Source organism: Schistocerca piceifrons, chromosome 4 (assembly GCF_021461385.2).
Source record: "Schistocerca piceifrons isolate TAMUIC-IGC-003096 chromosome 4, iqSchPice1.1, whole genome shotgun sequence".
In the NCBI taxonomy this organism is placed as follows: domain Eukaryota; kingdom Metazoa; phylum Arthropoda; class Insecta; order Orthoptera; family Acrididae; genus Schistocerca; species Schistocerca piceifrons.
The window spans coordinates 802,596,657-802,740,835 of record NC_060141.1 but is presented as its reverse complement, the minus strand read 5'-3'; positions in this window follow the sequence as shown (position 1 = coordinate 802,740,835).

Here is a 144,179-nt window from a genome sequence, read left to right as displayed (position 1 = left end):
CCTCTCACCAATAAAGCTTGAAACCAGTCAACCATTGAAAATCGTCCACACTCTCGACAAAACCCTGCCAGAAACTCTTCAAGAAGTCTGAATTTTAATGAAACTTGCAAATCTCACACATAAGTGATATTTACCATCATGTCGTAACAACATAGTCAACTGACTGTTCAACTTCCAACTCGAAGTTCATTTAACATTTGATAACCAATTAACATCCAATTACAAACTATATCCTTCTACATTCAACATTGAACTCTCTTTCCTTTCATATAAAAAAAACATATAACATATTTTAATAATGGTCAGCATGATGTTTCAACGGTTCTTCCAGCCGCCGGCCGTCGACCACGATGCAATAGTGGTTAGCTCTCGTCGTCCGCCGCGTCTGGAGTCCCCACTGGATCATCTTTCTGCCACGCTCGACATGGAAGAAAAGAACAAAATCTCTTTAAATAACAAGTCTCCACTTAACATACTACAAATGAATAAATATATACATATTAACGTTTCTTACCTGGCGTCGCTGAAGCGGTAAAGAAATGCGATGTTTCCTGATTAGACTTTTGAAACACCACAAGATACAACGTAGTAGTCAAACAATTTTTTTTTTTAATTTAGTAAAGCTCGAACACCAATCTACTGAAAGAACATAAGTCAACACAAAGAATACTTATAAGAATCAAAGAGTAAAGCAGATTGTCAGTGCACTCGTCGCCACAGAATAATGCTGCGTTTCATTGTGGATTCACAGATGTTCTTCTGGCGACTCCCACAGTGTCTCCGATCTCCAGGGTCATGTTCAGTTTATTTTTATTTGAAACTGGGCGTACATGTCAGAAACGTCATTATAGCAGCCTCAGATGTAAAATCGTAGCACTTCAATAAGAGCACATAAAATCCATAAATAACGAAGCTGAACCAGATATTACTTTTGATTCTGTTTTATTTGTAACTCATACGTAAGGAAACTTTCACAAATAACACTTTTCAACCAAAACATAAATGTAGCCATGACTCTAACTGGGAGAGAGCTAACAGAACAGAAGATATCGCTACAGTCTAAAACATACACTTATACTACTAAAAACAAAACACTGAACAATGTAACACCTATTTGTTATTCTGAAGACGTTAGCTTCTTTGAAAAATGTAAATTATTTTATTTTATTAATAAAGTTATAAATTTCAAATAAAAATTGACATAATAACTCATATAAGTAACTAAACTTAAATAAAAATCAGTATTTCAATTACTATACTACGAAAGAGTGCCTTCAATAGCCCCCTTGAAGTAAGTGTTGTGAATTTCATTAGCACACTTAGTTCAAGAGAGGTATAAAAAACTGAATATCGCTATGCGCTCTAAACTATATGACCCTAAAAATTCTGCTCTTTGAAAATATATGAAATTATAACCACAGGTAAACTTGTAATTAATTATTACCAATAATTATTTTTTGAAAGAAAATTAGTTGAATATTTTAGTGAAGCGCTGAACAGGAGGGCTCATTTATATAATTCAAAAAATTATTCACATAGTATTTTAAAGAAATTTGTGTAAGTAATTGCTCTGAGCATAATTGCTCAATTAATAAAATAACAAAATTTACATCATGTCTTTTGACAAATTTTATTTTGTTGTCTTCATGATCGACTGCTGTAGCTGTCATGTTGAAGATATTTTGATGGCCACCTGGCATGACCTACTAGGTTTGTAGCTGGTGGGTTGAAAACCCGATACCTAGCAAGGCCATGTCTCGAGATTTGCCATGAAACAATATAAAGAACATGTATAACACACTTATTATTGACACATTGTTCCTGGAAACACAAAGTACATGTTTGTTAATTCCTCTGTGTTCTAGGTGTGCACTTCTCACTATTATGATTCGTCAACTTCATGTTTATTTAACCATTGTTTTGTATCGTGAATTTATTTAATTTTTGAATATCACTATACTTACTATTCACAGACATTGTATCAGTGAAATTACAGTTCGTATATATCTGTCAGTAAAATAGTCCAATATTGTCATTTGTGCAGATATATGGATATTTTATCATCATAGTCCTATCACACGTCAAGCATTAATTACAGTTCATTACAATCACGATTTCCTTGACATGATATACAATATACATCGGTGTATACTTTTCACATAATCATATGTTCAGTACCCATTAATAATAACGGTATTATGAGTATTTAATGAGAGCTTAGATGTTACAGATAATTGTGTCTGGCTCTTACATCAACCATGTGATAACTACTAAGGTCGGTTTATAAAAAGGAAATTTATTCCTGATCAAACCGCTAGAGGCTGAAATATACTGCCTTTTTTAGATAAGACGATTTCAACTTGAAGTAATTGGGTCAGATTACAGGATTTTCTGTCTGTTTTTTTAAAAAAGAAATGACTACATATGCGAATTTGGTGTTAATGCACAAATGGCTTTATGTGTGCACATGTGTGGTTCATACGAAACCTAATAACACTATAATAACTAGCTAATCCCCCCCATGAACCATGGACCTTGCCGTTGGTGGGGAGGCTTGCGTGCCTCAGCGATACAGATGGCCGTACCGTAGGTGCAACTACAACGGAGGGGTATCTGTTGAGAGGCCAGACAAACATGTGGTTCCTGAAGAGGGGCAGCAGACTTTTCAGTAGTTGCAGGGGCAACAGTCTGGATGATTGACTGATCTGGCCTTGTAACATTAACCAAAACGGCCTTGCTGTGCTGGTACTGCGAACGGCTGAAAGCAAGGGGAAACTACAGCCGTAATTTTTCCTGACGACATGCAGCATTACTGTACGATTAAATGATGATGGCGTCCTCTTGGGTAAAATATTCCAGAGGTGTAATAGACCCCCATTCGGATCTCCGGGCGGGGACTACTCAAGGGGACGTCGTTATCAGGAGAAAGAAAACTGGCGTTCTACTGATCGGAGCGTGGAATGTCAGATCCCTTAATCGGGCAGGTAGGTTAGAAAATTTAAAAATGGAAATGGATAGGTTAAAGTTAGATATAGTGGGAATTAGTGAAGTTCGGTGGCAGGAGGAACAAGACTTTTGGTCAGGTGATTACAGGGTTATAAATACAAAATCATTAAGGAGATGGGACCTGGATAAACTGAAAGAACGAGAGGTTGTGCAGAGTTTCAGGGAGAGCATAAGGGAACAATTGACAGGATTGGGGGAAAGAAATACAGTAGAAGAAGAATGGGTAGCTCTGAGAGATGAAGTAGTGAAAGCAGCAGACGATCAAGTAGGTAAAAAGACGAGGGCTAATAGAAATCCTTGGGTAACAGAAGAAATATTGAATTTAATTGATGAAAGGAGAAAATATAAAAATGCGGTAAATGAAGCAGGCAAAAAGGAATACAAACGTCTCAAAAATGCGATCGACAGGAAGTGCAAAATGGCTAAGCAGGGATGGCTAGAGGACAAATGTAAGGATGTAGCGGCTTGTCTCACTAGGGGTAAGATAGATACTGCCTACAGGAAAATTAAAGAGACCTTTGGAGAGAAGAGAACCACTTGTATGAATATCAAGAGCTTAGATGGCAACCCAGTTCTAAGCAAAGAAGGGAAGGCAGAAAGGTGGAAGGAGTATATAGAGGGTTTATACAAGGGCGATGTACTTGAGGACAATATTATGGAAATGGAAGAGGATGTAGATGAAGATGAAATGCCAGATACGATACTGCGTGAAGAGTTTGACAGAGCACTGAAAGACCTGAGTCGAAACAAGGCCCCGGGAGTAGACAACATTCCATTAGAACTACTGACGGCCTTGGGAGAGCCAGTCCTGACAAAACTCTACCATCTGGTGAGCAAGATGTATGAGACAGGTGAAATACCCTCAGACTTCAAGAAGAATATAATAATTCCAATCCCAAAGAGAGCAGGTGTTGACAGATGTGAAAATTACCGAACTATCAGTTTAATAAGTCACAGCTGCAAAATACTAACGCGAATTCTTTACAGACGAATGGCAAAACTGGTAGAAGCGGACCTCGGGGAGGATCAGTTTGGATTCCGTAGAAATGTTGGAACACGTGAGGCAATACTAACCTTACGACTTATCTTAGAAGAAAGATTAAGAAAAGGCAAACCTACGTTTCTAGCATTTGTAGACTTAGAGAAAGCTTTTGACAATGTTGACTGGAATACTCTCTTTCACATTCTAAAGGTGGCAGGGGTAAAATACAGGGAGCGAAAGGCTATTTACAATTTGTACAGAAACCAGATGGCGGTTATAAGTGTCGAGGGGCATGAAAGGGAAGCAGTGGTTGGGAAAGGAGTGAGACAGGGTTGTAGCCTCTCCCCGATGTTATTCAATCTGTACACAGAGCAAGCAGTACAGGAAACAAAAGAAAAATTCGGAGTAGGTATTAAAATTCATGGAGAAGAAGTAAAAACTTTGAGGTTCGCCGATGACATTGTAATTCTGTCAGAGACAGCAAAGGACTTGGAAGAGCAGTTGAACGGAATGGACAGTGTCTTGAAAGGTGGATATAAGATGAACATCAACAAAAGCAAAACGAGGATAATGGAATGTAGACAAATTAAATCAGGTGATGCTGAGGGAATTAGATTAGGAAATGAGACACTTGAAGTAGTAAAGGAGTTTTGCTATTTGGGGAGTAAAATAACTGATGATGGTCGAAGTAGAGAGGATATAAAATGTAGACTGGCAATGGCAAGGATATCGTTTCTGAAGAAGAGCAATTTGTTAACATCGAGTATAGATTTAAGTGTCAGGAAGTCGTTTCTGAAGGTATTTGTATGGAGTGTAGCCATGTATAGAAATGAAACATGGACGATAAATAGTTTGGACAAGAAGAGAATAGAAGCTTTCGAAATGTGGTGCAACAGAAGAATGCTGAAGATAAGGTGGGTAGATCACGTAACTAATGAGGAGGTATTGAATAGGATTGGGAGAAGAGAAGTTTCTGGAACAACTTGACTAGAAGAAGGGATCGGTTGGTAGGACATGTTTTGAGGCATAAAGGGATCACAAATTTAGCATTGGAGGGCAGCGTAGAGGGTAAAGATCGTAGAGGGAGACCAAGAGATGAATACACTAAGCAGATTCAGAAGGATGTACGTTGCAGTAAGTACTGGGAGTTGAAGAAGCTTGTGCAGGATAGAGTAGCATGGAGAGCCGCATCAAACCAGTCTCAGGACTGAAGACCACAACAACAACAACAACAACTAGCTAATTGAAACAACAACATGAAAGTGAAAAATTCCAGTACTCTACCTAACTGCAACTCTTTAATAAATCGCATATCATTCTGCATATTGCAGCATTTTCGTTATGAATTGATAAAAAAGATCTTTAATTGCAAGAATAATTAGTCAGTAGCGGAAATTCGTAAACTATCACGAAATAACTCATTTTAAGAAATAATTCTAAATATTATTTAATAAGAAAAATAAAAAAAATTTACTTCAGGTCAGTGTATTGCAGCCCCTTTCTTAAATATTACGAATCCAGTTTTTCAACTGCGAGAATAAGAACTTGCCAGACCATAACTTTCACAGTGGAACATCACAAAATTGAAACATTACCTTACATCTAACAGAACAAAACTTTCATATATGAAAGCACATCAAAGGAAGACAATCTTAGAAATTTATATATACTGAAAGGTTACCAAGTTCAATATTATATTTTGCCTTTCTTTTTAGAGCAGCAGATTTTAACTTCTCTAAGACTAGTTAGATAGTGTCTTCTTCGCATCTTGCCACTTCAGGAACTACAGGTGTGGGATTAATCCACTCGTTCTTTTCAGGTTCATTAAGCATCAGTTGAAAAGGTGTATGATTGGTAGATAAATGTGGTGGGTTATTCAGAACATTCTCGAATACAGATACATGGTCTATCCACTTACATTGTTGCCTGGGAGCTGTAACGTCTATTAGCAAAGGACATATTTTGTAGTAAAGAGAGAACATTGTGCATCATATTCTGTTATTGTAAGGAATTATGTATTTTTTTATTATTATTTATTTTAGATAATATCTGTGTCGGCGAGCACTGAAACCGCACAGACGATAAATATCATACAAAGATAAGAATATACCACCAGTATAAATAATACAGAACGAACATTAATTTCTCTGTCTTCTTGTTGGAGTTGTACGAGTAAGATAGCCTGTGACGCTGTAGTATATGCTATTGTAGTCTTCTTTTGTCAAGGTCGATAGATGTACGCCATTACGTACTCATTGTAAAAGGTGTGTATTAGTTAACATATTTGAATGTTTTGAATAGAGTTATTTAATGAAGCCTTGCATTATTATTTGTAGTAGCTTGCTTGGAATATTATCCCATCCTTTTGAGATATTTTCAGTTATTTAAATATTATCCGTGGTGCAGAGCTGCGCTACGAACGAACGAGCCGCGGCCGCGGCGCATTCAAACTGCAAAAAAAGAAATCGATCATACCACAAAGAAGCGGGAAGGTAATAGTGAAATAAAATCATCTCTTTCAGCTTCCAGACTTGCATAGCAGAGCAGCAGATTTTATGATGTGTTTTGCAGGTTGACACGGGCTGCTGATAATATATTACTAACAATACAAAAAAGATAATTTACCTTCGTAACATAATAGGAATTTCGCTGTGCTTAGTTCTTGTCTGGCAAACCTTATAGTGAAAACGTATTTTTCTCCAACAATAGTTTCATGTTCTTGTGCTAGTCGTGGTAATTATTGGTGTTTTACTCTTAACAAAAATCCACTGCAAAATTACTTTGATGATGAACAATCTTTGCGAACTGTAACATAAATATTTCATAACAAAATAATTTTTCATTTTCAATAACTATAAAGTAGGGAAGATATGTTGACTTGTATAGTGAGTTACATTAACGAAAAATGTTCCTTTAATAGAAAGCCAGTTACAGAACAATAAGAACCCAGTATAATCTGTTTTGTTGACAATTAATGATTATAAAGAAATTCATGGCACAGCATTAATAAAAGGTATTTCGCGGCTCTTTTCGTATATGCGTTGTTACGCAAATAATAATAATAAAACAAAGCAAAATAAGAGAAAAGAGTTTTTACGAAAAGTGAAACGGACGCGAAACTGGCGCCCATAAACGTGGGGCCCGAATTTGCAGTGGCCACGAAAATAAATGTTTATGTAATTTCTTTCAGTGTCTATTGTTATATATATGTATGTATTTAGTGATAAATGTATGTATGTGTATCATGATTAATGCCATGTATTAATGAATGTACAAAAATTCTTTCATGAAACAACGCACCACTGCAAACGAGTCATAGGAAACGATCCTGATAGTACTGAGAAACTGTAACGACTACATAATCCGGGGGCAGCCGAACCCCGAGATCAGATAAACTAAAGGTAAGACTACAGTGTAGTTGCCCTGTTTGTAGAAGCTTAACTCCAGTGAAGTGATCTCATATCGCTAGTGGTGTGTAGTTTGATGTTAGTGTTTATGATAGGACAAAGTTGATTGTAGATAGTAATTTTTAGTGTGCCGTGTATTGTAGATAAATTAACATATTTTGTGTGAAAGTGAAAAAACTGTCAGATCTTGTGTTCGAGTAGGTAATTTATGAATATGGTTAAATTGCGTAGTCAACGTCCGAGCAATATGGATACTGAGGAACAGCCATTAGTTAGTGCAGGAAATGTAGAAGCGGGTGCATTAAGCAGTACAAGTACTCTCTTTGAGGAGATACCATGCGAAAATGTGGGGGCAGGGGCACACGAAGTGATGCCACCGCCCACCAGTGCTCGAGGAGAGGTAGATAAAGAAATTACACCACCTCCAGAAAAGCAGGAACCAGAGAGTGGTAATCTGCCTGGTGGGAATTCACTTCAGGCGATATTAGAGCGCGTGCTGGAATACCAGGCAAAATTTGCGCAATAGCAAGCCGAGCGAGATCGCCAGCAAGCTGAGCGAGATCGCCAGTTAGCAGAAAATTTACTTGCCCAGGAAGCTGAGCGAGATCGCCAGTTAGAGGAAAAGTTTCTTGCCCAGCAAGCTGAGCGAGATCGCCAATTAACAGAAAATTTACTTGCCCAGCAGGCTGAGAGGGATCGCCAGCAAGCTGAGCGAGATCGCCAGCAAGCTGAGCGGGACCAGCAACTTGTGCAATCGTTAGAAAATATGAAAAAAGAGATTGCCTGTATGAAACAGAATTATGAGTCGATACCTAAGGCTGTGCAGGAGTTGACTGTACAGGTCAACAACCTGCAAGTAGCAAACACTAACAGGGTAGACGAGATAGGTGTCTTAGCCAACCGATTAGATAAGCTAGAAATAGATTCCACACAGCTTGTAGAGCAGAAGTGGAACGAACAAGCAACTAAAATTGAAACCGAATTCAACTCATGGCTAGAAGTAAAGGAGAGTGAGATCGACAAAAATATTAATTCTAAGGTACAAGCAGCAATAGCAGATAGAGATCCCGAATCGTTCAGTACCGCAGTAAATAGTCGGGTACAGAACGACGTGCAAACCATCAAACAAATACTCAGTGAGGATATTCCGCAGTGGCAAGTGAATATTAACAAACGGATATCCGACTTGGAAAAGGGTTTAGCACAAAGTAGCAAACATCTTGGACATGAAACTATGTCGCCAACCGCCAATGTTTTTGGCAACGCACAAACTTATATGCGACGCAACAATGGTGAATCTTTAGGCGATAATGCGAAGAGCTGTAGCTTCGGTTCGGAGCACACAGCCTATATCCCAGAAGCAAACCAGTATAGTCCAAAAATATTAGTTGAAAGTTTGATAAAAAATAGGCAATTTCAAACGTTTACTACTGAACGGAAGTCAGTACACCCCGTAGTATTCATAAAAAGCTTTAAAAATATCTTGCCTAGTGTGTGGAATGAAGCACAGAAAATTCAATACGTAATGTCATACATTCAGGGTGATGCAGCATTGTGGGCTACGGAAGTAGCAGACAGCTGCATGACATACGAACAGTTTGAGAGGGCATTTTTGCCGAAATACTGGTCGCCTTGTATACAAGAGCGGCTAAGAAAAGAAGTATACAATCCCGAACCGTACTCACCCCGTCTTGGGAATCTGAGACGGTATTTCGAGAAGTACATAAACAAAACGCGTTACTGGGACGAGCCTATCTCACCAAGAGACATAATAAGACTCCTAAAATCACATTCACCCCTTCATATCAAAGAGAAATTAATACACGTACCAGAAAGCGACATGGAACATTTCCTGTCTGTTCTAGATTCAATAGACTTAATCCAGGAAGACGCAAAAGCAGCGTGTGATCACTCGCGGAATAATGGATCAGGGTGTAAACATGACAGAAATAATAGTGCACAAAACCACAACCATGGAAATGGTGGGAGTGGTAACAAGCGGCAAGAGCATTCGCAAAATTGTAATAATGGTAGAAATCAAAACGGGTATGGTCAGCCGTCTCATAATAAAAAGCGTCGGTTTGACGACCGGTACGATTCCGGACTGCCAGGGACCAACCGCTGGAAAAGTGCGCGAGGTCGGTGGCATAGCAATTACAATGACGGTAATCGTAATTGGAATCAGAATCAGCGACCAAGCCCAGAGCGGCAGGGTAATGACCGGTACGACAACAACAGACCACCACTGCAAAACGCGCCTATTGCGCAGTTGTGGCGGCCGACAAACCAAAGCGTAAACATAGTAGAGGTCGCGGATAATAGCCGTCCAAGTACCTCGCAAGCAAGCCATCCAACAAACTAGAATCGGCCTCGATATGCTCTCCATCGCTGGCCGAGGGGTGGAGTGAGAGCAACACGAATGACAAAAATATCCCTGGAATACATATGCTGCGATACAACGACGGTATCAGTATGGATAAAGATCTACTGACGGAACCGCATGAATGTAAGATAGATAGCAACGAAAATGTGCAAGCCATAATAGAAGCGAAAATCCATGATGTTGCAGTGAATATAATCATTGACACAAGTTTTGAATGCATTATGGGAACAGCAGTGAACAATGTCTTATAAATAATTACTATTAAAAACAGTCTTGACCACAATTTATTTAATAAGGTGACCGGTTTCGACCACTACTGTGGTCATCTTCAGACCATTGAGTAGGAACCTCTTTGTTGGAGAATCACTAGTCTAGTGATTCTCCAACAAAGAGGTTCCTACTCAATGGTCTGAAGATGACCACAGTAGTGGTCGAAACCGGTCACCTTATTAAATAAATTGTGGTCAAGACTGTTTTTAATAGTAATTATTGACACAAGTGCCTCAGTGAGTGTAATGAGTACAGAGTTGTTTAAAGTGCTAGGGAAGGGACGTAGCATACCGACTTTCCCGGTTAATAATTGCAAGGTGTCTGGAGCTATAAGTGCACAGAGCCAGTTAGTTAAGTACCAGGTGCAGGCGGAGATTAGTAAGGAGGGCGAAGCCATAGTGAGCTCGTTCCTCATTGTTAAAGGGTTAAAGGTGGCCTGCATTCTGGGAGTAGATTTTCTCCGTGAGAGGGACGCAGTGATCGACCTCTCCTCGGGAAAACAAAGCACAGTTAATAAAGGTAGGAGGATTGAGTTGTCTATGATGAAATCGAAGGAGGTACTTGAGCCATGTTGCAATCGAATTAACATCAAATGTAGGAGCCCCTGGGTACTACACCTCATTGATTATTCACCTGTGACGGATCTCTATTATCCGAGTATAGGAGATAGAAATTTTGAACCAAATGTTGATGAATTTCAAACCAAAGTACAGGAATCTGAAAGTTTAAGCAACATACAAAAGCAACAGTTGACGCAGCTGTTATCAGAATATAACATGGTATTTACCGACCGACCAGGAATAGTCAAAGGGTACCACTGTCACATAGAGGTGATGCCCCATAAAACATACTGTCGCGCATCTTACTCCATCCCTTGGTCGAGGAGGGAAGTAGTGGCTAAAGAGATTTGAAATATGTTAGAGTGGGATAGTAAAATTATTTATTCAGTGACATGTCTGATGTAAATAGTAGTAGTAAGAAGATTTCAATTGTGTTTTAAAGTATAAGTATGTTAGTTTTAAGAAAGAATGTGTGTATAGTTAAAACTTTGAGGAAGTAGAATCAGTAAACTGAGCAATATCAGGCAAATTGAAGACTTTGTTTACAGACAGTTAGTGTCATTAAAATACGATATTCTCTTCAAGCAATGAATAATCTTTTTATTGACAAAATAATGATTAATTTCTTGAATGATTTTTCATTTGTAGTAAGTAAGTACAATTAATGATGCAATCTCATATAATTATGTAACAGATGTAATTGTGTTAGAATTAAGGGACCCCAAGAGAGAGTCTCTACTAGCCAAAAATGGACTTTGCAGTACGAAATAATTATGTGATGTAATGTTTACTGCCAATAGTGATCTGAGAACGACACTGGAGCAGAATCCAATCAAAAACAAACCCGTTCCGTGTAACCTACGCTTTGTATCTATCGATGCTTCAATTGAAGCCTGTGTACTTGGTACACGTCCTTGAATATTAATTACGCGGTATGCGAATCAAGTTACGCGGAAACTACACTGTAGTCCGGTAGGACAGATCATTTAAAATAATACTAGTACTAAATGAAGTATTTATTGAGCAATATGCCCAAGTCAAGCTGTCATGCACATGGTAAAATCTGTTTGCTAGATGGGTGATAACCTGGCAAGCTACACTAAAAAAGGAAAAGAAAGCTATGTACCAAAAATCACACACCATTAAATAATTACAAAAAAAGCCATATATGTATAGTAATAGTATTAAAAGTGTGTAATGACAGGGTAACACAATGGACTCAATGTAAATGAGAGTGATTGTGCTAAGAACAGTTGTAATGCATTAAAAATAAACTGTGTGCATAAACAATCTAGGAAAGGACGGAATATTGTGTGTAGTAGGGACAGAAAATGACTGTTGTACCTGCACCAATATATACGTCGGTATAAGTTAAGTGTTGAGTGACTAACTGTCATAGTGCAGTGCTCAACGAACAATACACTGAGTAAAAACGGTAGTTAATGATCAGTTCGGAGTCGATACAAACAAACATCGCTCAACGGAAACATTTAGTGTGTGTGTGAACCGAAACATTTTCGCGTGTTGAGAGACGCTTTGGCAGTGAATCGACCGTGAAAACAAATGAAAGTGTGTAGTACAATGTGTGTGTGACGAACCCTAAATACCAGTGTCACAAGAGACCCATTACCGCACCAAAACAGCCTGTGCATACCAGCAAAGCGACGGCGTAATGAACAATAAACGCTTTTAACCAAAGTGCATTTTCTTCCACAGCTAATAATTTGTATCCTTAAAGACAGTACACCGTTGTGGAATATTTGTTTCATGCGTTACGACGGGGAGCCATGCGGAGAAGCAGAGACGGGTGCCGTGCCGCCAGCCAGCCGGTCTCGGAACCACTGCAACACGCCGACATTGGGGAATGATTCGGCGCGGTTCGCGACTGCTCGGGCGCCACCTCAGCACGCCGTCGCTGTTACTGCGAGCAGGTCGTCGACCTCAGCGGACGTTGGCACGCCGCGTTCCAGACGACGCTACGCAACAATTGCTTCGCGCCGCCCGCTCCGTACGACATTGTTGACGTTCAACCGAACATTACCAACTACGTTGTTAATGTACTAATATGAAAATGATTTATTGGACACGAAATTACGTGACAAACTTTTTTTTCTTCTTTAGTTTACTGTGTATAAACTCAAAACATTCACTTGTTCAATGATATATGTGATATGTGTTCGTCATATTAGTGAAGCAAACTGACACGAATGCCATACCATGGTAGAACATTTGTCGTGAGTAAGTGTAGAGACAATCCGTTACATTACTGTAAAACTGTTGAATGATTGACTTTCATAGTGACACAGCACACAAATGTGAAAGAGTGTGGAAGGTACATTTTTACAGAGAGACTAAAAGTTTAACATTGGGTAATAAATAACCTTTGTTATCTGTGAACATTGGATAAAGTCCAACCTTTTTTGATGAACAATCAAACCGTGTGTTAAGACAAACCAAGTGAGATGACCATGGCTCCGGCGCAGTTTTCCCAGGTTTTCTGACCCCACGTAGCCCAAATGGGGGAGCCAGAAAATTGTAATGACCCTGGGACTACGTTTACGGTCACCTCGCAAAGTGTGAAAAAACTATAAAGAGTGTAATTAAAACAATAATGTAAAAGAGCAAAGAAGTGAACAGTGAATATTCCAAACAAGGTGATAGACAATGACAAAACGGACGTTAGTGGCAGCATATTGCCAAACATTCTTAACGTTAGTCAATTGCTGCCAGGGGGCATTGTAACGTCTATTAGCAAAGGACATATTTTGTAGTAAAGAGAGAACATTGTGCATCATATTCTGTTATTGTAAGGAATTATGTATTTTTTTATTATTATTTATTTTAGATAATATCTGTGTCGGCGAGTACTGAAACCGCACAGACGATAAATATCATACAAAGATAAGAATATACCACCAGTATAAATAATACAGAACGAACATTAATTTCTCTGTCTTCTTGTTGGAGTTGTACGAGTAAGATAGCCTGTGACGCTGTAGTATATGCTATTGTAGTCTTCTTTTGTCAAGGTCGATAGATGTACGCCATTACGTACTCATTGTAAAAGGTGTGTATTAGTTAACATATTTGAATGTTTTGAATAGAGTTATTTAATGAAGCCTTGCATTATTATTTGTAGTAGCTTGCTTGGAATATTATCCCATCCTTTTGAGATATTTTCAGTTATTTAAATATTATCCGTGGTGCAGAGCTGCGCTACGAACGAACGAGCCGCGGCCGCGGCGCATTCAAACTGCAAAAAAAGAAATCGATCATACCACAAAGAAGCGGGAAGGTAATAGTGAAATAAAATCATCTCTTTCAGCTTCCAGACTTGCATAGCAGAGCAGCAGATTTTATGATGTGTTTTGCAGGTTGACGCGGGCTGCTGATAATATATTACCAACAATACAAAAAAGATAATTTACCTTCGTAACATAATAGGAATTTCGCTGTGCTTAGTTCTTGTCTGGCAAACCTTATAGTGAAAACGTATTTTTCTCCAACAATAGTTTCATGTTCTTGTGCTAGTCGTGGTAATTATTGGTGTTTTACTCTTAACAAAAATCCACTGCAAAATTATTTTGATGATGAACAATCTTTGCGAACTGTAACATAAATATTTCATAACAAAATAATTTTTCATTTTCAATAACTATAAAGTAGGGAAGATATGTTGACTTGTATAGTGAGTTACATTAACGAAAAATGTTCCTTTAATAGAAAGCCAGTTACAGAACAATAAGAACCCAATATATTCTGTTTTGTTGAAAATTAATGATTATAAAGAAATTCATGGCACAGCATTAATAAAAGGTATTTCGCGGCTCTTTTCGTATATGCGTTGTTACGCAAATAATAATAATAAAACAAAGCAAAATAAGAGAAAAGAGTTTTTACGAAAAGGGAAACTGACGCGAAAGAGCATACGATTTAATAAATCGATTGAATCCTCTAAGAACTCTCTCAACTCGGCTGGATTCTGGATGGAGTCAACTTATGAACATGTGTTTGATCTTATTCCCAGTCACACAGTGTTTCCATTTATTTCTAATGAAATATGAAGCATTATCAGACAATATTATGTGCAATAAGTAATTTTCAGGAATACATGCCTTCCATATCCTAAAGTTGCTGTTCCTCTTATAAAATAAAATATCATTATACAAGTTATATTTCTCTTCATATGTCATTCGACCTCTTATTGGTTTCTAGTACGTTTCCCTTTTGTAACGGCCCTAGATTTTTACATATAGCCAGATACTGGCTTTTGAATGGAGAATTATTAACTATCAGTGTACTAAAAGCAGCTGATTGTTTAACAATTGCATTTAAACCATTTAGGCCTTGTGGCAGTCTTACTCACTAATGTGTATTAATTCTGTATGATAACTTTGAAGCACTAACGCCCTTCTTGCAAGTCTAGCATGTAGTAATTTGCAGGTCAATAGAAAGCATACTGACTGGTGGTGTGTATATAGTTTAAAGTGTTTTTATAAATGAAATAATTGCACTTTTCCAATGCCCATTTTACAGCCAACACCTTCAACTCTGTTATGGCATAATTATGTTCTCTGCACGGTACATCTTGGCTCACAAATTCAATTACTCTAATTTCTTTTTCAATTTCTATTCCCTGGAATAAAGATGCGGCTAGAACAGCTAAAGCTGCATCTGTGAATAAGCTAAAGTCTTCAGTTATATTAGGGTGGTACAAAATACAAGGCTTCGCCAAAACGTTTTTCATCTGTTTATACACCTCTGCACAATTTGTTGACCAGTACCAAGGAGTATTTTTCCGAAACAAATTTAATAAATTATCGTTATCCAGTAGATGATTGGGTACAAATTTTCTAAGAAACGAGGCCAAACCTAGAAATGATTTCAACTGCCATTTGTTTGTTGCATGTGGTATGTTTCTTAATGCATCCTGTTTTTGGATTGGGTTTGATTCCCATAATATAATGTGACTTAAAACATTTAACTTGATTCTTACCAAATTTAGACTTTTTTAAATTTTGTACTACATCATAATCATTGAATTTCTTAAATACCATTTCTAAGACTTCGATTTGTTCTTTCCAAGGTTCTGTAGCGAGTACAATATCATCTACATATGATGTAAATGTTTTTAGTAACTTAGGTCCTAGCACATATCCAAGAGTGCTATGAACACTCCACCACTTACGTTTAGCACAAAAGGAATTAGCCAAAACTGGTAGCTTCTTCCAGAAAAAATAAAAGCTGTACATTTTCTGAATTCTTCATGAAGCTTTCTTTGCCAGAACGAGGTCTTATGTCTATGGAACTTAAGCATTTTACACTATAAAAGTTTTGTAACAACTCTTCTAAGTTCTCTAGTCATGTTCTAACAGGCACAATAACGTTATTTATATCTCAAACATCCATCATGAGTCTAATGCTACTGTCTGGTTTGCTACAGCTAACAAAGGACGGCTGCAGGGGGAATTTGAAGGTTGTACAACATTCCATTCAACCCTCTTACGAATTTATTTGGTTGCGGCTTCTTTCTTAGACCTAGGTATGGAATATGATGATCTACAAAATGTTTTATGATATATTTCTAGATGACAAACACAACCTTTTATTATACATAATGTACTATAAAAAAATCTTGATATTCATCGTTAATAAATGACTTGACTAGATCTGTTGGTGTTCTGTAAAATAAGTAGACTAAGCTACTTTTTCATTAATATGATCACTGAGCTCTGTGTTCACTGCACTAATGGTCTGAGTATGCATTTTATCACAGCAATCTACACTATTAGGCATGATATATCTTATATTTATACCAATGCCATACTTTAAAAGATGATCCACATTGCTTACCACATTTAATGTAATCATGTTACCACTATTGTCTAATATAATAGTACCTAAATGTAGGTCTATCACCGCTTTCATTATATATAAGAATTCCGATCCCCAGATACACTGTACTGATAATTTCTTCATGACCAAGAAGTTTCATTGTAGTACATACTTCCCGACTTTAATATCGACCATGATCTAGAACTTAATTAATTGGATTTGCCACCCAAATGCGCTGGTAACATTACATTTCTAAATAGGCTATATTGGAATCTTTCTTAGAATATTCAATTATGTCTATAGCTTATAATCTATCATAGGCATAGGGGCTCCAGTATGAACAGTAATATCAACAGGCATATCACATATATGAGCTTTAATTATAGCTTGAATTATCTTATTATCAGATTTATCTGCAACAGAGTCTTTACCTAATTGTCTCCAATCTTCTCGCCTCATCTATCTGAGCACTAGCAACTTTTTTTGTGAATTGCCTCCCTCTTCCTGTGCTACCAGCCTTGGAAAGCTACGATTTGTCGTTATAACATTTCCGATTTGTTAGTACTATTAGGTGGTTCATCGGTAACGTCTATTATACTAATAGAATGATTTTGTCCTGACCACGCCTTTGATGATTGCTTTCAAATTTTGTACATCTGTGTATTTTCTTCTAGTTACGCCGGTCATTTATGTAGTGAATGAGGTTGATGATACTGGGGACTGCTTGTAGCTATAAACAAGAAACCATGATCAGGACAGCATTGGGAATAAAGTTAGAAGACTAAAGATTTTCCATACTTATGAGGGAAGAAACTAATTTTTAGTATGTAAGAACTGGGAGGTATTTATGTAATTTTTCAGTTCTGCAGGAAGAGAATCATTTTGAGGCTTCACATATGATGTGATGAATGTGCTACATTAAAGTTTAAAATATGGATAAGTTTCTGGGGCTATTTTATGCATTCGGACATGGTGATTATTAACACTCAACCAGGAAAATGAGGTTTTGTTTTGTGTTATGAAAAGTATGTAGCATCAGGGTTGTTGGTACTGGGGTTGACTGACATAAACTGAACAACAGATAATTTCTTTGTTTACACATTGCTGGGAAAGTGACAAGTGCAAATGTCCATCATTAGCCCTACTGGCATTAAAGCAGACAAATTATCTTTCCAGACAGATTTACGTCAAGTGACTAGTGTTTCTTATTAGTTATCATGACAACTGTTTTTTCAGACAACTTACATACACTGACTTCTTAGCACATGTCACAGACATTAGCCAGTAACATACATCAACCTTGAGGCAATTAGGACATAGATTTGATTATTGTGTAATTTTCAATAGCGGTGTGTTTTACATACAATGATCATGATTAACTTTGCTATATGACAGATTATATAATTTCAATCTCAAATAATGCTATCTATGTTAACACATTATCTAGTGAAAGGAAAGTATTTCAACATGAAGTATAACATAGGTGAAATTTACAATGAATATTTCTGGTTTGACCTGTTCATTCAAAATAAAGTCTGGATGTTTCTTCATATATATGAAACTTCCTATGTCATGTAAAATATTTAGCACATTTTTTTTTATTGCTGGATGGAACTGACAAGCATTGTGTAATTTTACTAAACTTGTTTTTTTAACTGCGAGCCAATGAAGATAATTTTATGTCAGTGAGATTCAGGTGTAGCATAAACATTGTTTTGAAAATTCCTTATGTCTATTCCAATGTATATTTGCTTTTAACCCCCTTATGTTAACTTATAAACATTCAGTCGAGTAAATTTACAGGACCGACCTAGAGAATGGCAAATTTGTGACAACATTATGTTAGGTATAATGATGTTTTTTCTCAGACTTGTTTCTTTGAGCTGTAAGTTTAATTTGAGTTGCTATTTTTCCTCACTATAAGAAATATTTTCACTGGTTTACAAAAAAATAGGAACTGTAAATGACAAATTAGTAGAATTAACAAATGGAATTTGGCATGGACATGTCCAAGAAAGACTGTTTGAAAAGAACGCTGAGGTAATTTGACAAAAAACATCATTCACATAAAAAGAAACCCAGAAAGTCGGTTACATTGTATTTGAAAAAGGAACTTAAAGGAACATGTTGAATCCATCTTCACTTAAACTGTGGACCCAACCAAAACTACATATGAAAGCAGCCCTATCAAACCAAAAGCAAAAAACTCATTTAACTTACATTACTACCAAGTTTTATGTATGTTACTTTTGGTGTTTGCTTTCGGTATCAGAGTTAACTGTGTGAGCTAGGATACACCATGTTTAGAGTTCCTTTTGTGAAACCACAGAAACCCATTAACTTATCTTTGTTTAGGGGTAATGGGCATTATAATTTAGTGCCATTAAGGTGTCCATTTTGTAATTTCTCTGGCCACAAATAGCCACATACCACAGCTGTAGAAGCTACTTGTTCTGAGTGTAGGCGAATTTGTCATCTCGATAGTAACTGTACTAAGTGCAAAACGTAGCTGATTCGTTGGAAGAGTTAATTTGTGGTTAGATTCTTGTGTCTGGGATGGTTAAACGAAAATGTGTGTGTTTTTCTAAACACTTGAATTAGGGTAGAAATACAGTACGAAAAATGGTGGAAACACAAGCTACCACTAACACGAAAGCAGTTGCTGGCTTAACTTAGCAAGAGTGCACACGTTAAGAGAGGAAATGGAGCACGAGAGGCAGAGAAATTTCGAACTTTATCGTGAGTTAGAAGCTGGGAACGCGATTCAGGTTCAATCGCAACTACAGAGAAACAGCTCCCAATTCTAAATTTAACGTATTTAAATAACACACTCACTCCACAACTCATGCACTCCTCAGAGAAATTAATAGAGTCCCAGCATGGGAGAATTTCGGTGGAACAAATGTGGCAGCGTATTACACCATTTCCCAGGACAGCAGAAGCACGAAGTGTTAGCAGTAGGCGTTTCGACTGACATTTGTGGCGTGTTTTTAGCCAGCCTTTGCGTACTGCATTCCTGGATAATACGCACGAAGGCATACTCTGAAGACACGCCAACACGCCAATTACCTGAAGAATTGTTGACCAGCGTTTCCTGGGGAAAGAATTAGTTTTAAGTACTTAATTAGTGTGTAAGGGCATAACAGGGCTACGTGGCAGTTAGTTAAGGATGGAATAAATGGGTGGGGACGTGTTGAGTGTGGGGGACACTACACTGTGAATAGGGGGGGGGGGGGAATGTTCTCAACATGTAACTAATTAGTTTTTAGGATATTTTAGTGGGAGCCATTTGCTAAAGATTCGGGACTAATCTTCTCGGAAAGGACGAAGAATGTTGCACCACGAATAAATTTAGTCAAGTTGAGCTTACGGGAGCGACGGACACGTCAGGTAGGAGGCATTGGCAATGTTGTTATTAATCAACCGGCTCTGCGAGGCAGGTTTACGACACCACTCACAGGCGTGGAAGCATTGCAGGCACTATGATCAAATGTGCAGACAGGTGTGGAGTAATCAGTCCAACAAAATAAGAAACACACACGCATTCATACAAGCACAACCCATACAGACATGGCCACTGTCTCTGGGCGCTGGAGTACAACTTAGCATGAGTCAGGTTTCAGTCATCATGATTAGTGTTCTGCAAAAGGCAGGTTTTCACATGGTAGTTCTCCAGGCTGTCTGGTCTTCTGTCACCCTCTTCAGGTCCGCATAATTTCATCTTCCCTTTATGTCGTCTGTCATCTTGTATCTCCTTCTTCCTCTCACTCCTTCCAAAGCATCGGCTAGCAAGCAGTCCCTGCTCAGTGAATGTCCCAACCAGTTCTTTTTCCTTCCTCTTTTTCTCTTACGACTTCCAGCAGTCATCTTCTCTCATGAACCCTTTGCAATACTCTTTCGTTACTCTTTCCATCCAGCTTATCCTCTCCATTCTCCTCCACATCCACATCTCAAATGCTTGTAACCTTTTTTCATCCTCTCGTCTTAGCGTGCATGTTTCTGCCCCATATAGTGCTATACTCCAGCCAAAACATTTGCCAAGCCTTTTCCTTAGACCTGTATCTAATTTGCCACATAACAGTCTCCTCTTTCTGTTGAATGCCTCCTTCGCTATGGCAATTCGAGTTTTCACCTCCTAGTGACATCTCAAGTCTTCAGTTGTGCTTCGAAGATATTTAAATGCACTTACCTGGCTAATGGTAACTTGTCCTATTTTAATACTGGACAGTCTACGTCTTCTACTGATGACCATACTCTTTGTTTTTGCTGTGTTTATTTGCATCCCATATTCCACACAAGCTTCAGTCAGATCTTTCAGCATGTTATTCAGTGTCCGCTCACTTTCTGCACTAGTACCATGTTATCAGCAAATCGTATACATTCTATTCTCTTTCCACCAATACATATTCCTCTTTTCCCATCTAAGCTTTTCGCAATAATCTCTCCAAGGTATTCATTAAACAACAGTGGGGACTAACACCTCGTCCAATGCTGGTTCCTTCTGAAAGTTGATTTCCAATCCTTATCCTAAAGTTCTGGTGTATGTATAGATTCTATATCAGTCGTCTCTCTTTCCAATCTACTCCTTTCCTCTTCAATATATCCAGCAACTCGTTCCACTGAAATCTGTCAAAAGCCTTTTCTAAATCTGTAAAAACAGCTAAGATTTCTCTACCCTTTTCCATATATCTTTCCCCTATAATTCTTAACAGGCGAATAGCACCTCTCGTTCCTTTTACTCTTCTAAATCTGAACTGCTCCTCTGCAATCCCTCTATCCAGCTTGCCACACTCTCAGCAAAACTTCAGCTGCATCAGAAATTAGACTGATCGTCCTATGCTCTTCACAATTTTTAGTGTTCCTCTTTTTCTGTCTTGGTATCATAACTGTTGCCAGGAAGTCCTCAGGCCATATCCCTCTGTCATATATATCTCATTACAGAGGCAGATTATTTCTTTTCTTGCATTTTTTCCCAGACTCTTCACAAGTTCTGCTGGCATATCGTTAATTCCACATGCCTTCCTATTCTTTATCTTATTCAGCGCCTTTTCTACTGTTGCTTCCAACATGGTGAATCAATTACCATCTTCCGGCACATATTGCTCCTCTTCAACATTAATTTCACTTGTTTTTTTGGTCCCACTTATACAGACATTCAATATATTCCTGCCGTCAGTTTAAAAGCTCCTGTGGTTGTACCATCCGCTCTTTCTACTTCCATGTTATTGCTCTTTCTTTTACGTTCAAAAACTATCTCACTGGCCAGTCTATACATCAGTTCATACTTTCCCTCTTTCTCCATTTTCTCTATTTCTGTTTCATAGATTTTTCCCTTGCTTCTTCAGTTTCTCTTCTTAATTCATTATTCAGTTTCCTGTACCTCTCTTTGCCTTCTTCGGTCCCTACGTTTTTGCACTTTCTCTGCTCATCCATCTTTTTCAACATGTTTTCTGTTATCCATTCTTTCCTGGTACTTTGGGAAACTCTAATTCCTGTTAATTCTTTGGTCATGAGTCCTTCCCTCATTGTTTTCCATTTGTTCCCATTTTTCCATAGGTCTGTTTTCCAAATCTGATGCCTTTCCTACCTCTTTGAATCTTTCTATGTTTAGTCTTTCTTTTGCTTTACCTCTCCAGACTTTTTTCAACTTCACTTGTATTCCTCCCACTACCAGGTTGTGGTCTGGATTTATATCCGCTCCTGAATAAGCTTTGGCATTCTTCAAACAATTCCTAAACCTCAGTCCAACTGATATCTTTCCCTATTCAAATTTGATATCCATGTGTAACGTCTCCTTCTGTGGGGTTCAAATAATGTGTTATCCATTACAAATGAATGTTATTTACAGCAACTAATTAGTCGTTCCCCTCTCTCATTTTCCCACTGCCCAAAGACAACGGCCATGCCTACGGGAGTTGTGCTTGTCTGAATACGTGTGTGGTTTTTTTGGAAGGAGGACTTTGTCTTAAAGCTCAGTATTTAGGCTGGTTTTTCATTGTGCATGTATGAAGCTCAGTGAGTCCCCTATATGGTGAATAGCAATCTGTTCTTCCCATGTTGTTATTCCATTGTTTGAATTCACACAAAAATGTATTTACAATCGATCATGAACACCATAATAAAACAAATTTTGACGTCCATCTTACATAGCAAAAAATAGCACGAAGGGATTGGTACTATCCCACATTACACGACAAAACTTATATTACAAAGTTATATCCAAATGGAAGTAAAATAAAATAAAAGACAGTATTACGTTAAGAAGGAAACATGATAAAGGAAAAGCTAAGTTTACTGTCATCCCATATTGGAAAAAAAATTTTCGATAAAATCTGAGTTACTGAACTCGTGTATGGGTGAAACGGAATATGAAATTTCATTCTGCCACATGATTTAGAATTGCTTGGCTTAACTACATGATTGTTGACATTACTTCTTCACGTGGCAACCATCACGTCCCTCTCCTGGTGAACTATTGCGCTGTCTGTAATGGTCCCGATTACGATCCAACATTTCCTCTTAACTTTTCTTATTTACTGCGTTATTAATTTTCATTTTTTTAAATCTTTCTGGCTCTGTCTGAGATGTAAGCAAGACTTCTTACATATATTCGTAATAGTAAATTTTGCAATGAGGTTGATAGATGGCTTTTGCGTAACAATAATAATACGTGTAGTAATTACTAAATGTATTTCGGCAAGGTCAGATAGCTCACTTTCTTAAACGAACATAAGAACTTATACGATCAAACAAACAAAATTTACGTACACATCATACTCAAGAAATTATGAGTGATTCGAGTTCTCATTTTCCACAATTTTCAGTTTGTAGAGGTGCGGCAACTGTACTGAATGGTCAAGTTCTGTTTTGTTATAATTGTTGCATCTTTGTATCGATTTCAGATGTCGAAAAATAGAGGCTATGAAGGAACTGTTTGGTCATGCCTATGTTTACTCCATGAGTCAAGGAAAACTCATTTGTAGTGGAAGTGCCATCTTAAGGCTGAGTGTACTTTGTTAATCAGTCACATGTCGATGTTTTCAGGTTAATTCTGTTTCTAATGCAAGCGTCTTGCTTACTATTTACTATAAGTGGCGAAATTTTTTCTTTCATCACAGGTAACGAAGGTATCCTGGAGTTCTAGCCGATGTAGAAATGGCGAGTAGAAGAGACCTCTTAAGTTCAGTAGCACCATACTACGCCACCTGCAGGATTTTCGGGTTAACGCCGTTCACAGTGGACACTGAGAAGTGTGAGCTACGGAGGACACGTGCTGGTACACTGTACGCAGCTGTTGTTCTTGTCATTAACGTGGCAATAACAGCACATGAGGTAAGCTGGTTGCAAGCTGTAAACGCGAGAAAAGAAAGGATTCCATCACCTTTGTGTGGTTGGTTGCCTATATGATGACATTTTATGCCACCACAGTGACGGCGGTCACCGCAGACTTGTTTAGAAACAGCCACAAGTACCACAGGATCCTCAGTCTTTTGTCTTAACGGAACGGTGGTATCCTGGAGTCGCGCCATCTCTCAAGTGCGGCAGTGAGGATCTCCAGCAAAGTGGTGTTCTCAGGCTCTCTCGCGCTATGTGTAGCTGCTGAGTCGTTGAATTTTCAGAGTATCGAAATGAAATGGACATACATGTTAACGCGGCTCTCAAGTTGTATTGCACTTACCGCTGTTGCCAGGTATGTGGGCCTCGTTCTTCCTGTGAGGAGTGACTTACGCCAGCTCAACCAGTGTCTGAGAGCTACAGCGCAACGGAGATGCCAGCGGCGACCACTTTTGGTACCTGAAGCTGAAGAGAGGCTACTCCGCTCTGTGCAACCTGTCCCACCACATATTCTTAGTTTTATTCATGGTGACAGGGCTGTGCATTATATCTTGGAATGCTGTTGCTGCTGTTTTATTACAGCACCAGAAACACCTAGTGGTGACACATATTTTGCTTATATCGTGGCAGTCGTCACAGCGGCTTCGCTTCGCTGTCCAGGGAGGCGGCGCAGACAGCTCCTGTCCTGTGCCGGCTATTCCTGTGTTCGTCTCTTCGCAGCTCAGAAACGGCAGAGCTGCGCCACTTCTTCCGACTCCCTCGCAGCCAGACACCCATTCATCAACTTTACGGCGTCCTTCCTTTGGATACGCAGATGTTGGTGGCCTCTTTGTCATTCGTTACAACTCACACCGTGACTTTGTTAACTTTCAGGACAGTGTTCTAAAAAAGAAAATGAAAAGAACAGTGACCTGAATACTATTACAACAGTATTGTGAAAATGGTTTGTTCTGCAGTAAAATCCTATAACAGTTTTGCTATGATTGCGAGCTTGTAGAATAGATGCCTGTTACATGAATTTTTATCAGAATCTCAGGTAGTTTTTAAAAGTGTGTAGTGTTGTAAATAATGAGACCTTATTTCTTCAAAATTTTCCCCTGATTATTATTCAACAACACAGCCAAGGGGTACAAAAACGGATGTTATCAAGTCTGTTGTGCAGTATATTCAGGTACAGTGTCGCTACCTGCACTCAAAACCAACATGTAGAATCCCATTGGTGGAAACCATAGGAGAAAAATCAAAACTTCTGTACTTTTTTCACTACATTAAACTTCCACGCAATTGGTACTTATTAATAGCAAGATTGAAATGATCTACTTAGACAAAGATATAAATTGCACCAATTTATAATTCTTCAAGCACATAATATGTTATTACATTTAAGTGTAAGAGAAAACTTCAGGAACTATAACTGGAATGTTTTTAGAGGGTACAGAGTGTTGCAAAAGACGACAGAGAAGCTATGTTCCTCAGAAGAATACAGAAGATTAACAAAGAGTTTCAGATGCTAAATGGAGGTACAAGATGGGTAAACAGCAAAAGGCCACGATTAGTAGCTAACGTAGTGTTGTGTACATAGTTCCACGTAGTCAGCGCGTACACAACTTTCCCAATAGAGCGCGCCTCACTAAGCACAACAGCGCAGGCACAGCGCTCGTCCGTCTCCGCACTACGAGATGGCGCTGTCTTAGAGACGGACCAAATTCTGATTCCGCCGATCCACGTATTAATATGTAACGAAGCCAATGAGATTGCTGCTAATGTAGAACCTTTTCTCCTCATGGATCACACTCGCGCAGTGTTACCTGAACGCGCAAGGTATTATAACGAGTGTACAGACCTGCGATTAGTTAGTCTGCATTAGTCTGTAGTCAAGTTTCAGTCTGCGCCTAATTCGATTATCATACTCCTGTATATGCCATGAAGAGAAATGTGTAGACAGTTTGTCAAGTGTCAGAGATATGTGAGAATAAGATTACCGTACGAAGACCAAAGGAATTTCAGATTGTCAATTGTAAACAGCATCCAGAATCATGTTACATAATATCTATGCTTTTATTTATTTTAATAAATGTGTGTGAAAATTAATCAAGTTCTGTTTAAAGTTGGTCACCGTCAATCTGCTACTCTAAGTGTGCAAGTGGCATTTCTATCATCTGACCTAATGGCAGAAGATTAACACGCCACAATAAGACCACGAGACATATTGCTGACACTCGCCTACTTCGTTAGAGCGGCAAGTCAAATAATCTGATGGTGCGTGTACCGAAGGTCTTACAGTATGCACACCACACGTAGGCGAGTGTATACCATGTTTCGTCACTGTCTTCAGACGGACGTCAAATATCGGTTGCTGCAGCTCGAAAAACCTACCGCTACAAAAATCATACTAGTGTTAATCTCGACTACTACTTGCTTTGTTCCATAGAGAACTGGGACCAACACAATCTTAAACACCACTTTAGTTGTAGAAACTGTAATTTACATAATCAACCATCAGTGAAACGGACTCCATATCGAGGCCTTAATCACAGTTATTAGTTCCCTTGACCCAACCCGCCATGTCTCACGCAACCCGAATCAATCATTTCACTTTTGTGTCATGTGGAGGTGCACATTTTCTCGCACATGGCCAACCTTCTTAAACAGCTCTCACACCTTATCCAGTGATTGTAATAAATCTACATTCACATAGACATAGGACAGTACAAGAGTAGGAAATAACACAACAAATGGAAGACAAAAAATGTACTACCTCGGCAGGAGTGACCTTGACCTTGTTACACTCGTCATATGCTCAGTCAGTATAAGCCACTGAGCGTTAAGATGGTCACCTCACAGCACATCAGATTCACTTTCATCCTTACAATGTACTGACTCTGGCTCAAATATCGAACAAACGAGGCATCTTTCGCATCATATACTAATCTAACACAGACAAAGAGACAACCATTGCAAATCAAAACTCACTTTTCAATATACTATGACAGAATCATTTCTTCATCATAAGAACTGTGGAATCCTACAGGAGTAATAGAAACTTTTGAAGAATAGAAATTTCCATAACATGTCAGATCGTGCCTGCACATATCTTCCATAAAGACTGGTTTCTGTCAAAGAAGAATGTCACGCATTCAAGGAAACATCAAGTAAAATATCAAGTAAAGTCTAAACATATAAATCCTTCTACATATCATTCACAGCATGTACTGAACCCACAACATAGAAAATATCCACTCATAATCACATGTCACAGTTTCAGACTCAAAACGCAAGTTCTTACCTTGTATCTTCTTCTTTTTCTTGCGTTACAGGCTCTGCAGGGTCACAGGTAGCCCCTTCGTGGACTGCACTTACCTCTTCTTCTCCCAGAACCTCTTCATTCTTTCTCTTTTTCTCTCCCACTCTTCTTCCGAGATCTTCAGTTTCCGTTTTTGCTGGCGGCTCCACTGGTGACATTCTAATCTTTTCCTGTATTCTTCTCTGTCATTGATCTCCGGCATATTTGTCGGTGTATATTTGTTCCCCCAATTTTCCTTTCCTTCAGCCTCGAACCCCAATTCCAACCTGTCCTTCCGAAGTTCAACAACCCACTTTGTTCCTGTGTTTCCCCTTGTCCTCCTTGTTGTTTCCCATACTCTCTTCGGCATTCTGTCCATACTCATCCTAACTACATTCCCAGCAAACCTTGCCCTTTTGAGTCTGATTTCCGCGGATATTGTTCTCATGTTCCGGTACAATTCTTCCCTTGGTCTTCCAATCCACCTCTCTCCACCTCTTTTGGGTCCTAGTATTTTTCTCAGTATTTTTCTCTCTTCTTTCTCTAGTTCTTCTGCCCCATTTCTTCCTAGTGCCATAGTCTCAGCAGCATATAATACTGCATTCCTCACTGTTGCCTTGTAGTGGCTTATCTTTGCCTCTGTGGATATTTTCTTTTTATTGTATATCTCTCTCGTCATGCAGAAGGCTGATCTCATCTTCTTTATCCTCTCTGTTCTTCCCTCCTTGCTCCTGTTCCTTCCAATTATAAATTCTCCCAGGTATTTAATTTTGTCCACATTTACACAGTGCCTTCCGGCGTTTCCCAGTCTGCAGTGGTGTTTAATGTCTTTGTCTTGTTATAGGCGATCCTCAGTCCCACCTTTCTGGCTACCTTACTTAAGCTGTCGAGTTGTGTCTTTGCGTCTTCTTCCGTCTCACTTACTATTGCTATGTCGTCTGCAAAGGCTGTTGTCCTTTTTGTCCCCAACATGGGTCTTTGGTATTCCTATTTCCTTGTTTATTGCTCTCCACTGTCTGATCACTTCGTCCAGTGCTATATTGAACAACAATGGTGACAATCCATCTCCCTGTTTAACACCAGTCTTGATCTCAAATTCTTCTGACAGTGCTCCCCTGAATCTCACCCTTGCTTTTGTGTCTGTCAGAATTTATTTTTGAATTCTTGTATAGTTCCATCAAGTGCTCTGTTCTGCAGGATCCTAACAGGAGTCTGTCTATCGATGGAGTCATATACCTTTGTGAAGTCCACTAAGGTTATTACTCCCTTTTTGTTTTTTAAGGCCCTATGTTCTGTCAGTTGCTTGAGGATAAATATCTGTTCTACACAACCACTTCCCTTTCTGAATCCCGCTTGGTAGTCGCCAACTGTACTTTCTACCTGTTCTTCTACTCTCTTGAGCAATAGTTTTGACATCATCTTTTATCCAACCTCTAGTAGCGATATTTCTCTGTAGCTGTTTGCATCTCTCTTGTCCTCATTCTTGTGTATTGGTACTACAGTTGCATTCTTCCATCCTTCTGGCAACTTCTTTGTTCTCCAGATCTGGTGAATTATATTGGTCATGTTGTCTATTGCTTTGTTGCCTCCCAACTTTATCATCTCGGCTGCTATACCATCTTCTCCAGCTGCCTTATTATTCTTCAGATTGCTTATGGCATGTGCGACTTCATCCCTGGGTGGAGGGCGTGGCTCCCTCTCTTCTGTGTCAGTCCCCAGTTCCAGCTCTTCTTCAGGTGATTCACAGTTCAGCATAAATCCGACAGTTCTCCTTCGCTCTGACAGTTAGCTCGCCTTTCTTATCTCTTATAAACAGTTCTCTACCCTTGTATCCAGTCAGACTCCTTTTGAATTTCACAAAAAAGTGTCTGCTGTTGTTTTACCTGAATTTGGCCTCAATCTCATCCAGTTCCTGCTTCATCTTCTGTCTCGTGGTCCATCTTATTGTTCGGGCCGCTTCCTTTCTAGCTCCTAAGAAAATTTCCCATTTTCCTTCTTGCTGCTCCAGTCTCTCCAGGCTTTCTCGTGAGTCTCTACCGCTTCCTCACATTCCTTGTTCCACCACCAGTGTTTCCACTTCTTTTCTTCCTTTCCCCATAGTTCAACCTGTTCCGCCATATTTCGCTTCATGTCGTCCCATTCATTGAATGATTCAATTCCTTCTTCATATCTGGATCAATTGTGTCTTAATTTGTCTCTGTCTAGCTTTACGTTTTCTGTTCTTCTATTCGCCTGTGGCAGTCTGTCCCTGTTTGGAATCCAAAGGCACTTAACTTCTGTAAGACAGTGATCCGATTCTATTCTTGTGCTCTTCCTGACCTTTGTGTCCATGATCTCTTTAGCATTTGTCCAGCTGATTGCTGTGTGGTCAATTAGGAATTCCCCAAGGTGGGTGCATGGGTTTGCCCATGTCTTTTTCTTACACGGTTTGGCCATGAAGTCTGTTGTCATCAATCTCATTTTGTGTTCTCGACACAGTTCAATTAGTCTTTCTCCATTTTTGTTTGTCCACTGGTGTGCAGGGTACTCGCCCACTACTCCTTTATGTTGCTTCTCTCTTCCAATCTGTGCATTATAATCTCCTACGAGTATCTTTACACGTCTATATGGTATGTTTTTCGGTGTATCATCTAGCTCTTCCCAGAAACTATCTGCAAGTTGCTTGTCTTTCCTGTTCTTGTCATTTGTAGGTGCATGTCCATTTACTATTGTATACTTTTTGTTCCCTGCTTGAATAGTCAGTATTGATATCCTTTCTGACCTGCTCTTCATTTCAGTTTTCGCATCCTCGTATCTCTTGTCAACTATGAACCCTGTACCAAAGCATCTAGGTGCATGTCTTTCCTTTCCCACTTTAACTCCTGGTTTCCCCTTCAGTATTATGAAGCCTTCTGAATCCACTGTGTCTTCGTCAGTGTATCTTGTTTCTTGAATCGCTAGTATTCCAATGCTTCTCTCTTTCATCTCATCTATTACCTGTTTACGTTTACCAGTCTTAATCATTGTCTGTACATTTTTGGTTCCAATTCTGAAAGTCTTTTTAGTTTTTACTATTAAAAACAGTCTTGATAACGATTTATATATCAAGGTGACCGGTTTCAACCACTACTGTTGTCATCTTCAGGCCATTGAGTAGGAACCTCTTTCTGTTGGAGAATCACTAGACGTTTATCACTGCCCCTCCCATAATGTATTCAAAAGTAATTCTTTTTAGTTTTAATCTTCTTTGAGGTTCTTGGGAACTCCGACTCTTCATTGGACAAATATATTATACTAGAACTGACATGTGATTACATTTTCACGCAATTTGGGTGCATAGATCCTGAGAAATCAGTATCCAGAACAACCACCTCTGGCCGTAATAACGGCCTTGATACAACTGGGCTTTAAGTCAAACAAAGTTTGGATGGCGTGTAAAGGTACAGCTGCCCATGCAGCTTCAACACGATACCACAGTTCATCAAGAGTAGTGACTGACGTATTGTGACGAGCCAGTTGCTCGGCCACCACTGACCAGATGTTTTCAGTTGGTGAGAGATCTGGAAAATGTGCTGGCCAGGGCAGCACTCGAACATGCGGTCGCGCATTATCCTGCTGAAATGTAGGTTTTCGCAGTGATCGAATATAGGGTAGAGCCACGGGCCGTAACACATCTGAAATGTAACGTCCACTGTTCAAAGTGCCGTCAATGCGAACAAGAGGTGACCGAGAAGTGTAACCAATGGCACCCCATACCATCACGATACCATGGCGATGACGAATACACGCTTCCAATGTGCGTTCACCGCGATGTCGCCAAACACAGATGCGATCATCATGATGCTGTAAGCAGAACCCGGATTCATCCGAAAAAATTACGTTTCGCCATTCGTGCACCCAGGTTCGTCATTGAGAACAACATCGCAGGCGTTTCTGTCTGTGATGCAGCGTCAAGGGTAACCGCAGCCATGGTCTCCGATCTGATAGTCCATGCTGCTGCAAACGTCGTAGTGCTGTTCGTGCAGGTGGTTGTTGTCTTGCAAACGTCCCCATCCGTTGACTCAGGGATCGAGACGTGGCTGCACGATCCGTTACAGCCATTCAGATAAGATGCCTGTCATCTCGACTGCTAGTGATACGAGGCCATTGGGATCCAGCACGGCGTTCCGTGTTACGCTCCTGAAACCACCGATTCCATATTCTGGTAACAGTCATTGTATCTCGACCAACGCGAGCAGCAATGTCGCGATGCGATAAACCGCAATCGCGATAGGCTACAATCCGTTCTTTATCAAAGTCGGAAACGTGATGGTACGCATTTCTCCTCCTTACACAAGGCATCACAACAACGTTTCAGCAGGCGCCGGTCAACTGCTGTTTGTGTATGAGAAATCGGTTGGAAACTTTCCTCATGTCAGCACTTTGTAGGTGTCGCCACTGGCGCCAATCTTGAGTGAATGCTCTGAAAAGCTAATCATTTGCATATCACAGCATCTTCTTCTTGTCGGTTAAATTTCGCGTCTGTAGCGCGTCATCTTCGTGGTGTAGCAATTTTAATGGCCAGTAGTGTAAATTCCTCAATGCCTACACACTAGAAATCTGCAATTATATCCCCAGTGCCCGCATCCCTCAGCTTATGTCCCACAGAGGCTCTGTCCTTATCCAATTCCCTTCTCTCTCTCTTTCCACACTGACCTCTTCCAGAAACTTGCCCATATCATCTTTAGCCCACATGTCTCTCACATATTTACTTACCGCCTCCTCTTCCTGTCAATCCTAACTCCCTCATCGTTCACAAACCCTCACTGTTGTGATTGCAATGCTCAGCTCTGTGGTAATGAAGGTGAAGTTATTGGCAGAACTGAATGCCCACCCTGTCCTGGAAATCTGCTCAGCCCGATGTATCTATTACAGCTCCTGCCCTACCTTTCTAGCACATGTGTTCACGGCGTCCGCCTCCTCCATACATCACCTTCTCACTCAGGGAGCTTTGACTTTCAATTGTCGCCACCCCATTGATCCCTTCCATTCTCCCCCTCAATGCTATCTCCGCCAATGCTGTCTCCTCTACAATGCCCACCTCAAGCAAAGCTACAACCCCCCCACCCCCACCTGGCCCTACTGTAAAGCTTCCCACTTCCTGAAAAAATGTCCTAACCTCGCCTCCCCTCCTTCGTGCAACACCTTCAACGAATCGCACCCTATCTACTCCTCCAAATGCAACGTCAAACCCCTTCCCACCAGCCCCAAACTAACTGATCCCATTCACGCCATCGATCAGCCCATCCAATTCATCAATTCCGTCTGCCCATTCCAGATGGTTGACAACATCATCTGTTTCCTGACCATCATACTCCAGAATATCCACCCCTTCCAACGCCCCCACGCCCTCTAGCACATCTCCTTTGCCACCTGTTCCATCTTTCATCTCAATACCTACACTACATACTCCAACAACCAGGCCCACTCTTCCCTCTGCCCACTCTCCCCCTTAGCCCCTGGCGTGCCACCAGAATCGTCTCCTATACATCAACATTTGCTCCCTCCATGCCAACAAATATCTCTTCATGTGTATCATGTCCCATCACCAGGTCAACTCCTTCGTCCTTTACTGAAACCTTCCTCCAACATCATCATGTTGTCCACACCTCTCTTTACCTCCTTCACTGCACTGACAATCCCCATTTGCTGGAGGGAGGTGGGGTCACCACTGGCCACCTGAAGCATATCTCTATGTCCCTGACCTGCCACAACTGCAGTTCAATGACAACTGAACACCACATCCTCAGCAGCATCTTTCTTCCCCACCCTTCCCCCATCATCACCTGTGCCACTATGTACGTCTGATCCACAGCTCCTCTTCCCTATGAATTTATCTCCCATGTTGGCCACACCTTCTCCAACTATTATTACCACATACCTCAACATAGTCAGCTGTGACCGTGCTACTTTTGGTGGTGGCATCAGTTCCTCGCAACCCTCAATGGTGATCTTGTTCCCATCTCACAGATCACCCATCCCAAAAGTAGCTCCATCCCAGGTGTCATCATCACTTGCCCAAACCTCCTTGGTCGTATCGCCATGGATGTCCTTGACCCCTTTGGTTCCAATCACCTCCCAGTAGTTCTCAACATCTCCTCAGCACATTGCCCAAATCCAGCCCCCTGCTAGCTGTGCTGCGAAGTCCATGACTACCAATGAGCCGACTGGGATGCATACCAGGAATCCATTGCCTCACAGGTCAAAAACCACCCTCTTACCTACCACCATCCCGTTGACATCCCCCATGCCTCTCTGTTCCTTCAGTAGATCATCACTAATGCTGTGGAGGTCCATGTTCCTAACAAACTTATCCACCCTCACCACCCTACTCTTCCGCCACAGGCTGTCCTTCTCTATGAATCCCACAGACTCTACTGCTCCTTCCTCTGCATCTGTGACCAAGATACCCTCCTCTGACACTGGCAAGTACACATCTGCAACCTCTTAACAGCAAAGAAATGGCATGACTGGCGCCAGACATGTACATGACTCAACTCTGCCATTCCTATCAACTCCTCCTCCGCTTTCCACCACCTTACTGGTAGCCATCCTGCCTCACATTACACCCTTCTCCACGAAGACCACCCTTTCCATGACAACCTCAGTAAGGCTAACAATTTTGCTTCCCACCTCTCCAAGTTTTTCTCCTTCCCTGACGATCCTCGCTTTGATTACTCCCTCTTCCCCACCATCCATGAACACTGTAATGCCTCTGTTCTGCCACTCCCCCACAGTTTCCAGTATTAGGATCAGCTAGCCTCATCATACATAAACTTTCCCATTACAGCAAATGACATCAAACACATACTCCAAATGCAATGCCATCCCTCAAATGGCTCTGAGCACTATGGGACTTAACTTCTGAGGTCATCAGTCCCCTATAACTTAGAACTACTTAAACCTAACTAACCTAAGGACATCACACACACCCACGCCCGAGGCAGGATTCGAACCTCCGACCATAGCAGTCGCGCGGCTCCAGACTTTAGCGCCCAGAACCGCTCGGCCACTTTGGCTAGCATGCCACCCCTCGCCACAACAGTGTCACATACCGCCATCTCAAGAAATCCCGCCCCTCCATCCTGGCTATCGTTGCTACCTGGACAATGTCATTCTCTCCACTGGCTTGTACCCTGACATGTGTAAAACTTCCCACATCCCACACTGTTCCCTAAACCGGACAAACCACCCTCTTACACCTCTTCCTATCACCTCGCCTCCCTCACCTCCATGTTCAGTAAGGTCTTTGAGACCATCCTCACCCAATGCATTCAGCACCACCTTAACCAGCACCACCTCCTTCTCCTTACCCAGTGTGGCTTCTGATCCTCCTTCTTAGCCAATGACCAGCTCTTCAATCTTGTCAATCTTCTTTCCCTCCAACGTAACTCCCATTGTTCCTCTTTCTATGTATCCTTCGACCTCCACAATGCCTATGACCATGTTTGGCATCTCAGGCTTCTCCTTAAACTCCAGAGTTACGATCTTTGTAACAATTTTCTCTGTCTCGTTGCTTACTCCTGTCGTCCCTCTTATGTCACTATCCATGAGCGTGCCCCAAGGCTCCAACCATTTCCCTCTCCTCTATCTCCTTTATGCTGCAGATATACCCAAACCTACCCCACCTGCTCACATCTTCTACCAATTTGCTGATGACACCGTCTTCCTGGCCCTGTATCCTCCCCTTCAACAGTGCCAAAGTATACCTTTTTCCTGGTCCTGTATCGTCCCCTTCAACAGTGCAAAAGTATACTTTCAAACCCACATCAACCAGTTCACTGCCTAGTGCAACCAGTGGATTTCACATCAACCCTTCCAAGACCAATGTCATACCACCTGCACTTTTCGGCCACACGATTTTTACCATCCGGTTATGGTTGTACTGTCCACATCACTCCTACCATGATACACCTAGGCCTCACCCTCGACCATCACCTTACCTGGACTCCCCATCTTTTTATGATCCAACGCAAAGCCCACAACAGACTCCACATTCTGAAACTCTTGTCTTGCCTGACACAGAGCCTGCATGCTTCCACCGTCCTTCACACCCACAAATCCTTGATCCACCCCATACTTCGTTATACCAGCATTTTGGATGTCCTCGCGAGTCTGCTAAAACAGAGTTGTTATACATGTTTGATATTGTACCTATGTTTTTTACATACTTATAAAATAAAGGAAAATTGTAAAATTTCATTTCAAATTGTTGACACCATCCTAGGCTTACCTAAATGGTTACATTGAACGTAATTCATTGTTTTTTCGACTAATGTAGTGATTACAGTTGGTCATACTCATGTAATATTTCTCAATAAGAGTTGAAAACTGATAGTAGCTACACAGCTGCACGATCTTACACTAAGTTAACAAAAAATACCCATTTATTGTGTAATATTTCTTTCATTTGAAATTGTAACCACCAATTTTGGCTCACCTAAATGATTCTTTTATGACATTTGACTACATTTTGTGATAATTATGTACATTTATTTTGTGATGGTCGTGAACTTATTCCTTCACATTCACATTTTACTTATTGCTCATATTTATTTTACGTTTATATTGTAGCACACCAGTTAGTGCCTAAAATTGTCTTCTGTTTTGATTACTGACTGAAGACTGCCTCTGCAACGTTTTTTATGATGTTACCTAACGACGCACTTTTCATGGTGTTAGTATGAGTATCTCTTCTATAAGAGTAACAATTTTTTTGAGAAATTTGATCACACAGTGTTGACATGTATTTAATCGCAGTGTACAGTAGTCAGTAAATATACTGTCTGATTCGCATTCTTCAGTCAATGCTAGCACCACCTATTGGCCATCGTTTACCTCTTGTAAGTTCAATCGCCGCACACCGTTTGGCACTGGTTCTATTCGATAGACGATGGGACTGAAAAGTCCAGTTCATGTGCTCACTTTCGTGAACTTGTACTAAAATGTGTTTTTTATGTAAGTACGATACTATTTGGAATATCTTTGTACTGGAATACGTACTTAGATACGCAGTTATGTATATTTTCTGTCATTAATTTATTGTACAGTTCATTCCACAGCTTCAGTACGACGATAAAATATTTAAACGCATGACGCTTAATAAAGAATTGTGCGATCAGGACTTCTCTGCATTTCAAAGTTGTGCCAAATCTGAGTGGCCGCCTCCCTCTACTGTGGAAGTATTTCTACACAAAGTAATGGACAATGAACTGGGCCACACCTGTCCTTGTCTGTTTTCTAGTGTAAGGCCTTGGTCCTCTCTCTATCCACTCGGGTCCCGCCAGTAGAAACCAAACACCAAGAAGAGAAAACTTCTGCTTAGCTAAATTAATTTTGGAATGCTAAACAGCAAGATCAGTGGAAAGATTTCGGCTCAAAAACTCCTCCAGGTGTTGCAAATCTTGTTGGAAGCTAATACTATAAACTACAACGTCATCTAAGATTTAAATTTTACATCTCTGGAAACATTATCCAAATGTCTAGAGAGAACAGCAGCCCAAGTTGATAAGCCAATTAGTACACGGATAAATTCGAATAAATTCCAATCCATACTAAACGCTGTCACCTGTCTACAGTTTTGGCTAATAGGGTCTGGTGGTAAGCCTGATTAAGATCGAGAATAGAAGAAAAACGAACATCAGAAAAACAGGTGAAACAGTGGTGTAAGTTGGATAGTGGCATAGATTCACGAACAAACTTCTTATTTAATAGTCTACTCAACGTTCAGTCGATAACCGCATTCTTCAACCATTGTAACTATAATGTTAAGAGAGGGATAAGGTGATGTAGGAGACCTAATAACCCCATCACACAGCATCCGCTCCACCAGCTGACGCAATATTTTCATTTCGGGTGGTGTCAATCTATATGGGGGTTGACGCATTGAAAATCGTCAGCAAGGCAGATCCTATATTGTGTCGTGTTGGTAACACCTGATTTGTCAGTTAAGGCATCCGGGAACTCGGCCAGAAGGAGCAGCATCGCCTCAGCCTCACAATCACCAAAATGACCTGCCTTAAATTTACAATCCTGCACAGTAACGGCGTTGGTTCATTTGACAGGAAGACACTGGTACAACTTGAAGTTTTAGTTGGGGTAAAATTTAAAAGAAAATTCCTTTCTACATAATAGTGATAGAACCAATACGCTGAATTCAGTATTCAGTCGCCGCCCAAAAGATCCTTAACCCTCAGCTCACAAGGTGTGGTCTCTCAATGGCGTGAAAATTTTCGAACTCTCTCTGTAAGTTCAGCTGTGATGGAATGCTTCTATACTGTCCCCAACCCTCCATAGATTGCCAACTTTACAATGTTTTACAGTCGGTTGCGTTATTGCGTTCTTTGTTGTTGTTACACGTGTTACTGACAGGCGTTAGGGTCTCCTAGATCTCGCCTCGTGAACTAAGTGCCTGTTTTCTTCAGTACAGTGTATTACAAAATTTGGTCGCAGGAACGTGACACTTTTAATTTCCTCGAGTCTGATGAAATTGTTAGTCGGTGGATAGACAAATGTGTCATTGATACAGGTCAAGAAATAGACGAAAAAGATGATTGTAGAATAGCCAGTGATCACAATTCTGCTGTGGAACAAGAACCTCAGGAAAACTATGGCGGGGATTTGTTTCTCCAATAAAATACTTAGTGTGTCAGTTAAAGTCAAATGCAGTTCTGTAGAACCCAGCTTTTAATATCCATCGTTGGGACTGCAAGAAGGAGGCGTAGGTTATCTTTGGTCAGAATGATTCTCAACATATAGTAATAAAATGGTATTTATTAAATATGAAGATATACTCGACTTAAATGATGCTTCTCCTTGTGAAAGGTCCAGCACAATTATACGTTTGAAATTATTGCAAGTCCTGTAAAATATTAAAGTTCTGTCTCTGTGCCTCTGAGTGATGCCCATGTGGAGTCTAGAAGTGGCATATGATGCCTTTGGAGATGACGGACGAACACTGCAGCTAGTAGATTTGCCGGTAACTGGAAGCTGCACACGACGTGCGGTGCACTGAAGAGAACTGCCTGCTATGCCTGCAATAGCTTTTTCCCCCTCTTTCTGGCCTCCAGTCCCTCGGTAGGTCCCTATCAGCGGTTTTTATTCTACATGAGTGCGCCATCGTTTCCAATGTTTTTCTTTTTCTTTTCTTTTCTTAAGTGTCTCGCTCTGTGTGATTTTTACACTTTTAACTTGTACAGGGAGACACAAGAGGATAGGGGTATCGAGCCGGTGGACAGTGTACAGGGTGTGGATGTGTTCAAGGAAAAGAAGAAGGTGGGATAAGGGGATTAGGTCATAGACGATGCGTGTGGGTGACGGAAGGCGGATAGCGAAGGCGTTGCGAAATGCATGGTGTTCCAGGATTTAGAAGGCTTTATAGAGACTGGGGGGCGGGGGGAGGCGGAAATCCAAGCGACACTGGCATAACAAAGGATGGGGCGGATCGAACACTTGTAGGTGTAAAGGACGATAGAAGTATGCAGCCCCCACGTCCGGCCAGACAGGTATCTATTGTGGGCTGTGGTTGGATCATAAGGAGATAGGGAGTCCAGGTTAGGTTGCGGTCAAGACTGAGGCCAAGGTATTTTAGGGCAGAAGTGAGGTGAATAGTACGATCATAAATGGTTAGGTAGAAATCATGGAGATGGAAGGATGGGGTGGTGCAGCCAGTGATGATTGCCTGTGTCTTGGAGGGCTTGATACGAAGGAACTACTGGTTGCACCAAGTAGTGAACTGGTCAAGGTGGGTTTCGAGTGTACATTGAGACCTTTACCTTTGAAGGTTAAGATAAAGGGCCAGGAATGTGGTGTCATAAGCAAATTGGAGGAGATGAACAGGTAGGAAAGGTTTGGGCATATTGGCAATATACAGGAAATAGGGGAGAGGGGAAAGGATAGAGCCTTGGGGCACGCCAGTGGGCTAGAAAGTGCAGGAGTGGGAACTGTGGATATTGACATAGGTGGGAGGAAGGGAGAGGAAGGAAGCAACGAGACAGACGAAATTGATAGGGAGAGCATAGGTATGGAGTCTGAGCTTGGGATCCGAGGTATGGTCGTAAGCATTCTTGAGGTGAAGGGAAACAAAGGCAATGGAGCAGTGGGAGTTAAGTTGGAGGGAAGGAAGATTGGTAAGGTTAAGGTGTTGGCCATTGGCTGAGAAGGAGGGCCAGAAGCCACACTGGGTAGAGCGAAGGAGGTGGTGCTACTAGTTTAGGTGGCGATGAATCTGGCGGGAGAGGATGGACTCTAAGTCCTTACTGAACAAGAAGGTGAGGCATATGGGATAGTAGGAAAAGGCGTCAGAGGGTGATTTGTTGGGCTTAGGGAACAGTAGGACACAGTAAGTCTTCCACAGGTCAGGGTAAAGGCCAGTGGAGCGGAGGACGTTTTACAGGGTAGCAAGGGGACCAGGAAGGACGGGGGGGCTTTCTTGAGGTGGCTGTAGGTGACATCATCGTAACCAGGGGTGGTGTTGCGTTTGGAGCAGAGGCCGAGTGTAACGCCACGTGCGGTGATGGGAGTGTATATGTCTGACAGGGTAACTGATCCAAGAACTGGAAACCAGGAGCGAGCTGTGGGACAGAGATATCAGTGCATTCAAGGACGGTGGGGAAAAGGGAGTAATCAAAATGGGGATCAACAGCAATGGAGAAGACCTCAGACAGGTGGAAAGCAAAATGGTTAGCCATACTGAGGTGGTGTGATTGTCGTGGAGAACAGGGTAATGTGGGGTGCAATGGCTACCAGTAAGGCAGTGGAAGACTGAGCAGTACTTGGAGGAGTTGACATGGGGGGTGGAGTTGAGGCATGTACGTGTGTGGCGCCAGTCCCGGCGTTTCTTTGCTGTAAGAAGGTTCCACATGTATCGCTGTAATTGTCACTGGCGGAGGAGTGTATCCTTGTCACAGGTGTGGAGCAAGGAGCGGTAAAGCCTGCGGGATTCACAAAGAAGAAGTGTGGCCTGTGGAGGACGAATAGGGCGGTGAGGTTGAATGAGTTTGATAGGAACTTGGGCCTCCACAGCGTCAGTGATGGCTTTCTAGAGGAAGGAATAGGCACGGGTGATGTCAGTGGCGCGGTGAAAGGTAAGGGTGTAACTTTCGACCTGTGAGGCAATGGAGTCCCGGCTGCCACAGCTCAGTGCTTCGGTGTTTAACGAGGCATCGACCAATCTCTGTCCACACATGGCAGCTGCGGCCAGTGGCAGTCCTCGGTATAGTACCAACCCATACAGCTGGTGTACTGAGTGTGTTCCGAGAGCGAATTATCGATTGAGGTGCGCTACTCTCTGAAGTCGTGAGTATCATCACCTCAACCATTTTGTAGACTTTGTTTTTGTACCTATCGAGAAGAATTTTTACGTCCAAATTTAAGCATTGGAATTTACAGGGTGTTTCAAAAATGACCGGTATATTTGAAACGGCAATAAAAACTAAACGAGCAGCGATAGAAATACACCGTTTGTTGCAATATGCTTGGGACAACAGTACATTTTCAGGCAGACAAACTTTCGAAATTACAGTAGTTACAATTTTCAACAACAGATGGCGCTGCGGTCTGGGAAACTCTATAGTACGAAATTTTCCACATATCCACCATGCGTAGCAATAATATGGCGTAGTCTCTGAATGAAATTACCCGAAACCTTTGACAACGTGTCTGGCGGAATGGCTTCACATGCAGATGAGATGTACTGCTTCAGCTGTTCAATTGTTTCTGAATTCTGGCGGTACACATGGTCTTTCAAGTGTCCCCACAGAAAGAAGTCACAGGGGTTCATGTCTGGCGAATAGGGAGGCCAATCCACGCCGCCTCCTGTATGTTTCGGATAGCCCAAAGCAATCACACGATCATCGAAATATTCATTCAGGAAATTAAAGACATCGGCCGTGCGATGTGGCCGGGCACCATCTTGCATAAACCACGAGGTGTTCGCAGTGTCGTCTAAGGCAGTTTGTACCGCCACAAATTCACGAAGAATGTCCAGACAGCGTGATGCAGTAATCGTTTCGGATCTGAAAAATGGGCCAATGATTCCTTTGGAAGAAATGGCGGCCCAGACCAGTACTTTTTGAGGATGCAGGGACGATGGGACTGCAACATGGGGCTTTTCGGTTCCCCATATGCGCCAGTTCTGTTTATTGACGAAGCCGTCCAGGTAAAAATAAGCTTCGTCAGTAAACCAAATGCTGCCCACATGCATATCGCCGTCATCAATCCTGTGCACTATATCGTTAGCGAATGTCTCTCGTGCAGCAATGGTAGCGGCGCTGAGGGGTTGTCGCGTTTGAATTTTGTATGGATAGAGGTGTAAACTCTGGCGCATGAGACGATACGTGGACGTTGGCGTCATTTGGACCGCAGCTGCAACACGGCGAACGGAAACCCGAGGCCGCTGTTGGATCACCTGCTGCACTAGCTGCGTGTTGCCCTCTGTGGTTGCCGTACGCGGTCGCCCTACCTTTCCAGCACGTTCATCCGTCACGTTCCCAGTCCGTTGAAATTTTTCAAACAGATCCTTTATTGTATCGCTTTTCGGTCCTTTGGTTACATTAAACCTCCGTTGAAAACTTCGTCTTGTTGCAACAACACTGTGTTCCAGGCGGTGGAATTCCAACACCAGAAAAATCCTCTGTTCTAAGGAATAAACCATGTTGTCTACAGCACACTTGCACGTTGTGAACAGCACACGCTTACAGCAGAAAGACGACGTACAGAATGGCGCACCTACAGACTGCGTTGTCTTCTATATCGTTCACATCACTTGCAGCGCCATCTGTTGTTGAAAATTGTAACTACTGTAATTTCGAAAGTTTGTCCGCCTGAAAATGTACTGTTGTCTCAAGCATATTGCAACAAACGGTGTATTTCTATCGCTGCTCGTTTAGTTTTTATTGCCGTTTCAAATATAACGGTAATTTTTGAAACACCCTGTAGTTTTGTATGGAAATTTACTTGCTACAGACACGTATAAGGTTTCATAAAATTTAACTCAGTTCTCTAACAGTCCATTTATGTGTATTACTTTAAAAATTGCAAAGAAGTATGTGATTTTCTGTGATAAATAGTGAAATTCTACAGGCTTTATTTAGAGGAATAAAATAAACAAGGTGAAGTCGAACGGCACTTTAGTAATGCTTGGCAATAACGAACTAAACGGGCCGAGAAAACACTTGCAAAGAAATACTCGCCTTACAGCGACCATTCATAAGCAACACTTACCCATTGGCAGTACGACATCCCTGCAAGACCGGTTGTAGGCTAGGAAACTTACAAATGCTGCGATTACAAATATCATACTCAAGCAGTGAGAGGCTACTGCCTGAATCAGTTCCTGATTTACTACAGTGTAAACACGAGGCAAAAATGAACTGACAGAAGGTCTAATTCCGCTGTAGCATCCAATAGGAGGTTTGAATTTCAAAGCGCCCGCACGCTTCTGGCGTCAGCTGACCACACACGCGTTACATGGTGTAGGACACCGATTCACCGACTGTCTGGGATCACCGCAACGGAATGCCTGCTGGTCTTAACCAAGCCAGCATACCGACTACACTCTGCTCCCTGCCCACCGGTCGGTTTTTCTGACAATCGATCCCCACCCTCCTTCCCACTTGATATCGACATAACGAAAAGAAAAAAAAATATGTTAACCACTAGTTCGTCTAATTGCGCAAAAGTCATCGGCTTATTTCAGAGCTTTCAAGCTCAATCGATCTTCTGCCTTAACCGCTTTCCAGAATGCAGTAGCTCCAATCGCCTCCTCCTCCTCACTCACATCAAGCTCTAAATCCGTATTGGCGTTACAAACCGCTTTTACACTGAGGAGCCAAAGAAACTGGCACATCTGCCTAATATCGTGTAGGGCCTCCTCGAGCACGCAGAAGTGCCGCAACACGACGTGGCATGGACTCGACTAATGTCTGAATCAGTGCTGGGGGGAACTGACACCATCAATCTTAAAATTAAAGTTTACAACAGTCTAGATTGCAATCTTGTTAAAATATTTTTTTATTGGAGTGAGTGACCGGTTTCGACTCTATGAAAGAGTTATCTTCAGACTCTGTAATGATATATTTCCAAAGTAGTACAGACGTTATAATAAGCATATAAAATATACATATAAATAAGGTGAATAGTAATAAATTATACCCAGAGGGGTGGATGGACACTGCTCGATGAGTTCCGTCGACCCTGGACGCTCGTGTAACTGCTGACTGTGTATAAATCACCACTCACCACACAGGAACTACATACAGAAACAGAGACTAATATTGAAGCAGATTCCTAGTGTAAATGATTTCAATCCCAATCACATTGACTTCATGTTTAATAAGCTAAAGAAAAATGGCTCAAATGGCTCTGAGCACTATGGGACTCAACTGCTGTGGTCATCAGTCTCCTACAACTTAGAACTACTTAAACCTAACTAACCTAAGGACATCACACACATCCATGCCCGAGGCAGGATTCGAACCTGCGACCGTAGCAGTCGCAAATAAGATAAAAGATACACATAGTGCACCTGAATCCAGTCATCGAAATTCTCCATAATTACATACATGGGGAATATCTCCGATAAAATAAATGAATAATTTAAAAATACCGAGCTCACAATAGTATTAGTAATCAATAATCAGCTTCAAAATAGGCTCAGACACAATATTAATAAAAAAAAACAACACTAAATATCAAAATTCAAGAATGTATAAAATACAATGTGATGACTGCGAAAAACAATATATCGAACAAATTGTCCGTAACTTTGCTATTCCTTTTAAAGAACATGTTGCTGGTACCAGTCGTAGTAAATCCTTGTTTGGCCAACATTTGAATGACTGCAACCATTCCGAAGGATTAATTAATACGAATTTTAAAAATCCTTCACTCTGCCCCAAAATGACCGTTACTTAATGAATTAGAGAAAATTGAAACCTATGCACATCGTAAAAGTGAACTCCTAGCTCTACTCAATGAACAGCTAGGCTTCAGGAAAAAACATTTTTATGATCTTCTTGAAGACCTATTATAAAGAACTGCTCTTTCGTTTTCGTATTGTTGTTGTTGTGGTCTTCAGTCCTGAGACTGGTTTGATGCGGCTCTCCATGCTACTCCATCCTGTGCAAGCTTCTTCATCTCCCAGTACTTACGGCAATCTACGTCCTTCTGAATCTGCTTAGTGTATTCATCTCTTGGTCTCCGTCTATGATTTTTACCCTCCACGCTGCCCTCCAATGCTAAATTTGTGATCCCTTGATGCCTCAGAACATGTCCTACCAACCGGTCCCTTGTTCTTGTCAAGTTGTGCCACAAACTCCTCTTCTCCCAATTCTATTCAGTATCTCCTCATGTTATCTACCCATCTAATCTTCAGCATTCTTCTGTAGCACCACATTTCGATAGCTTCTGTTCTCTTCTTGTCCAAACTATTTATCGTCCATGTTTCACTGCTGACTTTTGTTTTATCATTACTATTTTACAGCTACGTTTATAACTATGTGAATCTCATTTTTATAATGGTTCTTATTTTAAAAACCACAACGCAACAACATGTAAACTGTCACTTAACACTTTTCTAATTTTTTATTTTGTTATCCATATTTTACCATCAAAGGATGCTATTCGTCGCTTATTTTTGATGTCCGCTTTGTACTTTGCCATAGCGAAATCAGGCACCTGGTTCCCACCGATCACCATACACTTTCATTAGCATCCTGTTGCCAATATTGGAACCTATACTATGTCCAACCTGACATAGACAATTTCTTGTGAAGAGATTTTAGAAAAAAATCGTAATTTTAAGCTGATTATAAACCTATAATTTTATCCTTTTATGACGTATAATTTTGTCATTATGACGTATACTACGCTAATACTGACAAAAGGCGTCAAATTCCGGCAATTATAACCTTGTTACAGCACCACAGATTGTCGCAGTGAGAATAAGACGCTATTTACATGGCAACCGTCAACATATCTACGCAAACACTGTTTTAGTGGTCGAATTGTCAACTCTTGAGATATCTTTCGCAGTACCCAATCATCACTGATCATCTGATGCCTGCCTCACCGGGCTAGAACGCCGTTTCCAAGGCAACTAACGATGCACTTTAGTAACAATGTTCCGCTGTTACTACAGAAATGTTGGTGTGGTTCCGCCATAGTACAGTTATTTTCCATGGCGCTGACATGAGAAGAGAGCAAAATTCCACGTAAGCGCTGGGGCAACGACAATATTTGACGCGGATTTTGTAGTTCTGAGTTTAGAGGGCAGCATACTCTAAGCCTTATTTCATACCAATGAACCATTTTAGTAGCATAATTTCTATTAACTGACGATTAATGGTCGATAATTGACATTACGATGTACTCCAACTGTAATTGTTCCTTTGTAGTTACGTATTAAGTTACGTAATCATGAACGTGTTTTCTGATTGGCTACTTATGATGTCATACTTAGAACTATGTGTGTGTCCACCCCTATTAAGACCCGTTCCCTCCATGCACAGTCAGCAGTTACACGAGGGTCGAGGGATGACAGAACATATCGGGCAGTGTCCATCCAGCGCTCTGGATATAATTTATTATTATTTATGTTGTTTTTATATACATTTTTATATGCTTATTATAACGTCTGTACTGCTTTGACAATATAACTTTACAGAGTCTGAAGATGACTCTTTCTTAGAGTCGAAACTGGCTACACACTCCAATAAAAAAATATATTTTAACAAGATTGCGATCAAGACTGTTGTAAATTTTAATTTTAACTACTTTTAAGATCGCTGACTATGTTTTCAAAAATTTTACCATGAATCTTGCAGGGCTGTCCATAAATCCGTAAGAGTAAGAGGGGATGGAGACCTCCTCTGAACAGCACTTTGCAAGTATCCCAGATGTGCTCAATAATGATCTTGTCTGCGGAGTCTGGGGGCCAGTAGAAGTGTTTAAACTCGGAACACTGTTCCTGGAGCCACTCTGTAGAAATTCTGGAGATGTGGAATGTCGCATGGTCCTGTTGGATTTGAAGAAGTCCGTCGGGATGCAAACTGGACACGAATTGATGCAGGTGATCGGACAGAATGTTTACGTACGTTCCACCAATCAGAGAGGTATCTTGACCTCTCAGATGTCCCACATCACTCAAACTGCAGACGCCCCACACTATTACAAACCCTCCAGTAGCCTGAACTGTGGTGTCACCGCCAGACACCACACTTGCCTTTAAATCGGCCGCAGTCCATTAGTATACGTCGGACCCGCGTGTCGCCACTATCAGTGATTGCAGACCGATCGCGGCCACACGGCAGGTCTAGAGAGACTTCCTAGCACTCGCCCCAGTTGTACAGCCGACTTTGCTAGCGATGGTTCACTGACAAAATACGCTCTCATTTGCCGAGACGATAGTTAGCATAGCCTTCAGCTACGTCATTTGCTACGACCTAGCAAGGCGCCATTATCAGTTGCTATTGATATTGTAAAGAATGTACAGACAAGAGCTACGTTCAACATTAATGGAGTAAAGTTAAGTATTCCACCAGCTACATCCTTTTTTTCTAGTCTAACTTCCTTGTCCTGTTCCAGACCTCACGCCAGCCTGCGTGAGCTAAAACGCGTGCCTTTCGGCTTCCTCTTACATTAGTGGGTTGGCCCTCTTGCCAATCCACAACATGAACAGTCCCCTGCTGACATGCAGGGTCCATGGATTCATGAGGTTGTGTCCATACCTGTACACGTCCATTTGCTCGATGAAATTTGTAACGAGTATAGTTCGATTAGGCAACATTTTTCCAGTCATCAACACCCAATGTTATTGTTGATGGGCCCAGGTGAGACGTCATCAAGGTAGACGAGTGGACCTTCGGCGCCGAAAGCCCATATCGATGATGTTTCGTTGAGTGGTTCGCACTTCGTGATGGCCTAGCACTGAAATCTGCAGCAACATGCGGAAGGGCTGCACTTCTGTCACGTTGAACGATTCTCTTCAGTCGTCGTTCGTCCCATTCTTGCAAGATCTTTTTCCAGCCACAGCGATAACGGATATTTGATATTTCACTGCATTCCTGATATTCACGGTACCCTCGTGAAATGGTCGTACGGGAAAATCCTCACTTTGTAGTTACCTCGGAGATGCTGTGTCCCATCGCTCGTGCGCCAACTATAATACCACGTTCAAACTCACTTAAATCTTGATAACCTGCCATCGTAGCAGCAGTAACAGATCTAACAACTGCGCTGGACACTTATTGTCATATATAGCGTTGCCGACCACAGCGCAGTATTGTGCCTGTTTATATATCTCTGTAATTGAGTACACATGCCTATACGAGTTTCTTTGCCGCTTCAGTGTGTGACATTCCCTGAGAGTGTTGCCACCAATAGGTCGCTATAATGCAGCACAGCATATCGCAATGGTGGATGGAACACACTATATGCAGTAGCCTGGGGCATAAAGAAAAATCAGCAGGAGCTAAACACAGCCTCGACGAGGGGCGTAGGTTCGAGTTTGAGAAATCAGATATGTTGTGTTGAGTTAGTGGATTTTGGGAGAGCATCATTAAAGAATTTCGTGAAATATGACTTCAGAACCGTCTCGTCAATAGGCGAGCGCTATCACCTAACTTCGGTATGCAACCCTGTGCTGGCACCATCACGTCAAGAATGCATGCAGCAGTTGACGCTCGTCGAGTGTGGGCGTGACTGAACGCACAGAGGGCCGAATGGCGGGCCGCGCACCCCACCACGCGCCACACCTGGGGAGAGTCGGCCACCTCCCGGGAATACACAGCATGTAAGGGCTGTAAGAGCAGCCTAGGGGTAGCGTCTTTGATTCATAATCAAAACGTCTTCGGCCCTGGATTCGATCCCCGCCACTGCCTAAATTTTGATAAACAATCAGCATTGGCGGCCGAAGACTTCCGGCATAAGAAGTCAGCCTCATTCTGCCAACGGCCTTGTCAAAGAGGGCGGAGGAGCGGATAGAGGTTCAGGGCACTCTCTTGTCCTAGGGGTGTGAAATTGCCCCTAAAGGCGGAAGAATCAGCAATGATCAACGGCATGGGGATGCAGAAGGCAATGGAAACCACTGCATTAAAGACACGTGGCCTGTAATTGAAGAAGTGTTATGATGATCTCTCCATTGGCGAAAGATTCCGGAATAGTCCCCCATTCGGATCTCTGGGAGGGGACTGCCAAGGGGGAGGTTACTTTGAGAAAAAGATTGAATAATCAACGAAAGGACAACGTTCTACGAGTCGGGGCGTGGAATGTCAGAAGCTTGAACGTGGTAGGGAAACTAGAAAATCTGTAAAGGGAAATGCAAAGGCTCAATCTAGATATAGTAGGGGTCAGCGAAGTGAAGTGGAAGGAAGACAAGGATTTCTGGTCAGATGAGTATCGGGTAATATCAACAGCAGCAGAAAATGGTGTAACAGGTGTAGGATTCGTTATGAATAGGAAGGTAGGGCAGAGGGTGTGTTACTGTGAAAATTTCAGTGACCGGGTTATTCTAATCAGAATCGACAGCAGACCAACACCTACAACGGTAGTTCAGGTATACATGCCGACGTCGCAAGCTGAAGATGAACAGATAGAGAAAGTGTATGAGGATATTGAAAGGGTAATGTAGTATGTAAAGGGGGACGACAATCTAATAGTCATGGGCGACTGGAATGCAGTTGTAGGGGAAGGAGTAGAAGAAAAGGTTACAGGAGAATATGGGCTTGGGACAAGGAACGAAAGAGGAGAAAGACTAATTGAGTTCTGTAACAAGTTTCAGCTAGTAATAGCGAATACCCTGTTCAAGAATCACAAGAGGAGGAGGTATACTTGGAAAAGGCCGAGAGATACGGTAAGATTTCAATTACATTGTAGACTTAGAGAAAGCTTTTGACAATGTTGACTGGAATACTCTCTTTCACATACTAATGGTGGCAGGGGTAAAATACAGGGAGCGAAAGGCTATTTACAATTTGTACAGAAACCAGATGGCAGTTATAAGAGTCGAGGGGCATGAAAGGGAAGCAGTGGTTGGGAAACGAGTGAGACAGGGTTGTAGCCTCGCCCCGATGTTGTTCAATCTGTATATTGAGCAAGCAGTAAAGGAAACAAAAGAAAAATTCGGAGTAGGTTTTAGAATTCATGGAGAAGAAATAAAAACTTTGAGGTTCGCCGATGACATTGTAATTCTATCAGAGACAGCAAAGGACTTGGAAGAGCAGTTGAACGGAATAGACAGTGTCTTGAAAGGAGGATATAAGATGAACATCAACAAAAGCAAAACAAGGATAATGGAATGTAGTCTAATTAAGTCGGGTGATGCTGAGGGAATTAGATTAGGAAATGAGTCACTTAAAGTAGTAAAGGAGTTTTGCTATTTGGGGAGCAAAATAACTGATGATGGTCGAAGTAAACAGGATATAAAATGTAGACTGGCAATGGCAAGGAAAGCGTTTCTGAAGAAGAGAAATTTGTTAACATCGAGTATAGATTTAAGTGTCACAGAGTCATTTCTGAAAGTATTTGTATGGAGTGTAGCCATGTATGGAAGTGAAACATGGACGATAAATAGTTTGGACAAGAAGAGAATAGAAGCTTTCGAAATGTGGTGCTACAGAAGAATGCTGAAGATTAGATGGGTAGATCACATAACTAATGAGGAAGTATTGAATAGGATTGGGGAGAAGAGAAGTTTGTGGCACAACTTGACCAGAAGAAGGGATTGGTTGGTAGGACATGTTCTGAGGCATCAAGGGATCACCAATTTGGTATTGGAGGGCAGCGTGGAGGGTAAAAATCGTAGAGGGAGACCAAGAGATGAATACGCTAAGCAGATTCAGAAGGATGTAGGTTGCAGTAGGTACTGGGAGATGAAAAAGCTTGCACAGGATAGAGTAGCATGGAGAGCTGCATCAAACCAGTCTCAGGACTGAAGACCACAACAACAACAACATGGTCAGACAGAGATTCCGAAATCAGATACTGGACTGTAAGGTGTACCCAGGAGCAGATATAGACTCAGATCACACTATAGTAGTGATGAAGAGTAGGCTGAAGTTCAAGACATTAGTCAGGAAGAATCAATACGCAAAGAAGTGGGATGCGGAAGTACTAAGGAATGACGAGATACTCTAACGCTATAGATACAGCAATAAGGAATAGCGCAGTAGGCAGTACAGTTGAAGAGGAATGGACATCTCTAAAAAGGGCCATCACAGAAGTTGGGAAGGAAAACATAGGTACAAAGAAGGTAGCTGTGAAGAAACCAAGGGTAACAGAAGAAATACTTCAGTTGATTGATGAAAGGAGGAAGTAGAAACACGTTCCGGGAAAATCAGGAATACAGAAATACAAGTCGCTGAGGAATGAAATAAATAGGAAGTGCAGGGAAGCTAAGACGAAATGGCTGCAGGAAAAATGTGAAGACATCGAAAAATATACGATTGTTGGAAGTACAGACTCAGCATACAGGAAAGTCAAAACAATCTTTGGTGACATCAAAAGCAACGGTGGTACCATTAAGAGTGCAACGGGAATTCCACTGTTAAATGCAGAGGAGAGAGTAGATAGGTGGAAAGAATACATTGAAAGCCTCTATGAGGGTGAAGATTTGCCTGATGTGATAGAAGAAGAAACAGGAGCCGATTTAGAAGAGATATTGGATCCAGTATTAGAATCGGAATTTAAAAGAGCTTTGGAGGACTTACGGTCAAATAAGGCAGAAGGGATAGATAACATTCCATCAGAATTTCTAAAATCATTGGGGGAAGTGGCAACAAAACGACTATTCACGTTGGTGTGTAGAATATATGAGTCTGGCGACTTACCAGCTGACTTTCGGAATAGCATCATCCACACAATTCCGAAGACGGCAAGAGCTGACAAGTGCGAGAATTATCGCACAATCAGCTTAACATCTCATGCATCGAATCTGCTTACAAGAATAATATACAGAAGAATGGAAAAGAAAATTGAGAATGCGCTAGGTAACGATCAGTTTGGCTTTAGGAAAAGTAAAGGCACGAGAGAGGCAATTCTGACATTACGGCTAATAATGGAAGCAAGGCTAAAGAAAAATCAAGACACTTTCATAGGATTTGTCGACCTGGAAAAAGCGTTCGACAATATAAAATGGTGCAAGCTGTTCGAGATTCTGAAAAAAGTAGGGGTAAGCTATGGGGAGAGACGGGTCATATACAATATGTACAACAAGCAAGAGGGAATAATAAGAGTGGACGATCAAGAACGAAGTGCTCGTATTAAGAAGTGTGTAAGACAAGGCTGTAGCCTCTCGACCCTACTCTTCAATCTGTACATCGAGGAAGCAATGATGGAAATAAAAGAAAGGTTCAGGAGTGGAATTAAAATACAAGGTGAAAGGATATCAATGATACGATTCGCTGATGACATTGCTATCCTGAGTGAAAGTGAAGAAGAATTAAATGATCTGCTGAACGGAAGGAACAGTGTAATGAGTACACAGTATGGTTTGAGAGTAAATCGGAGAAAGACGAAGGTAATGAGAAGTAGTAGAAATGAGAACAGCGAGAAACTTAACATCAGGATTGATGGTCACGAAGGCAATGAAGTTAAGGAATTCTGCTACCTAGGCAGTAAAATAACCAATGACGGACGGAGCAAGGAGGACATCAAAAGCAGACTCGCTATGGCAAAAAAGGCATTTCTGGCCAAGAGAAGTCTACTAATATCAAATACCGGCCTTAATTTGAGGAAGAAATTTCTGAGGATGTACGTCTGGAGTACAGCATTGTACGGTAGTGAAACATGGACTGTGGGAGAACCGGAACAGAAGAGAATCGAAGAATTTGAGATGTGGTGCTATAGACGAATGTTGAAAATTAGGTGGACTGATATGGTAAGAAATGAGGAGGTTCTACGCAGAATCGGAGAGGAAAGGAATATGTGGAAAACACTGATAAGGAGAAGGGACAGGATGATAGGACATCTGCTAAGACATGAGGGAATGACTTCCATGGTACTAGAGGGAGCTGTAGAGGGCAAAAACTGTAGAGGAAGACAGAGATTGGGATACGTCAAGCAAATAATTGAGGACGTAGGTTGCAAGTCCTACTCTGAGATGAAGAGGTTACCACAGGAAAGGAATTCGTGGCGGGCCGCATCAAACCAGTCAGTAGACTGATGACCAAAAAAAAAGTGCAGATGTCCCTATTCTTGACTGAGAACGGTGTATTGAACGACATTAAGTGAGTACCCAGTCGCTTGCAGTCTCATAACTGCAGCTGTCACAAGTCGTATGGTTGTAGTTTGGTTAATCTCTCCTAGTAAGTGTGGCAAGAGCAAGCAGTTGATGCTTATTTATCACTGGACAGCAGCAGGTCAGATGATGAAATGTGGACTCGAGGACGCAAAACGGTTAGTATATACTTTAAGGAACCATTTGCACTCGAGCACAGACAATATTTAATGTACTTAACTTAGATTATATGTATCGATTTTTTAAGACAAGAGAATGCAAAATAAAGCAATTAACACCGCCCTCTTGTCACAGCCAGTAGGCATCAGCACACTCTCATGTCATTCGTTGTCCTAGAAGGACTTAATATTTTGTACGGCTCCACAGTTAGCCATATTGATATTTGTTAGCAGAAAAGAGGCGCAGAATTAATAAGTCGCTCTCATTTGTGAATGATCTGCTATTATTTATCTAGAATTTTACGTAAGTGTAATTTATATCGTAATGTATATGTTGAAATGAATATATGTTTATTTAATCTTATGCTTTGCTTTGTTTTAGTAGTTTTAGTCACTCCATTTTCATGATTGAAGCTGAGGTCAGATATGAGACTTTGTCTACAAAAAAAAAAAAAAAAAAAAAAAAAAATTGCATAATGAGCCCTGGCTACGTTCCGTACATCTTCGGACGTGCGAAGCTCGATAAATTCATGGCGTAAAACTTTAATCTCTCAATTACTTACTTATCCAAACTAACAATTACTATTATTACAAATTATTATTATTTTATTTTATATTTTTTATTTGTTACACTGGCGTCCGTGACAGGACTCATTATTGTATCTGTACTACAACTAATTGTTCTTTTTCATGTACATCCTGACAGGCAACAACCTATGTGATGAGAATATTGAAGAAAACGAATAAAATCTGGAGACAATTTGGACTGGAAATGCAATCTTCGCATCAAGACGATATGTACGGTAAGACGCAGCACTCGCACATTCACAATTGATTCCAAGCACATTTTTCATTCAAAATTATTTTTCTCAGCATTAAATTCAATATTCAGTTTCCATTCAGTAATTTTTTCCAAATTCCGCGAAATCTCATTTTTCAGACGAATTACATTCCGATCTAACAATATGCAAGTTACATTGCACAATATGGCCGACATTGTGCAAGATTCAAGCAACATGGATAGTCACCATTAACACGTTTGCTTCTTTCGATCTTTAAAGTCATCTCTCAATCATTCTCAGTCATTTAAACACACACATAGGCAGTACATTTTCACACTACGCGCTTAAACAATTTTTTTCTTGCACACAATTTATTCACGATATGGTAAAAACTCGACACCAGTACACAATGGAACAACAATCAAGTAATGCAAACATGCATACACAGACACATTCAGACACAGAAATTAATACAGACACGCAAACGCATCAAAATAACCTGCTACACATATACACAAACGCCGAAAGGAGCAACTCCGAACCAAACCTGAGAGACCACGTCACGTCTAATGACGCGGCGGGGGCAAGTTCATTTTGCAATCAAAATTTTGCCGCTATACTGAATTCAATTTTGGAAGGCATAATCCAATATTAAGCAAGATAATGACGAAAAATTCTCACAATTAATGACAGACAATGCAGCCTTCAGAAATGACATAAAATCAGACTTCGCCACACTGACTCAAAAGGCAGGTGAAATTAATACACGTCTTTCCAAACAGGTCGACGATCTTACGGAAAAATTCGAAAATTTAGAGTTACGACAAAGCGACAATGCCAATCACATCCATGACTTGACAAAAACCTGTGAAACTATTAATTGCAAATTAGAATCAAACACGCACGCATGTGACGAAATTAATTTAAAGGTGAATACAATAGAAACAAACGTAGCTGACATTCACAAACAGATTCACACAGCAATACAGAGAGAGGCTGAACCCCATTTCTCTCGCATTAATTCACAATTTAAAGAATGGACAGCACACAAAGACCAAATTTTTGAAGAATGTATACAAAACAAATTGCCACATATTGTGCACGATTCTGTAGTGGAATACATGAACATTAGGCAAGTAATCGATGACGATATGCAAACAAAGACAACTCAATGCCAAGCACAACAGAATAGTACACCCACTACACATTTTTACACATGCAGAAGAAAATCACGAATTTCAACACTCAAATACACAATACACTGACACGCATAGCAACAGATACCCATCACCCGAAATACAATACAATTATCATTCTGACGAAGAACCATGTACACACAGGGAAGAATTCAATGATTACACGGAAAGAAGCAGACGAACACGTAACAAAGAAGAAGAAAGTCTATTCAAGCACCGTAAATTCCAACCTTTTATACCAGGCAAAAACGCGGTACACCCTATCATCTTCTTAAAAGCTTTTAGGAACGCATTCCCACGTTCGTGGAGCGACCACAAACGCATTGCGTACGTTGTGGATTACATTCAAGGGCACGCTGCTGTCTGGGCTTACCATGAAAGCGACAGATGTGTAACATACGACCAGTTTGAACGAGCCTTCTTGAATAAGTTTTGGTCACCCACTGTGCAGGAACGCATCCGCAAAAAAGTCACTGAACCCGAACACTTCAATCCTAAAAACGGCAACCTGCGCAGATGTTTCGAGAAGTACCTAAACATGACACACTTCCTTAATGAACCAGTGAAACCAAAAGATGTGATCCGATCACTGAAAGCAAGACTTCCTTTTAATATTAAAGAGAAATTACTGTACTTACCGGACGACGATCCCGAATATTTTATGGAAAAGTTAGATGCTGTTGATTTACTATATGAAGAACAAGAACCAACACACAACTCACGCAGTAGGAATCAACATGTCTACATTGCTACATTACCAAACACGCAGCAAAATTCACAACACACAGTAAACATGCAAAACAATCACCACAACTCACAGCTGCACAAAAACTACAACTGCAAATATACACAGGGAGATAACCCGTACAAAAAACGAAGAAACGACAATTTTAATTCAAGAAGGAATAATGGAAACAACGGGCACAAAGCCAAACAGAAACACTGGCAAAGAAACAACAACACAGATTACACAAGAAATGGAACACTTACACCGCATTTTAACCAGAACAACAACCAGTATTATGTGAGACAGTGGCAAACACCGCAACCGCCACCACAAAATCATATTCAGATGCCACAAGGGAATTTTGCACAAACAAGCAACACAAACCAACAAGTGACTTCAGCCAACCGAAAACAGACAGGCGATTGGCAAAGACAATATCCTAATGTAAATATTATTGAGGTAGCTAATGAAACTACAACTACACTTGCCAATGACCAGACAAACCAGGTAAACTAGAACCAGTCATTACTGAGCCCCAGGTCGTGACTGAGGAACATTTGGGGGGCAACTTCAATTTAGAAACTATGTTTGAATACACACTTGCTAGTGAAACTGTGAAACAAGAAAAATTAACATTTACACAACAAGAGTTGCCTACACTATTCTTAAGATATAATGAAAGTGGAAACTTAGCTGATGATCTGACAAATGACAACACACAATGTCACAATGTAAAGAAAAGATTTGTACTGTCTTCCACCTCAGGCATTGTAGGAGGTATACCTACTAACATAATTATTGATACAGGAGCTGCTGTCAGTGTGATTTCTCACAATTTTTATACTACGATGAAGAAAACTTCTAAGATACCAGAGTTCCCAGTTCAAAACTGCTTAATATTGACTGCATTAGGTAACAAGTCAAGTAGAGTTAATAAGCAGGTATTTGTGACTGTTAATATGGGAAATGGAATCGTACAATGGCCTTTCCTAGTTGTCCAAAGCCTTGCTGCCAATTGTATATTGGGCATTGATTTTCTTTGCGAGAAGGACTGTACTATAGACTTCTCCAAAGGCATTTTTTATTTTAAGTATGAAGGCAGAGATATAGTTTTGAACTTGGGCACTCGACTAGTAGATCATAACAAGCACTGTTCTGCAGTCGGAAATTGTAACTTAAACGTGTCGTCACAACTAAAAAAATGTGTATGTTAAGGAATACTCAAGATATCAGTATGAAATTTTGGAATAAGTTTGTGTATTATATCTAAATGTTAAAAAATTACCATAAAGATGTATTAAAATCTTCCAAATGAAATAAAAATTACAAGTAGTTGTTGGGTTTTTGTTTTGTTTAGTTTTACAAAAACTGCAATATCTAGAGTCTCAGACCTGATAGAAAGCTTAAATTTGTTTTAAAATACTCTTAATTGTATAGGCTATTAGATAAATGAAAAAATATTTTGGCTTTTTAACCTGTTCAATAGTTATCTAATTTTTTAAATAATATTAACTATATTTTAAAAATAAAAAGTACCAAGTGACTTAGACACCAAAAATAGGTTTTGTCTTCTTGGAGTAACTATGTATGCTTGGATTTTGTTTTGTTATTCCTGTGTTTTGAAGTAAAAAATTATTACAGTGTTAAATAGTGCTTGGATAGTATTTTATTAAGTTTATTCGAACTTTCAGTAAATACTGTTACTTAGTTTACAGAGATCCTTTTCCAATATCCTATAAAAGTAACCAGAACAGTAATCAGACCAAAAGTGAAATCAGTATGTCAGATATTCAAACCTGTAGTGTAGGGTTATTTAAAGAATCTGACTGTTTCCAAACAACCTACACAACTTCTAAAAAGTTACATCCGGTACCTGAATTGAGTGAGGAAGAAAAAAATTTGATCCATTTACTATCTGGAATTAATCTGTGTGAATTTAAGAATATATGTTCACACCACAGCTACTACTTTTTAAATGTTTTTGAAAAGTATCAAACAACATGTGTAGACCCACTAAAAAAACACACAAACAGCCCATCAAAAGTCGTTGAGAAGTGTAAGCTTGGATCTTTCTAAACAATTACTGACAAAAAATTGTAGCATAAAACCTGGACAAAAGCTTTGCTCAACATGCGGTAACTTTTGTGAGGAAAAATTAAGAGTTGAAGTCAATGAAAGTGAAACAGATGATGAAGTCATGGTTGAATTAGAATCATTGGAATCCAGAAATGAATCCCTCATACAAACAAACATTGCTCTTGATAATTTAGGTTTAACACCGATAAAGCTTCTTGGCTTGTCAGAACAAAGTAAAGGGTCTTATTTTAAAAGGAAGGTTAGTAGTATTGAAAAGACTGCAAAAAAGGCGGTTTCAAAAGCATTAAAATATGATGCACCAAGTTCTGATGATGACGAAGAAGATACAAGTGTGGTTGAGAAAGCAAAAGATTTTGATGTAATGATTTCTCTTATGAAAGAGAAGATGTCATCTGTTGGAGGTCTAGAAAAATCCAGATTCTGACCTTCGCTCCAGATTCTTGGAGTCGAAAATAAGTGATGAAAGAATTTAATGTAAGTGAGTACATGTTGCGACAAGCTAGAAAGCTAAAATCTGAAAAGGGTATTTTGGAAACTCCTGGTCCAAAAAAAGGTAAAACTCTTTCTGAAAATACAGTAAGACTTGTAACAGATTTTAATGAAAAGGATGAAAGTTCCAGAGTGCTACCTGGAACAAAAGACAAAGTAAGTGTTCAAAAAATGTGTACATGCAAAAAAGACTCATTTTGTGTAACTTGAGAGAACTCTATTATTCTTTCAAATGGGATAATCGCGAGGTAGAAGTAGAATTTTCAAAATTTTGTTTCTTGAAACCTAAATGGTGTATCCTTGCTGGTGCTGCAGGCACACACACTGTATGTGTATGCAGTATCCACCAGAATGTTAAACTATTATTGGATGCTGTGAAAATTGAAGAATCTTATAAAGACCTAATTAAGATGCTTGTGTGCAACACGGGAAAACCAAAACTGCATGCTACATCATTGGGACAGCTGTCCTGCAAATGCTGCACTAACTGAGTACTTAATTGAAAAACTAAGTGAAGATTATGATTTAGAAGAAGAAATTGTAATCAGTCAGTGTGTTAACACAGACAGGGCAGAAATGATCAAACAGTCTATCAGTGTTGAAGACTACATTTCTTTATTGGTTAGGTCATTGGAAAAGCTCACCCCATACTCGTTTATAGCAAAATCCCAATCAGCAGCCTTTAAAAGATTGAAAGAAGACCCACCACCCAAAACAGCAATTATTGTGATGGATTTCATTGAAAATTATTCCTTTGTTATATAAAATGAGATCCAAAGTTACCACTGGAAGAGGTGGTTGTACTCTACACCCAGTTGGAGTTTTCCAAGGAAATGAGGAAAACAATGTTTTTGTTTCCAATCACTGTTTTATTAGTGATGACCAAGAACATGACACTGGTTTTGTTAACTTTGTACAAAAAGAAATTACAAAGTGGCTGTCATTCCATCATACTGACATTGTCTCAGTTCACTGCTTTACAGATGGTTGTGCTGGGCAGTACAAAAATAGAAACAGTTTTAAAAATTTGACTGAACACTTGAGAGACTTTAATTTGAAGGCCCAAGACACTTTTTTTGCAACAAGTCATGGGAAGTCAATTTGTGATGGCCTAGGAGGAAATATTAAATGAATTTTAAGGAAAGCCAGTCTACAGCTTTCAGATGAAGAACAAATAATGACAGCAATCCATGTGTACAAGTTTTGTGAAAAAAATATTGAAAACATTCATTATCACTTTATTGACAAAAAAGAAGCTGATTTGCTACGATTAAAACTAGATAAACGTTTTTTCAGCAACCCGAACCATTCCTGGAACAAGAAGTTTTCATAACTTCAAACCACTTCCAACAAACAACCTTGAAATTAGAAGGACTACAGATAGTGTAAAACCCTCCTTAGTCTTTTCTTTCCATTCTTCTTCTGATTGGGTTTGTGTTGAACCATGCAAGTCATGAGGGTATCTGGTACTTTGGACACGTAAAAACAATATTCAATGATGAAGAAGATGCAGAAATTCTATTTCTACATCCTTCAGGACCAGCTGCATCATTTTATTGGTCTGAAAGAGAAGATTCTTGCATAGTGCCTTTGGAGCACATAGTCTGTATAGTAGACGCACCTCAAACAAGCGGCACTGGAAGAATGTATTACTTCAAAAAAGACTGTATCAAAAGAACTGAAAGCTCTAGGATGAAGTGGAAAAACAGTTTGAATCAGCATTAATTTTTATTAAAAAGACAGAAATACTCAAAAAATTCAATGATTCAAGCAATCAGTTGGGTTATACGTAAGTGTTGTAAGAACACTATCTTTGTACATAATTCTAATGTAATCTACTGTAATTAATAAACATGTTTAAAAGCCATCATTATTTTTGTTTTATCAAGTAGCCTATATGTTTAAGAGTAAATTGAAACAAATTTGAGCATTCTGTCAGGTCTTAGACTCTAGATATTGCAATTCTTATAAAACAAAACATCCGTTAAAAAAAGAATATATATATATATATATATATATATATTCATAGAAAATATTAATATATTTTAATAGTATCATTTTTATCTTCAAATATGTATAATAAATAAACTTGCTGCAAAAATTCATGATGTTATCTAAAAGAGTTTTTAAGATAAGCAATTTTAAAGTTTTGAATACAAATTAAATTTACCATTTCCAAAGGTTCGGAAAATGCAAAACATAAAAACTTTAAAATTTATAAAAAAAAAACTATAAGAGATACAGCAAAAAAAATTTGCAGATGTTGTCAGGATGGTATTAGAACCATTTGAGCCGAATTTCATGAAAATCTAAGAAGGTGGGTGTAAAATTTATTTTTTATTGGGTGATTTGATTTGGAATGACCCGAGAGAGTTTTTAGAGAATTAAATAGATTCATGAGAACTTATACCTCAACACAGCACACGAACTGGATACATTACCTAGCACTTTTTGAGGAAACATACAACAATTTAAATATATACAAAACACCCTATACTCCCAGAGAAATCATGTTTGACACAAAGGAAACTAATTAATGGAGCAACCCACTACCAAAATTTTCTGACAGCAAACCTTCACTTGAGGAAAAGGTAAGGGAAGTACTCATTGATATTACTGATCAAGCTGACATTAGAAATAAGAACTATGGTGCTAATCTGAAAAGAAGGCAAAACTTTACAATAGGCATGCAAGTTTTACTTAAGACCCACTACAAATCGTCATCACCTCTAAAACGTAATGTCAAGTGGCGTCCATTATATGAAGGTCCTTACACAATCATTGATTTACCACACCCTGGAGCATATCTGCTACAAAACCCCAAGAATAAGAGAATTTTAGGTTTGTACCCTCACAAAGATTTGAAAACTTTTAGCCATTAGCAGAGTTTACTGATACAACAACAAGGTAAATCACATCTGGTACTGCAAGCTGCAAGAAGAAGATATAAGCTATAATCTTAAGTATCTACATTTTACAGCACCAGCAACAACAGCAGCGGCAAGAAGATAAGACACAGGAAGAACTAACGATTTTCATGCAAAGCACAGCTACTCATTACATTTATTAATACCCTGCAGACAAGCTGACAGACTAAATGACCGGAGACAATTGGTGCCCTGAACCAGATATATTAATTGGCATGATAGACACTTGATTTGCTATTCACACTCACACCACAATCCACATGAATACAACATGCACAAAAGACACTCTACAGGAAATGACAAATGAGATTAATTGAGCAAGGCTATATACTTTATTTCATTTGTAAATGATATTTTGTGCATGTGCTAATTTGGAATTCATTGTGGATGTGACGTGTAGTGTCTTATTGTAATCATGACTTTTCAGGACAGATCATCTCAAAGATGTTTTCTAACCTATTATGAAAGTTTACGTTGCAGGAAACATTTAATGAGGAAGAACACTTATTGTGTAGTACTGATGTAAAGAAAAATATACTTAAAAGGAAAACTTTATTAAAAAGGGGAAGAGACCTATAAAAGAAAATGGATTTTCTGAATGTATCACAATACACTGAACCTATAAGATAATTTTTTTATGTCAGACCCATATGTATTTGTAAATATCTAGTTTAATGCAATTGAAAAATTTAAAATATGTATATGTATTACCTAACAATGTAGTGTAAATGTATAGGTACATGTTTCACAGAAAATTTTTATATCTATGTAAATATGTAACAGAAAACTGTACTCAATGTGAAGTGATATTTGTTATGTTTTGTGCTCTCTGTTGTGAACGAACATTTTGTTTTGCAACGAACAATGTATAAAAAAAAGGGTTCACTGCACTCATGATGGGACACTATAGGTGACGTGAGTTGCAAAACCATGGTACACTTTTCGACGAAACGACGACACAATATCCAGAAGACGACATACGCCTTTCGGAAGACGAAATTGGAGGTTATTGAGTAGATGTAACACGGACTGGTCAGTATGGAACCACTGACACCATGTATTCCTACCAAGACGAAACCACATTTTAACTACGTCTTCCAAAGCACGCTTCATTGCGGGATTGTTGATCTCCAACTCTTTTCTTCAAGAACTTTCGTCTCAACGTAAACAAAACGTGTGACACATGAAATTTATTTTGAAGTGCAAACTGCAAAGACTTTAGCACAGTATAAACAATTTCTAACAAGTGACATTCTAAAGAGAAGATGTTCACACATCTCTGAATGTGCACAAAACCATTAATTAATTTTATTTATTGAATGAACATGTGTAATAACATTTTGAAGTGAAATAGAACAACGGACTATACGCCCAACAAAATTTTTACAAAGTAACAGCACAAGTGTATACGAACTGTGAAATTTGTTACAGTCTGTGTAGAACTGTTACATAATATTGAGAGCCTCACGCGTGTGAGCAGTGAGGGCACTGAGCAGTTCCGTTTCAGCCGCGCTCGCGAGTGGCCGCTGTTAACTGTTGCGCTGCACTTCAGTGTTTACATCGCTGTACTTGTGCTTCGCCGAGTGCCGTCCGTCCGTTAATCTCCGTGTTCGTTCCTGTTCCTTGTGATCTGATCGCTCTTTCAGGTCTTGCTGCTGCTACTTGGAATTTCGGTTGTTTAACCGAAATTGCTTCGCTGGATTAACCATGGCTACAAACCTCAGGAAGAATACTCTGGTATTTGCTTTTGACAAAGAATCCCGTCCTGTTCAGCCGACATCCCTGGAAATTGATGACTGCATTACACAGGTAATTGGTCTAAATTCTGAAACCGTTCATACCTGGCAACTGGATCAGGAAAAATACTGTGTTTTTGTCAAGTTAATCAGTGCTTCGACTGTTGATAAAGTGTTACGAAAGTGGGGCTATGAAGTAGATTTTGTGCATAGAAATGGTTATAAAAGTAAGGTTTCCATCTATAGAGCGGACATTCATTACAAAACCGTTCGTGTCTTGAATCTCCCCATTGAAATTGAAAATGATAAGATTAAGGAAGGAAGCTCTTTTAAACTACGGAGACGTTAAATCAATTGCAAATGAAAGATGGTCGCCTCGCTTTAAACTGCAGTGTTTTAACGGGGTCCGCTGTGTAGAGATGGACGTTAAGACGAATATTCCGTCTCACATAACTGTTTGTGGGTATAAGGCACAAATTGTTTATACAGGTCAGGAAGCCACATGTCATATATGTAACGAAACCGGCCACTTCAGACAGGAATGTCCGCGGCGAACTGTTGTGCTTAAAAGTAATTTGATACAGCGTCAGAAGCTTACCTTAAATGATCTGTTACCAAAGAATAGCCCGGAACAACTGGTTGAGGATGTTTACGCAGCGGGACAAGCTGATGTCTCCCTTCACGATAACAGTCAATTTCCCCCGTTAACAACAAAAGGAAACCCCGTTGCCACTACTCGTGAAACTGAAATGCAACCGAAAAAACGACCTCTGGAGATAACTGATAGTTGCTCAGAGGACGAGCTGTCTTGTCCCACTCCCTCACTTCGCAAGCAAAAACAGTGCGATGAGAAGGCAGAGGAACCTGAAGGCAAAATGCGAAGGGAAACTAATGAACAGAAAGATAATACACATACGGTACCAGAAAATGAAAGGGGTGTAAGTAGCATTAATTTGCAAGAAACAACAGGTGCAGTAGCCGATTGCAAAGATCAGAATCTATCTGTTAATAAACAAATTCAGGGAGAGGATGCAAAACTGCAGTCTCCATTTGTTTCCCTTGATCAGAAAGTGAGTGAAATTAATAAAGAACGAGGAAGTGGTGGCCAAACTGAAATCACGGTCAACACCTCAGGGCAGGCGCCGGCAACCGAAATTGCTAAAGCGTCTGCTGCTCCAGATAAGCCGCGAAGTAAAATACCGACGCAACCAAATGAGAATGTAGCTCGTAACCAAGGGAAGGGAAAATCCAGTAGGGGCGACCCAAGCCCAAAGAAGGTTCATACCGAAACGGTCGTACACGAATCACTGGAGGAAAAATCAGAAAGTTTACCAGGAAATCAGTCTGCTTGCGGCACAAGAGAACACATCAGAAGTAGAAAAAAACGGGACAGTAACTAATAAACTGATTGAAGTGTTATTCCATGTTCAGCCTTCCGAGAAAACTGTTACAGCTTAACTGAACCCAGAACCACAGTAAACTAAATTAGTTCAACAAAACAACTACATAGTGACAGCACAATGACGCAATCTTATTCTGTCACCACTATAAACATAGATAAAATCACGACCGGTTTGAAATTATCGGCCCTTAAGGAATTTTTGTACGAATCCGCGACTGATATTGCCCTGTTACAAGAAGTTCTAATTTCGGATTTGGTAATTCCCGGTTTTGTCAGTTACATAAATGTGTCTCCCGAAACAAGTGTTGGAACAGCTATTTTGGTAAGAGAAGGGATTACAGTAAGCGAGGTGGAACGACTGGAATCCGGAAGGGGAATAGGACTATATATCTATGATGTGACTATCATCAACTTGTACGCCCCTTCAGGAAGTTCTCATTGAGCTGACAGGGCACGTTTCTTCAAAGATGACTTGATATACTTGTTAAGGAAATCACCAAGACAGTTATTACTTGGAGGTGATTTTAATTGTGTTTTAAATCGAAAAGATCAGTTACCTAATTTTAATTTCTCAAGTGAACTAAAACAATTAGTTACTGGTTTAGAATTAAAGGATATATGGGAAATCGAATACCCCTCCACTGTTGAGTTCACTTATGTCACGGCAACATCACGTAGCAGGATTGATAGACTATATATTTCTAAAAATCTTGTAACTTCCGTGACAAAAGTAGAAACCATTCCTACGTACTTTTCAGACCATTCAAGTGTCTTAGCTTGCATAAATCTAACAAGACAGCCGGTTCGCCGATTCAAGAATCAGTGGAATTTGAACATTTCCTTGTTAGTTAATCATGATTTAGAAGATCTGATTAAAGAAACATGGGCAATATGCCTGCGAGCCCGTAGTAGATATGCCACTGCTATTGACTGGTGGGTTAAAATGGCAAAGCCAAAGTTGAGGAAAGTTCTTATTCAATACAGTGCCCAGAGCGCAAGGGAAATGAAATGCACTATAGAGTATTACTATTCCGTTTTGAGAGATCTATATGATCAAGTCTCAGCAGGTTCCTCACTTCGGATAGCAGACATAAAAAAAGTCAAAGCCAAGTTACTTAATATCAAGAGAAGTCAAATGGAAGGGTTGAAAATGAAATCGAAGGCAAATTCGGTGTCAGCAGATGAAACTACTTCCCTATATCATTTAGTGAAGCGTACGAAAAACGGGAGAAGGACTTTTATTGAAGAAATTCGAACAAAACACGGCACGATTCTCAGAACCCAGCAGGATATCATGGACGAGATTTATCGCTATTATTGCGAGCTATATTCTGTACATCAAAGTAGTGATGCTTCCTTGGAAGAATTCCTTGACATCCTAGCCCCACAGCTGACAGAAGATGACAACGAAAATTTTCTCGAGGTTGTCAGTGAAGAAGACGTGTATGAGACTCTGTGCGCCTCGCCACCAAAAAAATCCCCAGGACCGGATGGTCTGCCAGCAGAGTTTTACATCCGTTACTGGCCAATAGTAGGTGCGAAAATCACGGACATTGTAAATGAGGTTATTCAGGGTAAAATGATTCCGGCTGAGTTTAAGGAGAGTAAAATTGTTCTGGTGCCAAAAAATAATGGAAACAAAGATTTAAATAATTTTCGTCCAATTTCACTGCTGAATTCTGATTATAAATTAATAGCTAGAATAATAAACAAGAGAATTTCATGCCTTATAGATAAAATTATTAGTCAACATCAGAACTGTGCGCAAGGCAGAACCATTTTTCAAAATCTAGCGGAATTCAGGGATATCATTGCAATAACTTCTGTAACAAACATAAAGTGTGCTTTATTGTTTTTAGATTTTTATAAGGCGTTCGATGTAGTTAACCAGGAATATCTTCTACAGACATTGAAGAAAATAGGTTTCAACGATAGGGTTATCCAGTTGATTAAGAACATAGCAACTGGAATAAATGCTAAAATAGCGGTGAATTGTCAACAATCCAGGCCGATGCAAATACAACGAGGTGTTCCTCAAGGAAGTCCTCTGTCCATGTCGCTCTTCGCAATTTCGCTGGAACCTTTCCTCCGACACGTCCATGCTACATTAAAAGGCTTAACATTATCAGGAAACAAAACAGTTATAAGAGCCTATGCTGACGATATAGGGGTCATTATAAGGAATAATGATGAGGTAACCGCGCTAGCAACAGTGATTGATTCGTACTGTAGAGCATCTGGAGCCAATGCAAACGGAAAAAAAGTAAGATGTTAAATCTCAGAGGTTTTGATAATATCAACGTCGAGTGGGCAAAATTAGTCCGACAACATAAAACACTTGGGATCACCCTGACAGCATGCCCTATGAAAATGATGGCTTTAAATTGGAAAGTTGCAGCAGATAAAGTGCAAGGAGCCATTGTAGAGAATTTAACTCGATATATGAACCAAGTTCAACGAACACAGTGTATCAACTCATGCATCCCTGCTAAGGCTTATTATACTGCCCAGCTGTTTCCAATACCGAGAATGATAGCGAGAAGAATAATGTCCAAAATCACAAAATTTTTGTGGAGAGGTGAAGTGTTCAGAGCACCTGCTAAAGTAGCCACTTTAGATCCTAAAAATGGTGGACTAGGATTAACTGACATAACGGATAAAGCCTCTGCTCTTTTTATCAAAAGGCAAGTTAATTTAATAAGAGACTCGCGAGAAAGCATAACCAGCCAACTTTTCGAGATCATTAAACCTCCAAGCCTGCTTCCCCCGATTGACTTGCAGAATATCAACAGTCGCTTACAGCACGTGAGGATTTTCTATGTTGAGTTTAGTTATGTCAGTGTCGAACTCAGGCAGTCCCGACACTTAACATCGAGAGCCATAATGCGGGAACGAAAGAAAAGCGAAGGAAGAAACAAAATAGAACGACAGTTTCCAAACATTGAGTGGACTGAGATTTGGAAAAACATTAGTTCTAATGTGCTCACGTCTAATATAAAAACGTCATGGTACAAGACAGTTAACAACATAGTTAGCACCAATGAAAGACTGCACGCAATCGGACTCTGTGAAACAAATTTATGTCAACAATGCCATCTAGTTGACACAGTAATTCATAGACATACTTGCAGTGGTCACATGAATAGTTGGAAGTGGATCCGGGAGCAAATAGCTCTGATTACAAGAACATCCCCTGAGTATATATCGCTGTCATTGATACACAGGCCTGAAGCACGCTATTTCCCAGAAGCAAAAAATAACGCTGTGTACTGGTTGCTGGGAAATTTTGTTAACTACGTCCTTAACAAATTAGGATCCGATAGCATCATAGAGTTCAAGGTACACATGCTGTGTGAGTTCCACAAAATTAGAAGCTATTCGAATCACAAGAAAAAGTTCGGTAATATGCTAAAAATTGTTTTTGAAAGAATGGGCATTGGTTAATATAAAAAAGAAGACTGTGTTGACAGTGATGTATTATAGTTACCTTAAGGATACTATTTAAGATTTTACAGTATATTTATTATGTGTGCTTTCTCTACTTCAGAGAGTAGTTTTTTGAAATTTATAAGCTAATGTACAGAACTTATGTGACATTGAGATTGTGTGTCTAATAGTGCCAAACACAAAACATGAAAGGTGCATTATTGGCTTATACTAGAAATTTGGAAACAGACAGTTTTTATAGAAATTTCCTTATCGATTGGTTAAAACCATAAGATTCTATCCGATAAGTGTAATATTCAATGGCTGGCACATTGCCCTGTTCATTTTTGCAGTGAAAGACTGATTATATAGATCTGATCACTTGAAATACTTAGATTCAATTAATGTCCAGAAAGTGTAGTTGGAAGGCTAGTCAACTTTATTATATATCTCCTTTCCGCCATTCTCAAGTATTTATGTTTAATTTAATTCTTTCTGGTGATTTAGTCAGTAACACAATCTTCTGTTGTCTTTCCTTAATGTCAGCGCAATTGAAATGATCAAACCGCTTTGTTTAAATAACTTCATGTATGTATAACTTAGTATGTATTTGCAATGTGTAACATTGTTTTTTTAATAAAGGTTTTATAAAAAAAAAAGAGCCACTTCACTGGCCTTTGGTACCGAAGTTCCTGGGTTCAATACTCTTCGGAATCAAATATTTTTATTTTTTCTTTTCACTTTCATTTATCTTGTATGTAAATATTATTTATGTATTTGTGTAGATGTATGACATTTTATCATAGTTTAAGTATGTTGAATCTGTGAAACAAAATACATAACAACTTATGATTCATGACATGACAAATAAAGAAAACACGTCAACAAATTGCTCAGCTGCAGGTGGTACACCTTTGCTCTCGCAATTTGGGGGGCAGTTTAAGGAACCATTTGCACTCGAGCACAGACAATATTTAATTTAGTTAACTTAGATTATATGTATCAATTTTTTAAGACAAGAGAATGCAAAATAAAGCAATTAACACCGCCCTCTTGTCACAGCCAGTAGGCATCAGCACACTCTCATGTCATTCGTTGTCCTAGAAGGACTTAATATTTTGTGTGGCTCCACAGTTAGCCATATTGATATTTGTTAGCAGAAAAGAGGCGCAGAATTAATAAGTCGCTCTCATTTGTGAATGATCTGCCATTATTTATCTAGAATTTTACGTAAGTGTAATTTATATCGTAATGTATATGTTGAAATGAATATATGTTTATTTAATCTTATGCTTTGCTTTGTTTTAGTAGTTTTAGTGACTCCATTTTCATGATTGAAGCTGAGGTCAGATATGAGACTTTGTCTACAAAAAAAAAAAAAAATTGCATAATGAGCCCTGGCTATGTTCCGTACATCTTTGGACGTGCGGAGCTCGATAAATTCACGGCGTAAAACTTTAATCTCTCAGTTACTTACTTATCCAAACTAACAATTATTATTATTACAAATTATTATTATATTTTATTATTATTTTATTTTATATTTTTTATTTGTTACAATATCGAAATGTGTAGTCCACTCAGTGGTTTGGTTTAGACCGTGCAGAAAATATCAAGTCGCAAAACTTGTTACGTATTTGTGAGAAGACTGTACGACAGAGAGAAAAAACTACCAACAAATTCATATGTACTTATCGAGGTACCACTGCACTTACATCCACTACAACCTGTGTATGGGACACCCACGCAATCTCGACGCGCCTGTAATGTTCACGCACTAGCAACGCACATTTACAAAGTCAAGAGAGAAAAAATTAAAAGTAAGTGTTATTATTCTCAGCCAGATCTTTGGTATCGGTAATGTTATTCTGTTATATAAAGAGCTTTGATAAATACAGAAGAAAGTAGAAATTGTTTTTAACCTGCCAAAAAACAATAAAAGAATGCTATTTTAAAATACGTCTGTATCACCGAGATATTAAATACTCACTACAGCAGTGACGTTTAGCGTTGCAGAATTCTAAATTTAGAAATCTGTGGTTTATCAGAGGGGGAGAATTTTGTAGTGTACTAGCACACAGTGCGCCTTCTGAGTTCTATATCTGAATAATGGCGTGTCACCAGAAAAATCCATAGTAAGTAAACTAATTTATTTCCATTACAAGTAATTTATCTTATTCCCCTTGATCGTCTTAGATTCTCACTACTTTCCTTTATTATTTTTATAGAAGTAACGCCCCTCTACCACTTTCACCCACCCCGAAAAAATCGTTATTATTTAAAGAATCAGTCTCCCATGTATAAAACATCTTCAGCATTACTTTACAAATGAGTTAATATTTGACGTATTGTGCTAAACATTTAAAGTAAGAATAGTTGTATACTTCTTAATGGCTCTAATATTGCAGTACTGCTTAAGTATGACAATGATTACACTAAATACTGGTAATCAATTTTTTGTCGTCCCTGGAAGTCCTTGGATAGGCGGACTGTAGTTGTTGTCAGGTCACCTGCTGCTGTTTTGTGATAAAGATTGGGATCTTAATATATTACGAATCTTAATATATTACGTGTTATACGAGAATTTTCACATGCAACATATGTGGTATCTTAAGGCTAAAATAAATGACTAAATATACTCAACAAATAAATGATAATAAAAAAAACCGGAGCTCCAGCTGTGTGACCCAGTAACAGGTTTTAACAGAATGCATTCAAAGTGCTAACGCCCTGCCTGTTAGTTCCCTGCACGAGTGCTTTTCTCTCGTTAGATGAGTATGAGCCTACATGGTGCTACATAACCGTTCTGTAATTCATGCCGATAGTACGAAGCACGATAAAATATAACATTGACACCACAGGACTTCAGAAAATACAAAATATTGAAGTAGACAAACAAATAAATTATGGAGCACAAAAGGAACGTGTGGCTTTTACGCTTCTGTATTGATTCGACAGTTTCTGCAGTGGCCATTAAAAAGACGGCCACCTTAAGATATATCACTTCCTTAAAATATTTCTTCCTTCCTACACTACGTCAATTTCACAGCACTTCATTTTTCACGTTTTAATCAATGTGTTTCTCTTTCATCTTCAAAGTATAATTGAGAGACAGCCCAAACCTTCAGCGTCGTTTATCACCTCCCAGTTGTTATTTCAGCGATCACAAAGGCCGAGGAAGGCACAATAGTAACTCTCAACCGTAACTGCCAAGGCCTACAAACTACATACTCCTGGGAAACAGGTTAGTGCTTTCGTATATAATAATATTCGGTGACAAATAACTGCTACCCACGAAGTTTGTAATTTACGCGGAAGAAAGAAATGTACGCCGATAGCCATTAAAAATTAAAGGATCATGATCACGAAGGCGACATGCAACAAACGGCAAACTGGCTCAAGTGCACTACATGCTCTTACACGCAGATGGACAGCATTTCAGCACAAACAAACGACGTGGGTAGAAATAACGCCTCCTATAAATATAACTGAAGAACGAGCATGGAAGCCGTCATTCACAAACCGTGGTTCCACGTTCTTTGTTTGTGAAACGACTGAGATATGCCTCATGTAGGAAGTAGAAATACCAGTTCCTGCCCAATGTCGACAGCTTCAGAATCTTGGTTTATCAAGACTGCATCTTATTGTTCCAGAATACTGCTGTATGCGTTAATCGTAATCGCTCGACTGTCATGAGACTATGGAACCGACAGGATCAGTAGCTTCATACCCGACGTCATGTGTGGTGTCCTCGACAGTGGGAGGGTTCCACGGTTTCGGGCAGCGGATAAACTGGATGGCTGGGAAAACCCAGGCGCACTTGGTCAGTGGAGAGAAACGTCACGTTCTAGTCACCATGGTGGAAACGGGACACTACTATACTTACTAAATAGACCAGTATTCTATAAACCCTGATATAAGAAAACTGTGACATAACTAAACACATTTCCAGAACGGAAAGACTGATAGTGCTTTTAAACATGCCCTCAAGCAGACAAGTAGTTTATAATGTATGAATTATCTAAGTTTTGCAACACAGGGAAATTTAAAAATTTATACCCATATATAATCAACGTTTTGGGCGAGATGGATAAACGATGTCTCAATGGATAGAACTGCAAGAGCTCCTTCATAAAGTATCAAAACAATTCTTGCACATGCAAGATAATTTAACATGCGTTCTGTACTATAGAAAGGTAAATTTTACACAAAACAAGTAACAAAGTGAGGAAAGTAGTCGTAGAGTGATAAATTAGGATACTGTTCCTTTCTGAAAATGTATTAATTCCTATATATTTATAATTTTCACACAGTAAAAGAATGTAAGCTAATGATTACATAGGTAATACTGTAGATTATGAGAAACGTAAAAAAACCAATTACGTTATCTTAAAGGTGCAAAATATTATATCTAGTCTGGTATGCCATATGTATATGAGTTATATATGATATGTGTTACATAAAATGAAAGGAAACTTTGGATGAAATCTTTTGGAACGACGCCTAAACGCTTAAATAGTCGGTGGCTGTCTTGGTTTGGAACAGTCATTACGGAGAACTGGAGCAGTGCTGACGTATGTACATATGAGCGGTGAGTAAGTCGCGATCTGAAATCAATGTAATATTCCAAGTAAAATTTTGTCGACTTGTGAAATTATCGGCTCGTTGATTGCAGAAAACACTGCAATTTTTTGAGGAACAAATCATGTGCATTTACACTACTGGCCATTAAAATTGCTACACCAAGAAGAAATGCAGACGATAAATGGGTATTCATTGTACAAATATATTATACTAGAACTGACATGTGATTACATTTTCAGGAAATTTGGGTGCACAGATCCTGCGAAATCAGTACCCACAACAACCACCTCTGGCCGTAATAACGGCCTTTATACGCCTGGGCATTGAGTCAAACAGAGCTTGGATGGCGTGTACAGGGACATCTACCCACGCAGCTTCAACACGATACCATAGTTCATCAAGAGTAGTGACTGGCGTATTGTGGGGAGCCTGTTGCTCGGCCACCATTGACCATACGTTTTCAATTGGTGAGAGATCTGGAGAATGTGCTGGCCAGGGCAGCAGTCGAACATTTTCTGTGTCCAGTAAGGTCCGTACAGGATCTGCAACATGCGGTCGTGCATTATCCAGCTGAAATGTAGGGTTTCGCAGAGATCCAATGAAGGGTATAGCCACGGGTCGTAACATATCTGAAATCTAACGTCCACTGTTCAAACTGCCGTCAATGAGAACAAGAGGTGACCGAGACGTGTAACCAATGGCACCTCATACAATCACGCCGGGTGATATGCCACTATGGCGATGACGAATACACGCTTCCAATGAGCGTTCACTGCGATGTCACCAAACACGGATACGACCATCATGACGCTGTAAACAGAACCTGGATTCATCGGAAAAAATGATGTTGTGCCATTCGTGCACCCAGGTTCGTCGTTGAATACACCATCGCAGGTGCTCCTGTCTGTGATGCAGCGTCAAGGGCAACCGCAGCCGTGGTCTCCGAGCTGATAGTCCATGCTGCTGCAAACGTCGTCGAAATGTTTGTGCAGATGGTTGTTGTCTTGAAAACGTCTCCATCTGTTGACTCATGGATCGAGACGTGGCTTCACGATCCGTTACAGCCATGCGGATAAGATGCCTGTCATCTCGACTGCTAGTGATATGAGGCCGTTGGGATCCAGCACGGCGACCCGTATCATCCTCCTGAACCCACTGCTTCCATATTCTGCTAACAGTCGTTGGATCTCGACCAACGCGAGCAGCAATGTCGCGATACGATAAAGAGCAATCGCGATAGTCTACAATCCGACCTTTATCAAAGTCGGAAACGTGATGTTAACCATTTCTCCTCCTTACACGAGGCATCACAATAATGTTTCACCAGGCAACGCCGGTCAACTGCTGTTTGTGTATGAGAAATCGGTTGCAAACTTTCCTCATGTCTCCTGCCGGAGTGACCGTGTGGTTCTAGGCGCTACAATCTTTAGCCCAGCGGCCGCTACGGTCGCAGGTTCGAATCCTGCGTCGGGCATGGATGTATGTGACGTCCTTACGTTGGTTCGGTTTAATTAGTTCCAAGATCTAGGCGACTGATGACCTCAGAAGTTAAGTCGCATAGTGCTCAGAGCCATTTGAACCATTTTTTCCTCGTGCCAGCACGTTGTAGGTGTCGCCACCGGCGCCAGCCTTGTGTGAATGATTTGAAAATCTAATCATTTGCATATCACAGCATCTTCTTCCTGTCGGTTAAATTTCGCGTCTGTAGCACGTCGTATTCGTGGTGTAGCAATTTTAATGGCCAGTAGTGTAGAATATTTTCGTGAGTTAGCGAGTGTTTTAAACTTGCAATAATTCATGCAAGTTAGACACTGTGAAATCAGCATATTTTTTATGAGTCTGTAAGCGTTTTGAAGTTGTAAGAATACTTGAAAGTTGCGCAGGTGCAACACAGAATTTTTTTATGAATTAATATTCGCATATTGAACACAGTGAGCATAACCTGAACTTAAAATAATTTCATGAAGTTTAGCTATAGCAGAATTTTTTAATATCCAACACAAGTTGTAGGACATACAGAAAGCTTTTGTAGTTTACTGGGAGTACATGATAGTTAATGTGGTGCACAGTTTGGTCAATATTTTCAAGAGGCATTAGTCCTACCGCTTTGATAATTCATACACAAAGGTTAATCAGTAAATTATACTTACGTTAAACCAAACTGAAAGAGTGTTGAGAAAATTGTTTGAAATTTTGGCATCGTACATTTAAATCCCGCGTGCATTTAGCGGCTATATAATCTATAAAATTGTTAGCATGAAGATTGAAAGTATGTTGCCGCAAACGAAGTCTAAACATTATAAAAACCAACTGGTACGTATAATCTATTTACTGAAAGTTTGGTCAATATACACTCCTGGAAATGGAAAAAAGAACACATTGACACCGGTGTGTCACACCCACCATACTTGCTCCGGACACCGCGAGAGGGCTGTACAAGCAATGATCACACGCACGGCACAGCGGACACACCAGGAACCGCGGTGTTGGCCGTCGAATGGCGCTAGCTGCGCAGCATTTGTGCACCGCCGCCGTCAGTGTCAGCCAGTTTGCCGTGGCATACGGAGCTCCATCGCAGTCTTTAACACTGGTAGCATGCCGCGACAGCGTGGACGTGATCCGTATGTGCAGTTGACGGACTTTGAGCGAGGGCGTATAGTGGGCATGCGGGAGGCCGCGTGGACGTACCGCCGAATTGCTCAACACGTGGGGCGTGAGGTCTCCACAGTACATCGATGTTGTCGCCAGTGGTCGGCGGACCGTGCACATGCCCGTCGACCTGGGATCGGACCGCAGCGACGCACGGATGCACGCCAAGACCGTAGGATCCTACGCAGTGCCGTAGGGGACCGCACCGCCACTTCCCAGCAAATTAGGGACACTGTTGCTCCTGGGGTATCGGCGAGGACCATTCGCAACCGTCTCCATGAAGCTGGGCTACGGTCCCGCACACCGTTAGGCCGTCTTCCGCTCACGCCCCAACATCGTGCAGCCCACCTACAGTGGTGTCGCGACAGGCGTGAATGGAGGGACGAATGGAGACGTGTCGTCTTCAGCGATGAGAGTCGCTTCTGCCTTGGTGCCAATGATGGTCGTATGCGTGTTTGGCGCCGTGCAGGTGAGCGCCACAGTCAGGACTGCATACGACCGAGGCACACAGGGCCAACACCCGGCATCATGGTGTGGGGAGCGATCTCCTACACTGGCCGTACACCACTGGTGATCGTCGAGGGGACACTGAATAGTGCACGGTACATCCAAACCGTCATCGAACCCATCGTTCTACCATTCCTAGACCGGCAAGGGAACTTGCTGTTCCAACAGGACAATGCACGTCCGCATGTATCCCGTACCACCCAACGTGCTCTAGAAGGTGTAAGTCAACTACCCTGGCCAGCAAGATCTCCGGATCTGTCCCCCATTGAGCATGTTTGGGACTGGATGAAGCGTCGTCTCACGCGGTCTGCACGTCCAGCACGAACGCTGGTCCAACTGAGGCGCCAGGTGGAAATGGCATGGCAAGCCGTTCCACAGGACTACATCCAGCATCTCTACGATCGTCTCCATGGGAGAATAGCAGCCTGCATTGCTGCGAAAGGTGGATATACACTGTACTAGTGCTGACATTGTGCATGCTCTGTTGCCTGTGTCTATGTGCCTGTGGTTCTGTCAGTGTGATCATGTGATGTATCTGACCCCAGGAATGTGTCAATAAAGTTTCCCCTTCCTGGGACAATGAATTCACGGTGTTCTTATTTCAATTTCCAGGAGTGTAAAACAATTGTTATTAAAAATCTTAGTAGCCGCAACTTAAGGATCATATTTACTTTACACGACAGTCTATCTTCTCTTTTTCGAATTTTTTTTTCTAGTCCACAAGTTTTGTGTTGACATAACTTTCTGCCACTGCTAGTTTCCTGATGTTGTTATACCATGTGTTGTGGTGTCTATTTATGTGCTGATAGCTGTCAGAAGTGGCGGGTTTATGTCCACCTTTTTTAGCGGAAATTCATTACACAGCTCACTATCAAGATAGATTTTTTTTTTTTGCCTGTGAACACCAGACTATGGATTGGAGCAATTGACTGTTAAGTAAAAACACCATCATAGCTATAGTGTCTTATATTAACAGCGCTAGACACCTTAACAGTCAAATGCTTGACATCGCTGTTGGAATACCAGTACAAATTTAACTGACCTTTATTGTACAGAACAGGGAATCATGTCGGATTTTATTCTCAAAATGTATACGAATAAGGACGGAATTAATGTGAAACGTTCTTTACTTGATGATAAAAGATTACTTTCAGATCAAAAAAGTAGCTATTGTCGATGGACCTCTATATCAAGGCACTGGATTTTTCAGTTTCCCAGTTGTCTGTGTTTGCAGCAGAATTCATGAAATCTTACCTGATTCCCAACTAACACTGTTAAAATCCTTTTTCTATCCAAAAAATTCGTTAGGTGTAGAAATTGTTAGTATTCGAAATCGATAAATCTACCGACCTGGGAAGGTTTCCATCAATTTGCTCTCTGACTTTTTATGTTGCTTTAACATCTAATGCGGTATGTACATTACTCGGAATCAATCATAGTTCTGTACTGCTTTCAGATCTTGCACACCTACATTTTGTCTGCAGCTCGTGGTCGTGCGGTAGCGTTCTCGCTTCCCGCGTTCGGGTTTCCAGGTTCGATTCCCGGCGGGGTCATGGATTTTCTCTGCCTCGTGATGACTGGGTGTTGTGTGATGTCCTCAGGTTAGTTAGGTTTAAGTAGTTCTAAGTTCTAGGGGACTGATGACCATAGATGTTAAGTCCCATAGTGCTCAGAGCCATTTGAACCATTTGAACACCTACATTTTCTCTTCTAGTTATTCCAGTCATTTATGTAGAGAATGGGGACTGCTCGTTGCTATAAGTATGAATCATAATCAGGACAGCATTGGGAATAAATTTAAAAGAAAAAAGATTTTCTGTACTTGTGAGAGAAAGAACTAATTTTTGGCATATAAGAACTAGGAGGTACGTAACATTTAAGTTCGGCAGGAAGAGAATCGTTCGGAGCTTTCACTTGTGGTGTGACGAGTGTGCTACATTAAAGTCTGAAAGATGGATAGGTCTGTGGGATTATTTTATGCATTCCGAAATGGTGATTATTAAAACTGAACTGGGAAAAGAAGGTTTTGTACTGGGCTACGGAAAGTATGTGGCTGTGGGTACTGGGGTTGACTGACGTATACTGAACAACAGAGAATTTCTTTATTTACACATTTCTGCTATAGTAACAAGCGCAATTGTGAATCATTAGCACTACTGGCATTACAGAAGACAAAACACCTTTTTACGTCGTGTGGCTAGTTTTCCTTATTGGTTAACATGACAACTATTTTTTTATTAATATACATATATTGATTTCTTAGGACTTTTCAGAGACGTTAGCCAGTAACATATCTAATATTAATTGACTGTAGGGAAGTGGCAATCAGCAAATCGATATGGTTATTGTGCAATTTGGAATCACAGTGTGCTTTACATCCAAAGATAATGATTAACGTAACAATGTCACAGAGTTTACAATTTCACTTCTAAATAATGTTATCTATGTTACCACGTTATGTAAGGAAAGGAATGTATTTCAGTGTGAAACATTTAGGACAACATTGGTGAAATTTTCAAAGATTTTTTCATACGCATGAAACTTTCTATTTCTTGTAAAATATTTAGCACACATCCTTTTCCATTGGTGGGTGGAACTGACAAGCATTGTGTAATGACACTAAACTTCTTGTTTTAACTGTGAGCCAGTGAAAAGAATTTCATGCCAATGAGATTCAGATGTGGTGTAAATATTGTTTTGAAAATTCCTTCTGTCTGTTCTAAAGGAAACTTTCTTTTAGCTCCTATGTGTCAACTTATAAACACCTGGTCGAGTAAATTTACAGGACTGAGCTAGAGGATGATATATTTGTGATCATATTTTGTTGTGTATTTTTTTTTTCCTCAGACTGGATTTTTTTGAGGTGTAAGTTTAATTTGATATGCTATTTTTTCTCAGTATAGGAAATACAGGAAATATTTTCACTATTTGACAATAAATAGGAACTGTAAACGCCAAATTAGTAGACCTAACAAATGAGGTACGGCAGTAATCATGTGAAAAAAAGACTTTATGAAAATAACGCTAAGTTTATTCAGAAAGATACATCGTTCACATAAAAAGACACCCAAAAAATCGATTCCATGCCCTTTCCTAGTTAAAACTGAAATTTTAGGTGATAAAGAAACTTAATGGAACATGATGAATCCATTTTCACCTGAACTCATAAAGAAAGCAACCCTATTCAACCAAAAGTAAACTGATTCAATTTGCATTCCTACAAAGTTTTATTTATGTTATTTTTAGTGTGTGCTTTCGGTGTCAGGGTTAATTGTGTGAGCTAGGGTACATGGTGTTTAGATTTACTTTTGTGAAGCCAGAGAACCCCGTTTACTGGTAATGATGGAGGGGTTTGTTTAGCGGTAAAGTTGGACACGATAATTAAGTTCCATTGAGGTGTCCATTTTGTAATCTGTCTGGGCATGAATTGTCATATACCACAGCTGTAGAATCCATTTGTTCAGAGTGCAGGCGAATTTGTCATCTCGATAGTAACTGTACGAAGTGCAAATGGTAGATGATTCGCTGGAAGAATTAATTTGTGGTTAGATTCTTGCGTGCGGGATGGTTAAACGAGAATGTGTGTGTTTTTCTAAACACTTGAATTAGGGTAGAACTACAGCACAGAAAATGGTGGAAACACGTGCTACCAGTAACACGAAAACATCTGCTGACTTAACTCAGTGAGTGCATGTGTTAAGAGAGGAAATGGAGCACAGGAGGTAGAGAAATTTCGAACTTTATCGTGAGTTAGAAGCTCGGAAAGTGATTCAGGTTCAGTCGCAAATGGACGAAAATAGCTCCGAATCCAGAATTTAACCTATTTAAGTAACGCTCTCAATCCTCAACTTATGCACTCCTCGGAGAAATTAATAGGGTCCCAGCAGCCGGCCCATGTGGACGAGCGGTTCTAGGCGCTCCGGTCTGGAACCGCGCGACCGCTACGGTCGCAGGTTCGAATCCTGCCTCGGGCATAAGTGTGTGTGTTGCCCTCAGGTTAGTTAGGTTTAAGTAGTTCTAAGTACTAGGGGACTGATGACCTCAGATGTTAAGTCCCATAGAGCTCAGAGCCATTTAAACCATTTGAGTCCCAGCAAGGGGGAATTCCGATGGAACAGATGTGGTAGGATATTACACCATCTCCTGGAACAACAGAAGCACGAAGTGTTACTAGTAAGCGTTTAGAATAGCATTTGTGGCGTGTTTCTAGCAGGCTTTTGCGTGCTGCATTTCTGGGTAACAAGCAAGCAGGCGCACGCTGTAGACGTGACAACACACAAACTACTAGAAGAGTTATTGACCAGCATTAGCCGATTAGCCGGGGAAGCAGTCAGTTTTAAGGACTTAATTAGTATGTAGGAATATAAGTAGCTTTGGTGGCACTTAGTTGAGGGTGGAATACAAGTGACTAGAGAAGTTCTCTGAGGGGACACTAAATTGTGAAAAGGTGGGGGGATTGCCCTCAATATATAAATTATTAGATTTCAGGTAGTTCAGCATAATTAGGGGTGAGTCTTCTCTGAAGGGAGGGGATATGATACCACGAATAAGTTCAGTCGGGGATCTGGGAAATTCTTGAAAATTTTGAGCAGCCGTGGCTGGAGGATAGAATACAAGGGACCAACGAACACGTCAGGTAGCAGGCAATGGCAATGCTGTTATTAAGCAAACGGTTCTGCGTGGCAGGTTAATGAGGTCGCTCACAGGCGAGGAACCATGGCAGGCACTATAATCAACTGTGAAGATGAGTGTGGAGTAATCAGGTGCAACACAGGGAGCTGAAGTGCTATGAAAAACCTGTACATTGCAGCGCCTAACTATCTGTATGTGAGGGCCGAAGTGGGTTAAAGAAAGCTGATTTTATAATACTTAACTAGCACCTCACTCGTCCCTCTCCAGAGGGACTACTTCATACTTGTAGCAAAAGGAGTAACTGTAAGGGAGCGCAGAGTCTCAAGGCAGTCAAATGTGTCGCAGTTCTGTCCACGTCTGGAACGACAGTTGCTTAAGTTGCAGGCCAACCAGGGCAAACTTCTGGTGTAGGATATTGGCGGACAATGCTGTTACGATAAACAGCAGGAGGTCACACCACATTTGAAAAATTGAATTGCTACCAACTAGTCACGTAATGGTCCCAGAGAGGTCTGTGAAGATTTTTCTCTGATGGATGTTAACAGAAAATACGCTTGTTAAAGTCTTCTTCCATCAAATCACGTGTGTTGTCAGCCGACCATGTTAGATTCACATGCCGAAACTCTAAGAAGAAGAAGAAGAAAAAGAAGAGTCGCTTCTCAGTCTTTTGTGTATTTATTAGTGCGTTAAGGACCTGCAACTAAGTGAGCCCTGTTGACCAAGAGTAGTGGAGTCTGAGACTACTGACCAAGAACATGATGATGCGATTGGTCATCCCCTCCCATACCATCCCATCCCCTCCCCAACACTCCTGCCCCTTTGATTTTATCCATACCGGATGAGAGGTCGTGGTTGTGAATGTCAATGTTAAGAAATATATCGGCTCAACCACTTGTTTATAGTGTAAAACACTAAGATTGACGCGTTTCGGAAGTCAAGCTTCCATCATAAGAATAATAAAAAGTAAAAGAACCTGTTAAAACTCGCTAAAATGGAACATGCACCAGGCACAATAAAATTTATAATAAAATTCAAACATCGTGGCTACTTCCCTTGTTGTAGCCGTGTCTTCCAAGGTGCATCTCCACATAGTCGTCAAAATATAAAAAACTCTAAAATGGTGTCGCCTATGGTATTCAATATTTAACCGCATGGCTCTCTCCTCTATCGTCGTAAACCACCGTGCGACTTCGTTGATACCACACACCAAGTAGCCAAACACGACACTGAGACGCGAGTGAGCTCACGCGCAAGTAAACAAGGAAGTCACAGAGATGTCTATACAAACAGATAACGTATACATGTTCCAAGGACCTCATGAAATGATGGTATCCTGCCAATTGCTAAAAATGTAGTCACAAAAAGAAACTAGTGAAATGCTTGAAAAAGTTATTTGTATCACCAGTTAGCTGTTAATTCAGTGTGTTCTGATTATCCACGCGGTGTATCGTAATTTCCAGCTGTTCTAGTAGATCCAGCTTTTTGCCTTTGTCCTGTCTCTGTAAAATAACGTGAGCCTGATCTATTCCCAACATGGAGTGTCCCGTTTCCCAAATATGCGTGGCTACAGCTGACTTTTCGAAATTATTAAGCCGGAAAGCATCGCTATGTTGTATAGACATCTATGGTTGAGCCGATATATTTTTTAACATTGACTGCTGCCCCCCCCCCCCCCCTCTCCCCAAGGATGACCTTGAATATAAGCACAATTGTATCAGCTGTTAACTGAGATTGCTATTTTCTGTCTGATATAAGGCCACTGCTACACTACTGATATACCCATATCTGTCATTGAATCTCAGTTCGACTTGTTTATCTGCCGATTTAGAGCCAATTTTGCTGTTGTGTGTTCTATGTCTTATGTTACATAATCCCAAATCACAGACCTATAGTCACATATTATTCTGCTACACTGTACACACACAATAAGTACACTTAAATTATTTGCTATTCTTCCGTCATTGTATTTTTAATGTCCAGTCATGTTCATTTTGTACGTGGAATACATTCATGAGACAACGACTCTCTGACCTTGACAAACCTCTTGCTAGTCACAAAATTCATTAGGTGATGAAGTTAATGGAATTTAGAAGTGACAGATCTGTCGGACAGGATTCGTTTCGCAATAAAGATGCTTAGATTTTCACATTTAATAAACATATTTTTTTCTATCTCTTATTCCTGAAATCTTGCATTATGAGCTGGTGATAGTGGGGATTGCTGGAAGTTATGAGCAATGAATCATGATGAGGAAAGTGTTGGAATGAATGTAGGCTGAAAAAGGATGTGCAGTATCTATGCTGGCAATAACAGATATCTAGCATAATGTACCCGGACATCGTACGATGAACGCAATAGTTGTAGAGGAATTTGTTACTTTACTAGAATTACAACTTTCCCATAAATATTCCAAGTTCAGTAATCATCTACATGTACTTGAATACAGTTTAGTAATGGGAAACTGTCCAGCTCTTACACTAGCTAATATTTTACTATACCATACTAAGAACTGATTTCCGTACGACGATCCCAAACGGATGAAAAAATTTTTTACTTCTATAAAGATGTAGATAACACACTAATATCACAAGACAGATGAGATTAGTAAAGAGCTATATTCAACTGAATGGAAAAAGTAACACAAAACATAAACAATATGGAAGGGATTCATTGTTACTCACCACATGAGGAGGTGTTGAGTTACAGAGAGGTTTCATCAGAAAAACTGCTGAAATACTGAGCTCTGGGACAAAATTCATCTTGTTACTTCATTATTTGATTTTACTCAGAAACATATTAATAAGTGAGCATGAACATCATAATAAACTATTTAGAGCTAACTTAAATAGCAAAAAATAGCAGAAAACGATTGCTATAACCCCACTTTAACGACTAAACTTATATTAAAAAGCTACACGCAAGTAGAAATTAAATAAAGACAGCATTACGCGAACAAGGAAACATGATAACAAAAAAGCTCAGATTAAATTTGAGTTGCTAAAATTGTGTATGGGAGGAACGGGATATGGATTTCCACCCTGCCAGATGATTTAGGTTTGCTAGGATTATCTTGACGACTGCCGACGCTACTCCTTCAAGTGGCAGTCTCTAACAGGTTTAATGCGAGGTCTGTACTGTTCCCGATAAGTATCCAATAGTTCCTCTTATTTTTCCTTCTTTACTATCTTATTTATTTACATTTATTTAGTTATTTTACCTACTATGTTTAAATCCTTCAGGCTCTGCCAGAGGTGTAAGCAAGACTACATAAAGATATTCACAACAGTCAACTTTGCAATGTGCTTGGTAGGTGGTTCTTATGCAACATTAATAATACTTGTAGTAATTAATAAACATGTTACGGTGAGGCCATTTTTATTAATATTGTTAAATGAACATAAGAACTTTGCTATCAGACAACCAATACTTACCTACACATCATACTCAACAAATTATAAGTGATTCGAGTTCTCAGTTTCCACAATTTGCGATGTGCAGGGATGCGGCAACTGTGCTGGATGGTCAACTTTTTGCTCTGTTATAACCCTTGTATCTTTGTATCGATTTCAGACGTCGGAAAATAATGGCTATGGAGGTTTTTTAAGCATGCCTATGTTTACTGTAATATTCTCCTATTGGTTTGTGAAAACATGAGCTAAGGGAAACTCATCTGTCGTGGAAGTGTTGATGGCTGAGTTTACTCTAGTTCTATGTCGAGAATCTAAGATTAATTCTCTATGTAATGCAAGCATCTTACCTACTCTAACTGCAGAACTTATTCTTTAATCACAGGTAACAATGGTATCCTGGAATGCTAGCCGATGTTGACATGCCGAAGAGAGGAAACCTCTTAAGATCTTCAGCACCATACCATGCCATCTGCAGGGTTTTCGGGCTGACGCCGTTCGCTGTGGACACTGAGAGGTGTGAGCTACGGAGGACACCTGCTGGTACGCTGTACGCGGCTGTTGTTCTCGTCACGAGCCTAGCAATAATAGCGCCTGTGGAAAACCGGCTGCAAGCTGTGAACGCGAGAAAAAAGGATTCCGTCACCTTTGTGTCCCGACGTGCTACGCTACCACCGTGATGACTGTCGTCGCAGATCTTTTTCTGAACACCAGCAAGTACCAGAGGATCCACACTCTGCTGTCTTATCGGGACAGCGGCGTCTTGGAGTCTGATCGTTCCTCCAGTGGGGCAGTAAAGATCTCCTGCGTTGCAGTTTACGTCATGTCTCTTGCTCTGATTATAGCTCTAGTTACGCTGGATCGTCCGAGCAGCTGCACTGTCTGGACATTTTTCCCCGTATTGTTCACAAATAGTATTGTACCAACAGCTGTTTTCAGGTGCGTGGGACTTGTTCTTCTGGTGAAGGACGACTTACGTCAACTCAACCAGTGTCTGGGAACTTCGGAGCAAATAAGATGCCAGCGCCGACCACTTGCAGACCGTTACCGGAAACTGAGAAGAGTCCACTCCGCACTGTGCCACCAGTCTCAGGAGGTTCTTTCGGCTCGTGAGACATTATTGGTTCCATTCATCGTGACAGCACTGTGCACTGTTTCTTGGCACGTTGTTGCGATAATTTTATCACTGCGGCATGGACGGCCAAAGGTGGTATATATTTTGGTTCTGTTGTGGCAGTCGTCGCAGATGTTAATGGTGATAGCGACCTCATACGCGCTGTCCAGAGATGCTGCGCAGACAGCTCCTGCCCTATGCCGACTACTCCTGGGTTCGACTCCCTGCAGCTCAGAAACTGTAGAGCCGCGCCATTTCTGCCGCCAGGTCCGCAGCCAGAGTCCCACTCATCAACATTACGGTGTCGTTCCTTTGGATATGAGGATGTTGGTAGCCTCCTTGTCTTTCATTACAACTTATACCGTGGTTTTGTTAACTTTCTGGGAAGCGTGCTATAATTATTACAGCAGTGTTGATGAATATGGTCTGTTCTGCACCAAGGTCGATAACTGTGTTGCTATGATTACGAGCTTGTAGAATTCATGCCAATTAAATTAACTTTTACCTTAACCATAGATAGCTATTAAAACACTGTATTACTGTAAACGATGAGACCTCCCTGCTTCAAAAGTTGTTCCTTGCGTATTATTGCAGAACACAGCCAAGGGATACGAGGATGGACGCATTTAAGTCTGTTGCGCAGTATATCCTCCCAACGGTGGAAGCTGAAGGAGACAAAACTGCAGAATTTTCTTCATTACGTTCAACTTTCACGCAATGGATAGTTATTAATAGCAAGAGGAATGATTTAATTAGATCAAGATACAAATTGCACGAAATTGTAATTCTTGAGGCATGAAGAGTCACTGCATGTAAGTGAAAGAGAAAAAAGTTCAGGAGCAGCAACTGGAATGTTTTTAGTGGGCACAGAATGTTGCAAGAGCGGCTATGTTCCTCTGAAGAAGGCGAAAGTTTGACAAAGGGATTGCAACGCGACACAGAGCTACAGGAACCAACAACACGACGCGGCAACACAAGAGTGCCACAAACACTACCTGACATAGGCGAATGTAAACGGTGTTTCGTCGCTGTCTTCTATCGCACGTCAATTATTAGTTACTGCAGCTCGAAAAAGCTACCGCTACAAAAATTATACTATTGTTAATCTCGGACATAAAGATGACTACTACTCGCTTTGTTGCATAGAGAAATGGGACCATCATTGTCTTAAACACCACGACGGCCTGCAGAAACCATCGTAAAACATAGTCAAGCAACAGTGAAACGGCTTCCATATCGAGACCTTAATCACAGTTAGTACTTCCCTTGACACAACCCAATATGTCTCACGTAACCGAATGAACCATTCTAGTTTTGTATCATGTGGACGTACAAATTTTCTCGTAGATGTCCAACCTTTTTAAACAACTCTCACACCAACACAGTGATTGTAATAGAGCTACACTCACTTAAACATAGGGCAAAATAAGAGCGGGAAACAGCACAGAAAATGGATGCCGAAATGTGCACTGCCTTGGCAGGAGTGACCTTGAACTTGCTACACTCATCATGCACACAGTCAGAATGAGCAGCTGGGCGCTAAGATGATAACCTCACTACACATTTCATTCACTTTCATCCTCAGGGCGTATTGACCAAACGAGGCATTTTTCACATCATATACTAATCTCACAGACCAAGACACAACCACTGCAAATCAAAACTCTCTTTCCATCCTACTAGGACTGCACCATCTCTTCATGCAGACAACTGTGGAATTACACAGCTATAATTGAAACTTTTGAAAAATATAAGATCCAGAACATGTCAGATCGTGCATACACATGTCTTGCATATGGATTGGATTCTATCAAAGAAGAATTTCACTCCTTCAAGGAAAACATCATTAAATAAAACATCAGTTAAAGGCTAAACATAACTTGCTTAGATCCTCTTACATATCATTCACAGCATGTACTGGAGATGCTCACTAATAGAAAATATCCACTCATAAAGAAGTGTCACAGTTTCAGCCTCAAAACAAACAAAAGTAGTTACCCTGCATCATCTCATTATAGCATAAATTACTCAAATAACTATACCACTACATCAAAATATTCATGAAAATCATACAAGTTGTCATTCATGAAATCAGGCCTGACACTGAAAGAAGAAACTGCACAATGTATGTAGAAAATCACCTAATTAGTGTATAAACGAAATGATAGAAAATATATGTATATGTGTATTACATATGGTAACTACATCTCTAATGAAATCGTGATCTGTTTGAGTGCTGCACACTACCTCACTCGTCTCATTATTAACATGATTGTACACTCTTATCAATAGTACTCCTCAAGAATACTAAATTCCTCATTTCATGTTGCACTATAATAACAATAGTCACATTGTGCAACAGACGAGTCTAATAACGCCAGGAATACCACAAGATAATTCATCCTAATACTAACCAGACCTGACATTGTTGAATGTTGTTGATAGTGCGAGATCCAAAATGGGAAGGTCATTGACACGTGACTAATGTCTCACTCATGCAAAAAATTCTATGAAGCTTGAAAATATACTCAAAAGAGAACACATGGAAGCTGCTAGGTCACTCAAAGAAACTTAACTGGCACAATAGCAGGAACACTAGATATATTACACTAGAAAATACGGTAATTCCACACTACCACACACTGAGGTCTGCAATTTACCCTGCGCAAGTTCTATCTATTCTAACACAAGTGTTTTAACTTTCCACTGATATTGAGGTCATCGGAGATGTTTATCTAGTAGCAGAAACAGATATACGTTAGTCGGAAGGCACAAAATTTCTTGTTTGAAGTTTTGCTCCTTGTTGGGGCAGCATTCACAAAACGACGGTAGGTGGGGAGTCGCTTCTCCTCACCAAACTTTGGACTGCCGGCTCCTAATTTATTAATAATCCACTTTCAACAAGGCCAATGACATTTCAGTGTCAATAAACTTCACCAACAGCCATATACTTTAAGATATTTTATTTTAGTCTGAAAGCAACTAGTCTTGGCAAATCATTTTGGAATCTTCAGGACCCACACGCTTTTATCCAAATAAACGAACTTATCGTGTAGCGCCATAAAATACTGGGTATCGTGAATTCCAATCGTTATGCAAATGCTTCATACCAAAACGTGACATGTACATGTTGTATATTTACTGAAAATAATCTTACCTCAGATTCATCTCTCAACCCTCGTTTGACATGTGCCTTGTGGTCGGCAGGTGCTCCCAACACACTATGATCTCAGTCACTAATACTGGATTACCTATTACAGGGCTATCCGCTTACAGCAAATAGCCAGTTGGGCTACAACAGTAACAACTTCATCAGCCGTTTCCGTTCCCTCAAACATTATTTTCTCTGATGACTTTCTGTATTTCTACTCCCTCCTCATGATTTACCATAACTATTGTGTGACTAGCTACTTGCTCCTTGACCTGACCTGCAAGAGTCTGTCTCGGAGTAGTTTCTCGCCTATCATGTAACTCAAATTTTTCCCTTCTTCCATTGATTCTATCTTCCTGGTCTTTCACTCCTTATCTACTGGTCTATGACAGTTATAATTGCCTAAGATTGTCATCCTCAAGTGCTATTAATCTGTTTGGTTGTAACACTTCCTTGTAGTCCTATGCGGTCTGTTTGAACATGGGAATGTCATCCCCTGTGGAATGCAGGAATTTGGCAATCAGAGTTCTAATGCGGGATAACCTGGAGACTGAAGTAACATAAAGTGCATTGAGCTGAATCCAACCCATCTTCCCACAACAACATAGCATCAGTTTCACTGCAAGTGCGCACTAAAGCGCAGCGTAATAATTCAGCAAGGTGTTAATATTAAACACAAGCAGTTGACAATTAGTATTAGAAATCTGAAACAATTCAGATTTATGGCTTTGAGTTTACAAAGTCCAGTATACACTTTCTCCAAGCAAATCAATTCAGTAAAGTCATCAGATCCATGGATTGCATAGTATTTAGTATTCTTAAGAAATATGAAAATGATTATAAACTCCACTCTGTCAAAATTACAGTTAACATAATCGTGATGGGAGGGTGCTGGGAAGGCGAGAGGATTGAACGATGGGGACTGGTCCATTATTGTAGCTACGACTTGTCATCACTGCAAAGTACAACGATGAAATTGGCAATAAAAGTTACTCATAGTATTCCATTCTAATTAAACTGCCTATTACAACAGGCCACAGAAACCCAGTAATAAGTTTCATTACAGATACTAAAACCACCAACCGGGAAAAACATATCTACAGTCAATAATCGTCGACAGTTTTAGACTAAGATTCCGTACAATTATAAACATTTAATCCAAAGTAATAGTTCATATCATTAGCAGAAGAAAAGATTTTGCACGCAGAACTTCAATATAGGTGTCCGCACAGCAAACCCCAACATTAAATGCAGTGTGCAGTTCCAAAAATTATTGATCAGAAATGCTTTTTTAATGTATAAGTAAGTTAGTACTGATTCCACAAGATCGAAATATCACACTCCTAATAACATTCAGAAGCATCTTAAATGCCACCGAGCTGACGAAGGCTTTCTCTACGGGAACTAGTGACGTAGCAACTCACAGATGACCACTTAATAGAACTACAAGTTCCTTTTGCAGGGAAGCAAACTAACAATTAAACACAAATAGAAACCACAAAAATATCCCAGTACACACTTACCACTTCAGTATCATCCACAAACTTGGTTTCATGAAATCAACCCAACGTGTTAATATGTCAGCCCTGATAAATAGTAATTTATCTGCTGATATACGTATGGTACGACAAAAGAACGGAAAGACAGAAGTTTAGCAATAAGCGGCGTAATTGCACTTCGCCAAATGTGAATGTAACATTCCACTTAGAGTTTACTCAACAAACTCGACTAACAAAAAAATGGTTCAAACGACTCTGAGCACTATGGGACTTAACATCTGAGGTCATCAATCTCCTAGAATATAGAACTACTTAAACCTAACCAACCTAAGGACATCACACACATCAATGCCCGAGGCAGGATTCGAACCTGCGACCCGCGACCGCTCGGTCACACCGGCCGGCCTCGACTAACAGCGGGGAACAGAAGTGCATACGCATGTTTATCAGTTAATGTGCTAGTATTTAATGAACAATAGAGAAAAAGTCATAAACATCAGAAGTTATGTAAGGATAAAATTTAAAAACCACGAATTTAACAGTTATTCAATGTTGGTTGAAAAAAAATTAGTTCCAATTTGGTCACTATGTGCAGATCTGACGCTGTGAATGCGAGAATGACGTGCAGAAATGATTACATATATGATGGCCTAGTGAATCCGGAAATTCTTCACTATTGCTAAATGAAAGGACGGTCATATTTTTGTTTTGCTTTACTTTAGGGCGCAAAAACAACTAAGGGGATACGCGCCCATGTCAGAACTTGAGAACACAAATACGAAAAAGAAGTTAAAAACGACTACACGTGAAGCCCAATCGATTGGAGGAAACAGCATAAAGAAGAAGGACTTGCTCTTGGAGAAAGGTCCATAAAATACGCAGTAGAGGCAATGGACGGTCCGAACTAAAGACTAAAATAATGTGCTTCGCCATACTGCTACGACGGATAGAAAGTAATACGCAGGCGGCAGCTCGTGCGTCGCTCGGTTGAAAGGCAGGTAATTCAGACGCCATACAGACATCAGAACGTAAGTGGTTACATCTACATCTACATTTATACTCCGCAAGCCACCCAACGGTGTGTGGCGGAGGGCACTTTACGTGCCACTGTCATTACCTCCCTTTTCTGTTCCAGTCGCGTGTGGTTCGCGGGAAGAACGACTGTCTGAAAGCCTCCGTGATCGCTCTAATCTCTCTAATTCTACATTCGTGATCTCCTCGGGAGGTATAAGTAGGGGGAAGCAATATATTCGATACCTCATCCAGAAACGCACCCTCTCGAAACCTGGCGAGCAAGCTACACCGCGATGCAGAGCGCCTCTCTTGCAGAGTCTGCCACTTGACTTTGTTAAACATCTCCGTAACGCTATCACGGTTATCAAATAACCCTGTGACGAAACGCGCCGCTCCTCTTTGGATCTTCTCTATCTCCTCCGTCAACCCGACCTGGTACGTATCCCACACTGTTGAGCAATACTCAAGTATAGGTCGAACGAGTGTTTTGTAAGCCACCTCCTTTGTTGATGGACTACATTTTCTAAGGACTCTCCCAATGAATCTCAACCTGGTACCCGCCTCACCAACAATTAATTTTATATGATCATTCCACTTCAAATCGTTCCGCACGCATACTCCCAGATATTTTACAGAAGTAACTGCAACCAGTGTTTGTTCCGCTATCATATAATCATACAATAAAGGATTCTTCTTACTGTGTATTCGCAATACATTACATTTGTCTATGTTAAGGGTCAGTTGCCACTCCCTGCATCAAATGCCTATCCGCTGCAGATCTTCCTGCATTTCGGTACAATTTTCTAATGCTGGAACTTCTCTGTATACTACAGCATAATCCGCGAAAAGTCGCATGGAACTTCCGTCACTATCTACTAGGTCATTTATATATATTGTGAAAAGCAATGGTCCCATAACACTCCCCTGTGGCACGCCAGAGATTACTTTAACGTCTGTAGACGTCTCTCCATTGATAACAACATGCTGTGTTCTGTTTGCTAAAAACTCTTCAATCCAGCCACACAGCTGGTCTGATATTCCGTAGGCTCTTACTTTGTTTATCAGGCGACAGTGCGGAACTGTACCGAACGCCTTCCGGAAGTCAAGGAAAATAGCATCTACCTGGGAGCCTGTATCTAATATATTCTGGGTCTCATGAACAAATGAAGCGAGTTGGGTCTCACACGATCGCTGTTTCCGGAATCCATATTGATTCCCACAGAGTAGATTCTGGGTTTCCAAAAACGACATGATACTCGAGCAAAAAACATGTTCTAAAATTCTACAACAGATCGACGTCAGAGATATAGGTCTATAGTTTTGCGCATCTGCTCGACGACCCTTCTGGAAGACTGGGACTACCTGTGCTCTTTTCCAATCATTTGCAACCTTCCGTTCCTCTAGAGACTTGCGGTACACGGCTGTCAGAAGAGGGGCAAGTTCTTTCGCGTACTCTGTGTAGAAAAAAGGGGGCATTCGGTCAGGAAGTGGCGAACTGTCAACGGCTGATGATAACGAGCACAGAGTGGTGCGGGATCACCACCTGACAAATGGCGATGGCTGACACGACAGTGTTCAATACGGAATCTGGCTAAAATGGTCTCCTCACGGCGAGAGGGCCGAGAGGACGACGGCCAAGCCCGTTGGGATATTTTTTATTCGCCAGAGCTTGCTACCATGAAGGTGGTGATGCCAAAGTGACACTAACTGTTGACACGGATATCATCGGAAGGAATGGAAGAACTAGCGGCGCGGGGTAGTGGGACTGCAGGCTTGGCAGCAGCGTCAGCGGCCTCATTTCATGTCAGACCGACGTACCATGAACCCACATAAACGTCACGGCGGTTCCCCCAAGAGTGAGCAAATGGAAGCTTTCTTCGACCCGTTGTACTAAAGGGTGGACTGTGGACAGCACGCAGAAGCTCTGAAGGGTACAAGGAGGCAGAGCAGGTGACACAACTGATAAGTCTGTGTGGCCTCACGTACTGTGCGGCCTGAAGAGTGCTGCTGTAAATAGTGAGTAGTGTTCCGAAAACCGTCAGTGCCGATGACAAAGGCACACCCGGCACCATGGTCGACACGAGAGCCATCAGTGTATACAACTGTACTATCTGTAAGTTCTATGTAAGTGTTGAGAAACTTACAGCGATAAATCGAATCAGGAATAGTTTCCTTATGAAGTGAATTAAGTCCAAGGTGAACACGGGCTGCCGAACGAAGGTAATGTGGTGAAGGGTTCACGCCAATCGGTAAAGTGGCAAGTAGCGTGATGTTGAGCTGCTGGAGCAGTAGCCAAGAGCGAACTCCAGGAGGTACAGAGAGGAGCGCATGCTGCATACTGGCAGTCAAAGGAGTCATCGAAGGAGGATCCGTAGGATGGGTGGCCACGCACGGCACACAAACCGCATGCGTATCTACAGAGGAGAAGCTACGGCGGTAGGGCAACTGCAGTTTAGCACCTTCTGCACAAAGACTCTCAACCAGGCTAGTGTAAAAGCCCAAACGGATTCCACGATTGTGGATTGTAATTAGATGGTATAAGACGTGAAGATGCATAGACGAAGTACCTTTAGTCTAGTTTCTAATGAACAATGGATCGACACAGATGGAGGTTGGTGGTCCCATACGCTCCGTAGGACATGTACGACACTCTGGGATCGGGTGCAGTGGGCGGCCGGATAAGATACATGAGTGGACCAAGAACGTTTTCTATCACGAATGAGTGACAGGAATTTCGTAATGTCATCGGACGTAAGAGCATTTGGCCCAAGATGAAAAGACGCTGAAAGAAACCCATTGCGCCGCCAGAAATTCATACAAAGTGTTTTGTCAGTAGAAAAGCGAAAACCGTAGTGGATACTCCACGATTAAAGACATCGCTAAAGACGACGCTCAAAGCGACTGGTCCGTGGAGAAATGCAACAGATAGCAAAATGGTCGACGGAAAGGGAGAAAGAGAGAAAGAGATGTCCAGTGGGAGACAGTTCAAAACAGGTGTAATGGCTACAGCAAAAGGGACGACGCTCAGGACAGAGCCTTGAAGCACCCAATTTTCCTGCATGAAGGTGTCCAACATGGCAGAATCCACCTGGACCTTGAAAACTCCGTCTTTTAAAAATTCCTGACGGAGACAGGACAGGCAACGTCGGAAACCCTAAGCGTATAGAGTATGGAGGATACCTGTCGTCCAACAGGTCTCGTAGGCTTTCTCCAAATCAAAAAACACAGCCACAGTCTGTTGTTTCAGCAGAAAACCGTTACTGAAATAGACTGACAGAGTGACGAGATTGTCGAATGCAGAACGACTCACTCGGAATCCACACTGGTTAATAAATTGTGAGATACGAGAAACCATACCAGCTGGGCGTGAATCATACGTTCCATTACCTTGCAAACACACCTGGTGAGAGAAATGGGGCGGTAAGTAGGAGGAAGGTGTTTGTCCTTACAGGAATTACGTATGGGTATGACAGTGGCTTCACGCCAGTGTCTGGGAAACGTGCCATCTGCTCAGATGCGATTTTATGTGTGAAGGAGAAAGTGCTTGCCCGCAAGAGAAAGGTGCTGCAACGTCTGAATGTGAACATCGTCCAGCCCTGAGGCAGAAGACTGTGATGAAGTGAGAGCATGGTTTCGCTTCTTCGTAGTAAAGGCAGCATTGTAGTGATCATGATCCTGACAGGAAATGGGTGTCACCCGAGCCTCCTCCACTCGTTTCCGATGGAGAAAGGCAGGGCGGTAGTGGGCAGAGCTCAAAATCTCCGAAAAATAGCGGCGTAGGGTGTTACAGATAGCAATGCGGTCCACAATGACATCCGTTACGGTCAGGCCGGAAGTTGGGGATTGGGCCTTGGTCCCAGAGAGCCGCCGGAGGTTGGCCCACACGACTGAGGACGGAGTGGAACTGCCAAAAGATCTAGTAAATGAAATACAGCTAGCTTTTTTGCTGTCCCGAAGAATAGAATGACACTGCGCACGTAACTGCTTATAATGGATGCAGTTCGCCATTGTAGGATGAGGGTTAGAAAGGCAGGGAGCACGTTTCTGCGCGCAAATGGCGTCGTGAACGCCTCAGTCCACCAAGCGATCAGGACACGGTTAGGTAAAGATAAAGTGCAAGGAGTAGAACATTCTGTGGCGGTAAGGATAACGTTTGCAAGGTATTGTACCTGATCGTGACAACTGGGGAAATATTGTTCGGCGAAGATCACCAGGGAGGAGTAAGGCCTCCATTTAGCCTTAGAAAGCTGCCAATTGGGTTTACACTTTGGTGGGGTAGGAGGAGTAAATGTATAACACACGGGAAATGATCGCTCGAGTACGTGTCAGAGAGATCAGAACACTCGAGACGAGAGGCAAGCTGGCAGTGCAGAACGAGAGGTTCAAATGGGAATAAGTGTACGTGGAGTCTGATGGGAGGGCGGGTGCTTTAGTATTAAGGCAGATGAGGTCGAGTTAACTGAGAAGGTCAGCCAAGAGAACTACTCTCGGCAGGTTCTGGAAGAGCCCCACAGGAGCTGGTGGGCACTAAAGTCACCGAGCAGTAGAAGGTGTGAGGGAACTGACCAGTAAGCTGGAGCAAGTCTTTCCCGGTGACACCTGATGCCGGTATTACCTCGGCGTATCATAAAACGCCCAAAGGACTAATTGGAAGGACTGGACCTTAGGGCGGGGCAGCATTCACCATTCAATCAATAGAAATAAGAATTATCATAAAATTCAAGTGGGAGAACATTTGTACATGAAACTCCTCAGTTGGCTTTAAATACCAAAGAAAGTATAACAACTTTTTATAAAATATAGAATAAACTGAACACCTAAAGGGCTACCGTAAGTTCACTTACAGGCAGTTTTAAACCCTTGCCCAAATATGTTCGTTTTAAAAAGAATTGGTTACTATGTCTTGTATTAACAAACTAGTGAAGAAATAACACTTATAATAATAAACTCCCAGTGAGAGAACATTTATACATAAAGCCTATCAGTTGGCTTTAGTTACCAATGAATGTACAACTTTTCAAATGTCAAATGAAGAAGGTAATACCCTTTTTATAGAAAATAGAAAACACTGCACGCTGAAAGGGCTATCGTAAAGTCACATACAGACAGTTTTAAAACCTCCCCCAAATATATTTGTTTAAAAGAAACAGTAACCTTACAACTGGACAGGTAATACTATACATCAGACACTTCTCTTACAAATAGTTCGCAGCTCACGGCATCGACCAAGTGCGGATATGAATGTCCGTCGGAGCGGTTAACGCGGGCCACGCCTGGTTTTGCCGCTCGGGCCCGATTTATCGGCCCGACGGAGGGCGCGAAGCACAGCGGGTGCGTCCGACTTCACTTTCCGCGTGACCCCCCGCCCCCAAACGGTTAACTCAGACGAATCTCATTGGGTGCACCTGGGTCTTAACGGAACGTTCAATTCCGTCAGATGCAAGAACAAGCGAGAACCCGGAGGTTTAGCCCAGACCCACCACCTAGGCCCAGATGTAGAACAAATCAGTTATAGTCCTAGGAACCGCCTGTGCTGAAGCAGCAACAACACGCTACAACCAAATGTCTGAAACAGTGCTATGTTAATAAAACCAAAATCAATCACTTAAAACAACTTTAAATGAAAAGACACGGTAGCACTATCGGAAGAATTAAAACAAATTGCGACTGCTAAATATAGCTTACAAGCAACAGTTAAGAAAGACTCAGGATTGACATATTTTAAGTAACCAGTTGGAAATTTGTGAAGATACGAGGGTCACTCCAAAAGAAATGCACACTACTTTTCTAAAAATACAGTTTTCATTTTGCATGTGTGAAAGTTTTACAATGTGTAGATACATCCTTCCTGCTTGTTTTCAAACTTAGTTCAACTTGTTCCCGTGAGTGGCGCCGTCACAGCATGTCTTCTAGATGGCTGCTACACTTGATGTTCGTCAGAAGCAACATACTGTCATAGAATTCTTGTGCTGTGAAAACGAGACAGTGGGAAACATCCACAAGAGGTTGAAAAAGGTGTATGGAGATGCTGCTGTCGATCGCAGTACAGTCAGTCGTTGGGCAAACAGGTTATGTGATGAAAGAGGGCACGGCAATATTAAGGATTGTCCTTGCAGCGGCAGGTCTCGTACTGCACACACTCCAGACAATGTGCAGAGTGTTAACGGAATGGTGACTGCTGACAGATGCATCACAGTGAACTAATTGTCACGCTACGTTGGGATAGAGGGAGGAAGTGTTTGCAGAATACTGAAAGTGTTGTCGTTAAGAAAGGTTTGTGCCAGGTGGGTTCCCAGGATGTTGACAGTGGCTCACAAAGAAACAAGAAGAACGGTATACAGCGAACTTTTGGAACAGTATGAGAATGGTGGACATGAATTTCTTGGAAGCATTGTGACAGGTGATGAAACATGGCTCCATCATTTTTCACCAGAGACAAAGAGGCAATCATTGGAGGGCATCCTGCAAATTCACGCAAGGGGGGGGAAAAAAAAAAATTCAAAACCACACCTTCTGCTGGAAAAGTTATGGCTACAGTGTTTTTCGATTCCGAAGTACTCTTGCTTGTGGACATCTTTCCAAGTGGAACCACCATAAATTCTGATGCATATGTGACGACACAGAAGAAACTTCAAGCTCGACTGAGTCGTGTTCGACCACATCGGCAAAAGCAGGATGTTTTGCCGTTGCACGACAATGCACGGCCACATGTCAGTCAAAAAACCATGGAAGCGATCACAAAAGCCGGATTGACAACATTGAAACACCCGCCTTACAATCCTGACCTGGCCCCATGTGACTATCACCTCTTTGGGAAACTGAAAGACGCTCTTCGTGCAACAAGGTTTGATGACGATGACTCCCTTGGGCAACATGCCAAACAGTGGCTCCAACAGGTTGGTCCAGAATTTTACCGTGGGGGTATACAGGCGCTGGTTCCAAGAAGCCGTAAGGTAGGTGAGAGGGGTGGAAATTATGTGGAGAAATGAAAATATTGTTCCTGAAGGATGTATCTACACACTGTAAAACTGTCACACATGTAGAATAAAAGACGGATTTTTAAAAAAATAGTGTGCATTTCTTTTGGAGTGACCCTCGTAATAGCTCAGGCAGTCAGTCACCTCTCCCTGGAGCTGTCCTGTACCAGGGAGTACATGCGTACCGTAAGTGTCTACCCAGGGCTGGGAATTACGCGTTACCCAGTCACCTGTTACGTGGCAGATGCATGGGCTAGCTTTCAGAAGCACCCAGGGAGGGAGGAGAAACAAATAAAGAGGAACCTCAGGCGTTGAAGCGGATGAATAATAGGAGATTGAGTACGAAGTGGAAAGAAAGAAAAAAAAAATTGTGGGGCCTGTTCTGATGTCAGGCTACTTAAAATTCAGAACACGTTCCCAAAAATATCGCAGAGAGGTTCTCCAAAGAAGCGGAAAACGGATAGCAGGAGCATGGACATGCAACACAGAAGGCAAAAGTTTCTGCAAAGGCTGAGGCCCCATGGTAGCCAAACAAGAACTGACCAAAGTGTGGTGTGCCCTGTGTGTGGTGACGAGGGAGGGGGGGGGGGGGGGCGGTCATAGGGACAGTTCAGAATACAAGGCTATGGTGTGGGATGGTTAGCGCAGAAACGGCAATATCATTCACAGTTTGGATGATAATTCACTTGAACAAGTCTAACCAGTGAATGTGTGGACCAATGCAGCAAATTTCTTCCTGCATGAAATACACCAATGAAGTATTTAGTACACAGTAAACCGTTTGTAGTTAATATACTTCACAGTACTCCAAAATGCTGATGTTCTTAAGAATATAAATGAATTTTAGACTTAACGAAATATCCGCCTAGCGCTCACTAAACCACCTGTCTATAACAATTTATCTTTTAAAAACAATTTGAACAATATTTGCAATTTTTGAAAAATACGCACCTGGCTCTTACTACACTATGTTAATAACCTTCCCATTAACAATTGTAATTAAGAAACATGCGCCACTCTTTTCACGAAGTCTAAGATATTGAAGACGAAACGCGCCAAGGCGCTCAACAAATGATCCATTAAACGCCAAGAGATCAGTGAAGATAAGGTCCGAATTTAAACGTTGGCGGTCGTCTGAATAAAGCCATATGTGTATAACAGAGTAAGGTACATACAGTAAACTTTTTACTGTTTCACACTTCTTACCTCCACATGCCATCAGGCCGACATGAGATGGCTCGGTCTTTTTCTAACACCAGCACCTCGCTGTCACTAAGGGAGCAGCACCAGACCCGTGACCGGCCATGGCAGCGGAGATCTGCCCCAAACTGCCGCCTCTTAACTACCCAGATCACACAGGACCCCAGATGGACTCAACTGCGACACACTACAGTTCCAAATGAACAGATTCTTGCACACCAGGATGAGAAATTACGAAGGTGGAACAAAGCAATTCCACCTAAGGGAAGTGAGAGTAACGTTCCTACATTAGTCTATACAAATACAGCCTGTTCACATTAGCAATTGCTTTGAATTTAAGCGACAGCAAATTGGGAACTCAACCAAAAGTCAGGCAATGAATATTATTGTTGAGACATCAATAATAGCCACCAAACTCAAGGTAGAATATTGGACTAATAAGAGCAAAGCGATCTGTCTAACAGTCATAACTCTGTAACATTTTGACTATCACATATTACACTGCTTCAGAACATTAGCTGCCTTAAGTGGAGCATAATTACGCCTCAAAAAATGCTGGAACTCTTGTCCATAAGTTTCACAAGAACTTTAAAGCAGTGTAGGACGTTGTCCTTTACATGTAAACATGCAATTATCAGGCGAAGTGTCTTATCACATTCATAAACTGGAATTGGTCACATGGGTCACCGAGAGGTGCTGGATGAAAATCAGCAGCTGAAGGTCTTCGCTCCTCCCAGTAGTGAGACCGGCGTCCAAACACCACACAGGCAGGCAGCCTCACCGACGAGGACACAGTCCCTCTCCTTGACTCCACACACGCCACTCGCGGCATCATCTCCAAGTTTGTAACAGCTGCTGCTCTCCATAGCGCAGCTCCCCGTCTATATTCTGTGGACTCACTCGATGCCGACATACCACTCGCGCCATCTCTGGGACTTGCTTCATACCACCAGCCGGACAATTTTACATTCAAGGACCGGGAACCAGCCCGCTAGTGATATATTGAGTCAAGAGCCACAGCTCATTCTTCCCTCATCAAATACTCAACAAAGCCCGTCCGCTAATTTATGTTAAACGAGGAACAGAGAATTTAGCTCCATCCGTTGACCTTGCTACTTCCCAGTAGCAATGTTACGTACCATTTGGGTGAGTGGCTTAAGAACCTGGATAACCTCACAAGCTGCTGCAAAGCACTGTGCCAATTTATGAGAAATTGGGGCCATATCTTCACGCTGGGTAGAAAGGTTTAGGATGAAACCTTATCACCAACAGGCACCTTTAACTCGCTTTGCCCCTGACTGAAATGGTGCACCTGCGTCTAGTGTGTGATACTAATATTTCGTCACACTTGTTTCCAGTTCTCTTAAATTAGGTCACGTGTCCATTTCTCAGGGAACAGGGCATTAACTGACCACAGATTGGCCAAGGGGAGTTGAAACCATGAGCAAACAGCAAGGAAGTGGGGTGGTTTTAACAACTTCATCGTAGGTGTAATTAACCGCCAAATTAAACCATGGTACTAAAGGAATCCACTTGTGGAGTGAATGAGAATGGAAAATAATAATGGCTGCCTGCAGATTGTAGTTCACTCTCTCAACAAATCAAGGTTTCTGGCAGTATGGTATAGTCGTCGAATGAGATAGTGCGTTAAAGTAGAATCTTTAACCTGTTGTAGAGAAGAAGACAGGAGCATTGCACGGCAATGGTACAGGGAGTGACAACTATGAAAAATATCCGTGACAAGTGAAGAACAGTTCACCCAACAGTCACCCTACTTCTTGGTACCAACCAGACTAATCTGAACAGGCATCAACACATGAGGAGAATGTACCGGTTGCTGTATCTATTACGTGGAAGGGGCCGACATAATCAACAAAGAGCGTATTCATGGGAAAGTGATCACTTGAAGATTGCAAAAATCTCCTACAAGTATTGGAACTGGGTTTAGCAATTTTATATTCATGGCACTGTCCCACCAAATGCTATATATATTGATACAAGGTAGGTCAACTAAGAAATTCCCTAACCCTGCCAAGGATCCAACAGACTGCTAAATGCCCTCCAATCACAGACTTATGAAAGCAATGGAAAATTCCGGCAACCAAGTCTTGCGTAACACAAATCTTGGTCTGCTTATCCCGCTTGCTCTAATAACACAATCGCCCTTTTGCATGATAATAAATTTTGTTTAATCTTACACAGAGCGAGGTCTTGGTCTTGATGGTGCTCCAAATTACAAAATAACTTATGGAACATGCTTAATACCTCAGTAACCCAACCTGGTTCCCTTATTCCCTGTTCCTTATTGTGGTGACTGCAACTCTGCTCGAACATTTGACTCAGTGCTTCTGCCATAGCGTTGTCGGTTCCCCTAATATGCCGGACGGTAAAGCGAACCGCAGGAATGCCCACGGACCACTGGACAATTCGTTCCGTGTTTCTGGGCCTGGTGAGTACCCAACTTAAGGCTTGGTTGTCAGTTTCAAGACAAAGTTCCCGTTGATCGACGTCGAACAAACTTTTCGAGGGGGAACAGTACCACCAGGACCTCAAACTCGTAAAAATAATATTGAAGTCCTACTGGCGAAAGGGACCGTGAAGCGTACGCAATTGGTCTACGTTCTCCCTGATTTCCTGGAAGAGTACCGCATCGATACCCAATTTTGAACCGTCGGTCTGCACGGCAAAACAGATGTGCGAAGTCAGAAATGGCTTGCACTGGAGGGTTAATCAAGGAGACAGCTGTGACATCCTGCACTCAAATGTCAGATTCTTCTTACGCAGCTGGTTCAAGGGGGGCCGCTATCTGGGCAAGATTAGGGATGAACTTTCGATGGAAGTTCGCTGTCATTATGAAGCGTCTTAGGTGGGGGAAATATCTGCAAGTACGTGTTCCTTTTTCGATCTTCTCGGATCCGGCCAGCAGAAAGCAAATGATCAGGGGAAGAAATCTCGTGCTTAGCTAAATTAGTTCTCGATGGCTCTAAAGTAAGACAAGTGGCAAGAAAGCGGCCCAAAACCTCCTCCAGGTATTGCAAATGTCGTTGGAAGGTAGTACTATAAATTGCCATGTCATCTAAGTAATAACAACCTGATTTAAATTTTACATCCCCCAATATTACGTCTGAAGTCTGGAGAGAACAGCAGCCCCAATCCATAAGCGAAATGGTACACGGCTAAATTCGAATATACTCCAATCCAGACGGAACGCTGTCACATGTCTAGAATTTTCAGTGAGTTGGAGCTGGTGATGAGCCTGATTAAGATAGAGAATAGAAACAAGAACGAGAATCATAAAACCAGGTGAAACAGTGGTGCAAGTCGGACAGAGTGACAGATTCCAACTTCTTATTTAATAGCCTATAATCAACCACGGGTTGACACCGGAATCCCTGACCCTTCGGAACTAAAAAGATAGGGAAGGCATAAGGAGAGACAGACGGCCTCATAACCACATCACGAAGCATCTACTCAACATGGGTGGTGTTAACCTAGAAGTGGGCTGACACACTGAAGATCGTCATTAAGGCGGATCCTCCATTGTATACTGTGGCTATCACCAAATTTGTCAGTTAAGACATCCAGGAAATGGACCAGGAGCAGCATCGCCCCAACCTTAGGATCACAAACATGACCTACCTTACACTTACATCACGCACAGTAACGGAGTTTTCCCCTGTGACCGGAATACAGTGTTACAATTCGTAGCTCTTTTTGGGGTAAAATTTAAAAGAAAACGTCCTACCCACGTAATTCAAGATAAAACTACTACGCTGAATCCAGTCGCAGCACAAGACCATGAACGGAAAAATGCTTGACTAGGGAGAATTGGACGGGCCAACAAATTCTTGCACAGAGATTGACGCCTCATAGCGACCGATCAGAGGCAACACTTGCGACCAATCAGAGGCAACACCTGCCCATTGGCAGTACAACATCCCTGCAAGGCCGGTTTTAGGCTAGGAAACTCACAACTGCTGCGACTGAAAATATGCAAATAATAATCAAGCAATTAAAGGCTACTGCCTGAATCAATTAAAGCACACACGAATTCATGATTTACTGCATCACAAACAAGGGGCAAAAGTGAATGCGGCTGTAGCATTAAATAGGAGATTTAAACTTCAACGCACCCGCACGCTTTCGGTGTCAGCTGTCCGGACGCGCGTTGCGTGGCGCAAGACACCGGCTCACCATCTGTATAGGATCACCGCAACGTAAACACCACTTGGCCTTAACCATCCCGAGTGCTCTCCGCCCCCTGTCCAACGCTCGGTTGTTCTGAAACGCACCTCGCACCTTCCCGCCGTATCGGAGAAACGAACGAATCAATCTGAAGCACTAATCTGTGTAATTCGGCAAAAGTCACCACCGTCTTATTACAAAATATCAAGCGTGATCGGTCTTCGGGCACAGCCCCTTGCAGGATACACTAGTTTCGATCGCTACCTCGTCACTGAAGCTCCAAAGTCATAACGGCTTTACGAACCCCTTCTATATATTCCTGCAAGATATGTGTGTGTGTGTGTGTGTGTGTGTGTGCGTGCATGTGTTTTGGGATCTAATGGGCGCCCAACAGCGAGGTTATCAGCGCCCTGACATTTATTTAAACAAACGAATGTGGATAAGAACTAAAATTGTCGTACAAACGTGCCCCCTAAATGACCACACAATCTCCCTATCGCACAGGCAATCTAACATGCACTAAAACCAGCGAGGAGGGAATATAAAGAAAGATAAAGAAAGTAAAACAGAGTGAAAACAAAACGCAGAAGAGCTAAAATAACAACACAGGGAAATGTAACTGGCTGACCACTTACAAAAATCGTGGGTGAGCCAGCCACCCTGTTGATATATTAAAAACATCTCCGCAAAATCCTGAACGGGGAGGTAATATATGTTGGTCAATTCATTTTTCGTATGTGGAGACATTTATGCCTAACAATATTCTTCCTCAAATCCTGCACGGTTCCTTGATCCTGTAATACTTCCGCAAGATTAGCACTTGACCGCCCTTTCGCCAGAGGATATTATGATTGCAGAGAAACTGGCGACTAGACGTTGCTGCAGCCCTACATTTTGTTTTCAGTCAAGACGCCAATAGGGCGGGTTTATTAGCTTCATTATAGAACCACCTCGAACTGTGTGCATGCAGCAGCTTGGGAGTTGAAATAAACTTATTGTTTACATCCTAACCACAGCCAGCCACACGGTTCAAGTTCGCAAACTGCCGTTGATATACCGTCTGTAATAAACAAGGTTTGCTCTTGTCTTGTTTAGCTCATAAACGACGCCGTTTGCAATTTCTAATGCAATTGTTTTTACATGGTGACAACGACCTAGGCCTAGTCATGACGCTATATTTCTTCGTCATCTATGAGTTTACGAAAGAGTATGCTCAAGGGAAAAATATTACACCGGCATACAGCCCTGTGAGAAAATAATAGTATGGAAATCGTTATGTGAATGTAGAAAAAGTGTATGATGGAATAACACCTGGAACATTCTCGTACATCATACTAACGACTGTTGTCTTCTATTGCATCGTATAGTACGAATCAATAAGCGGCTGTGCATTGATCATTTAGTCGCTGGAAGGCTAGTAAACGACAGTGGCCTTTATTCAGATAACCTTTCTCTACCACCGTTGTTTAATTTTTTACACATTCATAAAGCACTCTTGTTTGTCCGTTGACAACGCACAAAGCCACCTACCCTCAGTCTTTCTGTGGCGGTTTCTGCGATCACAGCGGCCGAGTACCGTTTATTAAGAGCTTAAAACAGGATCTACGAACTCTCGGTAGAAAGGTTAGTGCTTTCTGGTCTAAATGGTGTTCAAAGACAAACGATGTCTGTTCAACATGACATTTTGAACGGAAGAAATGAACGTACGTGTTCCTGCGCCTCTAGAAACTTGGGCGAGCGAACTGTAATTTTTTTAAAAGTTTTTTCGAGCCACATCTAGGCAGTGGGGAGCAGCACAACCAGTGTGCTAAGGAAATAAGCCAATGGGCAGTACTGTTGACATTTTGCCAAAACACTCTGGACAGATGAGGTTTGCGACAAAAGCCACGGCTGAGGCACACAGAACCGCTAACACAGTGAGAAAGTGTGACCCGGCGTGAAGTGACTAGCTCAGTTGTGCTTCATTCCCCAACCCCTTTTCCGCCATTTACCAAGGAATCGGAGGAAAGTATTAAAACAAGACATCCTGTTGACACCCTCCCCTGCCCTCTCCCCTCACCCCTCCAGTGTATCTTCAACCAACCACAGCACAGTACTCCTTACCTCCATCACAGTATTAAGATTCCTAGATGACGGAAACAAAACAATTCTCTCATCTTTCCAACCAGTGAGAGAGTAATATTCAAATGTCCGCCTGTTTAGCTGGGTGGTAACGTGCTTGCCCCCGCCCCCCTTGTAAGCGGACCCGGGTCCGATTCCCGGCCGGATTGGAGGTTTCTCAGCGCTCGTGGACTGGCTGTTGTGTTGTCCTCATCATCATTCCATCCTCATCACCGGCGTGCAAGTCGCCCAGTGTGGCTTCTACTGAAATAAGAGTTGCACTTGGCGGCCGAACGTCGCCAGATGGGGCCTCCCGGCCAACGGTGCCATACGCTCATTACCATTCTTTGTAAAATTTAAATGACGTGTCAGAGATGTAGTAAAAACATGCAGCCTACACTTGAAAGTCAGAAAGCCGAATATGTGCATTATTTCCAATATAAAAATGTCATCATGTTACATACCTTACGTACAGACCGATCGTGTGCTTTTCAATCTTCGGACCAGTCATAGAGAAGTAACAAAATTCCAAAATAGTGGAAATAAATGAGTTTTGTGCTTTATGCCGCACATAACTTCCAATGAATGGTAAAAGGTAAACATAAAACATACAATGGTAAACGGTAAATATGTTACGATAAACACTAAACCGTAAACACAACCGTAAGTGGTAAACGCTAAAGAGTAAATGCTAAAAGCTAATCGTAAACACTAAATGCTTGACTTTAAACACTAAACAGTTAACACTAAAAGCTAAATGGTAGACAGTAAATGGTAACTGCTATATGGTAGACAGTAAACGCTGAACAACTAACGGTAAACACCAAATAGTGAACTCTAAACGATAAACGCTAAATGGTGAAAGCTAAATGGTGAACGCTAAGCGCTATTGCTATATGCAGTAATAATTACTGATCTCTAGAAATTTACGGCAGATGAGAATGGTGTTTTGATTATTTCTGTGAAACTCAGTCTTGACTGTATACATTAGAATACCTCCGTAATAATGTGGAAAATTGATTCTAGGATCAAAATTATGCGTCGTTAATGTACAGACGTTTTGTAAAAGACGGTTCAAATGGCTCTGAGCACTGTGGGACTTAACATCAATGGTCATCAGTCCCCTAGAACTTACAACTACTTAAACCTAACTAACCTAAGGACAGCACACAACAGGCAGTCATCACGAGGCAGAGAAAATCTCTGACCCCGCCGGGAATCGAAACCGGGAACCCGGGGGTGGAAAGCGAGAACGCTACCGCACGACCACGAGCTGCGGACGTCGTTTTGTATATCTGAACCTCTAATCTCCAAAATACTGTACACCCTCGTATGTGTGTTATGCGAAGTAATAATTTCTTCTCTTCCTCTCTCTCTCTCTCTCTCTCTCTCTCTCTGTCTCTCTCTCTCTCTCTCTCTCTCTCTCTCTCTCTCTATCACACACACACACGCACACACGCACATACGCAAACAAACACGAGCGCAACCTGTATCGTAATTACTTCATTACTTTATAATATATTACTGAGGAATAAACAATAAATTGGAAAATTAACAATTTTACAATATAAAATCTTTTTCAGATAATTACTGCAATTTATACTGTGCAATCATACCAGTCTCATGCACATTCAATATCGTTTTCCACATCTTTTACAGGACTGTCTGTTGTAAATAGATTTTTTTTTTTTTTTTTTTTTTTTTTGCAATTTGAGATGGTATTTGAAACATGATTTCACTGCTGCAACTGCCTTAATAAAATTGAAAAAACGCTGAACAGCATTTTACGGGCAAACTGTGCACATCACGAATAACGTATCCTAATGTAGCTATCAAGCAGTTATTTATACTGGAACAGAAATACTTCTGTCATTCGTAACTACCGTATACTTCTAAAACAACGTAGTGTTCGGGATCGGTAAAGCTCTGTCCCTCGAAGTTATTGTCTTACGTGCTCACTGACTTATCTAAGAGCGTTTAGAACACCAATGATTTTATATCTGAGAAGCTGTTGCGAATATAGCAAGGAGTCACATAAATCTTTTTAGAGATTTGATATTAACACCTCTTATTCTTCCATTGTGTGATACTTTGGGATTGGAAAATGTCATTTTTCACAAAAAATATTAAGAATAGTTTCAAAATCGACTGTGTCGGTGTTATTGTCTCCTCTACGATGAGGAAGTGTAGTTCAGCGGGACTGATGGTCGAAATTCTTGATGGGAGATATATAGCTTGTAGTCCTTCAGATGAACCAGCACCATCGCTCTGGGTGATGACACCTTTGGAGTTCTGTGCTGAATATCGGGTGCCGCCGCCCTTACACCCCTGCTGACAGTGTTACAGTGTTTACTGCACTCCACGGACTCTTCCAGTTCTCCAGTGCCGGTTTTCATGTATTACGATAAATAGTAGATAAACAAAATTTATAAATTCTTAATACTAGCAATAAGATTCAGCATCAACTGAAAGGCTCTTAATGAGTTTTTTATCTAACGTTTATCTGATGAATCAGCAGGCAAAATGCGATTATGAGGCATCAGCCGGCAAGTTATTTTCATATCATGCTCACAGCAACCATTTACCATGGAAAGAGGAATCCTTCTTCAGATATTCCCAGAAACAGGTTCTCTCTTCTTCTTTCTTTAGGGTGTTTGGGAGAGAAAAGCAGGTTGAGCAGACGGACCTTGCTGCTCCAAAACAAAACTTGTTGCTAAAAAAGAAATTTCTGTAGGAATATTTATTAACGGGAGCACCATGAACGTTGAAGTGGCACTGGGCTTGTCACAGGTGCGATGGTAATGTGAGGCTTCTCAGCACTCGCTGCATCCCTGTGTGACAGATAATTCTGCGGCGTTACCTCTGACAGATGTCTGTTACCTGAGCTGGGTCACTTATCTTACACTGTGCAAGGTAGACGTAAACCTGCCTCAGTTGTTTGATTACCATTTTCAATTCTCTTGCGGAAGCAAATACGATTTCTCACATGTTATCCAATCCACGTCTTCATCTATGTCTACGAACCACTTTTAAGTGCATTGCAGGAAGTCCATCCCATTGCGCCAATTGTTAGGGTTTCTTCCCACTCCGTTCACCTGTGGAACGTGCGATGAATGATTGTTTAAATGCCTCTAAGAGTACAGTAATTAATTGTCCTCACAATTCCTATGAGACTGATATGTGGGGGGTATTAGTAGATTCCTAGAGTCATCAGATAAAACCGTTTTTAACCCGTAACTGGTACACCTGGGTCCCAGGGACCCGAGCGAAATTTCTTTTTTCCAGCTCCGTGATGTGTGTGGTAGCACTGACTTCCCTCTCCCTGTACTCTCCTAACAATCAACTGGCTACCAGCCCACAACATTGTTGCAGGCGTTTCTTTGTTAGTTTTGTTTCTATAAAGGTGATCGGGTCCCGTGGACCCAGGTGTACCGTTAGTGAAAGTTTTCTTTTCGTGGCATTATTTCCGGTATCTTGGATTTACGGTGTAGTGCTTCAGAAAAATGAGCGAGGAAGATACTACAGATAATCTGAACGAACCATTGGACAGTGATATTGAAGACATAAGTGGAAGCGACAGTGACTATGAAATTAGTGAACATGAAACTGGAAGTGATGAAAGTGATGATGGAGACAGTAACAACGAACAATCTGGAACTAATTATATCTATGGAAGAAACAGATTCAAGTGGTCAACAACACCCAGCATACGTGGAAGAACCTCTCAAACCAACATCATTGCTCCAATTCACTTTCCTGGCATACGTAATGCAGCTAGACAGGTAACAGAAAAGACCCCTCTAGCATTTTGGGAACTACTTTTCAGCAAAGAAATGATTGCAGAGGTAGTACTCAGAACCAATGAAAAGATTATGTCATTGCCACCTGAGTCAAAAAAGAATTCTTTTTCAAATCTAACAGACAGTACTGAAATAAAAGCTGTCATAGGTCTTTGTTATTTGTGGGGAGCCTTCAAGTCAAACAACGAAGATCTGAATGGTTTATATGCTACAAACGGCACTGGTAGACCAATTTTTAGGGCAACTATGCCCTTGAAACGTTTGCTGTTTTTATTACGTTGCCTTCGTTTTGATGATGCAGCAACCCGTGACGCAAGGAAACTCACAGATAAACTGTACCACATCTCTTGGCTCTTCAATTCATTGATAGAAGCTTGTCAAGAAAACTATTCAGTCGGAGAGTACGTCACTGTTGACGAAATGCTTGTAGGATTCCGTGGTAGATGTCCATTTAGGATGTACATTCCATCCAAGCCACGGAAATACGGTATAAAAATATTTATTCTAGCTGATGCCAAAATGCACTACTGTTTGAATGCAGAGATATATTCGGGAAAATCAGCTGTAGCCATCCCGCGCCGTGTCCTCTTACCAACAGCTGTTGTCATGCGGTTGGTTGAACCAATCAAGGGAAGTAACAGAAATGTGACAGGGGACAACTGGTTCTCAAGTGTGGAGTTGGTCAATGAGTTGTCGAACTGTAATTTGACTTATATTGGCACCATGAGAAAGAACAAGGCTGAGCTACCACCAAGCTTTTCAACAGCAAAGGGCAGAAATGTGTCTTCTTCAATCTACGGATACTCTGGTTCTGTAACAATACTTTCACACGTCCCCAAAAAGAACAAGGTTGTCAACCTGATATCGACAATGCACCATGGAGAATGTATGGTGGAAAATAAGCCTGAAATAATCCATGACTACAATAAAACAAAAGGTGGAGTTGACGCACTTGACGAAAAGACGCATAATTACACGACTTCTAGAAGAACAAGGCGGTGGCCTATGGCAGTCTTCTACACTATGCTAGATATAGCAGGTGTAAATGCTTTTGTTTTGTACCATGGGAAAGAAGATACTGATGATGTGACACGCAGAGAATTCCTCATTGAACTAGGTACACAACTCATAAGTGATTGTATGAAAAGAAGATTGGATTCTCCATTTTTGAGAAAAGATATCCGAAATTCCATTTGTGATATTCTAGGCATGACCCCCTCCAAGGCATCAGGAACATCCCAGGTTCACAGTGAAGCTGGTGCTACTAAATCGAAGAGGAAAAGATGCTCAGTGTGCCCATCTAAAAAAGACAGGAAAGCATCCCGGGCGTGTGCCAGATGTCGAACACCATTATGTTTGGAATGTTCCACTGCTTTATGTCCAAACTGTTTCGGTAGTCTGGATGAATGAAATAACTGAAATGGACTGGTGAAGATGCTGTATAATTGAAACCTAATATTTTGTCATAATTTCTGCTATTTTCAAAGATCACATAGTCATTTAGCTGAGAAATGTACTAAAATTTATCCAAAAGTTGTGCCTGCAGAAATTTTTATATTGATTTTGAACTTTTCTTCTGGCTTACTGTTGTGAAGCATAGTACATTTTGTGTTTAAACGTGAAGTTTCAGTTGTCTATCTTACTATTTGTAACTGATGTGCAGGACTTTCCAAAAGTATATTTTTCACATTTCGTATTTTATGCAGTTTATTGTCCTTTTTTGTAACATCTTTAAGGTATGACCATAAATGAGGAATGTGGTTTTAAAACATTAGTAACAAAACATTAATAAAAGTTTCATATTTAAATTTCATTTAAATGTGTTTTTTTTACCAAAATATACTCAAAACTTGGGTGGGTCCCGAGGACCCAGATGTACCTTATGTGTTACAATTTATAGGTGTACCAGTTACGGGTTAAAACCTTCTAAGTAGGCTTTCGTTGGATACCTTACGTGTATATTCAACAGTCGGCCAGTTCACTTCCCTCAGCATATCTGTAACACTCTCTCACATGTAAAACTAAAATGTGACAATTATTGCAGTTCTTCACAATTTTTAAATATTCTCTCTTTGTCCTATTTGGTACAGGTTCCACACATGAGCAATATTCTAGAATGGGTTTTGATAAGAAGTGGAGATGTCGTACTGGGTCAAATACTTTTCGGAAATAAGGAAATACTGCATCTATCGGGCTGCTTTGGTCAAAACTCTGACTGTGTCACGTGATTAATGTGTGAGCTGGGTCTCCCATGTTCGATGTATACGGAAACAATGCTGGCTGGCATGAAGTAGGTCATTTTGTCATTTTGTTCGAGATATCTCATTATATTTTGGCTCAGGGTATGTTCTACATGATACGAAAATTGAAGTGGGGTAATACCTCTGTGTTTTCCTTTGTAGAAAAATATACGAAATAGGAGTTAAAAATTTTAGCTTTTGCTTCGGTAGCCTACATTTCAGTTTCTGTCTCACTCTCGAGTGACTGTATACCAAAGTTGGTGTCAATAACTGCCTCTGCATACGACCAGGATTTCTTCGCGTTTGATGAAAGATCATTTTACAGTGTTCTACTATGGTAGTCAAATGGTTCAAATGGCTCTGAGTACTATGAGACTTAACATCTGATGTCATCAGTCCCCTAGAACTTAGAACCATTTAAACCTAACTAACCTAAGGACATGGCACACATCCACGCCCGAGGCAGGATTCGAACCTGCGACCGTAGCAGTCGCGCGGCTCCGGACTGAAGCGCCTAGAACCGCTCGGCCACCGCAGCCGGCAATATGGTAGTCGTTGAAGACTTTATGCGTTGCTATCTTGGCAGATAAACGTGTTCCATTCGGCACCTCTTCATCTACAACCTTATCATTTGTTTTACTATTTTTCAGTGATCTCTGTTTCTTAGAAGCAGCTTTACAGTGACTATAAACGATGGAGGTTTCATCCTATTACGAACTGTTCTACACGGTACATATCTGTCGAGTACATGGTCAAATATCCTTTCAACTTAAGTCATATTTCCTCTGTCAACGGCCTTGCCGCAGTAATAACATTGATTCTCTTCAGATAAGCGAAATCAAGCGCTGTTGGGCTTGAATTGTTCACTGTTTGTGTCTGCGGAGAGCTGTTTTCAAGCGGGGTGCACTCAACCCTCGTTAGGATAACTGAGGAGCTACTTGACTGAGAAGTAGCGGCTGTGCTCACTAAAACCCCCTCCATATCTGCAACCAGTGACGCCAATAGGCAGAGCATGACACGACGGTTAGTAGGTACTTGGGCCATACGAGGTCTGTTCGGACATAGTTTCATAGTTCCTATAGATGCCCCTGTCCTGTGCTGGAAGTTTCAATTTTTATCTAGTTTACTGAAAATATACACTTTTCCACTTGTTTTTGTTGTTCTTTGTGTTTTATTTTAATTGTTGCAACAACCATCTCATGGCCATTGTTAACAGGATCGATGCAGACATTCTCAAAAAGGTGAGTTCCACTTTTTACCATTGCCCCTAATACATTTCCACCAAGATTGTGTTTCCAATATTTACGATCTAAGTAGTTTTCGAAGAAGGGATTGGATAACATTTCCAAGGATAATTTGTCATGATCGTTACTACCAAAATTGTAATTTTACCATTGGGTTGCTGCATGACCAAAATCTCTATCAATGATTGCAATATGATTGGGGAACTTACGTGCAATCTAATGAGGTTTTCTCTAAACTTTTCGCTTATATTAGGACGTGAGTCTGATGGTGGACCGAATGATCCAATTACCATTTTGCCCAAAGAGTCTCGTCCAAAGAAGCTTGAAATTCTGTCTCGGTGGGTCTGAGTATCTTGTTTACTACGACAAATACACCAACCGCATTTCTTACTACCCTATCTTTTTTTATACAAAGTTAATTTTCACCAAAACATTATAGCTATCAATGTCAGGCGTAACCATTTTTCTGTTCCTCGGACTTTGTACGTTTCATTGCTTTCCACGTTCAAATCGAACTCTGGCACTTTGTTGCAAATGCTTCTTCAGTTAACTACTTGGATTTCAATACTCACGCCTACTTCTAGGTCTCTTGCATCTGATGTCATCTTGATTGGATGTAGAGGCGCTAATTGAAACAAAAAAGCATTGTGTGCACACTCACACGGTAGGTACCTGGGTAGGAGCTACTGATATGTAATGCAACCCTGCTCCATTCAGAGGGACTCTGCAGGTCACAACCCTGTAGCATAAATCCAGCAAGTCGGAGCCTGACCTGCCACAGAACCTTCAAAGTCTTTTTTTTTTTCAGTTTCTCCACTAGATTCAGACTTAAGGAGGCACAATGTTCTGGGATCAGTGCTGGTATTGTTAGCTTCCTTAAAACTCTGTGAGCAAGGCTGGTCTCCTCAACCTTCTCTGCCAGTCGCCATAACGATCCAAGTATGACGTCAGCGCACAGACGACATTCATCGTTTCTGCCAACGTGCACCACAATTTGCAGTTGGCTGCACCGTGGTCCCTGAATTGCTGCTGGAATAGCCTCTTCAACATGTTGAATCAGATATCATCGCATACAAAGTGAGTGTACCTGGTGTTTCTTTCTGACAATAGGTGGTATTTCCCTAAGAGGTACCATTATTCGCTGTACGTTTGAACTACAGACGATTAATAGAACGTCTACATTTATGCATTTGTGTGCTCCTGACAAAGGACAAAGCAGGTTTTCCAGCAGGTGAGGTGAGTCCCAGTGTCTCTGATTTAGTGGAAGACGACACCTAGAAGTTGCTGCTTAAGGGGATCGTTATAACACCCTGAGTCACCCCTGCTCCTGGTCTACGCTAAGGTCTACCACTGACAGGGCACTCGGAAGCAAGTGGACGAGTAACGACGGATCTCACACTTTCTGCAGAGGACACGCGACTCACAGGAGGAGAAAGTACTGCAAGTATACTTGGTATATCACGTACTGATACATGACTCCAGGGAGATCTTCCAAAATACCGATTCGCGCCAGCTACCAATCATTTGACAATAGTATGGGCATTTCCAGCTGATTACGAATGTAAACTGACTCACCCTGTGTTTGAGAATAGTATTCACGGTGGGACTGCATTATGACTGGTGCAATGCTTTACAGGAAAATGAACAAATAGTTTTTAACTAAGCCTGCTGGCTATTTTTCAATCTGTCGAGCTAAAGAATCATAATTCCCTGTAAGAATTGAAGAAAATACACAAAACGAGATTTGTGTTAATGTAACAGTTTCCTAAGAGTTTATGAGGATAATTATAATCGCTAACGAATTGAAAAATTGAGTTAAATATATATATCCCCCATGAACCACGGACCTTGCCGTTGGTGGGGAGGCTTGCGTGCCTCAGCGATACAGATAGCCGCACCGTAGGTGCAACCACAACGGAGGGGTATCTGTTGAGAGGCCAGGCAAACGTGTGGTTCCTGAAGAGGGGCAGCAGCCTTTTCAGTAGTTGCAGGGGCAACAGTCTGGCTGATTGACTGATCTGGCCTTGCAACACTAATCAAAACGGCCTTGCTGTGCTGGTACTACGAACGGTTAAAAGCAAGGGGAAACTACAGCCGTAATTTTTCCCGAGGGCATGCAGCTTTACTGTACGGTTAAATGATGATGGCGTCCTCTTGCGTAAAATATTCCGGAGGTCAAATAGTCCCCCATTCGGATCTCCGGGCGGGGACTACTCAAGAGGACGTCGTTATCAGGAGAAAGATAACTGGCGTTCTACGTATCGGAGCGTGGAATGTCAGATCCCTTATTCGGGCAGGTGGTTTAGAAAATTTAAAAAGGGAAATGGATAGGTTGAAGTTAGATATAGTGGGAATTAGTGAGCAAGATGTATGAGACAGGCGAAATACCCTCAGACTTCAAGAAGAATATAATAATTCCAATCCCAAAGAAAGCAGGTGTTGACAGATGTGAAAATTACCGAACTATCAGTTTAATAAGTCACGGCTGCAAAATACTAACGCGAATTCCTTACAGAAGAATGGAAAAACTGGTAGAAGCAAACCTCGGCGAAGATCAGTGTGGATTCCGCAAAAATGTTGGAACACGTGAGGCAATACTGACCCTACGACGTATCTTAGAAAATAGATCGAGGAAAGGCAAATCTACATTTCTAGCATTTGTGGACTTAGAGAAAGCTTTTGACAATGTTGACTGGAATTCTCTCTTTCAAATTCTAGAGGTGGCAGGGGTAAAATACAGGGAGCGAAAGGCTATTTACAATTTGTACAGACACCAGATGGCAGTTATAAGAGTCGAGGGGCAGAAAGGGAAGCAGTGGTTGGGAAGGGAGTGAGACAAGGTTGTAGCCTCTCCCCGATGTTATTCAATCTGTAAGCAGTCAATGAACCAAAAGAAAAGTTCGGAGTAGGTTTTAAAAGCCATGGAGAAGAAATAAAAACTTTGAGGTTCGCCGATGACATTGTAATACTGACAGAGACAGCAAAGGACTTGGAAGAGCAGTTGAACGGAATGGACAGTGTCTTGAAAGGAGGATATAAGATGAACATCAACAAAAGCAAAACGAGGATAATGTAATGTAGTCGAATTAAGTCGGGTGATTCTGAGGGAATTAGATTAGGAAATGAGTATAGATTTAAGTGTCAGGAAGTCGTTTCTGAAAGTATTTGTATGGAATGTAGCCATGTATGGAAGTGAAACATGGACGATAAATAATTTGGAAAAGAAGAGAATAGAAGCTTTCGAAATGTGGTGCTACAGAAGAATCCTGAAGATTAGATGGGTAGATCACATAACTAATGATGAGGTATTGAATAGAATTGGGGAGGAGTTTGTGGCACAACTTGACAAGAAGAAGGGACCAGTTGGTAGAACATGTTCGGAGGCATCAAGGAATCACAAATTTAGCATTGGAGGGCAGCGTGGAGGGTAAAAATCGTAGAGGGAGACCAAGAGATGAATACACTAGGCAGATTCAGAAGGATGTAGGTTGCAGTAAGTACTGGGAGATGAAGAAGCTTGCACGGGATAGAGTAGCATGGAGAGCTGCATCAAACAAGTCTCAGTACTGAAGAGAACAACATATATATATATATATATATATATATATATATATATATATATATATATATATATATATATATATTGTTTCGTGGGTGGTCATATTAGCAATTCGTAGACTAGGAAACATGAGACAGACCGCGATAGCTGGGGACACCACAGAATATCAGTATACATTGCTATTACTGCAGAATGAAACACATTTACTTATCTTTTGTGAAGCAGTCATGTAGAACATAACAAGCATCTCCAATCTCTGGATGAAGTCTTATGGCAACTCAACAGTAAAATACCTTTCCGCGCGACCGCTAAGGTCGCAGGTTCGAATCCTGCCTCGGCCATGGATGTGTGTGATGTCCTTGGGTTAGTTTGGTTTAAGTAGTTCTAAGTTCTAGGGGACTGATGACCTCAGATGTTAAGTCCCATAGTGCTCAGAGCTATTTGAGCCAAACTACCTTTATAGCTGTACTGGTTCTCGGAGACCCATGGAGCTGAGCTGCCGAAGTGAAGAGACGATCTACGCTGACAAACTGGCCTATGAGCGCTATAGTCTGCGTCCTCTATGCCAGCGCTGGAGAAGGCAATGGTGCCGTGTAGTCTTTCCGGAAAGGGGAGGTGTGGCGCCCGATTTGCGTACACTATCACGCTGCCGCCACTCTGGGGAGTCCGCAGGTACTGACGTTGGCGCATGTGGGCTTTTGACAGCCAGCACACGAGTGGTGCGTTATGATGGCATCACATCTCTCCGTCCCGAACCTCCGTACGGGCGCCGAGTACGGACGAGTACCGTAACATCGATCGAAAGGAGGTCACTGTACGTCCATCTACTCAGAGATGGTTCCAGAACTTGGCTGTTCAATAAAAGATGACAAATCAAATATCTTTCAGACGTCTAGTTTCCAAACTTATTTTATTTGACTACCAGTTTCAGTGATTTATGACTTCAGGGGCCTGAAGATAGCGTAGTAAATCGCCAAAACTGGAAGCCAAGTGAAATAAGTTTGGAAACTAGACGGCTGACAGGTGTTTGATTTGACATCCTGGAAGGAGGGCAGGATGCGGCAGGTGGTGAGGGGACGGGGCCGTAGCCGCGGCGGCCGCCGTCGCCCCCAACCACTCTCTGGCGTCAGCCCTGAGTCTGGTCGGTAGACAGAGACTGCACCTCCGAATCCTGAGGCGGTGCACCCATCGTGGCCGGCGGAGCTGATGCGACGTCAGGGGCGGAAGCCGCGTCGCTGGGAGCCACCAGAAGAGACTCACGGACCGACGAAAGAGGTGAAGACGAAGGCAAAGAACTTTTGAGGTGGGACCGCCTGGTTTTCGGCACAAATGTGGCAGCTGTGCAACTTGTTGATCGATACCATGAGATGTCCAGTGACGAAGTGCTGACTGTTTCGTGTCAACAACACAAAGTACCCTTGATGGCGAAGACGGAGCACTGGGTGCTGAAGAAGAGAAGGAAACAACGTACGTGACGACTTCGAGTCCGTGGGAAACAAAATCACACCGTGGTGGGTCGTAGGATTGTTCCAGCTAGCAAAGCAGTGGCGAACCAACGAGTTTTGAATTTAGAGTGCCTAATGCGGGCAACTGTTGCGAATGACGTGCAACAAAACGCCCAAAGCAGGGTCAGAGGTCGGGGAACGAGGAATCTGGCGATAATCCCGGGTCCTGAACATCCAAGAAGCAGACGAAATATCAAAATCAGAAGCAGAGCCGACAGGAAGACATGAGACTACGTCGAAGTTGGCCTACTTAACCGCGGACCGTTACAAAATTTCATGTTGATAATTGGACCAAAAAAGAGCCCACAACTCCAACTTTAGTGCAGTACGCTGCGAAAATGGCCCCACATGGACTAAAAAGGTTTGCACAGGTTTATGGTCTGTCACCAAGAACAATTTGCGACCAAACAAGTACTGGTGAAATTTTGTTGCATCATACAATATGGCAAAGGTTTTCTTTCCAATTTGAGAACAGTTTCGTTAAAGGTCTGCCAACAGTTTGGACGCAAATAATAATCAGACGGTTGTGACAACCGTATCTGTGGAACAAAATGGCACCATTACCGTGAGAACAAGGATCAACAGCTAAAACAACCGACATTGTTGGGTTAAAATGTGGAAAATAACGATCATGAAGCAAAGCAGCTTTCAGATTTGGAAGGCGAACTGACATTTTTGAAACCAAACAAAAGAAATGTTCTTTTGGAGGACCCGATGTAAGGGGGCGGCATTCGGAATGAGATGCCTGCAATAAGTTAATTTTCCCAGCACAGACTGCAGGTGCCGTACACAGAGCGGTGGTGAAAGCTCTCGAATGGACTGCAAATGAGACTGGAGGGGACGAACACCCAGCAAATTGATGACAGGAACAATGTAGTCCAGTTCAGACTGAAAGAACACACATTTGTTTTTATTACATTTCAACCCTGTGTCAGACAATACACGGAGCAGGGTTCGAAGGTTTTGCAATTGTTGATCGTGTCGTCAGCTGCTGCAAACAACAGATGGCAGGCGCCAGAGAGCTGCCAAACGGCAAGCCCAGGAACCTAAACAAGCAGAGATGAGTGTTGACAACAGATGCTTGTTGTCGCAACTGTTGATCAGTTGGGATCTACGAATAGACGTCGCGCAAGTTAATCTCTGAAAATAAGTGTCCGGTCCCCAGCATGTCCATGAGTTCTTCCGGGCGTGGCAATGGAAAAGTAATAATAACACTTTGAGGATTCATTATGGACTAAAAAGAAGCAGACAAGCGTAGGCTGACTGAATGTTTCTTGAAAATCACAGTGAGTGACACACATTGGCTGGCAGCAAATGGAGGAATAACACTGAAAGAAGTAATTCTATTGCACGTTAACATTAATCGAAAGAAGGGTTTTACACGGGAGTACACAAGAAACTGCCAAATTATCAGGCATCCAGTCAAATGATAATTTCTGACTTAAGTTGCCCATTCTAGCAACATTATATGCTGTAAAGTAGAGACACATCATGTATCTAAATGTATCCCATATGCAGATAAATTAAACTTTGCGAACATACTGTTCCGTACGGAGCTGAGACATGTTTGACAATGGACTGAAGACGAGCTTACAATTTGTCCACTACATCCAATATTCAGATTATGATTGGATAACTGTACCAGATAAAAGAGAACATACAGAGTGCGAAGTACATATTGCAAAAGACCATCGCGAGAAATTTGTTAATATATTAATGTTGATGAGTACTGATAACGTTGGTAATAGTCATTTGTATAACATAAAAAAAACCTGCAGAGGCGTGTACAGAATTGAATTACTTCTTCTCATCATTATATCGTAATAATCGAACGCTGCCTGTGTTGTTTTTATTCCGAGGAAAAGTCAGATTCGTATGTAGCTGAGAAAAAATGCATGTGTGAAGATTCTACAGTTTTAGATTTTGATTTGAGCTCTCTGCCTCCTTACAAAGAACTTATTTTATTCCTCAGTGAGCGGTTTACAAAAAGTATTGCATTTATCATCATTTGAGCGAACGCTTTCTAACCGTTTGCTTCCGAACCACACGTCTGACTTACACTGAAGTAACAAAAGGCATGTGACAGCGATATGCACATCTACAGATGGCGGTAGTGTCTCGTACACAAGGCATAAAAGGGCAGTGCATTAGTGGAGCTGTCATTCTCTCACAGATGATTAACTTGGAAAGGCTTCTTACGTTACAATGGCAGCAAGACTGGAATTAACAGACTGCACACGGTGCGGTTTCTGGAGCGAGGCGAATGGGAAATTGTTAGGAGATTCAATATCCGGAGATCAGCATATCACGAGTGCGCCGAAAATACCAAATTTCAGGCATCACCTCTCACCACGGATAGCGGAGTGTCCGACGGCCTTCACTTAGCGGCTGAGACAGCGGCGCTTGCGTAGAGTTGTCGGTGCTAATATACAAGCAACAGTGCGTGAAATAACCACAGAAATTAAGTTGGGACGTGCGGCGAACGTCCTGGTTAGGACAGTACGACGAACTTTGGCATTAATGGACTACGGCAGCAGATGTACGGTTCGAGTGCCTTTGCCAACAGCACGACATAGCCTGCAGCGGCTCTCCTGGGCTCGCAAACATATCGGTTGGACGCTAGGCGATTGAAAACTATGACCTGGTCATATGAGTCCCGATTTCAGATGGTAATAGCTGCTGATAGGGATCAAGTGTGGCGCAGACCCCACGAAGCAATGGATACAAACTGTTGACAAGATAGTGTAAAAGCTGATAGTGGCCACACATGAAACGAAGAGGGTTCTGTGGTCCAGCTGAACCGATCATTGACTGGAAACGGTTATGTTTGGTTAATTGGAGGTAATTTGCAGACATTCAGGGCCTTCATGTTCAGAAACAACGATGCAATGTTTATGAAAGACAATGCGCAATGTCACTGTTCAACAATTGTCCGCGACTTGTTTCATTACGGACATTCGACCGAATGGTTGGGCCACACACGTTGCCTGATGTGGATCCCATTTAGGCGACATAATCAAGAGGTCAGTTCGAGCACAAAATCCTACATCGGCAACACTTTGGCAGTTGCGGAGGACTGCAGAGACAGCATGGCTCAATATTTTTGCAGGGGACTTCCGACAACCAGCAGAGTCAATGTTACATCGACCTGCTGCATTCCCCTGGGGAAAAGGACGCCCTGCACGATACTAGGAGGTTCCCCATGACTTTTGTCACCTCACTGCATACTGGAAGTGGCGAGACTGTCGTACAGACGGAATCTGGGAGGCAGACAGGAGGATCAAACACTCTGAGACTATGAGTTCGAAAACGGTCGTATTTAAGCTGGACATAACGCCATCGCAACCAGCGATGCGTTCGCATGTCCTCATTATCCGGATTTGGCAGTGGACCTCTCCCAACCATTGTGTCTCAGCTGTTGTCATTTCCCCTAGCCATCGTGTTTAAATGTTATGGCTCCGTAGAGCAAGACTCGCAGAACAAACCAATAGGTGGTGTCTGCAGTTCTTGACTACAGCTCGGCTCGGTGTGGAAAAGTATCGTGGTTTGTGCTCTGCCTTCTGCAACACTGCAATCCTTCCGTGTCCCAGATCTGCTTCTCTGGTATCTGTACCAACTAATATTGTACACACACCCGGTTATTGAATTTCATGGCTCCTCTATTCGCCCTATAGTTTGTTTCCAAACATCGTTAGCGAATGTGTCTGTCTCTGGGCTGGACTTTGTCTTATCAGGATAGGTAAGATGCTCAGAGGTATCTTAGTCTGGGGTGCGGTGCTGTCTCCATCTGGCAGTGGCAGGTGAAGAGCTGGTTGGTTGGTTTGTGGGATTAAAGGGACCAGACTGTTACGGTCATCGGTCCCTTTTTCCAAAACTTAAAAACATCCACATAGAATAAAAACGAACAACGGAAAAGACGACAGACGACGCAGGACAAGAAAGGCAGACAGAGACCAGACAAAACGAATTAAAATCACACAGTGTGTGACAGTGGTTGGCCGACCATAGAGACAAAAAAGGGAAAAGCCAACCAGCGAGAAACACATTAAAAACTCAATCTAAAATCGTAGGTGAAAGGCCAGGCTCAACATAAAAGAAACATAACAAAAACGCAGATTAAGTGATAAAAAACCCTGCCCGAATAAAACGAAAAACTAAGCCTGTCTGAGCACAGCTAAAAGGGTACACTCCAACAAAATGTGGACCACCGTCAAAACGGATCGGCAGCGACATAAAGGTGGGTCTTCACGTCGCAGTAAGTGGCCGTGCGTCATCCATGTATGCCCGATGCGCAGCCGGCAGAGGACAACAGACTCCTTGCGAGAGACCCGCATGGATGACCGCCACACACCGGTACCCTCCTTGATTGCCCGAAGTTTGTTTGCAGAAGGCAGGGCGCGCCATTAAGTGTCCCATAGTTCGAAAACTTTGCTGCGTAAGACAGCTCGCAAATCAGTCTCCGGGAGGCCAATGTCCCGAGTCGGTTCACTGGTGGCCTGTTTCGCCAGCCGGTCAACATTTTCATTGCCGGGTATCTCAACATGGCCTGGGGTCCACACAAAGACCACAGAGCAGCTGCAACGGGCAAGAGTATGGAGGGACTCCTGGACAGCCATCACCAGACGAGAGCGAGGGAAACACTGGTCGATAGTTCGTGAACTGCTCAGGGAGTCGCTACAGATAACGGAGGACTCACCTGGGCAGGAGCGGATATACTCTAGGGCACGAAAGATGGCGACCAGCTCAGCAGTGAAAACGCTGCAGCCAGCCGACAATGAATGTTGTTCGTAGTGGTTACCTAGAGTCACAGCATAACCGACACGACCAGCAACCATCGAACCATCAGTGTATACAACGCCAGAGCCCTGATATTTGGCAAGCATAGAAAAAAAGCGGCGGCGGAAGGCCTCCGGAGGGACTGAGTCCTTCAGGTCCTGTGGCAAGTCGAGCCGTTGGAAAGGGCGAGGCACACATCACCGGGAGGGGGGGGGGGGGGACGCAGAGGTGTCCGGAAAGGAGGTGGAAGAGGGAAAACCCCAAACCCAGAGAGAAGCTCTCTGACGCGGACTGCAATCATACAACCCGACCGGGGCCAACGTTCTGGGAGATGGACGACCGACTGTGGGAGCAGAAGACGATAGTTAGGATGCCCAGGCAAGTTAAGAACATGCATAGCATAAGCGGCCAGTAAATGTTGGCGCCGTAACTACAGTGGAGGGACACCTGATTCGACTAGTATGCTGTCCACAGGGCTGGTCCGGAAAGCACCAGTCACAAGGTGGATCCCGCTGTGAAGGATTGGGTCCAGCACCCGCAACGCAGATGGGGATGCTGAACCATAAGCCAGGCTCCCATAATCGAGACGGGACTGGATTAACGCCTGGTAGAGCCGTGAGAGGGTAGATCGGTCGGCGCCCCAGCGGGTGTGGCTCAAGCATCGAAGAGCATTACGATGCCGCCAACACATCTGTTTAAGCTGCCGAATGTGTGGGAGCCAAGTCAACCGAGCATCAAAAACCACACCCAAAAAAAGATGTGTCTCCACCACAGCAAGAAGTTCGCCGGCAAGATAAAGCCGCGGCTCAGGGTGAACTGTTCGTCGCCGGCAGAAATGCATAACGCAGGTCTTGGCAGCCGAAAACTGGAAGCCATGCGCTACGGCCCAAGACTGCACCTTACAGATAGCGCCCTGCAGCTGACGTTCAGCAGCTACAATTCCAATGGAGCTATAGTAGAGGCAGAAGTCGTCGGCATACAAGGACGCTGAGACAGAGGTTCCCACCGCCGCAGCGAGCCCGTTAATTACAATTAAAAATAGGCAGACACTTAAAACAGATCCCTGTGGCACCCCGTTCTCCTAAACTCGGGAGGAACTATGGGAGGCCGCGACTTGCACGCAGAAAGTTCGATGCGACGGAAAATTTGTTATGAAAATCGGCAGTGAAGCGTGATGGCGCCATGTCGTATCGTACGCCTTCTGCATGTCAAGAAAGGCAGCGACGAGGTGCTGACGGCGGGCAAAGGCCGTGCGGATGGCTGACTCCAGGCTCACCAGATTGTCGGCGGCAGAGCGGCCTTTACGAAACCCACCCGGACACGGAGCTAGAAGGCCCTGAGACTCGAGTACCCAACTCAACCGCCGGCTCACCATCCATTCGAGCAACTTGCAAAGAACGTTGGTGAGGCTAATGGGGTGGTAGCTGTCCACCTCCAATGGGTTCTTGCCAGGTTTCAATATGGGGATAACAATGCTTTCCCGCCATTGCGATGGAAAGTCACACTCGACCCAGATGCGGTTGTAAAGGTCGAGGAGGCGTCGCTGGCAGTCAACTGAGAGGTGTTTCAGCATCCGACAGTGGATGCGATCTGGCCCGGGAGCTGTATCATGGCAAGTGGCTAGGGCACTGTGGAGTTCCCACTCAGTGAATGGGACATTGTAGGATTCAGGGTGGCGCGTGTGAAATGAAAGGCTCCGATGTTCCAACCGCTCTTTAATGGAGCGGAAAGCCAGTGCGTAATTCATAGATGTGGAACTGAGAGCAAAATGGTCCGCTAAGCGGTTGGCTATTATGTCAGAGTCGGTACAAATTGCCCCATTCAGCGACAGCGCAGGGAAGCTGACAGGGGTCCGATAGCCTTAGAGGCGTCTAATCTTTGCCCAGACCTGCGATGGAGAGACATGGAGGCCAATGGTGGAATCATACCGTTCCCAGCACTCCTGCTTGCGTTGGCGGATAAGGCGGCGGGCCCCCGCACGCAGCCGTTTGAAGGCGATGAGGTGTTCTAAAGATGGATGCCGCTTGTGACGCTGGAGCGCCCGCCGGCGATCTTTAATCTCCTCAGCGATCTCAGGCGTCCACCAAGGCACAGTCCGCCGCCGAGGGGACTCAGAAGAACGGGGATGTGGCAGATTCTGCGGCAGTAACGATGCCGGTGGTGACCGAGTGAACCACCACATCAATGGCGTCATTAGAAAGAGGCTCAATAGCGGCCATGGAGGAGAACAAGTCCCAGACAGCCTTATTCATAGCCCATCTGCTAGGGCGCCCAGAAGAGCGACGCTGTGGCAGTGACAGAAAGATTGGAAAGTGGTCACTACCACACAGGTCGTCATGCACACTCCATCGGACAGACGGTAAGCGGCTATTGCTGCAGATCTAAAGGTTGATGGCGGAGTACGTGCCATGTGTCACACTGAAATGTGTGAAGGCACCATCGTTTAAAAGGGAGAGTTCGAAATGTGCCAATACGTTCTCAACAGTGGCGCCTCGACCTGTTGCCAGTGACCCACCCCACAGAGGGTTATGGGCGTTAAAGTCGCCCAGTATCAGGAGAGATGGCGGCAATTAGGCTATCAGCACCGCGAGGACATGCTTCGAGAAATCATCATCTGGTGGAAGATAGAGACTGCAGAGGGTAACAGCCTGTGGCGTCCACACTCGAACAGCGACAACCTCTAAAGGTGTTTGCAGAGGGACAGACTCGCTGTGAAGAGAGTGAAGGACATAGATGCAGACGCCACCAGACACCCTTTCATAAGCTGCCCAGTTCTTATAATAGCCCTGATCGCCACGGAGAGCGGCGGTTTGCATTGCCGGAAACCAAGTTTCTTGAAGAGCAATGCAAAAGAAAGGGTGAAAGCTGAGAAGTTGTCAGAGCTCAACAAGATGGTGGAAGAAACCGCCGCAGTTCCATTGGAGGATGACATTGTTCATAGCTGAGAAAGGTGTGAAAGACTGGCGAGGCAGATTACGCGCTGGGTCACCTGCTGCCTCTGACGGAGCACCTGTGCAAGTGCTATCCATTGCATCTGAGGAACCGGCGAGATCGAGGTCCTCAGCAGACGCAAGAATCTCCACCTCATCCTCAGACGCAGAGCTTGTAGGTAGCTGTTGAGTAGGTGTCATCGCAGGTGCCTTGGTCTTACGGGTCTTCAATGGCGCTTTCTCTCGCTGTTCCTTTGGTTGCCGTTGGTGGGAGGGCGTATTGGAGTCAGTCTCTGGGACCGAAGACGATCACGAAGCTCGACGACCAGCGACCTGTGGCTTCTTCAGCTACTGGTGGGTGTCTGCTGGGCCGCTGGTAGGAACCTGGGAAGGGAGTGACCCAAGGGATCCCTTCCGAGCGAGAGAAGCCAAAGAAGACTTAGGCTTCTCTGGCTTAGAAGTGGGGACTGGTGTCCCCGGTGGTTGAGGGGGTGCTGCTTCTGAGGTAGGTGGTATGGGAGCAACAGCGAGAGAAGTGGCCCCCACCATGAAGGGGACAAGTGTGGTCCTCTGGCTCTGAGAGCCGACTGTATGTGGTGCAGCGGATGGAACTGGAGCAGGAGTGACAGTGGCGGCATAAGATGACATCATGCACACCGGATGAAGCCGTTCAAATTTCCGCTTAGCCTCAGTGTAGGTCAGTCTATCCAGGGTCTTGTATTCCATTATTTTCCGTTCCTTCTGAGGAATCTTTTGGTCTGGCGAGCAAGGGGGACGGGGCTCTCTGCAGTTGACACAGATGGGAGGCGGGGCACATGGAGTATCAGGATGGGATGGTCGATCACAATCGCGACATATGAGGCTGGAAGCACAGTGAGAAGACATATGGCCGAACTTCCAACACTTGAAGCACCGCATTGGGGGAGCGATATATGGCTTGACATCACAATGGTAGACCATCACCTTGACATTCTCAGGCAATGTGTCACCCTCGAAGGCCAAGATGAAGGCACTGACGGCAACTTGATGATCCTTGGGACCCCGGTGGACGCGCCGGACGAAATGGACCCCTCGTCGCCCTAAGATGGCGCACAGCTCGTCATCGGACTGTAAAAGAAGATCTTCGTGGAAAATAATGCCCTGGACCATATTTAAGATTTTATGTGGGGTGATAGTAAAAGAAACATCCCCTAACTCCGTACAAGCGAGCAAGGCTCGTGACTGGGCAGAGGATGCTGTTTTGATTAAGACTGACCCTGACCGCATTTTGGACAAGCCCTCCACCTCCCCAAACTTGTCCTCTAAATGTTCTACAAAGAACTGAGGCTTAACGGACACAAAGGAGTCCCCGTCAGCTCTGGTACAGACGAGATACTGGGGCGAATACCTTTCGCTGTCATTCATGGCTTTTCGTTACTCCCATGGTGTGGCCAGGGAGGGGAACTATTTGGGGTCATACACATTAGCCTTAAAGTGAGCTTTTGAACGCTTAGAGACTGCTGGTGGCTGGCCACCAGCAAGAGAAGATGTACCCTCCCCACAGGCGCCACCCAGCCACAGCAAAGGCCACCTGGCAGGATGGCCATTGCCGGGATTCCTGATGGCTCTCAAGTGGAGAATGCATAAATTTTATTACTTACGTGGCACACCATTTGAATACTACACCGAAATTGGTTGGAAAGATCAGACAGAGGGGTGTATAAAGCACACAACTGGTGTGTTTTAATCATTTTGATTGGATGAAGATAAGGAAAGGAAGGGGCTTGACTGGATTTGTATGTCGGAAATAATGTAATTTGATCGCATTTTTGTACTGCACTTTGATTCGTTGGAGACAGAGAGGCGGGTCGTGGGATATAAATCACACAATTGGTCTGTTTCCATCACTTTTGACTCTTAATACTGCACTATGATTGATTCAGAACCTGATTGCTTGGGAAGTTGCTGGGAAGGAGAGGTTATAAGCCACACAACTAATCTGTTTTCGTCATCCTGGACTTTTAATACTGCGCAGTGTTCGGCGATTGGTTGGAAATAAGAAGGGGAGTCTGAAAGGAGTGGAGGAGGGGTGAGGGACAGGAGAGGTGAGAGTTTTTTAAGTCTCCATTAAATGCCTTATTTAAATACTTTGCTGCGATTGGTTGGGAAACAGAGGTAGGAGGGATTTGGCAATAATACATAATTGAGATAGTTGGATTTTTTAAATTTTCTACGAACTATATTTCAATTTCTCACCAACGCCATCTTTGGCTTTTAAATTTCCCTTCTTCTGTATGCATAACAGTGGATCTTACGTTGAATTTTATGTCATTTTTTGTATTTTCCACTGTCTGTCATTATGGAATAAATATATTTTTTTTTAATTCCCCCCAAAAGCAATTGCAGCGCAAGAACTGTGGTGGCACCTAGAATCAGAAATCTAGCCTAGCAATCGTATTTAAATTTTACTCACAATCGGTCTTAAATGTTTCATTCTCTGCCTACCAGTTAAGAAACGAAACTCATTCTCGCAATAACTCAACTTCCTCTTGCAATGCCACAATGTGTGGGAAAAACTTGGGACATGTATTAACCAGATAAACATCACAAACCTAGCTAGTGACATGATCCATGAGGGCAAGTAAGCGAAAAATTTGCATGTAGTATAGAAAGGTGTCAACTAACAATGTGAAACCATGTTGCACACCTGAGAGCAATATGTGGAAAGTGGACCATGCAGCACTTATCTCAACAACTGCCCATGTGGGGATGTTTTCAGGGCGACTCAGTGCGGCCTGCAACCACTGACACGGCTCAGTGACACTGCTCGCCTCAGATTCATTACGGATCTTTAACTCACTGGTATCCGAACAGGTCTTTTGTAAGTACAATAATCGTAGAATTCTTCTTGATCTGATGATCCTATACACTGCAAAAACAACCAAAACAATAGTTACAGAGAATAAGCACTTTCTCATTACAAGTGTGTGCAACTACACGCCCACTGTATAACCACACAAGCCGCTACCATTGAAATGGTTGGGATCTGGAAATCCTGGAGTGCTAAACAGGTGGCCTCAGACCAATCAGAAACATGTGTAAAATTTTATTCCAGCACAAACAAATTTACATAAGGCACATGCTCTTAACCCGATGACAACTGATAAAGTTCTTTGGAAGTGTCAAGACTTTGGAATCAAAGCAGTTTAACATCAGGTAGTTTTTAAAAGTGCCGCCAAGTATGCTCAGTGTTAGAGGATTAAAAAATTTAAGGAGACAAGCACCAATAACAACATAGTTTGGCATCATAAACCCTTACAAACACCAATGACTCAATTAAACACTATAATAGCCTAAATATGTCTTAGTGGCGCCAACGCTAAGATGTGGATATGATTGCTACGTCAAACCAGCAATAACTTATTCATATTACTGGTTGTTGGGTTCAGTGTCTGCCGTTCATGTTATTTTAAGAAATACAGCAACCAGACGAATTATATGTTGAAATTTATTCCTAAGATTTAATTTAATTATAGTAGGTATAGATTTACTACCTAAATAAAAGTTCGTCATCAAATGTAAATACTTTTTATATGTTTTTATTTATGCCAATAACTGTTTTGGGTTTTTACTCATCTTTAGTTGACTTAATAAATACTTCACTCTTCGTTCGTAAGTCTTTAAATATCGACAGCAATATAAGTGCTGCAGGTGACCTTTGTATGTTGACAATTTTGTATAGGTGCTATCTTTCCCGAGACGTATACACCACTGTACATTAATATTGCTACACCAAGAAGAAATGCATATGATAAACGGGTATTCATTGGACAAATATATTATGCTAGAACTGACATGTGATTACATTTTCAATCAATTTGAGTGCATAGATCCTAAGAAATCAGTACCCCCAACAACCATCTCTGGCCGTAATAACGGCCTTTATACGCCTGGGCATTGAGTCAAACAGAGCTTGGATGGTGTGTCCAGGTATAGCTGCCCACGCAGCTTCAACACGATACCACAGCTCATCAAGAGTAGTGACTGGCGTATTGTGACGAGCCAGTTGCTCGGCCACCATTGACCAGACGTTTTCAATTGGTGACAGAACCGGAGACTGTGCTGACCAGGGCAGCAGTCGAACATTTTCTGTATGCAGAAAGGCCCATACAGGACCTTCAACATGCGGTCGTGCATTATCCTGCAGAAATGGAGGGATTCGCAGGGATCGAATGAAGGGTAGAGCCACGGGTCGTAACACATCTGAAATCTAACGTCCACTGTTCAAAGCGACATCAATGCGAACAAGAGGTGACCGAGACGTGTAACCAATGGCACTCCATACCATCACGCCGGGTGAGGCGCCAGTATGTCGATGACGAATACACGCTTCCGATGTGCGTTCACCGTGATGTCACCAAATACGGATGCGACCATCATGATGCTGTAAACAGAACCTGGATTCATCCGAAAAAATGACGTTTTGCCATTCATGCACCCAGGTTCGTCGTTGAGTACACCATCGCAGGCGCTCCTGTCTGTGATGCAGCGTCAAGGGTAATAGCAGCCACAGTCTCCGAGCTGATAGTCCTTGCTGCTGCAAATGTCGTCGAACTGTTCGTACAGATGGTAGTTGTCTTGAAAACGTCCCCATTTGTTGACTCATGGATCGAGACGTGGCTGCACAATCCGTTACAGCAATGCGGATAAGATGCCTGTCATATCGATTGCTAGTGATACGAGGCCGTTGGGATCCAGCGAGGCGTTCCGTATTATCCTCCTGAACCCACCGATTCCATATTCTGCTAACAGTCATCGGATCTCGACCAACGTGAGCAGCAATGTCACGATACGATATACCGCAATCGCGATAGGCAACAATCAGACCTTTATCAAAGTCAGAATCGTAATGGTACGCATTTCTGCTCCTTACACGAGGCATCAGAACAACGTTTCACAGGCAACGCCGGTCAACTGCTGTTTGTGTATGCGAAATTGGTTAGAAACTTTCCTCATGTCAGCACGTTGTAGGTGTCGCCACCGGCGCCAACCTTGTGTGAATGCTCTGAAAAGCTAATAATTTGCATATCACAGCATCTTCTTCTTGTCGGTTAAATTTTACGTCTGTAGCAGGTCATCTTCGCGGTGTTGCAATTTTAATGGTCAGTAGTGTATTTACGATACATGACTCAGCAGATTTACTTACTTTCTACTTTGGATTTGTTGTTCCGATTTTCGCATTTGTAATCGTGGCAAAAACACTTTTTTGTCTTCAATCTCTTCTCTTGTCATACAGAAGCTTTAAGTAGAAGTAGTACTTTCAGGAGCTGTAAGTAAAGTAGAACTCTGACCATAAAATATAACTTTCAGATGTAAACAAAGATGTCGGTCGGCAGCGTGATGGAGACTGTGCTGCTTTTGTGCGAGATGAAAGAGAAAACTGTTTGTGCTACTATTAAAAAAGCGAAAATCGGAACAACAAGAAGCATGTATAAAAGTAAGTCCATCTACCCACGAACATGTCGTAAACACACGACTCGCTAAACAAAACTGTTAATTTAAACGAACCATCTGCAGCATCCAAATCATTTCGAAGTTTTAACGATGTTTAGCTAAAGATTGTAATATGTATTACGCGAATTGAAAATGGGTGAAAGTGCAATTATTGGCACTGGTTACTGCATTTCTTAAAACAAAGCCAAAAAATTCACACCTAAATTAGTCAACAACTGGATACTTAAGTTCAGCTAGCTGGGCAACGATTACACATTGAGGGATGAGTTTCGTGTTTGCCTTGATGAAAACATATTGCCGCATGTTGTTGTGAATAAACTGTGACCCCGCCACCTTCACCCCGAGGCAAATGATGAAGCAGAACATGGGAACCATAAAACCTAAAGGATGTTAAGTTACTATGTGAACTCTCATCATACTGACTGGGACATATATCTCTCATTTGTCATTGCATCATAGAGTTCGATAGTTGACACTGGTACTGCGTGAGATAATATTAGGGAGCAAAATAGCAGTTTCATTCGGTATGATAAAAGAAGAAAGTATCAGGCACATAGGTTATGTCCGTAATTTCGATTAAACTGTAAAAGAAGAGTGGAGACGGACGCAGGAAGCGACCATGAATGCATTAGAGAGGAAGGAAACAGCTGCGAAATGCGGAAGGAACTTACCTCACTATAGGTTGGTGCAATCGGTAATGTTATCCAACCCATACATGCTGAAGGAAAGACACAAAGTCCGTCACGAGATATCAGGGACCTTACCAGGTGATTAAGACTGAGTCACCAGCCAACTGTAGGCTACAGTTGTGGACGTGGTCTACACTAGCGCGTGTTGGATACCTGTGGCCATTGTGCCGGTGCTCCGGATTTACACCCAGGACTACTAGATGGAAGTCTGCGAAGAGAAAGAAACAGTTCTGGGCATGAGAATGTGGTCACATCCGTGCTAAAGTTACCGTCTGCACTGAGTTGAGGTATTTTTTTTACGTTTGTTGGAAATTTCTTACGGACTTATGGAGTAATGGGTTGTAAGGAATTGTGAGTGAGGAGGAATTTTCGTACATAATAACGTTTAGAGTAAGGGTTTCTTTTAATTCAATTTGCATGGGAATGCTGACCAGCGACAGCGGTGCTCCTGAAGTGGGAGAGGGGGTAACAGTGGTCCCTGTCCTCACGTCGCAGCACACCAAGGGTGAGGGAGGCAGAGCCGCTAGTTGTGTCTGTGCTGCAGGTCTTCGCCTGGAGTCAAATGGAGGCCCCACAAAATGAGCACCTGGAAGGAGGAGTTCTTCTTGCCAGGGGAGAGCGTGTGGTGGTCATCAGCCGTCAATGCACGCTATGATTAGTTTTCGAGGCTTGGGAACTGAGGAACGAAGTGAGGAGGCGGAGGATGTGTTTCCTGTCTTCAACGAAGAGCCAAGACCAGGGGTGTGCTCGGCAAAGCGGAAAATGCGAAAAGTTACAGAAATATTATGAGCGATTACGGGAACACATGCAGCAAGCAGTCAAAGTTGTACCGCATTCGCTACGTCGACAAAATAGAGGTTGAATATTTGCTTGGTGGAGAATTTTGAAGAGTGTGTTCAGTACAGAATACGCCACTAACGTCTGAGAGTTGAACGGGAGTGTAGGGGCAGTGAAGAAATCGGCAGAGGATGGCACGTCATTGGTGGAGTGGCATGCTGTGCAGATAAAACGCCAGCAGCTTGAGTTCTTGAACAATGTGCGTATGTTACGGCAGCTGAGGAACGAAGTGATAGAATGTAGAAAGACATCAGGGGACACCATAAATCGAGACACAGGAATGGTGCCAGCTCTGGTAGATGTGTTGGCTGCGAGAGTAACAAGGCTGTTCAAACCACTAGTGGTCTGCATTTGGGACACGTGGGTGACGATGATAAGCTTGCAGGAAGCTCTTGAGCTTACGTTACTTTAGAGGAGCACCTTAGTCCATTTCTATTATGACCAGAGCAATACTTGTTGCAGTCATGAAAGCTGTGGCGGTAACTGCCGCTAGAGCTGAGTGCCGAAGTTCACTGCTTTGTTACTATGTATAACTTTGTAGAAAGAAGGACGGATAACGAGTCGTTAAGCTGAGAAGGTGGGGATAGATGCGTATTGATGATGGAGGAAGATCTCAAACTGTGCGAGAAGGAGATGTTTATAGCTTGACTAAAGAGGACTGATTCACAATAGAGAAGACAGGTGTGTGGTTCAATTATTCCTGGGCAAAGGAGACGGCCAAGATCGCACAAGAGACATTACTGAACCTAAATCTTACTTCCAGCAAGCAGGATTACATTGGATTTATTTCGTACACGCAAGGTAGGCTCACAGGGACAAGGCAAGTGGAACTGAAAGGTAGTGGGTTCTTGATTAGTGGGACAAGCATGTGGTACAACAACGCAAACATTCCGTCTAACAAGCACAGCGTAACATAGCAAGTTATACCGGCCAGGCGAACCACTGAAGGTGCTTCCGATATGGTGTTTAACATTCCTCAGTAACACACAGAAACTAACTATAATTTATCCATTCCCTGAACCGACTCACAGCTGCGCAAGAGGATGGATTTTAGAAGAGCAGTACATGTAGCAATCGCAGCAGAACGGGGAAGAGCAATGACGAATGACTGTGACCTTTGATTTTACAACACCTAGTACTGTAGTGATTCTGATGCTACTGTTTGTAACCTTTATATATCTATGTGGAAACCCACCCATCAACGTGATTTAACAGTAGCACAGTTTACATAGATGGAATTCCTAGAGCATGAGGGTGAGTGTAGGAGTGTAGCCGCATAAGAAATATGTTCCCTAGAGCTTAAGAGGATACAAGGTCCAAAACATGCTGTGAGGGTAACGTGACAGAATTGTCAAGGGCACATGGATAACAGGATTACAAAGGAGACGCAGAATGTGATCAGCGTTCCCTGTTAAGTGGAGTGGTAACATAAGAGAAAGTATAATGTGTTAGTATGGTAGGTTAAATTCAGTCTCTGAACCATGTTGTGTAAGCCACCAGAAACTCCTGTGATGGAAATCTGTTCTGTAAAGTGTGATATGAAATTCACTCGATGTGGGAATCTCAGTTGTACATCGGTTCTATGCGGGGACCCAGGAGCCAGATCTGATCGTACGAGGGCCAGCGTATCGCCACAGTTATTTTGTGTGCAGATCTATCGGATATAGTGGCAGAAACTATACAGTAGCTGCTTGCTGGTGTTCACATGTGGTATTATTCAGAATACGAATGGAAATGGCACATTGGTGCAACAGGTGCGCAGCTATCATGTAAAAGTAGGTGTCATTTTGGACCCGGCAGTAGTAATACGACATGCGAGCTACACTAGATGAGGAGAGAACACGAAGCCGCCAGCAGCAGTCACAGATGTCTGCATACAGGTCACACAATTCCATAAATTAAAGTTCTGTCATTCATGGGTGAAGATCCGATACCTGAAAGCACCAGAGAGATATTCAATCAGTTTCTGATAGTGCAAATTTGGTGGCCAATATGTCAGTGTTAATCAACCACCCTGCTCCACAGTTGCACACTGCAACCCTAGTCTGGGTTCTCTACACAGGAAAAAAATCAAGCTGACTATGTCCCTAACAGCACAGTTCCTCCCAGACCAGCCAGCAGCCACGACAGGTGTATGTTTCAAACAGCATCTCCTCTGAATTATGGCATACCAAAACACGGCTATCCATCCCCTGTAGTGAGAGATGGGATTTTTCTGACTGGGAAACTAGTTTACATCAATTAAAGGTCAGATCTCAACAATTATGTACCTACTGGAAATCATTATCCAAATGTTGTCAGTTTGAAACAGGAACTTTTAGAGATGGTTTGCTACAAAACATCACTTTTGACTATGTAAACCAAACTTAGAGCTCTGAAAAACTTGTCCCTATGCCAGTGAGGTACTATCTGACAAATCACCTTCAGACTTCCATCTCTTCTTCTCTATATGGTGGGAAAGTCTCTGACCTCTACATTCTATGCTGATGTGAGGACATGCAACACCTCGCAACCTACTTGAGGTTTCACAGTCCTTCGACCACTTTTCACAGACACACACAACAGTAACACTCATACCGTGGATGAGGTTTACCATATCCGAGAACCCATCACAGGTGCCAAGCAGAATAATTTCATTCAATGTCACTTTCGTCAGACAGTTTCCTCATTTGTGATCCATATCATCACTTGAAATATTACCCATTCATCTCTGCTCTGCTCATATCCTTACTTCACCACACAATGTGCCAGCAACACTACCATGTGACAGTCAGTCTTATTCTGTACAATGATTGTTACAATTTGGTTAATCTGTGTAGAGATACAGGTGTACTGGCAACTCTTGAGAAACTTAATTTTGACTGAAACGATATACAGTGCACGACAGAGATTGCAGCAGCTACTCACCATCTGTGTTAGCTAGGTTGGTTGGTTTGTGGGGGTTAAAGGGACCACACTGCAACGGCCATCAGTCCCTGTGTTAGCTACTTCTAGATAAGTTTGATCAGGTCAGTCCTCTATCAGATCAGTTCTTTCTCCTCGGGATGCTCCGCTCTGACTGTCTCGGCCTCCAGCTGCATGGAGTCCAGCTCAGCCCAGATAGTGACCAGATTGTGCTCTGTGCCAGCAGCCAATGCTGCAATGAGACATGTGTCACTCTGTAATCTTATGGCACGTACTGAATAAAAAAGTCACTGTTTTAACTTCTCTTATTGAATCCTCAATGTACCAAAATTTAACATAGTATGCTCCACACTAAAATATGTTGAATATCAAAATTTATAATGAACTTGGAAATAGGTGCCCAATCTAAAGTGATACAGCTGTATAATGGCAAGGAGAGAAATAGAATTCTCAGCACACCAAAATTACATCGAGGAACCGAAAAATTAAAAGATGACACTGTTTATGATCATCCAGTGAAAGCAAGATGTGGTTCTGGTGAACATTATACTTTTTATGGCTAAACAATTGCTCTACAATTGAGACACTTTAATTAATCACTATAAGAACACAGCACGGTGGATGACAAAAGAAGCTGTTTGAATACAAGGCAAATAATGTAGGCCTCTATACACAGATTTGTGAGTGCAGACAAATGGGTACATGTTAGCTAGCAGATGACACTGTACTCTGTATGTCTACATACTCCAAAATGAAGCTGTAACTTTAGTTATAATTACTGGGCACAGGGTGCCCTCTGCACACAATTAGAGTCACAGGACAATGTTAACACAGAAGCAATATGATACAACAGTGTCAGTGTACTATCACATACCACGGTAACAATATTATGAAAATGATAGTTTTCGCTCACCATATAGCAGATATGTTTCATCACATACAGGAACAACAAAAAGGTGGTCACAAAATAAGCTTCCCATCAACACCACCTTTGTTAAAGCATCTCCACTATGTAATGAGTAGCAGTTATCCTTTTCATAATATTGTTACATTCCATGCTAGATTTTCCATTTATTGACATACCATATTAAGCTACCATTGGTAGGAACCAGAAACAAATGAGTATCATTCTGACATCACACATGTTTCCAGATATCTGATCCTGTCCGTCATAAGCCACTGTGTCAAGAGTGTTCTCAGAGAGTGTAATTACCGAGTACTTGGCAGAGGCTGAACCATAGTAGATATGACTATGAATAATGCACGACATTGTACAGCATCTCAAAGAATTTATATTCCCTTTTCAGAAATGCCAAGCAGCATTGCCAGAGTGCAGCATGGTCACAGTCACATGAAGTGAAAATGGCAACCCCACAGCAATGCACAAGTAGTAGTATGGTTTTCTGAAACAAAAATGCCTATTACTGTGCAAACAAATTACCGTGGTGTGCAAATGTGATCCACCTGATGTGAAAACAATTGGGAAATGGTATAGGAAGTTTCTGGCAATGGGATAGTGTTCTGAAACATACTGGTGGTGCATGTTACAGATTTTCAGAAGAGACAGTGCAGGACAACAGACAAACATTTCTCAGAAACCTGCTCAAGTCAATTCCTCAAGCATCTAGGCAACTTGATGTATGTCAGTTAACATTACATCATGTAGTTCACCAGCATCAACATATGTATGCTTACAAAGTGCAAATTCTGCATCATCTGACACAGAACGGCAAACCACACCATCAAATATTTGCTGCTGATATGCTGCAGCATATTGATATGGACGCTAGTTTCCTGGAAACATGATTATACTGAGATGAGGCAATCTTTCATCTGTCAGGAAGGGTTATCAGGCATAATGTTTGGATTTGGGGTTCGCAAAATCTGCACATTGTCGTTGAATGTGTTTGTGATAGCTCTAAACTAAACGTCTGGTGCGGGCTAATGCATGGCAGGATTGTCGGACCATTCTTATTTATGGAATGAAAAGTGAATGGGTCAGTGTATCTGGACATTTTGGAGCAGTTTCTTTATCCTCAGTTACAAGACTTGTAACCCAACATCATTTGTCAATGGTTGTTCACAAGTTCCTGGGAAGGAAATATCCCCATCATTGGATCGGACACGTGGAACTCATTGTCTGGCTGCCACATTCACCTGACATTACGCTACTTTGTTTCTTCATGTGGGGATTTGTGAAGGACTGCATGTGTGTGACTGAAGTGGACAATATTTCTACATTGCAACATTATATCACTAATTCAATTACAACAATACGAGAGGAAATGTTACAAAGAACTTAGCAAGAAAATGAATATAGACTTGATATTCTTTGTGCTGCAAATGGTCCACATGTAGAGGCGTATTGATGATAAATAAATAAATTTTCTGGGATGCTCTACAATCTAGTGCATTTTGGGTTGTGTATCTACTGTAGTTTTTTCCCTGGGTCTTTGAAATCAGGGAGGTTGGAGTGGGACACCCTGTAATTGGGTATTCAGAGGATATACTGGCTGTTTGAAATTTTGTGAAATGATTTTCCCCTCAGTGAAAATTTTCTTTTCTCAATGATTGCCATCTGAACTCGCTAATCTCAACTGCGACACTTTCTCAATTGATTCCAGGTAATGCAAATTAGCTACCCTTCTTTGAACTATTTTGTGTCATTTGTCAGTACTCTCTGGTAACAAACCAAAACCACTCCACAATACTCCAGAATAGGATAGACAAGTACATTGGTACTAGTTTCACTATTGGATATGTTATGCTTTCTGCATCTTCTGTCAGTAGAACACCATCCTTAGCACTCTTTCCATTCAACAATTTTTATATCATCTTTCTAAAGTAACCTTTGGTTTCCTCTAAACTCAATATATTAAGTTGAATCTACAAACCTGAATTTTTGGCCATTTCTCATATTGTACTACAAAGTGACCTAGAAACACCAAATAAGAAGAAAAATTCTGTGGAGGAAGACCTATATTGCTAGAGAGAGAGAGAGAGAGAGAGAGAGAGAGAGAGAGAGAGAGAGAGATTTTACTTTCACCTGTAGAATCATAATGCCAATGAGCTCCACCCCAAACTGCCATTCGACTGGACACTGCATGTATTGTATTCAATCTAGGGCATGGTCTCCCAACATCATTTGATACTGCTGCATTTCTTTTCATGGACAGATTCCAGTTCCTCTCTATTTGCCTCCACTTTATCTCACAGTTGCAACAATTTGTGATTCAACTGTATAAAAATATACACTTTCAGTTAGTACAGATTGCTGTTATTTTTTACTGAGACGACAAGCATACAATAGAATCACATTCATTTCCAACAAACCATCCAAGTCAGAAACTCACATAATGTCAATGATTTGCTAACAGTAAATTCTTTACAGCTTTTCACTGTAAATATTAGAATGTGAGCTATAAACTGCAGTAATGTTAAAAATGTTATTACAGTTTTGACAGAGAACTGAAAACCAAATAAAAAAAGTGTTGTAAGTAAAGTAAAGTGTACATGAAAAGTGTCCTTGTTCAAGACAGACTCGTTGCTTAGTACAAAAATGTGTCATATAAAAAATGAAATTCATCATTTTTGGAAGATTAAACATAGTTATATCTAAATCTTTACTGGCAACACATAAATCATTATTAGAGCTATTTCTCAACATAATTGCCACTAGAACTGACACACTTATTACATCACAGGACCAAATTTTGTATTGTTGTGTTGTAGAATGCTGAACACTGTGAATGAAACCGGAATATCAGACTTGTTGAGCCCTTTTTCAATGTGAAAATGCTGACCGAAGGACAGGAACTTCTTGAGATGCAAGAAAAGATGAAAAGTGCTGTGTGTAGGATGGTAAACCAACTTCCTGCTAAACTACTCCAGAACAGCTGTTGTGTGCAAAATCTTATGTCAGCGAGCGCTGTCACAGATCAATATTATTCTAGCATTGAGCATATTGCCTGTCAGTTTTAACTGGCTCATTGCAAAATCCAGTGTTTCACAATAATGGCCAGCATTACCTGTTTCACTTCTGGGCATCAAGTCAGAGTGCACAATGCCCTTCCTATCCCAGAACAATGAGTACACCGACACTATCTGCTAAAACTTTGTCCTGATCGTAGATCTACTGTGACACCAACACATTGATTGCTACCGAGTTTATCGGATGCAGTGAGCAACCCACATCACATCTCCTGTTAAGATCTTATTGAGAAACTTATTGCCACCATCACAGTACATCTTTCAAAGTGTCTGCGGTGTTCCCATGTCATTATGATGTATTTTGGTACCTGCCTGATGCACACTTCTTTCAAGAGCAAGTTCTCAGTACCAGTTTCATACAAAAATGATTGCATTATCAGGGGAGGATGGCTGCCAAGCTCTGTAGTTGTCGAATGATGGTTCCCCATAATGCACCATCCCACCGCCTCCACAAGACCGTCACGATGGACAGTCACTCGTAACCTCTTTCAGTGTGGAAACTATGGTGTATATATGCTATTTACACAGCACATTTTCACATGTTTTGTGAAATTATATGGTTTCTTTGTATCAGTACTACAGTTTTTTTGCAACATGTGCCCCTTAGGCACTTCCGATGATTAATTTGCATCTATTTAGTCATCGTCATATCACTAGTTTTTGATTTATACAGTGATGTCCAACTCTGAGTATGGAAACTTTTATCTGAATGTTAACCACCTGAAGATGAGCAGAAGCTGGAAACCAGTCTTGTGTTAAATAATATCACCTTTTATAGTGACTACTAACAGTTATTATTCTGTTCCCTACTTCTGTTGCCAGTGTGACAGTATGGCACTATACCATCATTTCTGGAGAGTCCCACAAAAACTGTAATAAACACAGACATCATACTCAGAGCATCTATTATATCCAATTGCCACTGATGACCACCTCCCTCAACCCATGCACATCCTACTTGACATACTGTACAGAGCAGTAAGATACACGTTGATGTAAGTCCTAACAATTGAGATGATTTTTTTTTTTATCATACATAAGCATCAACAAAAGTTTCTCTTATCATTTTATGTGCTGTGTATCTCCTCTTCTTCCCCACACACAAAATCTAATCATTTAACTTATAACTGTATCAATACTAAATGTAAGCTTTCCACTTGCTTCACTAGGCATATGTCACTCACCTTCTCAGTTATCCATTGGCCTACACTGTCAGACTCACTAAGCAGTTTGTGGAGGGACAGTGCTTGAACATGTGCTGCTTCCTCAATTTAGTAAACTTGAAGAGTTCATAACAGTAGTAGTAATAGTCTGTAATGGCCAGCCATTTGGCAACCTGTGGACAATTTTCAAGCTACTATGAGGATGAGATCACAGTCTAATTTATTCACTTAGGTTAATCAACATTTTATACAAATAACTGTTAAAAGATGTTGCAAACTGATGCTTGCCTGTGGAGTTTGACAGTCCTTCCCTCCCAGCTGGGTCATCTGCGATTGCAGGGCTTCTGCAGCTCCCACACAGTTCTTCAGCATGTCTGTCACATCTTCATGCTCCTTCTGCAGCTACAGCTTGTCAGCTTCTATGTGGCCAACACCTTCACTCAAAATGAGCCTCAGTCCATCTGACATTCAAATGCAGACATTGTCTGCATCTGCAAAGAATTGGAAAAATATACGTACACACACTAAATTTCTGTGGGGTTTCCAAAAATCGTAAACATTATCAACACAATGAAGTTACATGTGTCAAACAAAAGTTAATTTTACAGACCATCTTTCATTCTCCACAAGCTACAGAGAGCATAATTGAACAAAAGGAAGGTCACTCCACAGGAATTAATAGTGCAAGCTCTAAATGTTGGTCTAAGTTCCTGTGGTAGCTGAGGAGGGGAAGGGACACTGGTAGTGACAAGAGAAGGCACACAACAATGGAGCTGCTCAACTTGCAGACTTGCCTCGTCGAACATACATCTGAAGACCACACTCCCAATTTCATATGCCTGAGTACTGAGCACTCTCCATAAGCCAACTGGGACAGCAACACCACTCTACATAGGGTTGACTTAGCAGTCTGATGATCTAAGTTCATTGATCAACTACCTGCCCACAGGAAACCGAAGGGGAAGGGGGCGGGAGTACCTTGGGTCAGAGAGGTAAACATACCCATTGTGAAGAACTAAAATGCAAATGCTTCATGTTGGCCACCTAATCTGGCTCCGGCTCATCATGAGCTTGGTTAATGACACTCTTTCATTATTTAAGAATGTGATATACTGCATTCATGAACAGCTTAATTCTGTAATATTTCACAAATAGCATGTTCTACATCTTTATTTACAACTGTCATATTATTTTCATTACATTCACGTATGTGTTAGTGCAGAAGCATTATAAAAACCATATGTTCTCAGATGTTGATATTTCAAAGTTGCCATGTAGGATTTGTGTGGTTACTTGTGTAACTGGCAAAACTGGAATTTTATTAAAATTGTTTTAGCAGTATTAATATTGATAATTAAAGATTTTGGAAAAAGTAAATTGAAAATAGGTTTTAAGTGGGAACTGTTTCTGTTAAAATGTTAATATTGAAACCACTGGAGTGGCTTTATAATGTAATACCTTTTAACAGATGATGTTCATGGTAAGGAACATTATTATGTTTAACCTCTTGATTGTTTGTATGGAAAATGTTGATAAAATTTGGAAAGGGCCATATCATTGCACACAGTAGTTCATTTAAATGACATGGATCAGTAGTCCTAAAACCTGGAAAAAACTTTTCGGCCAGGAATATCACATATCTAAGATGCGAACTGTAGCGATTCGAGAATTTCCACGTAAATTCTAGAACCACTCATCCTTCTACCATTGTGAACACACGATATTTAAAAATAAGTGAGAGAGAATGTACATACTGTGTGACATGTTTCTGAGTGCAGGCTGAAAAAGAGTCACGAGTATAAGGTTGACGTGACGGTGGAATGGTATCGACAAGTGTTTGCCGTTCACACCACGGAAGCCTTATTGGAAGAACAAGGAGTGTTTATGTATCTCATGGTGTTTTATATCATTGACTATTGTAACAAGAAAAAAAGAAGAACAGTTGAAACATTGTTAATTAAACTTCACGTATTTGACTACCTAGAGGCAAGGACGAGTCAGTTGACTTGCAAGTATTCTAACACTTTGTTACTTGTGGAAGTTAAAATATATCAAGACTGAAGTAAAAGTATTCTGTGACTATCCACTTATTTCATGATGGGAGGGGGAGAGAGGGGGGGGGGAGGGGGGGAGGGAGGGAGGGAGGGAGAGAGAGAGAGAGAGAGAGAGAGAGAGAGAGAGATACTGATAAATTCTGTTAACCAGCAGTGCTCTTCAGAGAAAAAGGTTTTGGAGATTGACAGAGCCAGCTATCCAGAGAAGAAGATCGGCTGTGCAGATCAAGAAAGTCAACTGAAGTGAGAGTTGTAAAAATTGCATGCAATTCAATTTCACACCACACTCCAAGTTGTCTAAAGCATTAGAATGTGGCAACCAGTGAAAAGGACTTGAAAAAACGGGAATTTTGAGATGAAAACCAAGCAGAAGATATGATGTGTTACCATAGCGATCAGGTATGGCAAGACAAAATAACTGTTTCAAGGAATTGGATTCTGCCTAAAAAATTCAAAAGGCGAAAATTAATATACACAATAAAAGAGATGACATAAGGAAGATACAACATTAAAAGAAGAGAGAGAAGTTTCCCACATATTATACTAAGAAGAAATATGATGTGAATAATTCATTGAAGAAGATCCGGTGTGTGGAGTAAGCAGCTCTTGCTCACATCGCAGGGACGCAGACATGGGAACCGGCTTAAGCCCGACTATGCCGGCACCAGTCACTGATCACCGGTGCTGTTTCCACATACACCTGCTGACACTGATGCTGAAAACAACATTCGACGCTGCTGGTGTCAGTGCTGTTCACTGGCGCTGATTACACATCCGCTCACAAATGCAGCTAGAACGTGAGCGCAAAACAATAACTGGCTGAGTGTAAAGTTAAAGAAACTGTTGAATAATAGTGTGTTAGTATAGCTATTATACTCAGTGTAGAATTTTTTGATGATTACTAGATCTAAAGGTAAGAAGAACATAGATAATACACAGAGAATTGGGGAAACTTCAGAATGAGCCATGACAATGAAAATGAGTAAGGACGTGACAGACTGGTCTGAGGTAGTAAAATTAATCAATGCCCGAAGTGAGATTCAGTAGCTTTAAGAAAGGAACCAACAAGAGGAAGGCCTCAGACAAGGCCAACCGATTCGGCTCAAATTTGGCAGGTCGCTTGTGTACAACGTAAAATGAAGGACTGTAAGATATTTTGGGTCAAAACCTCTGCAATTTTGAGGAAAATTACCCCCAAAGTTTATGATGAGCAATCGACTCAAAATTGGAGGGATCAATAGATAACTGTAAATAGAGCATTTTTAATCATTATGTATGGGGTCCACAAACGCAAACATTTCCAGAAATCGAGGAAAGAAACTTTTACAACTGTTGCTTCTGTAACCACATTTGGGAAAATGCTTTTCGCCGACAGCGCAATGGCCAACGAAAGTGGCTGGGAATTGGAAAACCTAGGTTTGAATCTCAAAGAAACTTAGCGGATGTTATTCTTTTCATTTGCATTTTTCCATATCACAATTGATAGGGATAGGAGGGTTAATAATGAATTCCTCACGAGGGATTGCAGATAGCCAATCGCACGATGCTCGTTTACAGTGAGGCACGGGACACAATGCACGCGGGGGATGTTATGTTGTCTCAATTGCTTCTTCGTCATATCATAGTTGTGAAGCTGGAAGAGTGAAGGTGTCCAGCAAGAGCCTTATAGAAGTCAATCGGAAAGAGTCATTTTCCGTCATTAGGCTGCTGCGAAGCTCACGGATACATGTAGTGATTTTTCCATTGTTAATGCGCCGAATGAAATACGTTCTGTGAATGAATACAGTGTTCTTCCACAAGTGACATATGATGAGTACTGTATGTTGTTTGTAGTAATTAGCTCATCTGTTTATGCCGTAGTAACTAGTTATTGTTTGTTGTGTCATACCCTTCAGGTGCATCATCTGAATACTGGAGGATGTACACCCTTCTACTAGCACTGTAATACATAGTTGGGAGCCTGTCACAGACAATGGCAAGTGGGAAGTTACCGACTCTGTGTTTGGGTTTGTAAAAGTGTTGCAAGACAGATGCATTATCAATGCACTACTGGAAGCAGGCAGTTCTGTTTCTCGGCGATCCAGATTGATAGGATCAGCTATCGTCGAACGATATTTGGAGCTGATGAACGAAATGACTTTTGTTGATACTGAAGTACTGTATCATGAAGGTGAAGCAGAAGGTGATTCAGTGAAAGATATCCCGACTAATGAATCGCAAAATGGTCATAACACTTTCGAAATCTCCACGTCACTGGAAATATGTGTGCTTCATCTGTTCCTGATGAGTACAACGAACCGGTTACTCAATGATTTAACTACAGCACTATACCCCTTGAAGTAAAAATAAAGGAGGTAGCACTAGCCAGAATCATCCAAATTGGGATTTACAAACACTGCAAAAGAATGGAGCAACAACAGCCCTGAAAAGGACGGAGGACTTGAAATTGTGGGAAAGTGATATCGTTAAAGGAGGGACAAAATACGACAACTACCAGGTGATAAATAAGTGGACATATGACTGTTTTGTCGAATCTTGTTGTCATAATGAGAATGTAACAACAAGAATACTTCAGGAGTGGGCTGCAGGTTTAGCGCTTCAATATACGGCCAACAGGGATTTTACATTTGCTGCATCATTATCTTGGGCAAGAAATTTCAAACCGGAGTATAAAATTTGTCAATGGCATTTCACTAAATATGTCTCTCATAAGGAGGTACAAA